We start from the raw sequence: 144179 nt of genomic DNA on the forward strand, positions 1-144179 counted from the left end.
TGGTGTTTCTGATGAGTTGGTAGTGTGTGGTGGTGGCAGCTCTGAAGTTGCTATGGGCTTCTGTGGATTTGGTGTTTCTCCAGATTTTCTCGAGGCAGCCACAAGTGTGCCTAGATTTTCAGAGTTTTAGGGTGAACCAGCTGGCTTTCTTAGTGTGGGTGCTGTTGTTCTTTTTGAGGGGGGCTATGGTGTTGGTGCATTCGGCTATCGATTTGTGGAAGGCGCATGCTGCGGTGTTTGGGTAGTCGTTGTGAGCGATGGTGGGGCTAGTAATGGCGAGGGCGGCGGTGAGGTGGTCGTCAGTTATTCTTGTCCAGTGTCTATGTGATGGTTGGTGTTGGGGTCTGATGACAGTGGGTGTGTTAAAGGTGAAATGGATGCATCAGTGGTCTGTCCATGGGAGTTCTGTGGTGTGACTGAAGGTGGAGGAGGCTCCTGTTGTGAAGATGGGATCGAGGGAGTGTCCTGCTGAGTGTGTTGGCTCTGTCACGATTTGTCAGAGTCCTATGTTGTGGAGATTGTCTAAGAGGGGTGTGGTGTTGGGGTCTAGTAGGTTTTCGAGGTGGAAGTTGAGGTCTCCCAGCAGGGTGTAGTTTGTAGCTGCGATGGCTTGTGCGGAGATGCAGTCCTTGATGGAGTGGGCGAAGGGAGTATGTGGTCCCAGAGGGTGGTAGATGAGGGTTCCCCTGATGGTGGATGTCGGGCTGGTATGTAGCTTGAAGTGGAGGTTTTCAATCAGGCTTGTGGATTCTTCTGAGTCTTTGGAGTGTGTGGAGATTAGACCTGTGGACGATGGCGATTTCCCCACCCTGGGCGGCTGGGGCAGTCTTTCCGGGTGATCTTGTATCCCTGGGGGATGGCGATGGCGATGTCTGGGCTTGAGGTGGTGTTGGTCCAGGTCTCAGTGAGGAACACAACGTCCAGGGTAGTGCTGTCAAGGAGGTCCCAGATTTCTGTAGCATGTTTATGAAGGGAGCGGACATTGAGGAGAATGCACTTCAGAGTTTTCAGGGTAAATGTGTTGTCACTTGTGGGTTGTGCTGTGTCCAAGGTCTTGGTGGTGATGTAAGTTTGGCGCCAGCGGAAGCAGCTGAAGGGACTGTGGGTGTTAGCTGGTGATGCCTGCTTGCAGTTGTTTTTGCATCCTGGGTTGAGTGCGATGAGTGCTGCTGATGTGTAGAGGCGTAGGGTGGCAAGACCAGGGGTCGTGGCGCTGGATGCGGTGTGGTTCTGGATGGGCGCAGACGGGCTTGCTTAGGTGCGCCTTCAGCTCCAGCGGCGTGCCTGCTGCACGCGTCCACTGTGTGGCTGCTCAGCGGCCGCCATTAAGTAGGGAGGGGGAAGGAGAGGACAGCTGGGAGGTGGGAGCAGGAGTGGAAAATGCAGTGAAAAAAGGGAGCGGGCCGCGGGGGCAGCAGCGGCAGGGAGAGAGAATGAGAGTGGCAAAGCAGTTCACTGACCATATCTTTATCTACAAATAGGGCAACTTAAAAAGGAAAAGCAAACACATAGACTGATTAGTCCTTTGTGTGATTTTCATTGTTTTACATGTGCAGGCTGATTTACACAGAGGCCAATTCCAGTGATGATGCTGTAGAGATGCCCTTTAATACAAAAATGTTATTTCTGAATTGTGCATTACATGTAGCAAGCATTAAACGCAATACAGTGTTGAGCAGATTAGAGAACTGGACCATTCCAAGGCCTAGCAGGCTGCAAAACACTAGGAAAACTGTGCAAAGTAAATTGTGTGTGGCTACTTCTTCTATTCAGCATGTCACATCACAAAGCAGGAAAGCTTTAATTCAAAAGACTGTGAATTATGTGAGCATTCCCATCACTTCAATGTATCTACTAGAAGGTGTCAGCATGCTTGACAAACACAATAAGCAACATTTTAATCCATAGCATGGCATGGTGATTGTCAAATGCACAAGAGTTTGAGAAAAGTGCTCATATGCAATTAAAGAAAAATGGAACATTTAATTGCACTATTGTTTTGCAGATGCAAAAGACAGGACTTCAAGGTAGTTGATGCCATCTCTTGACACAACAGGTGTGTTTGAAAATTAAGTTACAGATATCTATTTCAATGAGTATAATGGAGATCAACACACGTTTACAACATGTACACACATACGGGTATGTTGTGACTAGGTGGCAATATTACTTACAAACACTACACTTTATGTGCAAGTGGATTGAGTTTTGGACCTCTTGTTGGGAGAACAACAACATACATTGATAGAAAGCAAGGAACTGAGCAAATGCAGGGGATGATCCATGGGGAACAGCACACAATCTGACTAAACATATTGCATATTGTTAAATAGAGAGATACAACTATGATGCTAGTAATTGGTATGAAGCAAGTTATTTTGTGGAGCCAAGTTTAGATATGTTTGTTTTGCTAAGGGTTTTGAAGCATTCTAAACATCTAACTTAAGGGCAGGACTCCAGTTGTGATAGTTGAGACATTGCTATGTGCAACTTACCAGACTGCACTCCACTAGGGATTCTAGTCAAGTCTTCAGGATGTAGGATCTGCAAGACCTTCTCCTTTCAGGAAGAGTTGAAATGCGGGGTTGGGAGACCCACCACCAATCCTTTGGGCCTCCAGGAGATGTTGGAGGCCCGGGAAGGCACTCTCCCCCACAGTTCATTCCACCTCTGCCTAATCTCATCCTGTGTGTGCAGATTGATATATACAGCATTCACTCTGTCAAATATTCTGGCCCACAGTTGCCTTTTCAGAGATATGTTTATATTTTCTACTTGTGCGCCAATCAATTGTGGCTCTTCTCTAATGATTTAATCCACAATGACAGACAGTTCTCCCTCTGCAAAACAGGGATTTCTCTTCCCTGCCAGTATGATTTTTTTTCTAAACAAATCTAGTGCCCAACAAATGAAGGAAGCTATGAGAATTTAAAATTAACAAAAAACATAGGGATCCCTCCATCAAGATGGTGATGGAGGGCCTACTCGTCAGCACTGGAGTCTGCTGCGTTCAGCTATGGGATGCAACTTGCACGAGAGAGTGGACTCCTCTGTGGCAGTCTTTAGCTAAGTGGCAATGGAAAGTAATATGGCATGCCGAATACCGCTGACTTGCCGGTCTTTTCAGGCCTACCATCAACGCAACTAGGTAGTAACACTGTAAAGATTTAAATCAAGCCCTGAATAACCCACAACGTTTACTGTTTTTTTATGCCACTGAGGGGGTATGCTTTCCCTGCAGCCTGCCACAACATTAAGGAAAATGCTTGGTGGTCCCCCTTGCCCTTCTAGGGGTACCATCAGGCTCAAAAAATTCATTTAAAACCACTTACAGATCATTCTGGGGTGCATCATACAGGAGCAGTCAATACAAATTAAGCAGCTGCTGTCACTCACTTATTATTCTTTTATTTCCTTTATTAATATTATTTTTTCAGTGTCTATATGACCAATTGAGTCATCAACATATTTAAAAATGTTATTGGGGTCACAGATTAAGCCCCAGGCCCCAACAGCCCTGCTGGCTTCCTAGAAAAAGCCCCATGGGTCACTCAGGACCCAGCAACAATTGTTAAAAAGACATTTTTAGATTGGGTTGCCCTCGTGCCTACCTGGACACCCCACAGAATTTACATGGTTCTGTGCTGCGGAGTGCACCGTGGGCTCCCCTGCCTGCACCCATCCCATGTGCGGCATGACCCAGTATTGCTCTTCCATGGCAAGAGCAACTATTCTTTTCTCTCCTGCTGGGCAGTATCAATTGTGTGTTTTCTTCCCCCAAGAGTAGGGGCAAGGAGAAGCTTTTCTGCACCTAATTAGCGGGAGCAGCTTTCTGCTCCCACCGAGTGGGAGCAATATGACTTTCACAGGCTGGGAGCAGATGGTGCTGTCCCAGGGGATATAGTCCCTGAGACACAGTGACTGCCCCTGCCCCAGGGGTTGGGTACCCAGGACCCATCATAGGCTCAGGAAGGGAGAATGAATGTCCCCTCCCCTTTCCATTTGTATTGGGCCCAGGGGATGGGGTCCCTAGGGTCTCAAGTAGGCTTGGGGAAAGGGGCTGCCCTCATCCTCTCCTTAATGTGTAACTTGCCCAAGGGGATGTAGTCCCTCTGGCCTGCAATTGGCCTGTAGAGGGTCATATTCCTCTTTCCCCTAATAGTATGTACCACCTCACTGGGCCCTGGCCTACCATAGGCTCTTTTAAAGAAAAAAAGAAAGAAAAAAAAACAAGTGAGCCTGCTCTTTTATTTTAATGTTACCAAACATGTGCAGTAAAATGTTTGCAAAAAATTGCATTTTGACATCAAAGGTATCCTTAATGTTCCCCTACATAAAGTGGATACCATCACAAATTGGTTGATGTAGTGGCAGCCACTCAAATTTTACCTCTAGATCTGTCTGCTCTGCAAATCCTCAGCAGTCTGAAATATCTATATTTCTTAATCTTAATTTGTCAAATGCTACTGAACAAAATGACAGTCATAAAAAGCATGAGTTTGGAACCAAGATTTTGCTTTTTGTCAAATTTGGTGCAATGTGATCCAGATATTGAGGGTGTAGTTGTTGCTAATTTTTGTACTGTACTGTTAAACCTTAAACATTTTCAGATAGAATCTGAAGTGGATAAACTGTGGTAAGTTTTGTGAAATTTGTCAAATGGTTGCAAAGTTATATATATTCACTGAAAAAAGTCAAAGGGTAAAGTAACATTATAGTTAGAAGTGATAAAAAGATCTGCTTTTATTTAAAAGTGTTTTGTTGCAGTAGTGTACAGTGAAGTGGTGTAGACTGGAGTGGCGCACATTGCAGTGAGTTAGAATATACAAGAATGCAGTGGAGTAGAATACAGTGGAGTGGTGTCAAATGGAACACCAAAGAATGCAGTATGGTAGAGTGGAATGGCATAGAATGAAGTTGCACTGAGTGGAGTAGCATACAGTGGAGTGGCATACAGTGGAGTAGCATAAAGTTGAGGGGCATGCAGTGGAATTCGGTAGAGTAGAATAGCGTATACTTGAGTAGCGTATAGCGGAGTAGCATACTTGGACTAGTGTACACTGAAGAGGCATAGAGTTGAGATGCATACAGTATAATAACGTTGAGTGGACCGGCATGGAGTGGGGTTGTGCACAGTGTAATAGTGTGTAGTGGACTGGCATAGACTGGAGTGTTGTACAGTGGAGTAGCATAGAGTGTAATAGTGTATAGTAGAGTACAGTGGAGTGGCATTTAAGAGAATGGTGTAGACTGGAGTGGTGTTCAGTGGCCTGGGGTAGAATGCAATAGCATACAGTGGAATGGGGTACATTGGAGTTGAATAATGTAGAATGAAGTGGAGTAGAGTGGAGTTCCATACACTGGAGTTGCGTAAAGAGGAGTAGTGTACAATGGACTTGCATACAGTGGCATTTCATAAAATAGAGTGCCATATAGTGGAATGGCATAGAGTAGAATAGTATAAACTGGAGTAGCTTATAGTAGAGTGGCACACAGTGGAGTGGCATACACTGAAGAGGCGTACTGTGGGGATTCGCACAGTGTAATAGAATAGAATGAACTTGCGTACAATGGAGTTAGTTGTGTACAGTGAAATACCACTGACTGGAGTGGTGTAGAGCCGAGTGTTGTACAGTATAGTAGCATATGGCCATATGTACGATTTCCTAATTGTGATTTCCTGTTACTCGCAATTAGGAAATCTGTGATTTGCAGTTTGTCGTAAATAGACCTACATCATTAATATTAATTCGGTAGGTGGCAATTTGTAACACAATAGGGATTACAGCCATCACAGTGATGGTCACCTGCTGGGCTCAGCAAACCACCATGTATGTGATTGCTTTTAAAAGAAAGCATTTTTTTAAACACAGTCTGGTTTCCCTAAAGGAAAGCACTATGCATTTGAAAAGGAAAAAAAAAAAGTTTAAGTTTAATCTTTTAAGAGTAGGCAGTGGTCTGTGGGGCCACTGCCTGCTCTTAAAATATTTCCCCCCAACTATTCTCTATGAGGAAGATGAAAGGGTCCCTTGGGGACCCTGTCCCATTTGCAAATGGTTTATCACCAACTTTCTGTTGGAGGTAAACTCCAAATATTTTACGACTGCATTTTGATTGCAAAACATTAGTATATAACTTTCAGATTCAGTATTAGGAAAGGACGCCCTCAACACGCTCCTTCCTAATATGGAATCGCAACCCCCAAATTACGATTTGGGGACATGCTACTGACTGACAATTTGTGCTTTGTGAATCCCAAAAACATTTTTCTAGTCGCAAACCGGCTGATTCTGTGAATCAGCCCATTTGTGACTAGAAAAATACTTTGTGCATGTGCCTCACAGTGTAATAATGTATAGTGGAGTAGCATACAGTGGAGTGGCATATAATGGAGTAGTATAGACTGGAGTGGCCTACGTTGGTGTGAAGTGGAGTTTAAAAGCATGGAGTAGAGTGGAGTACATTAGAATGGGGTGCAAATGAATAGTGTAGAATGAAGTGACATACAGTGGAGTGCCATATTGTCAGGGAACAAAGCCAGGGCCCAGTGATTCCAGCTGAAATTCTTAGCAAGGAGACAAGGTAAGGTAATACCAGGCTACTCAAAGTATAACTGAGGCTTCCAAACAACAGAGAACAGGAGATAGACAAGAACAAAGTATGAGCAAAATAAAGGGTAGCTTAGAGAAAGCCTTTTGGACTGACACCAGCAAATTACTCTTAGCAACAGTCATACAACTAAGTTATAGTGGGGCCTGCTGTATAGAGACTGTTTTACTCAGTGCAAGGTGGACCGGACCTAGACTGACAACAACACTGAGACAGGTAAGACTCCAAAGGACCTAGGTGCAACAACAGAAGTCTTTTCCTTCCCTGATCAGAATTGAGACCAAGCCAGAGGTCACACTGTAAACAGATATGGACTGAAACAAACAGTGGACCGAATCTGAAATGGAATATAAAAACCAGAGTGGAAGAATAACCAGAATACAGGACAGACAAGATAGCAACTGGAAAAGGAGAAAAACAGGACAAGGAGTTTTGACAGGGCTTCAGAAATAAAGAACAGGAATATAGGATTCAAGGGCTGGTTGTACTGAACAGGCACTAGAACAACTAATGCCCCAAAGGTACAGGGAACTGGAACAAGGATTCAGAGCAAGGAAAGTGAGGGTGAACCGAACAGGCACAGGATCAAGGAATTCCCAGTTAGTACAGGGAAACTAGAACTAGAATTCAGAGCAAAGAACTTGAGGTTCTACTCAACAGGCACTGAAACAAGAAATGCCTTGTTGGTACAGGGAAACTTGAAATATAATTCAGAGCAAGGAACTCGAGTATGTACAGAACAGAAACTGGAACAAATTGTGCCTTGCTGGTATATGGGATAAACACAGGGATTCATAAGAACAACATAACCCAGATTCAGAACAAAGAAATAAAGTTAACCACTGCTAAATCAGCAAATAGATGGTCATAAGCCCACCAGGGGAAACAGAAATCCAGATATCAGGCTAGAAAGGAAGGTGAGACTGAAAGACAAGGAAAAAACTTAAACACAATGCTGCTCAGGGTATCAACGTAGCAGCAGGACAGTGCAAAAAGCAGACATTAGGAACAGGCACAGGGTGATTGGATTTCAGAACAGATGTACACAGACTACAGCACAGAGCATGTGAGAGGCAGTTAAAGTCCCTTCTCCAGCTCATTGCATAAAGGAATGCAAAGCTGTTTCAGGAAACAGCAAGTGGGCAGAAAGAAATTCTGGAGTACAAAATAGATAGGATTTATTTTCATAATATGGCAAGGGAGCACATGGGCATTCTGAAAGTGGTAAGCTAAAGTTCCAAGTATTATAAGATTCACCCAAAGTCTCCATTCCAGTGGTCATGGTCAAGTAAGGCACACAAGTACCATATTGAACTGGTGGTTTATAAGCAAACTGGAATTGAATGTGGAGTGTGGCTGATTTCCAAGAGATTTTGCATATTGAAGTTCAGCTCAGGTTCTAAACTAGTATTTGTGATAGCAACAGGCGCATAGAAGGTCCTCATGAAGTATAACCCAATGGCAGGATCGTAGGATCTTTAAACACACTTGAGTGGCGTAGAGTGGAGTAACATAGAGTGGAATGGGACACCGTGGAAGAGCGTACAGTGGAGTGTTGTAGAGTGAAGTGGCATACAGTGGAACAGATTAGAGTAGAGTGGCATACAGTAGAATGGCATAGAGTAGAATAGCACATAGTGGAGTACCATCCAGTGGAGTGGCATAGAGGTGAGTGACGTGCAGTGGAGTGATGTAGACTGGAGTGGCATACAGTGGCATTGCATACAGTTTAAAAGTGTAGAGTGGAGTGGTATCAAGTTGAGTCTCGTACAGTAGAGAGGGGAGAGTGGAGTGGCATACATTGGAATAGCATACAGTGGAGTGGCTACAGCGGTGTGGCATATGAAAGTATGTGAAATTTAGCAGCAATGTATATTATACTATGCATAGAAACACAAAACAGTGAATTCTGCTGCCATGCTTTTCTCCAGATTTACCAATCAATGCAGGGCCACGTATGGTGGTCTTGCATTTCTTTGTAAATATGATTTAAGTATTGGATTACCCATACGACACCATGAGAAATGCAAGGGCACCATAATCCAATAATGCAGCTAGGCCTTCAGTATATTTTGGACCATTGTATACAGTGACAACTTTGCAGTATACCATGCTACATGGCAATGCAACCCAGTATATATTTGGGTAATGCCTATTTTTAGAGAATGAAAAGCCAACATATTCTTTTTACTACATTTGTGCTGTTTTCAGTGGTAAGGCCTTAGATACAGGTAAGTACTAGGTCCCTAACTATTACCACTTGATTCAAGTGGTAATAGGTAGGAACATTTTTAATATATGTTTTATAGTTCTTTAAATACATGTATGTCCTTGTATCACAGTACATTCACAAAAGTTTGAGAAATTTTACTAAAGTACTGTGATGACACATATCACTAAGGTAAATGCTTTATAATTTAAAAAATACTTGCCCTACTGAACTGCAGTACCAAAAAACAACATTGCCGCATCATAATGTATGATCATGCCAAATGTCAAGTAAATCCATTGAGATATTTTTAAGCTACGTCAAATACAATAGTCTATGTAAAATTAATTGATGGAAAAAAAAACATTTTGGGAACCTCTTCATCTTTGTATTCCTTTATTTACCACACAAATTTACATCCTCTCAAAATGTAGAAAACACTAGAGGTCTAGAAGGTTTTGTGGTGATCCTCAAATAGATGTAAAGTTATTAGGGAGCTAGTATCCATGAAATCCCTTTCTTTGAAAACTAATAACTATAACTACAGACTGGCAATCAGATTTGATGTGATGCCATTTCTTTCTTTTATCTATTGTTTTTGATATGCATTTGCTTATTGGTTTACATTATCATGTGACAAAAATATGTGTCTTTTAATTGTTCATGTAGTAATTCAGAATCTTTACATATGCAGTCTTATTTATTTTGGACTGTTTTGCTAATTTTAGTAGGATTGTACAACATATGAATGAATGAAAGAAATGAATGTATGAATGAAAGTCAATTATCGTTGTTATAAAAATTAACATTTTTTTTTTTTTTCCTAATGGCCACTTATCATATCCTCCATATAGTAGTTTGTGCACCTTACTGTTATGTCACGCTTCCATTTTGTTGTGCAGGAGTACATAAGAAAGATGTTTTTTGTTTGGCTTGTTGGGCACAGTTTTATTTTGTGAGCCAGAGAGCAGGAAAAAACAAATCTATGTAGAGTAAGATGTATTTTTTTTTCGTTATTTATTTGTTTATAGATTTCCATTACCATGTGGTCATAAATTGGTCTTTCAGTCTTAATGTAGTAAATCTGGAACTTATGCAATTACAGAATTTAGGATTCCTTTCTACTTTTAGTAGGATTGTGTTATATGAAAGCCAAAGTAAATGAAAGGTAGTCATTGGTATTGTTATAAAAACTGAGATTATATTTTTCCTTTGTGAGCCACAGAGCATGCAAAAAAATCTATGTAGATTAAGAATTTTTCTGGTTTTATTATGTATTTGCTTAATGGTTTACTTAATTATGTGACCCTAAATGTGTATTTTAGTTGTTCATGTAGCAATTCCTGACCTTTACATATGTAGTCTATTTTGTGTGTTTGGCTTCCTTGCTACCTTCAGTAGAACTGTGCAGTACAAGAAGCCCTAAGTGAATGAAAGTCAGTTGTTGTTATAAAAATTAATATATATTTTTTTCCTAATGGCCAATGATCATGTCCTCCATATAGTAGTTAATGTAGCTGGTTGCTATGTCACTTTTCCATTGTGTTGCACAGGAGTTCACAAGGAAGATGCTTTTGGTTTGGCTTGTTGGGAACAGCTTTATTTTGTGAGCCAGAGAGCATGCGAAGAAAATATATATAGCATAAGATGTATTCTGTTCCTTCTACATTTGTTTGTGGGATTCCATTAGCATGTGATCATCAATGTGCTTTTTGCTAGTTCATGTAGTTGATCTAAAACATTCCAAATAAAGTCAAGTTTATTTTTGTGCTTCCTTCCCACTTTTAGTAGGATTATGCTACATGCAAAGGCCAAAGTGACTGAAAGGCAATCATTGTTAGTTTTATGAAAGTTGAGATTATTATTTTTTTTTTTTTTCCTCATGGTCAATTATCATGTCCTCCAAATAGTAGTTTGTGGCTCAGTGCTAGGTCAAGGTATTATTTCTTTGCACACGGGTACATAAGAAAGATGTTCTTTGCTCAGCTTGTTGGGCCAGTTTTATTTTGTGAACCAGAGTGCATGCACAGAAAACCTTTGTAGATTAAGAAGTTTTTATTTGTTATTTATGTGTTTATAGGTTTCTATAAGGAGGGGACCATAAATGGGTCTTTCAGTTGTTGTGAATCTGAACTTTACATATGCAGTCCAGTTTATTTGTTGGGCTTCCTTGCTACTTTTAGTGGTATTGTTGCACAAGATATCACTAAGATGAAAAATGTTATACCCTAACAAATACTTATTTTACTTACCTGCAGTACCCAAAAGAATTATCAGCACATCCTTATTTTTAATGATGACTTTATAGTTAGGTTGACGGTTCACCCTTACAAAACCATAGAAATTCAGCAGTTATAGCTATACTTATAGTTATACTTATGTTAGGAAACTATAACTTGTTGCCCAAAGTTACGTTCCAACATGAGTTATAGTTTCTTCAGGTAAGTAAATCTATAAGTATAACAATAACTGCTGAATTTCTGCAGTTTTGTAAGGGTAAAATGGCAACCTAACCATAACGGCTCTGTTTTTTCCAGTGAATTACCAGGGTTTTTTAATGCACGTGTTAATGTTTGTGTTAGGTTCCAGCAAGCCAATCATGTCCTTGCTTTTCCCCAGGATCCGAGGAGGATCTGTGAATCCACAGATCAGCCAAAAGAACTGAAATTTATGCCCATGAGGGGTCCCTAAGGTACCCCTCTATGTGTTGTCTAGGGTCAGGATACCTGTATCATGACCCCTTTTATAATTTTACACTGTTCTTTTCCCGCCCCCCAGGCAATGTGAGGAACAAAATGGCGGCCGCAATGTTTCTGTAAGTTTGTGGCCACACAATCTGGGCCCTGCTTTTCCTCCGAATCCACAGAGGATCCGAGGAGGAGCCAAGGAGAACCTGCATCTCTGTATATACAAATTTGGTTTCCATTTAATAATTAGAAAACTGCTGAATGGATCTACACCAAATCAAAAAATGTTTGCTTTCTGAACCAAGAGCTAGCTTTCTGCCAAAATTGGTGTAAATCCATCCTGTGGTTTGGCCGCTATTCCTGTTCAAAATCCCCATGGAAATTAACATGGAGAAAACACCTTTTGGAGCCCCCCTTTTTCTCACCCCGCTTGACTGATCCGCCCAAAACTTTCCAGTCAGCAGCTGACATGAGTGTCCAAATTTTGGGGAAAATTTTGGGAAGATTCGTGCCCAAGATATAGAGTAAAAAGTAAAAAACACTTTGTTGTATTGAAACTATGGGCCAGATGTAGCAAGCGTTTTGCATGGTGAAAACAGCGAATTTCGTTGTTTGCGCCATGCAAAATGCACATTGCGATGCTCATTCCCATTTTGCGAGTCGGTAGCCTGGTTACCAACTCGCAAAATTGGAATGCGACTCGCAAATAGGAAGGGGTGTTCCCCTTCCTATTTGCTATTCGCATTGCGATGTAGAATTGCTTTGTGACCGCGAATACGGTCGCAAAGCAAATCACAGTTAGCACCCATTTCAAATGGGTGCTAACCCATTCCCAAAAGGGAAGGGGTCCCCATGGGACCCCTTCCCCTTTGTGAATGGCTCTGAAAAATAAAACAAAAAAGTTTCATTTTTTCGTGTGTATTGCAACTCATTTTCCTTTAAGGAAAAAGGGATGCAATACAAAAAAAAAAACTGCTTTATTAAAAAGCAGTCACAGACATGGTGGTCTGCTGTCTCCAGCAGGCCACCATCCGTGTGAGTGCTGCGAATTGCAAGGGGGTCGCAAATTCCGACCCACCTCATTAATATTAATGACGTGGGTCTTTGCGACCCCCTTGCGATTCGCAGATGGTGTCAGGGACACCATCCTGCATGTGGGTTTGCGAATTGCAAATTACGAGTCGCTCAGACTCGCAATTTGCAAGTCGCAAACTTGGACTTACCTACATCTGGCCCCAGGTCCTTACAGTGACCGCCACTAGGAAATTTTCAGAGAGGATCCATCAAGCAGGGACTGATAAAATGGGGAAGGGTTCAAATAAAGTGCATTTCCCATTTTAAATAATTCCACTAGGGATTTTGAACACAACTACAGCCTGAACGGCTGGACTGAATTACACCAAGTGTGTCAGAAAGGAAGCATTTGGTCCAGAAATAATCTTTTTTAAAACTTGGTTTAAATCCATTCAGAAGTTTTTGAAATATTACCAGAAAACTAAATTTGAATATCTGGAGATGTGGAGGCTTTGCGAATACTCCACTCTCGTGCAGAGATCTGATTGTCTGCCAACACTTCAACCAGGAGCCATTTAAAAAGAAAGAATAGAAAATGAAAAGGGATAGGGTACTGTCACCCTACCCATCAGTCCTTGATGCAGTGGTTCTCCACGAACCCCTCCAATGGCTTAAAAGTTTTTTTTTTTACAATCATAAAAATCATGGCAAACCTGATATTTTTTCTGTGATTTAAAACAACAGCTAGTGTGGTCTCCTGCGCTATTTTCTTTCTTATTCTCAGAACCATAGAAATTCACTTAAACAACAAAGGTTACAGGGATGTTATAGTTAGGTTCTGAATTTACTTACATAAAACCACAGAAATTTAGCAGTTATGGTTGGAGTTCTTTTAAGTAACCATAATATGTGGCCTAAGGTAACTACAACTCGTCCCCTCGCCATGCACTGCTAATTACCACAGATATTTCAGCACTCATGACCACTTATATAACATCATTAAAAATATAAATGAAACATTAACTATGAAATTATTGTAGAAAAAACTGTGTATGGAAGGGGCGCCAGTTATAGTTACCTTAGGCTGCAAGTTATAATTACTTCCACCGGGCTTGACCTAAACAATTTAAAATGTTTTTGTGGGGTAGAGAGGCCACAAGGTTCATCTTCCTAGGCCAATCCCAGCCCCATGGACCCCATCCCCTGGGGCTGGACCATGGAACGTGGGTGCCCCCCAGGACACCCAGTGTGCAGTGTGACTACGAAGGGAGCCTGAAGGCCCCTGTGGTCCCAGATGGCTCTCAGCCTCCTAACAGAGCCAGCATTGCTGTCACAGACAGGGAGCTGCTAAAGATGCAACTCCCTGTCTGTGAGAGTAATTGTTTCTCCTGTTTCCCTGCCTGCATCTCTGCAAATGAGAGTTGTTGGATAGCTTGCAGCAAGCGGAGTGTTTGCTCTGACTTGATGTGAGCTATCAAGGCTCATGCCAAGTCACAGCGAAACAGCTATGTCTTGGGGGTGGACACCCCAGGACAAAGCAGGAGCCAGCCCTGGAGAGTAGTGGTCCCCAAGACCACTATTGGCTCCTCAAAGGGGGCTGTGTGTCCTCCCTTCACCATTAAACCCCCTGGGGAGGTAGTGGTTCCTGGAGCCGGGAGTCTGTGATGGACTCTCATCATGATTTAAAATCAGCCCCGGGGAGGTGGCAGTCCTTGGGGCTGTGGGGGAACCATGCAGTCACCGCCTAATTTAAAAGAATGCCCCAAGGGAAGTGGTGGAGTGGTGGCCCCTGGGGCTGTGGGGTGTCATGGGCATCCCCTGCATTCATTAACTCTTTAACCTTGGGGAGGTGGCGGTCCCCAGGGCTGTGGGGGGGGGGAAACGTGGTCCCTTGCATCATTGTTTGGTTAGCCCCAATGAAGTGGCATGGGAAGGTCTGCATTCATTCTATTTATAAGCCCGGGGCAAATGGTGGTCCCCGGAGCATAAAAATTCCCTAAGAGTGGGGCTTTGTGCACCCCCTCTTTTATTTTTCATAAGCCCCAAGGACCTGGCCCAACCAAGGGCTTTAATAAAATAAGCATGCAAATCCTCAATTGCTTTTTTTTTTTCATTTTGCAGCAAATTCACAACCCGCGACTAATTTGTGGCATTTTGTTTTTTAAAGTGCTTTTTTCCCACTGGGGAAGCAGCAGAGCTAAGGGGTAGAGGTGTCCCTACCCTGGCCCCTTTTCTGATTTTTTACCTTTTTACTGGGACACACCTGAACCCAAGCCCCAAGATGGCTGCCAACACTTCCAAGTTGAAGTGTTAGGAGCCAATCAGATCTCAGCACGAGATCGGGAGGGTTCGTGGAGCCTTTGTGTCCTTATATATACACATTTTTTTTTCTTTAATATTTCAAAAATTACTGAAAATATATACATCAAATCACACTAAGTTTGCTAACTGGACTAAGAGCCAGCTTTCCTGCAAAATTTGGTGTAAATCCGTCCACTGGTTCAGCCGCTATTCCTGTTAAAAAAAAGCCCTATTGAAATTAACACGGAGAAAACATGTTTTTGTACCCCTCTTTTTTCTCTGTCCCCACTTGACGGATCACCTGGAAACTTTCCAGACAGTTTCTAGGCCACAATTTGTCTTTGTATCTCTTGTCATCTGGTCAGGTGCCCCTTTTGCATAGTCAAAATCCTAGTCCTATGACTATATGTGTTTTTTGTTTTCTATTCATCCTGCCATTTTGTTTAGGCAGCCAGTAGCCTGCATGTGTTCTTTTTTGTTGTGGTGGGCATACCTTCTTGCTGGTTGTTGTTTGACCATGTGGCTGGCGGCCATTTTGTGTAGGCAGCCAGTATGCTTTAGGCCTCCACATATTCTTCTTCATTGTGGTATCTTGCCTCTTTGCTGGTTGTTGTTTGACAGCGTGGTTGGTGGCCATTTTGTGTAGGCAACAAGTCTTCTTTAGACCTGCACGTGTTCTTCTTTGTTGTGGTGATCATGTCTCCTTGCTGGCTGTTGTTTGATAATGTGGCTGACGGTCATTTTGTGTGTTTATTCAGGCCTAGTAGTTCAATGCCTAGTTATTACTAAATGTACTGTAAGAGCAGTTTTTATATTTTATTATATACATTTTTTGCAGCCACTCCTTGTTTTTCATGCTAGTCCCCTTCCCCTAGTACATCAGCAATTGCAATCTATTATGATTTTTGTATCCTTTTCTTCCAATTTTTTCACAACCTTCATTTTCTTTAATTTTGTTGTATTAACTTAATATTAAATACAAATATGTAATTTAAAAAAAAAAAATCTTGGTTTTCAATTTTTTTAAATAAATGTAAAAAATATATATATTTTTAAATTTTTTAATGTTTTTTTCCTATTTTCCCCATTAGCCTATTCTCTGCTATAGGCGTACAGCTGCACTACATATCATAATGTTGCATTGTTCAAGGATTATTATTATTTAATTTGTCACCAGCACCTCCCTGAGTGCCACATGCCAACTTGATGCATACAGATAAAGCTAACAGTTACATTCTGTATATTGTAGTTGTTGTTCTTCCTTATCCTTCATGACTGTACATGCTAATGAAAGTTAATATTGGTGTGTTTTTCCAAATAGATATAATGTATCTCATAATTATTTATATGTTTATAGAGGTAACCATTCTATGATATTGCTTGTTTCTACTATTAATGCAACTGTAACAACATGGCACATCTCACTGACCCTTCTTGCATGTTTGCTTTTAGGTGCCCGAAGAGAAAGAGACACCAACCACAGAACTGTCAGACAGAAGGCCTATGCTTGACATGATGCATGACCACACTCATGACCACATGGACATTTCTTCAGCTGCTGAAGCTAAGTGCTACTGCCATCTGGCAGCTTCAAGATGGCCCAAACGAAAGCGGCCAGTGATAAAAAAGAGCTTACCACCACTGGTCTGTTGCCCCAGACCTTTTTTGGCAAAGACGTGTGCCTGCCACACCAGCCTCTGGGGAGCAAGCTAGGAGCAGCACTCCCGCATCAGGGCCCCCATTCCAAAGTAGGCCCAAGACCATGTCTGGAACAGAGGTGGCCTCTCTAATCACAGGAACGCAGAGGATCAGTGACATTGAATTGGACTTATTTCTTTCTCAAAGTAGTAGCCAATTGTTAAAGGAAACATCCACCTCCCGCCACTTCTTCAGACATGACAGTGGCACCAGTGTTAGAAAGTTGACCTTCCCAGTTTAGGACTTCTTTACGGTTAGTGAAAAGGAGCCAAACATTTCCATATGCTCCATTTGCAGAGCAAGTATTATTTGGGGTAAGCTTGGAGCAAATTATGGAACCGGAGTCAAAACAACCCATTTGAGAAAACTCCATGCAATCTGCTGTGAAGCACACCTTAGCGACCAAAAGGAAAAGCCTGCAAGTGGTGTTAGTGAAGGTGTTGAAAGCAAGGAATCTGATCCGATCATGGTGGAAAGTGAAGAGGAGGTGACATTTTTGTCACACAAATCAGCCCAGTCCCCAGCAGTGCAATAGTATCGTCGCCTACATCAGCAACATCGCAATGGCACAGGAAGACTTAGAGTGAGGATGAAGCACCAAGGCAAGAACCTACAGTGGCTGGCCCCTTGAGACGCACAGTGAGCCTACCTGCACCTTATAAGTCACCTGCATCAGTGGCACCAGCAAAGAAAAAAATCCAGGCTCCTATTACTGCCATGTTTAGACAGGAGGGGCAGTACAAACACAACCACCTAACAGCATGTTTGTATAATGGGAAGCTGGGTAAAATGTTAGCGTTGGACCTTCTCTGTTTTTCTTTTGTGGAAGGAATGGGTTTTCTAGAATTTGTTGTGGATATCTGCCCGAAATGGAAGGTTCCCAGGCAGACCTATCTCACCAGAGTTGCTGTTCCAGCACTGCATCACGATGGGCTGGAATTGGTTGGACAGGCTTTGCAGCAGAGTGCTGTCCAGACAATCCATCTGATGACAGACATGTGAACCAGTTGCCAAGCCACTGATTACATGTGCATCACTGCACACTGGATCCCTTTTGTGGGGGTTAGAGAGATGATATCTGCAGGTGTTGACACAGCTGAAATGTTTAATGGTGCTTGGAATCATGCACCAGTAGCTATGTTCGCCATGGAGAAATCCTATACAGCTGCAAACATCTTGGATGACTTTAATAACAAGATCTTTGAATGGCTGTGCCCCAGAGGGCTTAAAGTTGGATTTGTTGCCACGAACAATGGCAGGAATATAGTTAAGGCCATGTCAGATAGTGGCTATTTTAGGATCCTGTGTTTGGTGCCACTACATAAACATCATTGTACAACACTTCCTCAAAAAAGAACCTTGAGTCAGTAACTGACTGTCCACAAGTAGTAGAATCTGCACTCTTTTAAAGCCCGCAAGCTGTTGAGTATTATCTAGCATAATAATAGAATGCCAGTTTAAGCCCTCATACAGGAGTTGCCAACACATTGGAATTCTACTTATTACATGTTAGAAATATCTGTTTGAGCAGTACAAACTGATAAATGATTATGTAATGCAAAGAGGGGACACAACTGTGAAATTCGTGATCATTAAAATGGACCAATGGGGCCTTGCCAAATGTGTGACAGAGATGCTGCTTCCCTTCAAAATTTTCACACGGGAAGTCAGCAAGGAGGACTGTACCATGGGTCAAGCTATCTCATTGGTAAATATGCTCCTGAAACAGCTAAAGGAGGTGTCTGAAACGTACGTAGGTTTGGATAAAAAAATGGATGTGCAGGAGTTGGTGGCAAGCTTATTCCTTCACTTATCCATTAAAACAAGGCTTCAAAGAGACATTGTATCATCCAAACATTACATTTGTGGCACAATTCTTGACCCACGGTTCAAACAATTACTGCCCACTTTCATTCCTTTTTCAGATAGGTATGTTCCAACCTACAAAACATGGATTGCTGAGCAAGCCAGAGACCTAGTAAAAGAACGGCTGAAAATTAGAGGCCCACTCATGAGCAGAAGTTCTGGGGTGCACCCTACAACTTCATAGAGCCTGCAGACAGTGCTGTTGGCTTACAGCAGCAAAAATCAACACCAGCAACAACAACAGGAACAGGAGCAGCAGCCCCAAAGTCTGCATTTGATTGTTTTCTAAAGGCAGGGCTTAAGTCCACTGTAGAGGCAAAGGTAAAAGAGCTCGAGCAAGGTGGAGCACCAATGACTATTGAGCTGGTGGTCCAGGCCTACCTGGAAGTCCCAATGGGGGTCTATCCGGATCAAACCCATTGGTGTATTGGTGCAGGAAAAGGGGCCAATGAACAGTGCTCAGCAGGCTGGCAATAAAATATTTGGCTTGCCCTATAGCCATTGTGTCTGCTGAGCATGTGTTCAGTGCAGCTGGTGCAGTTGGGACAGTGAGAAGGACCTGTCTCTCATCCCAAAATGTCAAGACATTGACCATGATAAAAATGAATCAGCACTTTATACCACCAAATTACAGGTCATGGTAGTGTGTTAGCTGACTAACTTCTGTGTGAACCACCTCAATTTGAGGATGAACTTTACTTCCCTGACTAGACCTGGGGCACCATAGAGCTTTATACTTTCTACTATGAAAAGCTTTGAGAAAAAAAGTAGCTAGCTGGTGGAACCTTATATTATATATTGTTTGTGTCTATCTAAATGACTAATGAACCACAACTGTTTTAGGCACATGGAAGTCCGAATTGTAGTTGTACCAGTATGTATTGAAGAAGCCCAGAAACCCACCAAAATCACTTTTGAGAGATTTGAGAGATAATGCCTCCCTCCATTCTGTGTCTATCCTTCCTTTCCATCCTTTCTTTTGTCCCCTAGCAGGACTGCCCCAGATAATTGATTTACAACTTACTAGCCAATGTTTGTTTTGTTTCATGAATTGAAGAGGATCACTATGTTTGATTGGAAAAGGTAATTAATGCTACATATATGCCTCAACAATTGATATGAGGAATACTTCTTTCAATGTTGAGAATTGAGATAGTTTGTGTGACTTATCATGTCTAGTGGTGGCAGATAGTGAGAGTGGGCATTTATATTGTTTAAATATATTACGCTGGCTTGTGTTTGTGTCATGATCGATTTACAATGTTGGTGGCAGAAAAATTATTCTGGGTGATGATTTATTTCTTGAACATGATTTTTCCCCCTTCCACTTTCACACTTGCCAAAATTTGTTTGCAGGCATTTTCACACTGCTTTGTTTTGTGGTGCTCTGCTTTCTTGTTCACATTTGTCAAAGAAACCGACCAGTCCATTAAGCTAACAAACAAAATTCTAGTCCAGAAAATAAAAAATACTCAATGTTTCTCTTGTTGTTAAACAGTTACAGGTCGCTTTATCTCAATTTGGTCATGAGACTGTGACTCTCCGGAGCAGTTGGTATGGAGTTGGACATAATAATCTTTAATCAGAGTCTGGAGTATGATGGAAGGCATCAGAGAGTTATTTGACAACTTAAACACCTGCCAGAAGAAGGAAGCTATCAACTTCATGGAAATCAAGATGGGTGATATGAGGATGAGTCTAGGAGGCCTACTCTAATCTCTGGACTGGTGGTGAGAGGTGCTTCGTTTACTTTATTTGGGAAATGCAATGCTGCTGTGTCTTTCTGCTGGCTGGCTCAAACCTGTAGTTGGGAGTGGGGTCTGTTGAAGGAAACTGGAGGAGACAGACATATGATGGATGATAATGTCACATAATTCAGTGCTCTAGGCTAAATGTTATGATGAGCATGACAGTTGCGAGTTTGATCATCCCGATACATGCTGACACTTGTCTATGATTGTTGGTTGATGATCACAAAGATCTTTAGTCTTGCTCTGCCACCTCTGAGTCTTCTTGCTACACTACTCTTCATTAAGCTTCCCTTCCATTCCATCATTCCTGATTCTACAATATCATGATGATAATAATTTCTGTTTTAAAATCCACAGGCCTTCTTTTCTCCTGTACCATAACACTCATGCTTACCTTATCAGACCACTTCAGGCAGGCACCCAAGAAGACTGATGGGCCAAACCACGAAGATTGCAGAAGCACCAACCAATTTGGCAATACAGACTAGTATCATTTTTCTTTCCATATTCTATTTTTAGAACTGTGTTTGAGATTCAGACCAAGATGTATTACATGTACTATTTTGAAAACGTAGCTGAACGAACATTTTTAGATATATACAACTTGGGTCTCACTAGGGCTGGCAGAATGTAAAGTTATCTGTGTCATGCATATTCATGTTTTTGTATTCCTCCCACAACAGGCTGCTGATCATTTCCCAGATGACTATTGTGTTTGTGTTTTGTTTGTCTTTTTATCACACCTTTCCCAAAATCCCTTTCCCATTCATTCATCAAATCACTAACCCTCTTCCCCTGGACTGTGTGATTGATTGAGGTGTTGCTTCATAATTTACACCATTGATTAATCTCACACTTGGTGGGGTTAATGTGGTAGAAGCAACCTCAACCCAGTGTGCAGGATCTTCATTTGAGTTCACCTTGGTGGAGTGGGATCTCGCTTCCAATGCCTTCCCTGTTAATACACTAGCATGCTATTTCTGTACCACCATAGTACCTTGAGAAACCATGCAGCCACTGCTTCATCCATTCAGATAAGAGAATTATTGAGCGTTGTTGTATCTTTAGTTTAGGTAATATAATTGACAATGGCAAATCTCTCCGCCCCACTCCTGTGGGGAAAATATTGAAGAATGCAATGCAGAGACTAGAAGAGGATTGGGACAAGGCTATCTAACTACATAAATAATTGTTATACACTATCATCAGATTTGTAAAACATGCTGTGCTAAAAGAAATACATGACGCTGTATAAAGGCAGCAGTGAAAAGTAAAGCACCCCAAAACTATTTTAGGCATAAAGAACTGTAAATAACTATTTATTTAACTGCGTTTCCAACAAAAATAGTAAATAAATACCCTCGGCTTCCAACCACAACTGGCCCACCCCTATTCCCAAACAAATGTCCCTTTCCCCAAACAATGTTCAAAACAGAACATGTCCAATTGTCCAATGTTGTGTGGGAGTAAAAGGAATAAAAATAAAAATCCTTCACAAACCCATTTTCACCCTCTCCACCCACAAGTCACACCCATCAAAATAAAAGGTTAAAAAAGAGGCAGATGAGGGCACTAAAGGCGGGCCTGGATTTTCCAGAGGAGCCCCTCCAAACATTCCTGATGGGCCTCTAACTGCGCTTGCCTCCAAAGCATGTGGGTTGGAAGATGGGTCTGAGGGGGGGCAGCAGGGATAATGCGATGATGGGCAGCTGCCCTTGCACTGCGGCATAGATGTTGCTGGGCTGGAGGCACTGAGGCCTGTCTGGGGCCCTGAGTACTGGCAACAGGAACTACTGCTGCCGCCTCCTCCTCCTCTTCCTCAAGGACCACCAGCCACTGGTACTCTGCCTGTATGGCCTCCAGCTTCGTCCACCGCAGCCAAGCTGATATTTCCTGTTGTGATGGTAGAACAGCAAGAATAGCTATACCAAGAAAGAAAAAAGAGAAACTGTAAACAATGCTCTGAGTAAAGAACATGTTTCAAAATTGTGTAGTGGCAGAGTAGCAATATATTTGGGGGTCACCTCAGGCCATTCAATTTTAAGGTGATAACTGTCACAAACATAATATGCACTATGAAGTACAAGTATTCTTCTCTCTACTGTTGTACTAAATTAATGGTGACATTGCTAGCTCAGCTGGTGCAATTGTCATACTTATTACTGTCTGCAGCTGGGGCAGCTGTGCTTGAAAATTATTTTATTCCAATGGCTCTGTTCTTATTTGTACATGGACTACAAGACCAATGAATACTAAGCATGAAATAGCTACATAATATAATCAATCATGCAGACAGCTGGTCTGCCATGAGTAGGCTGTGGGAGAAGTGATGCACTGCAGTACAGGGAAATGAGGAATGGGATTTAGATTGTATGTGGTCCATTTGCATTGTCACAGACTATCCCATTCAGGAAAATCAAGGCACTTACTTATGGACCACTTTACTCACTGACCTCATGCCCCTGCTCCAGCACACATTGTAATACCTACTGTTTTCCAAAAAAGTAAATTTGCTTTGCAGTAAGGAAAGGAATTTTCTTAACATACTCAACTGCAGTGTAAGGTAGAGTGGATTAGTATGGGTAGGTAGAGTACTCACCTTACAGATTAATCAATTCCTCATCATCATCATCATCATCATGTGCCTAATTTTTGGGTAGTAGTGTGACTCACTATGGTTGGCAAATTTTAAAAGGGAAACATTAGAACAGAAGTAAATCCATCATGGAAGTCATAATGAATTATATTTATCACTTGGCTTGAAAAATGTGGCACAACCAAAGATTGAATTTTTCAAAATATTGAGACGTCTGGGACAGATATTGAGAAAGACTAAAGGAGTGAAGTACTAGGAAGTGACTAACACAGTGGGCACTGGGAGGAAATGGAAACACACCTTTTATTTTAGCATTTCCATGCATTGAAAAGTGTTTGACACATTAACTTAACTTAAGCTGACAGACACGCATTGCACAGCCAATTCTACTGAATTGAACAATGCAGCTGTTAGGTCATCCTGGGTGGCACTAGTGAAAGGCCATAGCAAGGGAGGGAGGTGATGGTACACGGATGCTGCAATACATATTACCTGCCTCGCTTGAAAAATAATGTGAGTCAAGGGAATATTCTGAAATACTATCCAAACCTTTGCATCAAACCTTTGAGAAAAACCATCCCAAGCAAATAAAGAAGGTAAGAAGAATGCCCCTACCTAGAAGATCTCCCTTGTTTCTTCATTCCAAGCATTATGTACTCATAATTACACACGTGTTCTTCTAGTACTCATATTCTTCTTCATCCTGGGCTTCGATACACACCATTTAAGCTAAGCTTTACATTCTCTCATCCAGTCCTTCACCATTTAAAACCATTCAAATTCCAAACATGGCTCTCTATTAACCGTTCATCAACATACATTTACTCCATAATCACCCATGCATCCTTTCAACCATTGACCTATCCAAGAGATCTAACCCATGTGAGGAGTACAGGAGGCTGGTCTGGTTTGTAGTGGGTAGCTAAGGTACTTACACCTTAAACCAGGTCCCGTTCTCCCTTAATAGTGAAATGTAGACAGTGTTCTAGCAGCTTAGGCTGTCTAAAGGTAGCTGTAGCAGAGAAGCTTAGGCTGAACTAGGAGACATGCTCAGCTCCTGCAATACCACTATAGTTACACATTACTTATACTCAATAAAAGACAATACTCAGTGTTATCAAAAATAAAGGTACTTCTGGAGGTAAGTATTATACACAGTATATACATTAGTAACCAAACTCAGGTAAGTAAACAGTCATAGAATAGTGCCAACAGTAGAAAATAGAATAGATTGCAATGGGCCTAGAGGCAACACAAACCATATACTAAAATAGTGGAATACGAATGTCAAATTCTTCCCTAGGCAAGTGTAGTGTGTAGAGGGGTGCTGAAGTGTAGGAAATCACCAAAGGGAAGTAAAGTACCCCACCCCAGAGCCCAGGAAAGCAGGAGTAAAGTACAGCAAGTTTCCTTAGGATTTTGCAAGAACCAAGCAAGACTGCAAGCAACAAATGATGGATTCCTGGACCTGAAGACTTGTGAAGAGAGGAGGACAAGTCCAGAAGTCAAAGAAGGACAGAAGCCCCTGCCAACCTAGAGGATGGTGCAAAAGTAGATTCTCCAGTCAGAAGAAAAGGACATAAGTACACCAAAGAAGATGGCCATGGGCTCCTGCTTGATGCAGATGTCCCATGTTGAGTTGGGCTGTTTTCGCTGCTAGTTGTCTCACCCTACACTGGAAGGTCCCACGCAGCTAGAGAACAACTCAGGGAGCTGAGCGTCGCAGGATGGAGTGCTGGTGACCTGTGCTATGCTGTGCATGAAGAACTTTTGGAAGAAGTGTACAGAAGCCTAAGGAGTTGCAGAAGATGAGGTGCACAAGGGTACTGTTGCAGCACTGGGAGGCAAGCTCTTATCTCCACCAAATTTGGACAGGTGGACCTTTGAACAGTCTGGGTCACTTTGGTCTATGGCCTGTGTTGCAGAGAGCATGCTAGTCATCAGGAGAGGAGTCCCAGAGTACCGGTCGTCATCACAGAAGGATGCCTACAGAAGCAGGGAAGTGACTCTGTCACTCCACTGGAGATTCCTTTGGTTTTTCTGATGCAGGGTGAAGACAAGCAGTCCTCAGAGCATGCACACCTTGGAAACTGTTGCAAATGCTGGCTGGAGCTGAAGTTGCAGGTCACAGGAGTTATCCAGGATACTTTGTTGCAGTTACAGCGGTTGCTGGAGCAGTCTGCGGTTGATCTGATGGTCAGAAGCTGAAGCAGAGGATAAAGAGGAGTCCTGGAGGAGTCTGCAAACTGAATCTGAGGAAACACCCAGAGGAGAGACCCTAAATAGAACTTAGAGGAGGATTGGCTACCTACCCAGGTATGCACCTATCAGGAGGGGTCCCTGACATCACTTGCTGGCACTGGCCACTCAGAGGTTTCCAGAGGGTCCCAACACCTTGGAATCCAAGATGGCTAATGCCAGGGACATTCTAGAGGAGCTCTGGGCACCACCACTGGGGTGATGATGGACAGGGGAGTGCTCACTCCCCTTTCCTTTGTTCAGTTTTGCCCCAGACTGGGGGTCCTTGAACTGGTGTACACTGGATTATGCAAGGAGGGCACCGTTTGTGCCCTTTAAAGCATTTCCAGAGTCTCTGGGAGGCTACCCCTCCCATGCCTGTAACACCTATTTCCGATGGGAGAGGGTGTAACACCCCTCTCCTAAAGGAAATGCATTGATCTGCCTTCCTGGGATTGATCTGCTCAATCCCCAGGAGGGTGGAAACCTGTCTGTGAAGTGGCAGCAGCTGGGGCTGCATTGGAAACCTCAGAGAGCTGGTTTGACAGAACTGAGGGTCCATGGTGGTGCCCCCAGGGTTTGATGGATTATACCCCCAATAGCAGATTTAAATTGGGGGATTCAATTCCATGATCTTAGACATCTCACATGGCCATATTCAGAGTTACCATTGTGAAGCTACATATATGTGTTGACATATATGTAGTGCACGGGTATAATGGTATCCCCACACTCACGTAGTCCAGGGAATCGGCCCTGGACAATGTGGGAGCACCTTTGCTAGTGCAAGGGTGCCCTCACACACAGTAACTTTGCACCCAGCCTTTAGTAAATGAAGGTTAGACATATAGGTGCCTTATAAGTTACTTAGTGCAGTGTAAAATGGCTGTGAAATAGTGTGTGCACTATTTCACTCAGGCTGCAGAAGCAGTCCTGAAGAAAGGTTTGCATGAGCTCCTTATGGGTGGCAAATAAATGCTGCAGCCCATAAGGATCTCCTGGAACCACAATGCAATGGTTACCTAGGTACCATATACTAGGGCCTTATAAGAAGGGGGGGTCCAGTGTACCAATAAGAATTGGAATATGGAGTCACTAAACTGTAGTGACAAATTTGGTAAGTATAGAGAGCATAAGCGCTGGAGTTCTGGTTAGCAAAACTTCAGTGACAGTCAAGCATACTGACAACACATATAGGCCACAAACTATGAGTACTGGGGTCCTGGCTAGCAGGATCCCAGTGAGACAGGCAAAACACACTGACAAACAGGCAGAAATTCGGGGTAACATGCCAAGAAAGATGCTACTTTCCTACAAGGAGTCTGTTCACCCATCCAAGTATGGAATCATTGCACCCATACCCTTTCACCCCCCTGGGCTGGCATGCTACTCCTGTATATCCTTTGATCCATCCTTTACCCACACATGCATCCTACCATCCTACTCATCACCCACCTATATGATTATTAGTATTCACCCTTTAATCCACACACACATCCTTTCGCTCACATTATACTTCACCCATCAATTCTACTTCCATCCTTTTTTCAATTTTCCAAAACACATTATAGTTCAAGTTAATTTTATAAAACTTAGGGGGTCATTCCGACCTTGGCAGGCGGCTGAAGCCGCCCGCTAATTCGGCCGCACTCGCTCCACAGCCATTATGAGATCCCCGCTGGCTGCCGGCCCAGCGGGGATCTCGGCCGCGACACAGGAGCTGGCTCCAAATGGAGCCGGCGGTGTTGTGGCTGCGCGATGGGTGCAGTTGCACCCATCGCGCTTTTCACTGTCTGCATAACAGACAGTGAAAAGCTGCACAGGGCCGTGGCAGGGGGCCCCGCCCATGCCAGTGGCAATGGCAGTGCAGGTGCCCCCAGGGGCCCCGCGACTCCCCTATCTGCCAGCCTTTTCATGGTGGTGCAAACCTGGCAGGAGTGGGACTCGTAATCCCCTGGGCAGCGCTGCAAGCAGCGCTGCCCTGGAGGATTAGTCCCGCCGGGACAAAAGTGGCGGGAAACTGCCGCAGTCGTAATCCCCAGGATTTCACCTCCAGCCTATTGGTGGTGAAATCCGCCAAAACAACTCTGTTGAGTTGCAGATAGAAGAGTCCAATACTTACTTAACTCCCACTGCATCTGCAAAAGAAGGGTGTTGACAAGTGAGTCAGCAACACTAGTACACCCTTGTAGTGACTAGGGGCCAGATGTAGGAAGATATGCTTTTGCGAGTCTGAAATTGCGAGTCGGTGTGAATCGCAATTTCAGACTCGCAAAAGCATATGATACCTTCTGCGACTCGCTATGGGGTCGCAAAGACCCACCTCTTCAATATTCATGAGGTGGGTCGCATTTTGCGACCCCATAGCGAGTCCCTGCACTCAGAGGGATGGTGGCCTGCTGTAGTCAACAGACCTCCATGTCTGTGACTGCTTTATAAATAAAGCAGTTTTTTTTTCATTTTGCAGCCCGTTTTCCTTAAAGGAAAAATAAACCGAAACCATTTGGTTTCGTTTTTTTCAGAGTAGGCAGTGGTCCATAGGAGTTAGCAATAGGCCACTACCACCCACTAGGTCCAGTCAGGTTTCAATAAATTAACCTCAGCTCAACCCTTGGTAGCTTGGGAACGAGCAGTTAGGCTTAACTTAGGAGACAGATGTGTAAAACATTTAAAAATCACAAACAGTAAATGAGTAAAACACAAAACACAGTAAAAATCCAACACCAATTTATAAAAACAGATTGTATTGTTAACTTTAAAGTGACACTAACACAACAAAAATCCAATAAAGGGAACCAGATATATGAATTTTTAAAGAATAAATGTTTTTAGTGCATAGAAACTAAAAGTGCCAATCTGGACATCTTGTCACACCCGACTGGGGCAAAATCGAAATTTGAGACTGTCCGCGATGGAGCCCTGCTCAGCTGTAGTGAGCGGGAGGCCTCAGTCAAAGTTTTACCTTTGGACTTAGGGCCTGATTTATACTTTTTGAAGCAAAACTGGGTAAACTCAGTTTTGCAACATAAAGTATTGCCCCCACTTGCGCCATTCCTCAGTGCCAGTCGGGCACCATATTAAAGTAATGGTACAAGCCGGAGCTAAACTTGGGCTAGCGTCCTGAAAAAAGATGTTAGCCGGGTGGGGGTGGGGTAGGGAAGGAGGGGGTTTGCTTCAGAAAATGATGCTAGCCTGGTTAGAGGCCAAACAAATGCCTCTAAGTAGACTAGCGCAATTTCCTGGAGCACAACCACCAAAAACATGACTCCTGTCTTAGGAAAGACAGGAGTCATGCCCACCACCACAATTGCCGGCACCAGGTACAAGTGTCCCCTGGGCATGGCCATTGCACCCTGTGCTATGCAAGGGACCCCAAGTTAGCGCCCCCAAAGGCACTTTACAAAAAATTAAAAAATACTGACCAATACTTACCTGGGATGGGGTGCTCCATCCTTTGGTGTCCCTCTGGTATGGGTGGGGGTATTCCTGGGGCTTGGGGAGGGCACCTGTGGACCCGTTCCATGGTGTTTAACCATGGAAAAGTGTCCACAGGTCCCCTATCGCCTGGTCTGACCGAGGCGTTAAATAATGGTGCAAAGCAAGCTTTGCACCATTATTTAGCCCCTCCTCCGACCAGTGCGTCATTTTAGCATGGGGGATAAATATGGGGCTATGGGTATAACTCCAGTTCAAGATGGAAATGCCTTCCTTGCATCTCATTGATGCATACTTCTATATTTTGACATTATACGTGTCTAATGTCTAAATATAAATATGGGGTTATGTTTGTGTTGAATTTGCATAAAAAAAAGATGCAAATTCAGTGCAAACAGAGTATAAATATTCTTGGACATTTCTCACCTGGATGAAGTCACAAGTCAGATCCGACCTCCCTGGAGCCCTCTTCGGTTATGCGTTGCAGGAGATCTCGGTGAAGAATTATAAGTTCAGACATAGACAATTTTTCATTATGGAAATCTTCGTCTGGGAAGTCTGGTACGAGCTTGAAATTGAAGCTGACCTCCCTGGAGCCCTCTTTGGATATGTTGCAAAGGAAGCCTCAGTCAACTTTTTGTGTTTGGACTTAGAAACTTTTTGGGAGTTTTTTCTCTCAGATGTTGGACACAGCAAGCCAATTTTGAGTCGATATTTCCGCATTGCTTTTCCACAAGCCCCCGGTGAACTCCAGGAAGTCTGGGGTGCCAGAGCTAACAGGGCCCCAACCCCTGTCTCTAAATCATATGTTTGCACTATCAACTGATTGTTGTAGTCAGGGGCCAGTAGTACTGGTGCTGAACACATAGCTTTCTTCAGAGTGTCAAAGGCTTTCTGACACACTGGGGTCCAAATTACCTTTTTGGGCTGCTTCTTTGTGAGTTCTGTCAGAGGGGACACAATGGTCCCATAATACTGAACAAACCTCCTCTTATACCCAGTCAGTCCAAGAAAGACCTTGCCCTGAGTCTGGGTTTTAGGAGCCTCCCAATCCAGGATGGTCTGGATCTCGGGCTGGAGAGGCTGTACATGGCCTCCACCTACAAGGTGATACAGGTACACTCCTGAACTCTCCCCTATCTGGCATTTGCTTCCCTTGATTTTCAGGTCTGCCTGGAGCAGGGCCTGAAGCAATTCCCTCAGGTTGACCAGGTGATACTCCAAGGTGGTACAAAATACATATCATCCAGATAAGCTCCACTGAAAGATTCTAACCCAGACAAGACTCTGTTCACCACTCTTTGGAAGGTGGCAGGGACATTTTTCAAAACCAAGGGGCATCACCTTGAACTGAAAGTGGCCCTCAGGTGTGGAAAATGCGGACCTCTCCTTAGTTCCTGAATTTAAGGCAATCTGCCAGCATCCTGAGGTCAAGTCAAATGTACTCAGGAACTTAGCAGCCCTCAATCTATCAATTAGCTCTAACTCAAAGGGCTGAATCAAACTCCTTTTTGGGGTACCTCTCTGTATGCAAACAGCAGTCATGGAAGGAGAATATGCCATCTCCTCCTGAGTTTGCCAGGCAAACCAATGATTATGCCCTTCAGGGTCTTGTTAAATCTCTCCACCAGACCATTGGTCTGGGGATGATATGGTGTGTTAAACTTCTAAATAGCACCACATTCCTTCAACTTTGCCTTCCAATAGGTAGACATCAAGTTTGTGTCCTTATCTCACACCACCTCCTTTGGAGACCCTACCCTGGTGAGCACACCAAGAAGGGCCCTAGCCACTATGGAGCAGTGACGGTACTGAGGGTTATTGCCCCTGGATACCTGGTAGCATGGTTAACTACCACCAAAATGTATCTGTTACATGAGGCAGTTGGTGGGTCTAGGGGAAAAACAATGTCAATCCTCACCCTTTCAAAGGGACTCCCAACCAATGGCAGCGGTATTAAGGGAGTCTTTGGCTTGCCCCCTCTCTTGCCACTAGCCTGACACGTGACACGGGAGCTGTGAAACTCCTTTACTTTCTCTGGCATATGGGGCCAATAAAAATCATTGACCAGCCTGTTCCAGGTCTTGGTCTGACCAAATGTCCTGCTAAGGGAATATCATGGCTTAAGGTGAGGAGGAATTCCCTGTACTTCTTGCGGACCACCAATCTCCTGGTTGCCCCTGATTTGGGGTCCCTTGCCTCAGTATAGAGAACTCCATCCTCCCAATAAACCTTGTGGTACCCATGGACATCCCCTTGTTCATTGCTGTGAGGAAGTCTGCCTCAGGCCCTCAAGAGTGGGACACTTTCTTTGAGCTTGGGGCTCCCCCTCCCTGTGCAGGTTTTAGGTACTCTTGTGAGGACTCCTTGGACTTTGTATCGTCTTTCACCTGGGGCTTCTCTTGGGAAGATCCCTGTCTTCCCTTTGTGTGATCACTCCCAGGGGTTTCTGGTTTATTCAGGTTCTCAACCATTCATCTTCTGCCTCTCCCAGTTCCCTGTGTTTGGTCACCTTAGAGTCAACTAGTTATTGGCATAACCTCTTTGCACACTGTATAGCCCCTCATAGGTACTTACTTGGCTTCCCCGTATCCAGCCCTCTAGTACCTTCTGTAAGATGTCTACAAAGTCAACCCAGGACTGGGTAGTGACCTTCTGGATGTCCCTGAACTTTTTTTCTATATTGCTCTGGGGTCAGACCAAACCTCTGAGTGAGAAACGTTTTCATGTTGGAATAGGAGTCTGCCTCCCCCTCCCCTAGGGTCAGGACCAGAGCCTTCACAGATACTGGAATCAACTCCCATAGGAGTGAACCCCAGTACTGAAGGTTAGCCCTTCTCATTCTGAAATCCATTTCAAAGGCTGTCAGCCACTTAGCTATGCCACCCCCTCTTAGTATACAGGAACCACCCCTCCCTGGGTAACCTGAGACAAAACCCACCACTCCTGGACATCTCCAATTCTTCTTTGTTGCCACCATCTCTTTGTTCTGCTTTTGCCCACTTTCTGTTTTGTTTTGTAGGGCCAACTTTTCTGCTTCCAAAGCTATAAAGGCCAGCTATGCTTCCAGCTCTCTTTCCCTGAGGGCCAGGTTCTCTCCTTCTGAAGGGACCCCCCTCACCCCTGGTGTCTCTGTGTAGTGAGGAACTTTGTTCCTCCTCCTCACTGAGGTGTGTCTGTCCTCCCTCCTCTGAGAGTTTGGACCTAGTATCCTCCCTTCAGTTCCAACTGCAGCTTCCTCTGTACCTACCTCTTGGGCCTCAGCCCAGGCTGTCAGTGATTTAATCAGTTCATTCATCTTGATCCTGGTGGCTGCAGGCAACCGCCTCTCAGAACACAGCTGCCTAAGCTGGACTACTGTAAGTGGGTAGGCTAGACAGATCAAGCTCCATGGTAACCCTTATTTTTTGTGTCACACAAAAACAACTTTGCAAAAATTGGATTCAGAAACTTAGAAAAATCACAAAAATGTAAATATTTAAATTAGTCCAAATAAAAGATTAAAAGCACCAGGACAATTTAAAGGATTTTTAATTTGTTTCACTTAAAACTGGAGTGTGATATTAAAAACAATTACTGGATCCTACTTCTGCCACCGAAAAGTTTGAAAGTGGATTATTGGTAAGGGCAGGTAAGTACCTACACTTATTAATAAGCTACTAACCCCCACTAGGTCCAGTCAGGTCTCAATAAATTAATCCCAGCACAACCCTTGATAGTTTGACAACGAGCAGTTAGGATTAACTTAGGAGGTAGTTGTATAAAGCATTTAAAAAGCACAAAACAGTAAATAAGTAAAACATAAAACACAATAAAAATACAACCCCAATTTATAAAAATAGATGATATCAAAATTTGAGGCCGACCTCAATGGAGCCCTCTTCGGGTTTGCATCGCAGGAGACGCTGTGAAGAATTCTATGTTCAGACTTAGATAATATTTCAGGACGGAAATCTTCATCCAAGACGAACTTGAAATTGAAGCCGACCTCCCTGGAGTCCTTTTTAAATATGCTGCACAGGAAGGCCCGGTCACCTTTTTACTTTTGGACGTTGTCACTTTTGTTGAACTTTTTATCTCCAATGTCGGATGACCCTCCACAGCAAGCCAGTCTTAAGACGACATCATCGGATTGCCTTTCCATGATCCCCGGGTGAAATCTTGATAGTCTGGGGCTCCAACGTCCAGGCTGGTTTGTGGTTGATGTAAACAGGCTTGAATCACATCATCGGGTTGGTCCCCTGATAGAGCTTTTTACCAAAAGTGCTCCAATCTTTTCCACACTTCTGGATCTTTTTTCCAAAAGGTCTTTGAATGTCTTTTAGGAGTCCACACCTTACTCCAAGGTTCCAGAACCGCTGGATTGCTCCTTGAGGGTTAGGACTCCAACTCCCAGAATGCATGTGGCTCAAATCCAAGAATGACCACTGGTCACTGAGCAGCAGGCCAGTTTTTCAGGTTGTGATGCAGGGGACTCTGGTCAGCTACTTTCTACCTGTAGCAAACAGTGAGTTCCTTCTTAAAGCCGTGGAAGACAGGCAAAGTCCTTTTAGCGGAGAAGCCCAAGTGTGCAGCTGGTGCAGTCCTTCAGGGTGCAGTGTCCAGGTCAGGGGTCCAGCAGGGCAGACCTTCTTCTTCTTTTCTTGTTTCTTGTAGGGATCTGAAGCGGGGGTGCAGGTATGCCAATTTTATCCTTGCTCTTGGCCAATAATGTGTAGGCCACCACCCTCTTGAGTGTCCACTTCCTGGGAAGCGTGGCAAACATCAATCCCAGGGAGCAATATTCTCCAAAAATTCAAGATGACAAAAATTCTGTCTCAGAGGTTAGGTCTTGCCGAGCACACCCACTGGTGTGGCTAGGTTCCCCTTAACACACCCCTTTCCAGCCCTCCCTTAATCTAATCAGGGGGCACCTGGCTGTCTGGTTTTGCAGGAAATGGGAGAGGTCCACTTGCAGGCCCAAATGTCCTTCCCTCTATTGAAGTACAGTTTGGCTGCACTGCCCCATCCTGTTTCACCATATGCTGAGGCAGTTCTCCTCCCCCAGGCACTTCCTTTGTGTTCAGCCAGGCCACTTCACACCTCATCAACGCACACCTTTAAAAAAATACTGGGCACCTCAGCAGTGCACCTATGGGTGCACTACCTATGTTGGGGTCCATCAACCTACTTGCCCTAGCATATACTAGAGACTTATAGATAGGTTGGCAAGGCCTATTATAACAAGCCTAATTTGCATAATCATTTTAATCAAACCACAGACCTTGGGACTGGTTAGCAGTGCCCAGGGTATCATCAGAGTCAGAAAAAAAACGCCAACACAAGTGAAAAATGGGGGCAAAAAGTTGGGGGGGTTCTGCAATCAGCCCTGTTTTCACACATTAATAAAATAAAAATATAACACAAGAAAAATCCCACACCAATTTGAAAAACAAAGATAATTGAAACAAAAAAAATACACAAAAACTAATTAAATACAATCATGGACCTTGAGTTATGAATTTGTAAAGTTGTTAGTTAAATTTATCACTGAAAAGATTAAAGCGTCAACTATGAGTATCTAGCTTCAAGAGACCACAGCAAAGTAAAAAATTTTAAGGCAGACCACTATAGATTGTTTGGATACATGTGGTGGATTGGGTCCATTCTTTATTTACCTTCAGACTTAGAAGAAATTTAACAGAAAAGTTCAGGAGCATGTAGAGTTTAGCAGGGAAAGGCAGCAGGCTCTGTCTGTGGAGACGTTGTCATCGACGGGAATTGCTGGAAGAGGTGCCGGTGAAACCATTGACGATGCTGGGCAAAAGCCTTGAGTGATAGAAGCCAGATTTGTGGGCCAAGGAGATCATCATCCTCAATGATAAGCCCAGTGAAAATGTTTACCTTTGGACTTAGGCAACTTTTTATAAGCTGAAAACCTCTAGCAGCATGAAGCTGCAAGCTGTAGGCAAAGAGTGCTCCATGAGGCCAGATAATGACAATTGAAGGTCCCACTGAACAGGATCTGCTGCTTCAAAGAAGAATCTAGCAGGAGGTACCATGAAGTCAGGTCTACCGGCAATGACCCTTGGGTGGATCGGCTGACAGGTAGGTCCTGGTCTTCTGTTGGTTCTTCTAGTACTTTTTGGTGAAAATTGTTTTAAGTCCCAGTTTTTTGGGTTATGCAAAGGCATCATATCTAACATCATGTCCAAAGGTCCAGGACCTGGGAGTCACCAATTCAGGGTTAGGACTCATTCCAGCAGAGGCCAGGATTCAAGGTCTCTGCAGCTTGTTAGAACAAGGCAGCCATAAAGCAGCAGGGCAGTCCTCTGGAGTACAATACAGTCCTGTTAAAGTCTTCCACAGGTCAAGGAGTGTACTGAAGCGGCGGTTCAGGAGGTTCAATATTTATTCTTGATGCCAGCCTATGACGTGGGATGACTTCCTGGCTAAACCCACATCTGGTTCTGGAAACTTTTCCCCTCCCCTTGCCAAGGCTCCAATTAGCCTTAGGTGGCAAACAACTGATTTCAGGTCCACTGTGTGTATGTTCAAGGCAGCCCTTTGAAAAAGAAGTGGGAAGAGACCAAATCTGCCCTACCCATCCTTCCAACATCAAGCCCCCCGTCGTCTCACTGTCTGGGAGGAATACATAAAGGAAAACTGCCAAGCTCTTTACAGCCATGTGATCAAGGAAATAGCAACCAGGCACCAAATGGTTAGGACACGAAAATGCCAACTTTGTAAAAGTAGCATTGTTAGAATTGTGACTTAAAATCCAACTTTCCCATTAAAGGCAATTTTATATTACAATTCATTTCAGTCCAAACTTTACATTCCTGTCTGTTCCCAATCAAAAGTTTGCACTTATTAAGTGTAATAAGGTAACCAAATGGTATCCAATGGAAGAGATATGCTATACAGTAGTGAAAAAATAATATAGGAGTTTTTCATTACCTGGGCATGTAAAATATAAAAACACATGTTCCACTTTTGAAATACAATGCACCCTGCCTTACAACTTTTTAGGTCTTACCTTAGGGATGACATGTGATTTAAAAAGGAATGTTTAGGCTAGACAAAAGTCTAATTTTACCAGTTTAAATTGGCAGTTTTAAAACTACACTACAGGCTGCAATGGTAGGCCTGAGACAAACTTTAAAGTGCTGCTTACGTGTGTGGCACAATAAGTGCTGCAGGCACACTAGTAACATTTAATTTACAGGTTGTGAGTACATGCAGTACCATCATCATCATGAACATTTTTATTCGATTGTGAATACAATCATTAAAATGCCTAAACAATCATATATACATTCATATAAGAGAATCAAAAAATGTAAAAGAAAAAAAAACAGCAGCAATAAAATAGCAAATGAACCTCTGGCACCACAGCAAAATTAGTCCCACCTAGAGTGCCTAGATCTTACAGCAGCACGTAGAAACTTGAGACAGAAGAAAGAATGTAAACATTTGGCAAAAGCTGCAGATACATAAGCACCAGAGAAGCCTGTACAAAGTTCAGATCTTTTAAAAGTGGAAGAAGGAATCACTTCCTGAGGACGCTAAAACATTTACACAGCAATACAAAATGTAGGGTATCCTGTGGAGAAACATTGTCACAGCCACAGGGCCCTAAAGTGCTTGGACAGGACCAGCCACTTGGGGAGGCTAAGAGGTGATGTAACAAACTGAACCAAAATCAAACAACCACAAGTCTATCCATTTTGTAGGATAACAGGGAAAGTTATGACTCCAGAACCTGGGCATATTTTAATAATAGATGACCCCACACCATTGGTTTCCCAAGCTCTAACTGATCACGTTGCAAAGAAGCATGTTCAAGAAACAAGTCTTTTCTTCTTCAATGGACACAGGGAATGATGGTTATGAAGCATGTTCATCCTCCCCAGGCTAGTCAGAGTCACCTTTATGTATGCTATCCAAGGGATTTTATACATGTGATTAAGAGATAAACAATCCAACAGAATCAACCTGTTTAGCTGCTGGCCTTTCCCAGTTCATATCTTAGACCAGCAGATCAGGGGCCTGAGAGCTATAAGATCACTGATGTATCGAAGTCCCAACTCCTCGTGAGCCGAGAACACTGAGGTGCTTTGTGGAACCCGAAGATGCACCTCAGAAACATATTTTCTATGGTTCGGATCTTCTCTACCCATGTGTAGCCACAAATATCACTTCCAAAGAACACCACAGAAGTGCACTTAGATGGAAAGAGCGTAACTAAAGTCATCAGTGACCATGAGCCCAGCCTCTGAGCAAAGCAAGCTACCGCCCCTGTAGTCTTGAACAGATCACAAGTCTTAACTTTACCCTCCACCTAGGGGCTCCAGCTCATGTTGGCATCAAATAGTACCCCCAAATGGGGGAAAGCTGGGTCTTTAGCCAAGGTACGTTTCCCCACCTTGAAGGTTGAGTGTGTGGATGGTGGGCCAACTACCAAGACATATGATTTGGGAAAGTTAACAACTGCCAAACCCAGACTATCCATATAGGTAGCAAACCTGTCCAGCAAAGACTGCAATCCACTGCTGTGCGTGCTATTGTTGGTGTACAAGAAGACCAGCAACCATTCTGTTCCTATCCTGGGGCAGTCGGCCTGCACCAACACATGAACTTCCAAACCGTTAATGTATGCAACCCTGACGAACGCCCTGGCTAGTATCAAAAGTTCTGACATCTCCACCCCTAACAATACCTTACCACAGCAGACATGCTGGCATGGAGATATGAGAGAAGAGGTACAATTTCTGGGTCCACTCTTGTCAGAAGGAAGATATCCCAGAGCTTGCTACAGTTTACCCTATCGAATGAAAACATGAGGTCCACAAACGCTAAATGAAGGGAGCCGGGCTGGGCAGCAGTATACTTATTTACAAGTGAGTATAAGTTAAGGCACTGGTTGATAGTCGATCTGCCTGGCCCAAAAGCCATATTGGGCCTCAGAAAATATATTGTTTTTCTCTGCCCACAATAAAAGTCTATTCAGCAGAATACTCCTCAGGACCATGGCAACAGCATCTTTTAAGCAATATTAGGCGATAGCACTATGGATTGTCCTTATCAACCTTCTTGTAAATGGGGACAATTATATCTGAGGACTACAAGAGTGGGGCTCCCTCACTTACTGCAGCAATTAAAACCAAGGTCAAAACTGGGCCCCAGATATCAATGTTATCCCAAAATAAGCCAGTATATCTTCAGGGCTTGGGTCTTTGCTACAAGACAGAGCCTGAATACCCTGACCAACTTCCTCAAGTATAAAGACCACATTAACTCTCTCCGGTGTGAAGCATGCCTGACCCGCCCCATCATCCAGTAGCCCTACATTATAAATGCCTTCAAAATGGTCTACCCACTGCTGGTCCGAGATATGATGGCATAATTGGGACCCAGAAGGCTCAGTAAAACAGGGCTTGTTAATAACCTGCCATAAAAGAGTAATGCCTTTAATTTCATACACTTGAGCTAAATCATTCCAGGCAGCCATAGATAATGTATATTTGCAATTCTTAAGAGCCGTCTTATAATCTTTCTGGCAATTAGCAACAAGCTCCTTATTTCTGGGGACTGGTTAAGAGCAGCTTTCAAGAGGTGAAGATATTGAGAAGAATCTTGATCAAACCATCTGGGGTGATCTAATTTAGACTTGATCGCTGGAACCATGAGCAAGGCTGAGACCTTCAGTGCAATCCCTGCAAATGTGTTTAGGAGCACCATATCCAAAGTACCCATATCCAAACAAATGGAGATCTGCCAACACTCTGTAAAGAGTGACAGGTGGAATGCCTTGGGATTAACAAGTGACCATCTCAGCTGTCTGCTTTGATCAGAGGTGGTAGGCCCACCCTGTATCGCTAACACTGTCTTAATCCCACCCCTTCCTCCCCCTAAGCACAGTGACAGGGGTTATGATAACTGAAAGGGCTATGTGTTATAATAAAACTTGAAATGAAAAAAAGGAGCTGAAACAAAGATAAAATCTATTATTGACTTACACATCCTCCCTTTAAGTGTTGGGGTAATGTGGGGACTGGTCGAGTTTATCTACTTCTCTAAAGCAAAAAACAGATTGTTGGTGAGTAAAAAGGAGTAAAGTGCACTAGATTCCGGTGCATGTGCCATATGGAGTCTCTCTTCAATCATATATCTCACTGAAACACAAGCTTTATTCAGTCATAAAAAAACATCAAAGCAAATAACCACAATGCTCCATACATATCTCAAGATGGTGTCACCAGGATCTAAAGGGCTAATGCAGAGATGACAGTTAAAATCATCTGTTATAACGAGCTTCTCCCAACCCATGCCCCGCCTCTCCAGAGAGTTAATGGCAGAGAAAAACCTACGGAGGTTGGAAGTCACACATGACGCTGACTTTGAGTTATAATAGTTGATCAGGACAATCAATATAGAGCCTGGTACATGCAGTTTGCGGGCATGAAACAGGTGTGAATCCCACTTAAGGTCTTTAATGTAGTCACCGAGCTCCAATGTCACAAAGATAACCAATCCCCCCTTAGCCCTTCCAGAGGCACATCCTACTGGAATAAAATATGTTTTCTAGCCTTCAAGGAAGAAAGAATTACCTACTTTCCAGGTTTCCTCTCCACAAATCACCTGATATGTCTTAACAAAGTACACACTGTTGTTTTTATTGAACTTCTCAGTGTTTCAGGATAGCAACCCCAATTCATCACCAATACAAGGATGGGTACACTGACCAGGGGCCACGGGAACAGCCTTTCCGGATTTCTCTGCAATGGGCAGTCAATCAGGAATCAAGGTGACTCAGAGGCACAAATCTAATACTCAAAGGCAGAGGGAAGGGGACCGCTGAAGACAATATAGAGCCATCATGATGCGCTGAGCTACCCTTTATTCAGATCCGGGGAGTATTACATACAATATCTGCCATATAGAAATGCCCCAAAGGAAGGGCCTTGTTGTCCGTCAGTTTGGGTCACGTATTAAGACCTACCATGGTTAAAACATGGGCTACTATATGGGAATTTTTTAATTTTATTACCATGAAATCGCCTCCCCATCTTTTGACATCCAGTCCTAACCAGCCCACCCTCCTAACCATAATGAGTGAATCATAAATTCCCATGCCTAGATTAACATGAGCCTTGAACTAGTGCAATACCATTTTCTTAAATTGCCCAAAGTTTCTGGTGTTGGGCTATTACGAGGAGGGGCATTCCATAGAACTACCACATATGGGGTTGCTTCTAGGGGCAAGTTAATCACCATCACGGATCAGAGGGTTAATAGATGGGTGACTACAGAGGGGCAGGGAACCATCAAGGAAGTACCAGAACTCGGATTTGTGTGAGAGGCAGCTGGTGATGGCCTAGGTGATATCAGAGGTGGAGCAGCCACCTTCTCTTGGTTCACTGCCGGGCGTTGAGATCTTACTGTACTGCTGGTTACAAGGCCCCCTCCAACCAGGCTTCTCAAATCCTTGGGTAAGGCATCTAGGGCTTTTAACTTGATCCCCAACTGTGCAATGCCCACTTCAAGTGATTCCAACCTTAAGGAAATGATTCTAACTTCAAATTCCCTGTGCAACTGATGACCCCCAGATCGACCTCCTACCACCAAGCAGCCTGGCCAGCAGCTTTGGGTCACACAAAAGGCTCCATCTGTACCCCTACAGTAACTAAAACAGCTTTCGATTTAGGAACAGCAGTCTGCCTTCTGCGCTTACACCTTTGGCTGGTGGTGGGGCTTATGACAGTTTGAGACCCCTGGGTGCCACTCTTACTGATAACATCTTCTAATATTACACGAGGATCCTCATGAAGCACACCCTCATCATATCCCCGTGTGTGTGCAGTTGACTATATACAGGGATCAAAAGATGCAGTTGGGGGTCTCCGCAGGGTTACATACATCTGTGGAAATCAGAGGGGAGTCTTCCCTAGTCATAGACAGCCTTCTCTCAGCTAGTTCTATCTCTTTTGATACCACACTCACTGCCCATGAAAGAAACCCCTCAATAGTTGCTGCCCCAGGGGCAGACTAGGGGACCTTGTGAACAGTGGTGCCTGCCTTTTTCTACCCTATCTTCATCAATTTGGAGCAGTAAGATCAATATGGTGCCAAGACCCTTTACAATAGCAAGAATGCAACTGTCCCTTCAATGAGAGGATGGCATGTTGTCCAACAAGCTAGATAAAGATGTCCAATAGGCTGCCTATGGCCCTTAGTTTGGAAACACCCATCCTCTTCAGGACAAGGTGCACAACCAGTCAAGAAAGAAGCACCGCAGGAAGAGACAAAAGCCTCCCCCAACTCTCATGGAAAATGTCCCTGACAATGAATTGAGTCTCAAAAGGGTTGCAAACACCATCACAGCAGGAAAGGGCATCCAGAAACCTGATTGAGAGCACCAATCACATCAAACTGATGTATCCCACAATGTCATGCCCACGAGCCAAGAGGGGTGGCCCCTACCCAGCTCTTCCTGGTGCTTACAGGCGCAGAATGGGCCTTCCCTTGGCCCAGGCATGGTCTGGGCACAGCCTGTGCTGCGGAGAAGGAGGGAGTGCTTTTCAGCGTGTGGCTGGCCCCACCCCCTTACTTCTGCACTCTGCATATGCACTTCCTGGAGAATTTGGTAGGGGGAAGTGGAGCACCCTGAAACAAATTAGGGCCTTGGACACTGGTCATCCCTGGGATCCTTGCATAGCATCCTACGCTGCGGGGAAGCACAGAGCGCTTTTCAGTGCATGGCTGGCCCGACCCCTTACAGCTGCAATCTGCAGACACACCTCCTGGCATGTTTTGTAGGGGGAAGTTGAGTCCCCTGAAACAAATGAAGGCCCTGAAGCTCTGGTCACCCCTAGAATTCCTGCTTTGTGTCCTGTGTTGTAGGGAAACAGGGAGCGCTTTTCAGCATGTTGCTCAACCACCCCCTTACAGCTACACTCTGCAGATGCTCTTCCTGCAGTATCATAAAGGAGGGACTTATAAATACATTAAATATGGCTATGAGGTGTATGTCAATGGTACCATGTTTTGAGGAGTGAGCACAAACACTTTAACAGTGGTTAGCAGTGGTAAATGCACAGAGTCCTCATGACAAAACAAGCAAAATACAGAAAAGAGGATGGGTATAGGAAAAAGGCCTGAGGTGACCATACAGAGAGGGCCAAGTCCAGCAGACTGCAACAGTAGCACGGAACCTGAGAACAGATACACAGCAGAAAGAGTGGAGAGCATATCAGGAGCTCTCGAAAAATTTGATCATCTTGGTACTTTCCTGATCCTGTCCCAAAATACCTTCTAATTGACATCGTAGTAAGAAATTCAAATGTAACAGTAAAGAGTACTACATTGGGAAAATATTAGCATTGATTCACAAGTCACAAATAATCCATGCCTGTACATCTCATGGTTCCATTTTTTATTTTTTTAAGTTTTTAATTTAGTAATTAATTGTTGGGCTGCTCTACTCATTAGCTTTGAAGATGGCAAATTTACATTCTTCTTTTTTGGTAAAAGTTATTTTAGATGGTGAATGAAACATTCAGTTGAAATGCAAAATGCATGGATTCTGCCTGCACAAGAATTACGTTGCACAGAACCTACTCCTCGCATATTTCATGAAATTGTTCTACTTTGGAAAATCTCTGGAAATTTCTAGGTCCAGATATAATTTCAATTATGCTGGTGTACTCAGTGTAATTGGGGTAATTCCACATTACTCTATGATGAGGAATTACTGATAATTATGCAATTAGTCCTGCTCGCGCAATTATGAGTTATTTGAGGAGAAATTCTACAGGGACAGCAAACTTAATGAACACGAGCTCCCACTCACGCTTGCTAGTCTTGTCCTTCTGCATTTGGCACTATTTCTTAGTGGAAAATGCATCCTCGCGCCCATTTTGAAAGCAAGCTGAATTTGGGGCTAAGCAAATAGTGGTAAATGCAGAGAGTAAATTGGGGAATACAAAACACGCTATTTGCGCTCAGTTTAAATTAGCACTATTTCTTAGATCAAAATGCACTCTTGCACCCATTTTAGTTGTGGAAGGCATTTTTACGCTAAATAAATAGAGCTAAATGCAGAATTACTTTTCTTGTATAATTAAGGGCAATCTCGCAGAATTCTCCAGTAACTCCTTATGCTTAAACTACACTGAATTACGGGAGTTCCCCTAACTGTTTGCGTGGTCCGTAAAGCACCAGCAAACGCTAAAATGATTATAAAATGTTGCTCCATCTCTTTGTGTCTACTTCCCGTCTCTTTGTGTCTACTCCCCACTTCACAGAACTCAAAGCTATTGTCCACAGTTCACCTCTGTTCCACTCCCGTGTTCCATGAAACAAAAGGTCGTTTCCCTCAACGAATGTATGTCGGAACGACGCCTGCCGGAACAACGAATGCCTGAACAACGAGGTCGGAACAACGATCCCGTTGTTACCACTAATGCCTTTACCACGAAGGCCTTAACAACAATTTTTTGTTGTAAAGGCATTCCTGGTAAAGGCATTAGTGGTAGGCATCCATTGTTCCTGCATGCGTCCCTCCTGGACCCCACCCCTAAAAATTACTGCGACCCTCCCACCCCCCCAAAACCACACCAACCCCCCACCCTTGCCCCTAAAACTACCCCAACCCCCCACTTCCTCCCTAAAATTACCGCAACCCCACCCTACCCCCAAAACCTAAAACAACCCCAACCCCCACCCCATCCCTGAAAATTAAAGTACCCCAAACCCCACCCCTAAAACTACTCCGAGCACCCCACCCCGCCCCTAAATTACCCGACCCCCAACCCACCCCTAAAACCTAAAACCCAACCCTCCACCCCTGCCCCGCCCCTAAAACTGACCCCCACACTACCCCCAAAACCCAAAACAACCCAAACAACCACCCCATCCCTGAAACCTAAAGTACCCCAACCCCCACCCCTAAAACTACTCAGAGCCCCCCACCCTGCCCCTAAACCTAACCCCCCAACCCCGCCCCTAAAATAACCTGACCCCCAACCCACCCCTAAAACCTAAAACCCAACCCCCACCCCGTCCCTAAAACTGACCCCCACCCTACCCCAAAACCTAAAACAACCCCAACCTCCACCCCATCCCTGAAACCTAAAGTACCCCAACCCCCACCCCCAAAACTACTCCGAGCCCCCACCCTGCTCCTAAACCTAAACCCCTCAACCCCCACCCCACCCCTAAAACAGAACATACCCCAACCCTCCACCCCCACCCCTAAAACTAAAACCCCGACCCCCTCACCCCGCCCCTAAAACGGAAAATACCCTGACCACCCACCCCCACCCCTAAACCTAAAGCCCCGACCCCCCACCCCACCCCTAAAACAGAAAATACCCTGACCCCCCACCCCACCCCTAAAACTAAAGCCCCGACCCCCCACCCCCACCCTGTCCCTAAAACAGAAAAAAACCCGACTCCCCACCCCAGCCCTAAACCTAAAACCCTGCCCCACCACCCCCACCTGCCCCTAAAATAGAAAATACCACAACCTCCCCACCCCAGCCCTAAACCTAAAACCCCAACCCCCCACCCCGCCCCACTTACCTGAGTCGTCGCCTCATCGCGTCGTCCTCCTCAGCCGACTCCCTTGTTTGTGCCTTAACCACGCATGTGCGTTGTTCAGCACATATGTGGTTAAGGCACAAAACAACGAAGACGTGGTTAAGGAAAGCGTTGTTCCGCTTTCGTTAACCAGGACTTCATTGTTCAGGAGTCGGCATTAAGGCTGTTTCCCTCAACCCATACTTAGTGGTATTGTTAGCCTGAGTAATGTTGTAAAAAGATGTTCAAGCCTATAATAGAATAGTTAGTGCAATAACTCAAACATAGAAACCTCTTATCTTTCGCAATCAAAATGTTCAGCTAATCTTTTCTTAAGTTTCAAGGGGAAATCCTTTGAATACTCATTACAATATTCTATTTATTTCAAATCCCTGCCAGGCAATTTGTAATGCATTCAGCCACTAACAAGTAAACGTTTATTGTGTTTTACTACAAAGAATATCGGCAAATGGTCCTCTGTGTCTCCCGAACCATTAGACGTGGCATTTTGCGGACTTACACCTTTTTCTACTGTAAGTAGTAAGAGGACATATGTGCTTAAGCCTTTGGATACATTTCTTCCTGTTTCATATTGCACCAAATTTGGTAACATGTTGTGTGTGGTCTGTGGGTGGCTGTGGTTGCTCTGGAATGCACTGTTGATGCATACATCATATATTTAACTCAGGTGATAACTTTGTACAAAATCATACCTGCAGGAGACAGGAGCAGATCCACTTGCAATAACAAAACATCATTAGCATTAAATCAGTAGCTGAAAACACAATGGGCACATTCAAGAGCCCCTAGTTCCTCCTTGCCTCACCTTAGCGTTTTTTTTATCTCAAAGGTGGCCCAACAAGGGCAAAATGGCCGTGCCAAATTTACAAAGTGGCACAATGCATGCATTGTGCCACTTTGGAACCCTTTGCACTACATTATGCCTGTGCCAGACATAATGTATGGAAGGGGGGGGGGTGCTTCATGTGGGGGAGAGGGATGAAAAATGGCGCAAAGAAATCTAAGAGAATTCTTTGAGTCATTTTTTTCGGCTCTTTTAACGCCTGCTCAGAGCAGGCGATAAAAGGAGGCACACCATTGTTTACAATGGTGCTCAATGGGCTTTGTAGGACACTAATCGTGCAAAGCTCCGAACTAGCGCCAAAAGTTTTGATGCATGTTCCCTAACTACTGCCACGGTGCACCATATTTTAGCGCACACATGGTAGCCTTAGGGGGGGTGCTAAGGGGCACAAGAAAATTGGTGCTGCACTGTGTGCATCGCCACTTTTCTTAAAGGCCCAATGATTCTATTGATCCAGTTTCTTAAAGACTGGAGCAAATAATCAGGAAGGTTCCACTTCAATTCATAATAGAACACCTTGTTGCACTGGAAGTGAGCTCGGCTCAGCCAAATACCTCAGGACTCAGCGTCCACAGACAACTTGCATGAACCAATCCCTTGAAGCACTCTGAGGCAGCTAAACATTGTACAGTATAATTTACTAATGCAAAACAAATTAATTCCCAATAACTTCGAGAATTTGTGTTTCTTAAATATGACACTTAGGCCCATATTTCTAAACAAGCACCTTGATGTCATATAGTAGGAAGGGTCAAATAATGGTGCCTTGCTTGTACTGTTGGGAGAATTTGTAGGCCCGATAGTTTGCAACAGCAGATGAAGAGATGTCTCCTTTTGTTTGCCAATTTCACAAAATGAACTTAGCCATGTGCAAGTGATCACCCTTCTCGAAAGGGATATGATATTTGACCAATCAGCACACTACGTGGGTCATTGTGACCCCGGAGGTCGGCGGTAATATGGAGGAAAGTACTGCCAACAGGCTGGCAGTACTTTCCTCTATATTATGACATTGGCGTTTTGTCTGAAGCCAAACCGCCAATGTAGCACACCGACCGCCACGGCGGTAACGGCCACCAGGCTGGAGACTTACATCTCCTTCCCGCCGGCGGTCACTTGCCCGTCTGCGGAATTATGACCCCGCCTACTGCCATGGTTTTCGTGGCATCCTTACCGCCACGAAAACCATGACGGTAGGCACTATCGGTGTCAGGGAATCCCTTCCCTGTCACTGATAGGGTCTTCCCCGTGCCCCTCCCTCTCCCCAGGTTTTCCCCCACCCACCCCTTCTTCTCCAGACCCCCCTTCAGACACGTCCCTCCCTTCACACATGCACACATGCATACACACACCCATTCCAACATTCATCCATTCATGCATACATCCATTCACACTTACATGCATACACACAGACACGCATTCACACAACTCAACATACACGCACTCACACCCCCAAACATGCACACACATACAACATGCAACACACACCTGCATACACGCATGCACAGTCATACACACACACCCCCCACACACACACAACACCCCCCTCCCCTGTCAGAGCACCCACTTACCTGGAACCAGGGGGTCCTCCAGCAGGTGACGGGATGAGGCGCTGCTGCCAGAAGCAGCGTCCGCCAACAGAACACCGCCAGGCCGTATTACTTCTCGTAATACGGCCGGCAGCTGTCCACTGGTGTGGCGCTGCTGCTGGCAGCAGCGCCACCTTACCGCAATCCGCCGGCATTGGAACAGAGGGATTTCTGCCATCCTTCTGGCAGAAATCAGGCTACGGCGGACGGCTGTTTCTACCGCCAAGGTCCTAATGAGGGCCTATATCTGTAATGTTATCAGGGGTGTAGCTTGGTCAGTAAGGTTGGGGGGGTGAGCTTCAGATTACCTGACAATCATGGTGGCATATAACGTTAAAATACACACACAAGGGTCATAAGGAGCAACTGAAAAGAAGAGGATTGTGGCTTGGAAGAGCTTGGAAGTGAGAGAAAACACAAAATTGTGTGCAATAACCAACATTGTTTAAGTCTTTCCATACAGAGTGAGGGAGAGAGCGTGTGTCCATTTTTGTTTGTGTGTAAAGAAATACGGTGAAGTACGTCAGACACAGCACCATACCCAACTGAAGTCACCAGTACCTAACTATTTATCACAAAATACATTTGTTAGGGGGGTGTAATAACCCAGATACCCCACTGAAGCTACCCCCCTGAACGTTATTTCTGCATTTTATAAGTTGGTATCACCTAATAAAAAAATAAAAAAATGTATTCTCGGTAAAGGCTCACGCCCAAACAATCCCACAACAATCACACTTCAATCACCAGCACAGACACATTGGCATATACACACAAAAAGAGACACACAAGCAAGCACACGTTTTCAAATAACAAAAGGCACACATTAATGCAAATACTTACAAACACTCACACAGTTTCAAATGCTAACATAAACACGTGCACACACGATGGACCAGCTATACAACCACTGGCGCACACACAGAAATAAGAACACACACACAAAAAATGGCGTGCACCGAACACACACACATAAATAAGTCCACTAATAAAAACACCGGCATACACCAAACACACCGAAATCAATGCACTTATTTAAACACCGGCACACACCGAACACAGACACACACACAGAAATAATTACATTTATACAAAGGCCCGCACACACACACACCCACACATACACATACAAATAGGCACACACACAGACACCTTTCAGTGCCAAACAAATTTTAAAAACAGGAGTACTGCAAACATTCCAGTTGACGCACAATACATCCCTTAGCCCCTACTCAGGGCAAGAGGCCATTCAGGAATGGAGGGGGGGGGGGAGGGGGGCTCATGGAGTGTGTAAAGTGAGCAACAAGGTGCGAGAAGCAGTTAATTGGGATTCTGAAAGTGGATTTTTTATGTTTAAAATATGGAACAGCTTATTGTAAGAGTGATGCGAGTGAAACAAGTCTGCAGTCAAGAGAGGATTAGTTATGAGCAATAACAGACAATCCTCGCAGAAGTATGGGTGATTATGTCCTCGTTTTAACACAATACAATATTTCCGCTAGTGGAATGAATATACTACATTGTAGTATATCTGTATATACAAAGAATGAGATAAGTACATCTACAATTTGCCCGAGTTATCGTTTACGAATGAATTCTACAATGCTGCATATGAGCTTATAACATAATCAAGGAAGAGGTAGACAATGTAGGGTAATGGCTAGATTGGCCGACTATGAAACTGGGGAACCAGTTTAGAGTGTCAGCATCCGCTCAACATCATGTGGTTCTGGGCAAATCGCATAATCTCCCTGTGCCTATCAAATATGAACGTGTCCTTATCTAATGTGACGGTGCTCCAATACTTATGGATCTGTTCACACTATATAAAACTGCAAAAGAAAAAAAAAACTCATGCACACAGCTACTACAGTAGCTGATTATTGTGGCAAGGGTGGCCTTCTTTTTTAGCAAGTGCTGTGCAGGCAAGCACTTAAAAAAAGTCCAACAAAGTGGGTGAAAACAGTACTTGGACCATGGTAGACTGAAAACAAAAACACGTAGTGGAACAACAGGAAATAGCATGTTCCAGCCAATAGAAACAAAGGAAAAGTTAGTGGCAAGAACAGGAACCAATGAAAAGCAGGGGTGGGAAGTAAGCCCCTCTTTTAATATAATATTCAATACATTAGATATCACAAGCACGGCACACGTACTGTGCAGGCAAAACCTAAAAAAGAACACCTAGAGACCTGCAGCAATGGCCCCCCTCTCTGTTCTTGTGCATTAGTGAAGTGGGGATGTGTATGGCTCTCATCTGTAGGGTGAGAGACCTACCTCCTGCTGCCTGTCTAGAAGGGGTCTAAGGAGAGCTGACCTCTTTGACGCTGCAATGGAATGACTGCTGATGCACCCAATGTAGCTGGAAAAAAACAGTGACCATCAACTTCCCCAATTATATTTTGTGCTGCTAACATTATGACCATACTTAGTCAGCCAGAATCCAATTTTGATAATCAGAGTTAGAATTCCATTTGACAGTGGAGGGTCCAGAGTAAACACCTTTTTATATTGCAGGTTGGGAAAGGGTGTTCGGAGTGAGAAGGTTAGCCATCAACCACTAGATGCCAAGCTGTCATTTCCCCCCTAACATTAAGTGGAAAGATAAGAATGTTCCTGTTTGAACTCTTTTACACTTTGATTCCTACCTTCCTACATCCAGCTTTTGTTTGACAGCATATCATTCCCTCATATCTGGCCCTCAGCTAACTGGCTGCCATCACTCACATGGCTGAGGTCTAGACTGCTTCACTGTCACCAGTGGCCTTTGAGCAGTATTTATCTCATGAACATCAATTCACTAAAAGGACAGGGGTAGCGGAAGTGACATTATACCATTTGACCCATAAGTTCACTCACATACATGCTTACACATACATACATGATCACACACATGGTAATAAAAACAAGGAAATTTGAGCCCCAACCAATGTCCGTAGGGGCGAGCTGCCCCATTGTTTCTCGCATTGATTTTGCCACCTCTGAGGCTAGGGGGTCACAAATGTAGTGTTAGCGCTCACAAAGGGGAAGCTAGCAGTTGCAGCTGCGACCCATGGCGACCCCTAAATGATGTCTACGATTTATCTTTCTGACTCTTTCACACGTTAGCGGTTTTAAGCTATGCAACCTTTGCTCAGCTTCTGGGGGTCCCCACTATCTGCACAGAGCACCACAATTTTATGCATTCAGACCATGACATTTGGGGGAAACTTGCACTGCAGTTTAGGACTGAGCATATCCACTGTGACAGTGTTCGTGTTAATATTTATTTTCATGCTTTAACATTTCTTTATCTTTACCAATGTTTTGTGAATTGTCAGCATTGATCCCAGCTATTAAATGCATACTCCACACTCACATCCACAGCCTATGTTATTATTCCACAGACTTTTAGAGGTCATATGACTGGCATTCTCACCTCACATAAATCCAACACCAAGGTGGAGAAACCAGTGCATATTTCTGTGTAGTCAATTTATATCACCCCTGCCTCTTTTTACTACATGAGTAAGATCACAGCATACCTCACTGGATCACTCACCTCAGAGAAGTTAGTAAGTAATAATTCTTGTTACTTGGTGCCAAATGCAATACACGATTTTATGACCACAAACAGTATAATTTTTCAAAATCACAGGGTTTGAACAGCAGAATTCCTTCTGCTAATGCACTAACCTCTTTTCGTGATTTAGAACAATTTTCGGAATTGCAAAATGGGGCTATGACTAATACTGAATCACAATTTGAAAGTGGTATGTAAGGGGTGTCTCTTTCAAATTGAAACTTGGTATAGTAAATATCAATGGTTTATGGCTGTAAGTCGGGTCTCAAACTGTTGATCAGTTACTGACTCCCAAGTAAAAGTGGTAAATGATTCGAAATGAGGAAGGTATCTTTGGGGCTATTCCCTTTTGTGATTTAGGGTGGCAGTCTCAGTGGGAGCAGTAAGTCATCTATGGAACCAATCTCTGCTCAAATGAAGTTTTGCAAATCAGTAAAAAAGATTTTTCAAGCAAGCATCACCAATTCCCTCAAGAAACTTGGGCCGTTTTAAGAAACAAAACGTTTCTGTTTTGTAATGCAGACAAAGGGCCAGGTAGTCTGATCTCCTTTGCTGGCCCCATTCCAATCTATGTAGCCAATTTCAGGCGGTACAAGATATTTGACCTTTCTTATGAGTATTAGTTCTGCGACCTCCTGTGAATATCAGTGTGCAATTTGCACTGTCTTTTTCTGATGAGGAGTCGAGTACATCTGGTCCTTTCATCATTTCCCATCAGAGCCTAAAAAATCTTCTACAGCTATGTGTGATAAGAGTGTGGATAGTGCACTAGAGGCCAGCAACAAGGAAAATATTCACATGGTTATTCTACATTGTTAAAACAATACACTCAATTGTAGGTCCCAACCCCATATTCATGGTCTACTTTTTGGTTTCACAGAAGTTTTACTTAAATTTAACAACAGGGTGGAGAAGGTAGTACGCATGTCTCTGTAGGTACCTACCACCACCCCTACCTTTACTTCCTACATGAGTCACAATGCACCATACATCCTTGGGTCAGTATTCTCACCCAAGTCAGTGAACAGAAACTCGTGTTCCTTTGTTTCTCTACAGAACCCAAACATCTGCTAGAGCTTGGTGTGCTGAGTTTGCGATGGTTAACCAGAGACCAGCAACAAATAAGTTCTTCTGCTTTGCTAAATCACTCAAAAACACTACATCCTGACAAGGACAGCTTCTATATTGTCAACAAGCAGAGAGAGGTACTAAAGGAACATCGCACTTAAATGGAAACATTATCATCTTCTCATCAAATTTCAGTTTGAAAGAGGATGAATAATCTTATACTTCCTGTTGATGTGTGCAAGGTGGACCTAGCTGGCCTGGGCAAACTGTACCACTATGAGGAAGGATGCTGTATTAAGGCACATGTCTTTTGAGATAAGTATATTGGTATCAATGTCTGTTTGTGTCGGTATGGACAGGCCCAGATGACATAAACTACACTGGTGCAAGCATGGAATTAATGTTTTTTCGTACTAATATGCTGTTTGTGGGTTAGAAAATGGGGTACATAAGATATATGTTAAAATCAGATACCAGCTCCATTTCTGCTGTATTTACATTATAACAAATGGAGTAAATATTTGTCTACACTTTTACAATGCAGAAAATAAAACTGAATTCCAGGCACAATAATTTAGTTCTGTTTAATATTAAATAAGCATAACAAGCTTTTCTTCAATTGTTAAGAGACATTTTTCATGAATCAAAAATGTATGACATATGAAAAATTATTCAACTTTAAAAAAGCCTACAGCAGAGGTCTCAGCTATCCAAATTAGACTGATTGCAATTTTTGCTGGCTGCCTCCAAAATTTGAAAACAAATTAGAACTATCTAACTTTTAGAATAGTTGGAGAAATTCAGGCTACTGCACCCTTCTCTGTTGGCTTTCCAGCCACTGCACAGTACCAAGACTACGCATTTGGAGGTATCTGATTCCATTAAGCTGGCCTTGGACCAAGGAAAAATGCTGCCTTAATCTTATGAGACTTCTCTGCAGCATTTGATATGGTCTCACATGCCATCCATTTGCAGCACCTATCAGTTACTGGAGTTGGAGGCCAGGCATTCGAGTGGATTTGTATCTTACTTTAACAGAGGGAAATCTATCTGGGTGGTTCCTTATTCATCTGTCACTAAGGCTCTCAACCTTGGAGCTCCAAAGGGCTCTTCTCTTAAGTCAACCATTGGTTGAGTCCTTTGGTATTAACTTAGTCTCCTATACATATGATACAAAGCTGCTCCTCTCATTTGAGAACGGCTCTTTTGCAACCAAGGAGTCCTTTAAAGCCTGTTTGGGAGCACTTAGGAAGGGGATTCTGACCAATAACCTGCACTGTAATTCAACAAGGTGGAAATCGTTCTGTATGGGCCCACTCCTGCTCAGTGGTGGGAGAATTGCTGGCCAGCTGCACTGCCATCGCCCCGTTCACCTGCCTCTTTGGCCAAGAGTTTGGGTATGAATTTCAACTTATTGCTCTCTTTACCGGTCCTGGAGCCCCCTACCGGCTGTAGTGGGCTCCTGTGTTGCACTGATGAGGTTTATCTAGTAATTTCTCTTTCTGGTACCACTCGATTGGTGGGAAATGGTGGTTCATGCTTTGATCACCTCAAGGCTGAATTACGCTTATGCACTTTTCTTGGGCTTGCCGGGTTGTGTTGTCAAGTGCCTGCAAGTGTGACAGAATGCTGCTGTTTGTCTTCTGCCTAAATTGCCTCGTCGGGAATCTATCTCCACCCTCCTGACCGCATTGTATTGGTTGGTAATAAAGAAGAGAATATTGTTCAAACGCTTGGTGCTGGTACCGAGAGCACTTTATGAGTTGTCCTCCAGTACTTATGAGGATCACCCTATCATAGGACCGCCCAGAGCACTTCGCTCAGCAGATGAGCTCCTGAGATCGGTTCCTAGAATTAAATGCTCAAAGAGATGGGCTCTTCCTTCTCCTTCCTTGCCGCTCAATCCTGGAACTGGCTTCTGTTTAAACTTTGTAGCACCCGCAACGAACCACAGCTCCGGAAAGCATTGAAAACTTTACTTTTTACAGCAGCAACTCCTTGACACTACCAGGTGTAGCCATGAGCCCTATAAATATTTTTCATTCATTCACTGAAAATGATTGAGCAGGAAAGCAATGACACATGGACCATGACTGGAGAGTTACATTACATCATATATTTTTTGTAATTTTCTCACCTTTTTCTACATTTTAACGCTAGAGCAAAAATTGTGCTGTAAACGTGACTGAAGCGATATTTCTGAGATCCATCCCATATGCCAAGGAATAAGAATCGCTGTATAAAGACATTGTTAGATTTTTTTATAAGTATATAAATAATGCTAACTAGCCCGCTTTGTTATATGTAACAAATATAGACGTGTGTGTGTTGTTTTCATATTTTATTAAAACATAACACAGACTCTTCACTCTAAGGGAGCAAGCTGTGTTTGTGTGTAGAGCAAATGTGATTGTTCATAATCAGGTTTGCCTACAATGAGGCTAACACTCCTTCAAAGAGGGCATCGGTGCTGAAATGAAAAAGTGACACTCACCATCTGCCAACATGCATGAGCAACCACTAGTGTCAGATTTTCTAGCAAATTACTAAAACACTTTTTATGAGGCATGTTATGTTCCTTTTCTCCAGTACATGTAAATATGCTTCATTCGCACAGACCTTCTTTATTACACACTGCTTTAAATATTGTTTTTATTAATTACAGACACAGATCCAAGTGCTCCTTCGAAATAAAACTAAGAACAATTAAATACTACTACATTTATACATGATAAAATATTGTTTTTCTGAATTGTGTAGGAATAAAGTACTAAAGTAACGTAATACCTTCTTCACTAATCATGAGCCACATGAAATGATGCTGTATACAAATTCATACACACAACTGTAATTGGAAAGCTAACTATTTGTGTGGTACAGTAAATAGTAAGTAAAACAAACTCAACTCACATATATATATATATATATATATATATATATATATATTCACTTAAAAAACCAAAGGTGACAGGGACGTTATAATTAGGCTCACGTTTTACAGGTACAAAACCATAGAAAGTGACATATCATAGTTAGAGTTATTTCAAGTGACTAGGATAACTCACACCCTAAGGTAACTATAACTAAGGCCCTCGCCATGCACTGCTAATTACCCCACAAATCACTCATGACATCTTTGATAACATCATTGACAATGTCACTAGAGCATGTGCAGAAAAAATAATTGATCAGATAACTGTGCATGGCGGGGACACAAGTTATAGTTATAGTTATAGTTATAGTTAGCTTAGGGCGCAAGTTATAGTTATTTACAATAACTATAACTATAACAGTTGAATGTCTATGGTTTTGCATGTGTAAAATGTGAGCCTAACTATAAAGTCCCTGTAACCTTTGTTTTTTAAGTGAATTTCTATGTTTTTCTTTTTTTTAATTCAATTTCCTAACTACCACGTCCCTGTAAATGTTGTTTTTTTCCAGTGAATTTCTATTTTTTTTAACGTAAAGTAATTTTCAATACTATATGTTAATCTAACCACCACTGTGCATGGCCTTTGGCTGTGAGCCGCAGTGGTTGGCTGCAGGGCCTGGCCTGTGGCAGGCTCTGCGACCAACCCCTATAACAACCTAACCCTGCACTGCGCACGGCCTTTAGCTATGCACAGCCGGGTTGGCCACAGGGCCTGCCCTGCAGCCAACCACTATAACTACCCAGCCCTCCTTGGCACATGACCTTTGGCTAGGCCCAGCAGCCAACCCTCCTGCAGGCACCAAAAAGCAAGCTCCGCACCACCTTCTGCCATGCACAGCATAAGCTTGGATGCAGAGGGTCTTTATTTTGTCCATTTTTTGGGGGGATCCATGGATCAACCTGTGGATTTACAGATCCATGGATCCACAGATCCAGCCGTGGAGCCACGGATCTGTGGGTTGGACAAAAAATAAAATTGCCCAAATTTTTGCCCACAAGTGGTCCCTAAGGGATTGCTCTATGTGTCCCATGAGGTCAGCAAACTTGTAACCTCACCCTTTATGTGTTTTGTCACTGCTCGTTTTCAACCCCCGAGCCATTGCAACAAAATAAAATAGCTGCCACAACTTTTCTATCAGGTTGTGGACAGCCAATCCAGGCCCTGCTTTTACCCCAGATCCGTCGATCTGGATCCCTGAATCCAAATCCACGGCCATAGATATCTATATTATTTAAACTCTAATATCTCAGAAACTATATATAAATATATTACCTAATGGTGGTCGCCACTATGTTGTTATAGTTAGGACCATGTTTCCATAGAATAAGTGTTTATTGACTTGCCTATATCTTAGGCACCATTTCACGAATCTTCATGAAACCTTCCAAAAAAAGTGTTCCATTGATTCCTGTTGCACATGAAAAGTTTCAGGGTGATCCATCAAGCAGGGGCCAAGAAAAACAGGGGGGGGGTGAAAAAAGTTGTGTTTCTCATGTTAATTTCCGCAGGACTTTCAGACAAGTCTATTGCCTGAACCCCTGGACAGAATGACGCCAAATTTGTCAGAAAACTAGCTTTTGGTATGCAGATTAGGCTTTTGCTTATTTGTTTTAAATCTGATCAGTAGTTTTTGAGAAATCTAAGGAAAATCCAAATTTGTCTATCTCTGGCCGCACTGACCAACTTTTACCACGCACAGCCAAAGTACATACGCAGTGGTGATTCTATCAATGTATAGTAATGAAAATAAATTTACGTTAAAAAAAGGTAGAAAGTCGCTGAAAAAAACAAAGATTGCAGAGACCTTATAGTTAGGAAATATAATTAATAAAACTTTAGAAATTCACTGAAAAAGCCAAAGGTTACAGAGACATTATAGTTAGGTTCTGAATTTACTCGTAGAAAACCATAGAAACTCACAGTTATAGTTAGACATCTTTCAAGTAATTATAGCTTGTGCCCTAAGGTAGCTATAACTCATACCTAGTTGAGGCCACCCTGTAGGGTTGGGGGCCCCCGTAACGGAGTTCTGTGATGCTCTCTCTCTCTCTATATATATATATGCGTGTATTCAGTGGAAGAAATGCAGAAACCTAGCTATAGTTCTTGCTCAAATTTGTTAAACTATAGACATTTCACCATTGTGGTTCATGGTGCAAATCATAACAATCACCTCCAGCTTGCATTGTGAATGTCATCACACACAACGTCATTGATTAACCTCTTCTGTGCCTTGGACGAGATGATCTCGTCCAAGGCTACAGTTCCCCTGTGCCTTGGACGAGATCATCTCGTCCATGGCACAGGGGAACTTGGGGGCGCGCTAGCGCGCCCCCGTGCACCCCCCTTCCCCCCCAAGTCGGGGATGGAAGGGGAAGACCTTCCCCTTCCACCCCCGACCTCCCCCCACCCCCCCTGTGACGTCAGCGCGCGCGCGCGCTGATGTGTCACAGGGGCCTCCCTCGTCGCGCTGGAAGCTCTGCTTCCAGCGCGATTGAAAAAGAAATGCAAAAGCATTTCTTTTTCAATCACTTGGGAGGCCCGGAGGGGCTTCAAAGGGAAGGAAAAGTATTTCCTTCCCTTTGAAGTCCCTCCGAGGGTTTCAAAAGCCGGATTGCTTGCAATCCGGCTTTTGAAACCCCACTAGACACCAGGGATTTTTTTTTTTTTCATTGAAATAGACAAAAGGGAGCGACCCCTTGGGCAAGGGTCGCTCCCAGGGGGGGCATTTTTTTGAACCCCAGGGGGGGCAGAAACCTCTAGGCACCAGGGACCATTTTTTTTTTTTTTTTTTTTGTTTCATTTTTTTTTATTGAGGTGGGGAGCGACCCCTTAGGCAAGGGTCGTTCCCCTTGGGGGAAAATTATATTTTGGCCATTTCTGCCCCCCAAGGGGGGTAGAAACCACTAGACACCAGGGAGTTTTTTCTTTGCGTGAATTTCACGCAAAGGGAGCGACCACTTAGGCAAGGGTCGCTCCCTGGGGGGAGGGGAATTTATTTTAGGCCATTTCTGCCCCCCCTAGGGGCAGATCGGCCTATTATTAGGCCGATCTGCCCCCAGGGGGGGAAGAAACCTCTAGGCGCCATGGCAAATTTTTTGATGTGTTTTTTTTTTTTGTTCTTTTTTTTTTTTTAGAGATGGGGAGCGACCCATCAGGCAAGGGTCGCTCCCCTGGGGGGCAAATTGTATTTAGACCATTTCTGCCCCCCTGGGGGCAGATTGGCCGATTTTAGGTCAATCTGCCCCCAAGGGGGCAGAAACCACTAGGCACCGGGGATTTGTTTTTTGGCGCCAATGTCACGCAGGGGGAGCGACCCCGTAGGCAAGGGTCGCTCCTGGGGGGGGGCGGGGGTTGGGGGGGCAAATTTATTTTAGGCCATTTCTGCCCCCCCGGGGGACAGATCGGCCTATTATTAGGCCGAACTGCCCCCGGGGAGGGGGGCAGAACACTCTAGGCGGCAGGGCAATTTTTTTTTTGTGTTTTTTTTTTTTGTTGTTTCTTTTTTTAGAGATGGGGAGCGACCCATCAGGCAAGGGTCGCTCCCCTGGGGGGCAAATTGTATTTAGACCATTTCTGCCCCCCTGGGGGCAGATTGGCCAATTTTAGGTCAATCTGCCCCCAAGGGAGCAGAAATCACTAGGCACCGGGGATTTGCTTTTTTGGCGCCAATGTCACGCAGGGGGAGCGACCCCGTAGGCAAGGGTCGCTCCGGGGGGGGGTGGGGGTTGGGGGGGCAAATTTATTTTAGGCCATTTCTGCCCCCCCGGGGGACAGATCGGCCTATTATTAGGCCGAACTGCCCCCCGGGGGGGGGGCAGAACACTCTAGGCGCCAGGGCAATTTTTTTTTTGTGTTTTTTTTTTTTTGTTTCTTTTTTTAGAGATGGGGAGCGACCCATCAGGCAAGGGTCGCTCCCCTGGGGGGGCAAATTGTATTTAGACCATTTCTGCCCCCCTGGGGGCAGATTGGCCAATTTTAGGTCAATCTGCCCCCAAGGGGGCAGAAACCACTAGGCACCGGGGATTTGTTTTTTGGCGCCAATGTCAAGCAGGGGGAGCGACCCCGTAGGCAAGGGTCGCTCCCGGGGGGGGGTGGGGGTTGGGGGGCAAATTTATTTTAGGCCATTTCTGCCCCCCCGGGGGACAGATCGGCCTATTATTAGGCCGAACTGCCCCCGGGGGGGGGGGGCAGAACACTCTAGGCGCCAGGGCAATTTTTTTTTTGTGTTTTTTTTTGTTGTTGTTTCTTTTTTTAGAGATGGGGAGCGACCCATCAGGCAAGGGTCGCTCCCCTGGGGGGGCAAATTGTATTTAGACCATTTCTGCCCCCCTGGGGGCAGATTGGCCAATTTTAGGTCAATCTGCCCCCAAGGGGGCAGAAACCACTAGGCACCGGGGATTTGTTTTTTGCCGCCAATGTCACGCAGGGGGAGCGACCCCGTAGGCAAGGGTTGCTCCCTTGGGGGGGGTGGGGGTTGGGGGGGCAAATTTATTTTAGGCCATTTCTGCCCCCCTGGGGGACAGATCGGCCTATTATTAGGCCGAACTGCCCCCGGGGGGGGGGGGGGGGCAGAACACTCTAGGCACCAGGGCAATTTTTTTTTTGTGTTTTTTTTTTTTTTGTTGTTTCTTTTTTTAGAGATGGGGAGCGACCCATCAGGCAAGGGTCGCTCCCCAGGGGGGGCAAATTGTATTTAGACCATTTCTGCCCCCCTGGGGGCAGATTGGCCAATTTTAGGTCAATCTGCCCCCAAGGGGGCAGAAACCACTAGGCACCGGGGATTTGTTTTTTGGCGCCAATGTCACGCAGGGGGAGCGACCCCGTAGGCAAGGGTCGCTCCCGGGGGGGGGATGGGGGTTGGGGGGGCAAATTTATTTTAGGCCATTTCTGCCCCCCCGGGGGACAGATCGGACTATTATTAGGCCGAACTGCCCCCGGGGGGGGGGCAGAAACCTCTAGGAGCCAGGGGAATTTTTCTTTTTTTTTATCTTTTTTTTTTTTTTTTAGAGATGGGGAGCGACCCATCCGGCAAAAGTCGCTCCCCTGGGGGACAAATTGTATTTAGGCCATTTCTGCCCCCCTTGGGGGCAGATTGGCTGAATTTAGGTCAACCTGCCCCCAAGGGGGCAGAAACCACTAGGCACCGGGGATTTGTTTTTTGGTGCCAATGTCACGCAGGGGGAGCGACCCCGTAGGCAAGGGTCGCTCCCGGCGGGGGGGGGTGGGGGTTGGGGGGGCAAATTTATTTTAGGGCATTTCTGCCCCCCCCCCTGGGGCCGGCTGAGCTACAGGCCAAACACCACAGGTAGGCACCTTGCAAAAAACACCTCTGTTTTCTGTGAAAAAATATGTTGTGTCCATGTTGTGTTTTGGGCTATTTCCTTTTGTGGGCGCTAGGCCTACCCACAGAAGTGATGTACCATTTTTATCGAGAGACTTAGGGGAACGCTGGGTGGAAGGAAATTTGTGGCTCCTCTCAGATTCCAGAACTTTCTGTCACCGAAATGAGAGGAAAAAGTGTTTTTTGGGCCAAATTTTGATGTTTGCAAAGGATTCTGGGTAACATAACCTGGTCAGAGCCCCGCAAGTCACCCCATCTTGGATTCCCCTGGGTTTCTAGTTTTCAAAAATGCACTGGTTTGCTTGGTTTCCTCAGGTGTCGGCTGAGCTACAGGCCAAAATCCACAGGTAGGCACTGCTTTTTATAAAAAAATGTGATGTGTCCACGTTGTGTTTTGGGCCCTTTCCTTTCGTTGGCGCTAGTCCTACCCACACAAGTGAGGTATCATTTTTATCTGGAGACTTGGGGGAACGCTGGGTAGAAGGAAATTTGTGGCTCCTCTCAGATTCCAGAACTTTCTGCCACAGAAATGTGAGTAACATGTGTATTTTTAGCCAAATTTTGAGGTTTGCAAAGGATTCTGGGTAACAGAACCTGGTCCGAGCCCCACAAGTCACCCCTCCTTGGATTCCCCTAGGTCTCTAGTTTTCAGAAATGCACAGGTTTGGTAGGTTTCCCTAGGTGCCGGCTGAGCTAGAGGCCAAAATCTACAGGTAGGCACTTCGCAAAAAACACCTCTGTTTTTTTCCAAAATTTAGGATGTGTCCACGTTGCGCTTTGGGGTGTTTCCTGTCGCCGGCGCTAGGCCTACCCACGCAAGTGAGGTATCATTTTTATCGGGAGACTTGGGGGAACGCTGGGTGGAAGGAAATTTGTAGCTCCTCTCAGATTCCAGAACTTTCTGCCACAGAAATGTGAGGGACATGTGTTTTTTTAGCCAAATTTTGAGGTTTGCAAAGGATTCTGGGTAACAGAACCTGGTCCGAGCCCCGCAAGTCACCCCTCCTTGGATTCCCCTAGGTCTCTAGTTTTCAGAAATGAACAGGTTTGGTAGGTTTCCCTAGGTGCCGGCTGAGCTAGAGGCCAAAATCTACAGGTAGGCACTTCGCAAAAAACACCTCTGTTTTTTTCCAAAATTTAGGATGTGTCCACGTTGCGCTTTGGGGTGTTTCCTGTCGCCGGCGCTAGGCCTACCCACGCAAGTGAGGTATCATTTTTATCGGGAGACGTGGGGGAACGCTGGGTGGAAGGAAATTTGTGGCTCCTCTCAGATTCCAGAACTTTCTGCCACAGAAATGTGAGTAACATGTGTATTTTTAGCCAAATTTTGAGGTTTGCAAAGGATTCTGGGTAACAGAACCTGGTCCGAGCCCCGCAAGTCACCCCTCCTTGGATTCCCCTAGGTCTCTAGTTTTCAGAAATGCACAGGTTTGGTAGGTTTCCCTAGGTGCCGGCTGAGCTAGAGGCCAAAATCTACAGGTAGGCACTTCGCAAAAAACACCTCTGTTTTTTTCCAAAATTTAGGATGTGTCCACGTTGCGCTTTGGGGTGTTTCCTGTCGCCGGCGCTAGGCCTACCCACGCAAGTGAGGTATCATTTTCGTATCGGGAGAATTGGGGGAACGCTGGGTGGAAGGAAATTTGTAGCTCCTCTCAGATTCCAGAACTTTCTGCCACAGAAATGTGAGGGACATGTGTTTTTTTAGCCAAATTTTGAGGTTTGCAAAGGATTCTGGGTAACAGAACCTGGTCCGAGCCACACAAGTCACCCCTCCTTGGATTCCCCTAGGTCTCTAGTTTTCAGAAATGTACAGGTTTGGTAGGTTTCCCTAGGTGGCGGCTGAGCTAGAGGCCAAAATCTCCAGGTAGTCACTTTGCTAAAAACAGCTCTGTTTTCTGTGATGTGTCCACGTTGTGTTTTGGGGCATATCCTGTCGCGGGCGCTAGGCCTACCCACACAAGTGAGGTATCATTTTTATCGGGAGACGTGGGGGAACGCTGAGTGGAAGGAAATTTGTGGCTCCTCTCAGATTCCAGAACTTTCTGCCACAGAAATGTGAGGAACATGTGTTTTTTTAGCCAAATTTTGAGGTTTGCAAAGGATTCTGGGTAACAGAACCTGGTCCGAGCCACACAAGTCACCCCTCCTTGGATTCCCCTAGGTCTCTAGTTTTCAGAAATGCACAGGTTTGGTAGGTTTCCCTAGGTGGCGGCTGAGCTAGAGGCCAAAATCTACAGGTAGTCACTTTGCTAAAAACAGCTCTGTTTTCTGTGATATGTCCACGTTGTGTTTTGGGGCATATCCTGTCGCGGGCGCTAGGCCTACCCACGCAAGTGAGGTATCATTTTTATCGGGAGACTTGGGGGAACGCTGGGTGGAAGGAAATTTGTAGCTCCTCTCAGATTCCAGAACTTTCTGCCACAGAAATGTGAGGGACATGTGTTTTTTTAGCCAAATTTTGAGGTTTGCAAAGGATTCTGGGTAACAGAACCTGGTCCGAGCCCCGCAAGTCACCCCTCCTTGGATTCCCCTAGGTCTCTAGTTTTCAGAAATGCACAGGTTTGGTAGGTTTCCCTAGGTGCCGGCTGAGCTAGAGGCCAAAATCTACAGGTAGGCACTTCGCAAAAAACACCTCTGTTTTTTTCCAAAATTTAGGATGTGTCCACGTTGCGCTTTGGGGTGTTTTCTGTCGCCGGCGCTAGGCCTACCCACGCAAGTGAGGTATCATTTTTATCGGGAGACATGGGGGAACGCTCGGTGGAAGGAAATTTGTGGCTCCTCTCAGATTCCAGAACTTTCTGCCACAGAAATGTGAGTAACATGTGTATTTTTATCCAAATTTTGAGGTTTGCAAAGGATTCTGGGTAACAGAACCTGGTCCGAGCCCCGCAAGTCACCCCTCCTTGGATTCCCCTAGGTCTCTAGTTTTCAGAAATGCACAGGTTTGGTAGGTTTCCCTAGGTGCCGGCTGAGCTAGAGGCCAAAATCTACAGGTAGGCACTTCGCAAAAAACACCTCTGTTTTTTTCCAAAATTTAGGATGTGTCCACGTTGCGCTTTGGGGTGTTTCCTGTCGCCGGCGCTAGGCCTACCCACGCAAGTGAGGTATCATTTTCGTATCGGGAGAATTGGGGGAACGCTGGGTGGAAGGAAATTTGTAGCTCCTCTCAGATTCCAGAACTTTCTGCCACAGAAATGTGAGGGACATGTGTTTTTTTAGCCAAATTTTGAGGTTTGCAAAGGATTCTGGGTAACAGAACCTGGTCCGAGCCACACAAGTCACCCCTCCTTGGATTCCCCTAGGTCTCTAGTTTTCAGAAATGTACAGGTTTGGTAGGTTTCCCTAGGTGGCGGCTGAGCTAGAGGCCAAAATCTCCAGGTAGTCACTTTGCTAAAAACAGCTCTGTTTTCTGTGATATGTCCACGTTGTGTTTTGGGGCATATCCTGTCGCGGGCGCTAGGCCTACCCACACAAGTGAGGTATCATTTTTATCGGGAGACGTGGGGGAACGCTGAGTGGAAGGAAATTTGTGGCTCCTCTCAGATTCCAGAACTTTCTGCCACAGAAATGTGAGGAACATGTGTTTTTTTAGCCAAATTTTGAGGTTTGCAAAGGATTCTGGGTAACAGAACCTGGTCCGAGCCACACAAGTCACCCCTCCTTGGATTCCCCTAGGTCTCTAGTTTTCAGAAATGCACAGGTTTGGTAGGTTTCCCTAGGTGGCGGCTGAGCTAGAGGCCAAAATCTACAGGTAGTCACTTTGCTAAAAACAGCTCTGTTTTCTGTGATATGTCCACGTTGTGTTTTGGGGCATATCCTGTCGCGGGCGCTAGGCCTACCCACGCAAGTGAGGTATCATTTTTATCGGGAGACTTGGGGGAATGCTGGGTGGAAGGAAATTTGTAGCTCCTCTCAGATTCCAGAACTTTCTGCCACAGAAATGTGAGGGACATGTGTTTTTTTAGCCAAATTTTGAGGTTTGCAAAGGATTCTGGGTAACAGAACCTGGTCCGAGCCCCGCAAGTCACCCCTCCTTGGATTCCCCTAGGTCTCTAGTTTTCAGAAATGCACAGGTTTGGTAGGTTTCCCTAGGTGCCGGCTGAGCTAGAGGCCAAAATCTACAGGTAGGCACTTCGCAAAAAACACCTCTGTTTTTTTCCAAAATTTAGGATGTGTCCACGTTGCGCTTTGGGGTGTTTTCTGTCGCCGGCGCTAGGCCTACCCACGCAAGTGAGGTATCATTTTTATCGGGAGACGTGGGGGAACGCTGGGTGGAAGGAAATTTGTGGCTCCTCTCAGATTCCAGAACTTTCTGCCACAGAAATGTGAGGGACATGTGTTTTTTTAGCCAAATTTTGAGATTTGCAAAGGATTCTGGGTAACAGAACCTGGTCCGAGCCCCGCAAGTCACCCCTCCTTGGATTCCCCTAGGTCTCTAGTTTTCAGAAATGCACAGGTTTGGTAGGTTTCCCTAGGTGGCGGCTGAGCTAGAGGCCAAAATCTACAGGTAGTCACTTTGCTAAAAACAGCTCTGTTTTCTGTGATATGTCCACGTTGTGTTTTGGGGCATATCCTGTCGCGGGCGCTAGGCCTACCCACACAAGTGAGGTATCATTTTTATCGGGAGACGTGGGGGAACGCTGGGTGGAAGGAAATTTGTGGCTCCTCTCAGATTCCAGAACTTTCTGCCACAGAAATATGAGGAACATGTGTTTTTTTAGCCAAATTTTGAGGTTTGCAAAGGATTCTGGGTAACAGAACTTGGTCCGAGCCCCGCAAGTCACCCCTCCTTGGATTCCCCTAGGTCTCTAGTTTTCAGAAATGCAAAGGTTTGGTAGGTTTCCCTAGGTGGCGGCTGAGCTAGAGGCCAAAATCTACAGGTAGTCACTTTGCTAAAAACAGCTCTGTTTTCTGTGATATGTCCACGTTGTGTTTTGGGGCATATCCTGTCGCGGGCGCTAGGCCTACCCACACAAGTGAGGTATCATTTTTATCGGGAGACGCGGAGGAACGCTGGGTGGAAGGAAATTTGTGGCTCCTCTCAGATTCCAGAACTTTCTGCCACAGAAATGTGAGGAACATGTGTTTTTTTAGCCAAATTTTGAGGTTTGCAAAGGATTCTGGGTAACAGAACCTGGTCCGAGCCACACAAGTCACCCCTCCTTGGATTCCCCTAGGTCTCTAGTTTTCAGAAATGCACAGGTTTGGTAGGTTTCCCTAGGTGGCGGCTGAGCTAGAGGCCAAAATCTACAGGTAGTCACTTTGCTAAAAACAGCTCTGTTTTCTGTGATGTGTCCATGTTGTGTTTTGGGGCATATCCTGTCGCGGGTGCTAGGCCTACCCACACAAGTGAGGTATCATTTTTATCGGGAGACTTGGGGGAACATAGATTAGCAAAACAAGTACTATTGCCCCTTGTCTTTCTCTACATTTTTTCCTTCCAAATATAGGAGTGTGTGTAAAAAAGACATCTATTTGAGAAATTCCCTGTAATTCACGTGCTACTATGGTCACCCCGGAATTCAGAGATGTGCAAATAACCACTGCTCCTCAACACCTTATCTTGTGCCCTTTTTGGAAATGCAAAGGTTTTCTTGATAGCAATTTTTTACTCCTTATATTTCAGCAAATGAATTGCTGTATACCCGGTATAGAATGAAAACGCACTGCAGGGTGCAGCTCATTTATTGGCTCTGTGTTCCTCGGGTTCTTGATGAACCTACAAACCCTATATATCCCCGCAACCAGAGGAGTCCAGCAGACGTAACGGTATATTGCTTTCGATAATCTGACATTGCAGGGAAAAGTTACAGAGTAAAACGTAGAGAAAAATTGATGGTTTTTTCACCTCAATTTCAATATTTTTCTTTTTCAGCTGTTATTTTCTGTAGGAAACCCTTGTAGGATCTACACAAATGACCCCTTGCTGAATTCAGAATTTTGTCTACTTTTCAGAAATGTTAGGTTTCTGGGATCCAGCATTGGTTTCATGACCATTCCTGTCACTGACTGGAAGGAGGCTGAAAGCACAAAAAATTGCACAAATGGGGCATGCCCCAGTAAAATGCCAAAATTGTGTTGAAAAATTTTCTGATTCAAGTCTGCCTGTTCCTGAAAGCTGGGAAGCTGCTGAGTTTAGCACCGCAAACCCTTTGTTGATGCCATTTTCAGGGGAAAAACCACAAGCCTTCTTCTGCAGCCACTTTTTCCAATTTTTTTGAAAAAACAGAAATTTTCACTGTATTTTGGCCAATTTCTTGGCCTCCTTCAGGGGAACCCACAAAGTCTGGGTACCTCTAGAATCCCTAGGATGTTGGAAAAAAAGGACGCAAATTTGGCTTGGTTAGCTTATGTGGACAAAAAGTTATGAGGGCCTAAGCGCGAACTGCCCCAAATAGGCAAAAAAAGGCCTGGCACAGGAGGGGAAAAAGGCCTGGCAGCGAAGGGGTTAAATCATAAGTGACAATATTGATTACATACTTATGCCATCACCATTGACATGCCTATTTGAACCACAGCTTGAGCTACCCCTTGAGCTTGCTATGACATCACATTTGAATTCTTAGATGACATCATGAGTGATATCGCTAATGAGAGTACTCATGACTTCATCAGTGACATCAATGGAGGCATTAATGCATCTAAAAAACAAAAGCATATAAACTGATATATTAAAAAAACAAAATCAGCTCTAAAACTCAAATAAAAATAGCATCTGCTGATTGCAATTGTCCCCACAAGATAAACCAGCTCTAAGTTGGACATTTCTACTTTTTACCGTAGTCAATAACATGAAATGCCTCAAAATCCTTAGTGAAGCTCTAACATTAATCCTGCAAGTCTTATAGAATGTGTCTATACCACTGTATTACAACTATTTAACATTGATACTTGCATAGCTATGTACCAGTGGGTAATGTATTGTCAGCAGCACCTTTGCACACATGTTTTAGAACACATTTTGGCTTTAAGCTTCAGCCTACTTTCAAAAATACCTATTAACCTTGATCAGGTGCACTCAGCCTTTTACTTGTTTAACATGGAGCTCTTCTTCCACCTCAAACTTTCATTTATTTTAATGGTGCATCATTTAACTTTTCAAATGCACACTTGCACTTATCTCTGGGGAAAACAGTATTGTACATGCTATCAATCCACACATGTAAACTGAGTGAATTTATGCAGTATATGACTATGGTGTTATCACTGGTGCAATCAGAGATGTTAGCAATGGTGTCATTTGAGATGTCACCAAATTATATGTTCTTGAGTTTATTCAATTTACAATGAATGTCTGAGTATAAATCATAGTAGTGGGCCAGATGTAGCAAAAATAAAAATTGCGACTCGCATTTTGCGAGTCGCTGTTTGCGAGTGTGCAAAAAACGAACTCGCAATTAGCGAGTGGGTGTCGCAAATTGCGAATACCTTCAAAATTGCTTGCAGATGCAGCAGAACACTCCAGAAAGCATACCAGAACACCCTGGAAACACTTCCTGGCACATGATGATGACATCACAGCCAGGAAGTTAACAAATACACCTGGGAGGAGGGCTCAACAGTGAGCAGTGTCTCTGCCACTCACAGTAGGGTGCTGAGGAGTGGTAGGCACAGCACCATGGACGCAGCAGGGACCAGCCAGGCTGGCAGGAGGGGCAGGAGATCATAGATAACAGCCAGGACAGATTCATGTGGCACATGGCGTTAATGTGCCACATGACTGGTTGGCATTTTCCTGCCCATGGACAATTTCAACTTGTATATAGTTTCTTCATGACATTAATAAAACAGTTATTTTTGTTCCACTTAACAAATGGTTAATAGGTGAGTATGGTGGGAGTTGACACGTACCGTCCAAAATATTGCGTTGCAATGTGGTCCCGTCTCAGTCTGCCTTGATTAGCTAGACTCCTATCCCCATGATGGCGATGTGGTTGTTCTTGCTCTTCATCATCAGGATCTGGGTCTGCAGGGGTGAGAGGTAGCCCACGTCGGGTGGCTATGTTGTGGAGGATGGCGCATGCGACCACAATTTTGAAAGCGGTAATGGGGGTGTATTGGAGGGCGCCTCCACTGCGGTGGAGCCATCTGAATCTTGCCTTCAGCAGTCCGAAGGTGCGCTCGATCAGGTTCCTGGTCCTCTTATGCGCACTGTTGTATTGCCTCTCTGATTCAGTTCTGGGTGTTAAAAACAGAGTCATGATCCAAGGCCTGAGAGCATATGCACTGTCACCTGTTGGGCACAAAAGTACACGATTAGGAAGTCCAGATTGTCGTGCACAGTGACCTGTGTGTATGTCTGCAAGTGTCTGTGGCTCTACCTAGGAGGTAACCGTCTCCAAATTCCCCACGTTCCAGGCGTTGATGTATCCCACTATGCCTAAAAATGTATGAGTCATGGGTACTGCCAGGAAACTTAGCTACGATGTCCGTGATGACATAATGGGCATCACAAACAACCTGTATGTTGAGTGAGTGGGTACACTTCCTGTTGCGGAAAATGTGTTCCAGATTAGCAGGGGGGCATATTTGAATGTGTGTCCCATCTACACACCCTATGACATGAGGAAAGTGGACAATGCGGTAAAAGTCCAGCTTGGTGCTGTTAATTTCTGCCTCATTCCTTGGTAAGTATATGAAGTGAGACATGTGCGTGACTAAGGCATCTAGGAATGCCCTGAGGAACCTTGACACTGCACTTTGGGATACCCCACCTGCCACGGCAATGACCCCCTGATAGCTCCCTGAGGCCAAGAGGTGCAGTGCGCATAGCACTTGCACATGCGTAGGGATGGCGCAGCCACGCAGTCTTGTGTTCTAGCTGTGGTTTCAGTAAATCTATTAATTCTAGAATGGCTGCGCTGTAAGGCAGTATTTGTCATAGATCTCCTCTTCAGTTTGCTGAAAAAGAGTCTGCCTGGTTCTATATATCTTCTCCTGTCTGTGGCCCCTCCTCCTCCTCTGCTGGGCTGCGTAGACTCTCCTCCTCACTGCTATCAGGTATATCTCCGCCATCTTGAGTAACCCAGATGCCTTCTGGGTCCCCTTTTATACTTTGGTAATGGTTACCACCTGCTCTGAGTTAGAGGTAAATGGGACATGCAAACTGGGCTTTTTGCGACTAGTCGCAATTTGCGAGTTGCAATTGCATAAGGTTTGCGACTCGCAAATTGCGACTTGCAATTTGCGGGTCGCAAAATGGGGTCGCAACGGATGCGACTCGCAAACGGGTCCCATCGCTTTTTGCGAGTCGGAAATGGGCTTTTTGCATCCCATTTCCGATTTTGCACTGTCGCAAATTGCGAATCGGCCCGTTTGCGAGTCGCAAACGTTTGCTACATCTGGCCCAGTATTGCTTATTTGGCAGAAACCTCATCATTTTGTTTTAAATGTCTTTTTGTAATTGTCATTCTTTCAACTAAAAGAACTAGAACGTTTCAGCCTAAATGATAACTCAGGTTCTCTATACTCCAAATATGTTCCAGTGACTAGTCTTCTGCTATAATTTCTATCTTTTTCAGTTTGTTTCAGCTAAACATGCTTTTAAACATCCATGAATCAGGGTTGCCTGTCCTAAAATCAATTCAATCAAGTCAAATTCGTTATTGCAGTCTAATTTGTACCATTAAAAGACAATAAATAAATAACCACATTATTAAACACTATAACATTCTTAAGATTTAAAAGAAACAACACAACATCATAAAACATGATCTATGTGGGTCAATTCAAATAGTTATGCCTAATAATCAGTGCACATTTGATATAATTTAAAACAACCATACATAATTCCACAGAGCCAAGTTGCTGCAAAAAAAGTAATGCCAACTGATGTTGCCTTATATTTACAGATTTTAAAATAGGATATAAAAACCTTTTGTGTGGGCTTTTGTAACGTCCACAGAACATCATAAAGTGCACTGTGGTTTGTGAGGTAATATTATCACAGGGGCATTTTGGAAATGTCCTGAATCAAGACCCCTAGACAGGGAAAGCATACAAAAAATGAATAATACCCAGTATCAGCCTTGTCAACTAAAACCTGTTTTGTGAATGAATATAAGATAAGGCTCCAGGCCTGTAGATGTAATCAAGTGTGAGCAGGTAACAACTGTTTGCATTTTTTAAACTTTATCTGCTTGTATTTGAGACCGATAGTCATGGAGGAGGATTTTGACCCTTTTCTTAGAAAAGGTGGTGATCATTGAAGGATCGCAATATACATTTTTAATACCCAGCTGCTCAAAGATAGATTTAATGTATTTCAACCATAATATCTTACCTTCACCAACCGGCACTAAACAGTCTTCCATTATTAACCTAGACAGAATGGCATCTGGCGAGGACCAAACTTTAATCTGTGAAAGTAATGGGGCAAGTTCGACCAGGCCTGCTAGGTGATCTAACCCCAATTCCTCATGACCAATATATGAGGATACAGAGTTTGGTAGAAATAAAATATGGTTTGCAATTCTATTTTCTAAAATCTGCAAAGGCTCTACACTTACATGCCCGCATATCTCTGTGCAATACGGTCCCACAGGAATGCATTTTCTTTTGTATATAAAGAACATTTCTTTCACTAGTTTTGAACGTAGACGAGACGCAAATCGGAAAAGTGCTTCAATCATTCTGTGAAATTGTTGAGCTCAAGTAAATGGGCCTAATTTAAAGAACTATCAAAAGGGATACCTGGATAGCTATAAGTGGGTATTCTAAGGAGGTTTAACCTCTTGAACCATATGCATTCTAGATTTTATATCTTTGGGTCCACAACCATTGTAAAAGATTTTGAAAACCTGACCCTTAAATCTAGCTCCAGCACAAATGAGGTGAAAGATTCCAAGAGTAATTGAAGCCTATTAGCGGTTTGTGCAAAAAGCATAGCATCCATCTGCATACAAAAGACAGGGGGCATGGTAGCTGCTCATTTGGAACATATCTTTCCTATCTTTAACAAGATGTTGCTCCAGGCCGGTTATATAGAGAAGGAAAATAAATGGGGCCAGGATCCAGCCTTGCGGTAGCCCTCTTTGAGAATTTATTGGAAAGGTGCATTCCCCATTTCGTACATAGTGGATTTTTATTGAAGCATTGGCACTCATCTTCTTAAGAATACCACCTAATGCTAGCTCAACCCCTATAGAATCCATCATGGCCCAAATTTGGAGTGATTAACAATGTCAAAGGCAGAGGATAGGTCCACAAAAGCCAAATTTAGGGCACCTCCCCTGGCTTTGACATATTTCTCAAATATAAGTGATAGGTTAGGACACTGCTCCACCCTGGTTTTCCTGGGGAGGAAACCAAATTGGACTGGGGACAGAATGTTGTTGGATTTGGTCCATGTCTCTAAATAGGTCTCTTAGCAATTTGGAGGTTGAGTCAAGCAAGGAAATAGGCTTATATCAACTTGGGTCGGTCCTCTTTCCTTTTTTGAAAATAGGCACAATGATTGCTTCTTTCCAAGAGGGAGGTATGTAGCCCATAACAGTGGCGTGAAGAACAGTGGTGATAAGAGGGGCCGAGAATTCTATGTTTGCTTTAAATAGGTCCATAGAAATTCCACCTGGGCCTCGGGCTTTACACGTCAAACTGAATGGGTGACCCCCCTGTAGGAGCATCGGCCTCAGTCCTGGGCTCTCAGGCCAATTATGGGACAGATCCTTAATCGTTTTTTTGATCAAAACATTTTGTGAAATGTAGCACCCAAGCTTCAGTTGAGACAACACATTCTATTTTAGGGGAATTTAATTCGTAGAAAAAAGTATGATTGACTACTGTCCAAATCGAGATTGGTCATGTACCTTTACTGCTACTTCTAGTTCATCCCAAGCTAATTTTTGAACTTCAATCTTCCTATGGATAAGGGCTTCTTTATAATTATTTCTTGTGAGTTTAACTAGCGCCTTGTCTCTGGGGCAAACCTTACATGCATTTTTAAGATTCTAGTATGGAGCGGTACAAGTAGCATTAAACCATCCACATGGTTTGAGGTCCTTCTTACCTTTCTTAAGCTGAGCATTAAACACCTTCCGACACAGTGAAATAAACCCATTTATAATCAAAGATGATTCATTATCACTGAATAAACAAGTAAAAACAGACGCTTCCTCACTCTGAATTAGTCCCTGTAAGAAAAGATAACGAATAATCTTTTTCAGTTTTAACTTTAAACCTGAATTGGCTGAATAAACAAATTTCCCAGGCTCCTGGGAATGAGTCTTCACTATATCCATATTCAATACTAAGGATACTATACTGTGGTCACTCACACATTTACTCTTGATCAAGAAGTCCTCAATCAAAGAGTGCAAGTCACCAGTAACTAAAATATAATCAATGGTGCTGCAATTATGATTCCCCTAAACGTTTGGTAAAATGGACTGATACTTAGGGAGTGAATCCAATGTAAATAAAAAATGGAAAGATTAACAGGAGTATTGTGGTCACTTTTCATATTAGTGAAACCACACACTGATTTGTCAGCGAATTCGCAAAGTTTAATATTAAAACCACTTGCTAATAAAATGGAGCATTGATAATTTAAATTTGAGAGAACCCTAGATAAAATTATATCAAGTTTATCACCCACCTTGATCTGATTTTTATCAAATATATTATAATAGTAGGTAATTAGAAACACTTTCTTACCACCCACACTGGATGAGAGCAACATTTGAAACCACCTAGTGGTCTGTAGTTGTCCAACCTTCAGGAAGGGTCATTTAAGTGATATCAGCACTGCCAGACCCCTCATGCTGATCCAGCAGGCAAAGGGATGGGGGGCCACAATAAGTTTGGAAGCCACACACAGTAAAAGGGAGCACCAACAGGGTTGCTTGCAGACATATTAAATCATACTTTCCTACTCGGCTTAGCTAATCCAAATTTTCAAGCTTTGTATACATACCTGCAACATTCTAGGAGAGCATGACAAAAGCACCCTCCCTGGGCCAAATTGTGCTGTGGAGAGGGTTTAGATCATCATCCTTGGTGATCAAAGTTCCCTACTGCCTATCAGCACTTTAAACAGAACTGCATTATCATCTGGTACAGTTCCTTCATTGTACTTACCCAGGTGCTTCCTGTTGGGGTTAAATTGGTCTAGATCCTCCATGGAGTTTAGGGCCTCAATCAAATGTGTGCTGTAATGTTAAAGGCTCCTAAACAAGCCTCAACCCTGTGTGTCTTATAGGTTGGGACTGTACAGTCTTGACTGATCAGTTTATAGAAAAGCCCCACTGGTAGAGCCTGAATGCCCCTTACACTAGCACACGCGTGTCTTAGGCTAATTTAACAGAAGTGCCACCAACTGTGCGTTCCTAAAGTCCAATACTGTCCATCATTTGACTACACCCACAATGCCCAACACACTTGACTCTTCTAGCTGGAAGGATCTCATTATGCAAGTCAACCCTCCATCATGAATTTTTCATGAGACAGTGAACCACTTTGGCTTTCAAATCTGGTACCTGTTCATGCCTCCCATTGGCCAAAACCAGTACATTCCTGAAAACCATGAAATAAGGAGTACATACAAGGGGTAAATGCAAATGAGTATCAGGAGTATAAGAAGATAGACCCCCCCAGCACACTGGGCTTTGGGCAGGTAAGGATGAGCCTATAAAGATGTTACTCTTGGCATTCAAAGTGGGCTCCTGCTGCCTATTACCCTCCACTGTAGGAGGCTGGCCTGATTTGTAGTGGGTACCTAAGGTACTTACACCTTATACCAAGTCTAGTTATCCCTTATTAGTGAAATGTAGTCAGTGTTCTAGCAGCTTAGGGGTAGTGTAGCAGAGCATCCAAGACTGAACTAGGAGACATTCAAAACTCCTGCAATACCACTATAGTTACACATTACTTATACATAATAAAAGACAATACTCAGTGTTACCAAAAATAAAGGTAATTTATTTTAGTGACACAAAGCCAAAAATATCTTAGAGGCAATACTACTTCTGGAGGTAAGTATTATACACAATGTATACACTAGTAACCAAAATCAGGTAAGTAAACAGTCAAAGAATAGTCCAAACAGTAGAAAATAAAAAAGATTGCAATAGGCCTAGGGGCAACAAAAACCATATACTAAAATAGTGGAATGCGATGTCGAATTCCCCCCAGGCAAGTGTAGTGTGTAGAGGGGAGCTGGGAGTGTAGGAAAACACTAAAGGTAAGTAAAGTGCCCCGCCCCAGAGCCCAGGAAAGCAGGAGTAAAGTACAGCAAGTTTCCTCAGAGCACACTACAAGTCGTAATGAAGAATTATGCAAGAACCAAGCAAGACTGCAAGCAACCAATGGTGGTTTCCTGGACCTGAAGGCCTTTGGATAGAGGAGACCAGGTCCAGAAGTCAAAGAAGAGTCCAAGAAGAACAGGAGCCAATGCCCACCTGGAAGAAGGTGCAAAAGTGGATTCTCCAGTTGGAAGAAAGGTACAGAAATGAAAAGAAGAAAGCTGCGGGTTCCTCCTTGGTGCAAGAGATGTCCCACGTGGAGTTGCTGGATGCAGGCCATTTGTGCTGCTGGATTCTGCCAACGAGCCTTGGTTTATGCAAGTATGAAGTTTGTGTCAGAGAAGAGCAGCCTGGACCCAGGAGGGACCTGGGGTCTCATCTAAGACTGAGGAGACAGAGGGTGCTCTCAGCATTCAGAGAGCCCTCGGAAGACCAGGCAGCACCCATGGGAGTCCCAGAACACAGGAAAAAAGGAGATGCAAAGTGCAGTCGTTGCAGCACTACACTGTAAGATCCCACGCTGTCAGAGAACAACTCAGGGAGCTGTGCGTTGTAGGATGGAGTGCTGGGGACCTGGGCTACGCTGTGCATGAAGAACTTTTGGAAGAAGTGCACAGAAGCCCAAGGAGCTGCAGAAGATGCGGTGAACATGGGTACTGTCGCAGCAGTTCCAGGGATCACGCACGTCGATAGGAGAGGAGTCCTAGAGTACCGGATCTCATTGCAGAGAGCTGCCTGCTGAAGCAGGGAAGTGACTCTGTCACTCGACGGGAGAGTCCTTCGGTTCCTCTGGTGCAGGGTGAAGACAGGCAGTCCTCAGAGCGTGCACACCTTGGAAACTGTTGCAATTACAGACAGCAGCTGAAGTTGCAGGTCACAGGAGTCATCCTGGATACTTTGTTGCTGTTACAGCGGTTCCTGGAGCAGTCTGTGGTTGATTCGATGGTCAGAAGCTGAAGCAGAGGATGCAGAGGAGTTCTGGAGGAATCTTGCAAACTGAATCTGAGGAAACACCCAGAGGAGAGACCCTAAATAGCCCTGAGAGGGTGCACCTATCAGGAGGGCTCTCTGACATCACCTACTGGCACTGGCCACTCAGAAGTCTCCAGAGGGTCCCCACACCTTATAATCCAAGATGGCTAACGCCAGGGACACTATGGAGGAGCTCTGAGCACCACCCCTGGAGTGGTGATGGACAGGGGAGTGGTCACTCCCCTTTTTTGCACCAGAGCAAGGACTTGGGGTCCCTGAACCAGTATAGACTGGATTATGCAAGGAGGGCACCATTTGTTCCCTTCAAAGCATTTCCAGAGGCTCTAGGAGGATACCCCTCCCATGTCTGAAACACCTATTTCCAGTGGGAGAGGATGTAACACCCCTCTCCTAAAGGAAACGTATTGTTCTACCTTCCTGGGATTGAGCTGCTCAATCACCAGGAGGGCAGAAACCGGTCTGTGAGCTGGCAGCAGCTGGGGCTGCAGTGGTAACCTCAAAGAGCTGGTTTGTCAGTACTGGGGTCCATGGTGAAGCCCCAGGGTGCATGGCCTCCCAATCCCAGATTTGGATTGTGGGTTCAATTCCTCAATCTTAGACAACTCATATGGCCATATTTGGAGTTACCATTGTGAAGCCACATATATGTATTGACATATATGTAGTGCACGCTTATAATGGTGTCCCTGCACTCACGAAGTCTGAGGAATTGTCCCTGGACAATGTGGCGGCACCTCTGCTAGTGCAAGGGTGCCTACACACACAGTAACTTTGCTCCTATCCTTCAGTAAATGAAAGTTAGAAATTAGGGTGACTTATAAGTTCCCTGGTTCAGTGAAAAATGGCCGCGAAATAGTATGTGCACTATTTCACTCAGGGTGAAGTGGCAGTCCTGAAGAAAGGTTTGTATGAGCTCCTTATGGGTCGCAAAAGAAATGCTGCAACCCATAAGGATCTCCTGGAACCCCAATGCCCTGAGTACCTTGGTACCATATACTAGGGACTTATAAGTGGTGGGTCAAGTGTGCCAATCAGAATTGGAATAAAGAGTCACTAATCTATAGTGACAAACTTGGGAGAGAACTACAGTGGCTCAGTCAAGCATACTGAAGACACACATAGGCCCCAATCTATAAGCACTGGGATCCTGGCTAGCAGGATCCCAGTGAGACAGCAAAAACACACTAACAAACACTGACAAACAGGCCAAAAACGGGGATAACGATGCCAGAAACGGCTACTTTCTCACATTCACTAACAGATTATTTTCAGCAGGAACTTCTCTGCTTTGGATGTGTAATCTTTTGACATTGCCATTAGTTAACAATGTTTTACTGCCATTTCTCTGACCCACCTGCACAGCTCCACCTTCAGTGTTAAGTTTAACATCAATACAATCCAAGCAACCCTGTATCTCTGTACAGAATTTCTTGAGTCTGCTATCTAAAATGTAAAACAGCTAGTACAGACATTATAAAGTGGGACAGTGGGACACAACACGGAGATTGTCCTGTGGATACAAAGGGTGCTTGTGTACTAACCCTCTCTATTGCAGTTATAGGGGGTCATTCTGACCCCCGCGGGTGGCGGGAGCCGCCCGCCTGGAGGGAGCCGCCATATGGCCGCTCCACTGTCGAAAGACCGCGGAGGCCATTCTGGCTTTCCCGCTGGGCTGGCGGGCGACCGCCAGAAGGCCGCCCGCCAGCCCAGCGGGAAACCCCTCCCCACGAGGAAGCCGGCTCCGAATGGAGCTGGCGGAGTGGGTATGTGCGACGGGTGCAGTGGCACCCGTCGCGTATTTCAGTGTCTGCAAAGCAGACACTGAAATACAAAGTTGGGCCCTCTTACGGGGGCCCCTGCAGTGCCCATGCCATTGGCATGGGCACTGCAGGGGCCCCCAGGGGCCCCACGACACCCCTCACCGCCATCCTGTTCCTGGCGGTCGGAGCCACCAGGAACAGGATGGCGGTGAGGGGGTCGGAATCCCCCATGGCGGCGCAGCAAGCTGCGCCGCCATGGGGGATTCCCAGGGCAGCGGAAAACCGGCGGGAGACCGCCGGTTTTCCTGGTCTGACCGCGGCCAAACCGCCGCGGTCAGAATGCCCCGCGGGGCACCGCCAGCCTGTTGGCGGTGCTCCCGCATCCCCGGCCCCGGCGGTCCTTGACCGCCGGGGTCGGAATGACCCCCATAGAGTCCTCCCAGTCACAGTCATAGAAAAGAGTTGACTACCGACATGAGGTCTCCCTGTGTTTTTAGCTCCTTTGACATGCATGTCTTCTCTTTACCTTTTTGAAGGAGGGGAATTATTAGTTAATGCACATGATTTCATAAATTCCAGATGGGGATCAGTACTAATACAGGGATTATGAGTGTCACAAAGATTATTTCCAGAAGCAATAATGTCCCCAGTCCCAGGTAAAGAAGTAACCTCCTGTGATGGATTCACACAGGCCCCCATGTTAGGCGAAGTTGATGGAAATGCCAGGGATTGCCGCTGGACTAGGTCTATACATTCCTCTACCAAGTCAATTTTAGTGGTGATTGCACACATCACAGTGGTGGGGTGATTAGTGATAGACAGAGTCATTTGGGACACATGGTTGGAGCTACCTCTCCCAATGCAATTGATTTATTTTTCTCATCTCCAAAAATCTAAATATAACTTACTTACAGTATCAAGGCATGGAACCAAGAAGTGGCCCAGCCCAGCCTCTTCCAGACACTGACGGGCACGGGTGGGCCTGTTCTTGGTGCATTCTTCACCCATGCTTCTCCCGGGCATGTCCCACGTGCATCCCAATGGGCATGGTAGAGCAGCATGCTTTGTAGCGGTACCCTGGTGAGGACCCTCCTTCATCACCAGGATTGCAGTCTCCACCAGGTAGTGATGCGGGCAAAGCAAGGCAATTGAGTTTAGAATACTGTTGCTCAAATGTGGATTTACCTTAAGGAAATGAAAGACAAGAGGCGTTTGGCCAAACAGGACAGTTGGTTTAATTAAATGCAGCGGTCAGGAGAGCACAGTATAGAGTTGAGGTCTGATGACTGTCTCTCAAAGTTACAGAGTTCTGAGTGCCCTTATATACAGTTCTTGGAGGGTCCTAAAACAATCCTATACATTCTCGGCAGGATGGAATCTGGGCCTAGTCACGGAGTCATAAATCTGACTACCTGATAAAGTGGACCAGTGGGACTCGACCTTGGGTGAACAAAATGTGGGCCCGTTGGTAACATGTCCAGATGTCCAGCATGTGATCACTGTGTGCTGTGAGTGTGCTGTGTGCTGATTGGTTAAGTGTTCCTAACTTCATGTGACATCTAACTTTTATTGTGTTTTGTGAACGCTCGCCTCTCCAGCCAAATGTGTTTTATTGGGGGCCAAACTCCTATGACTATTGTGGTATCACTGCCTATCTGATGAATCGATTTGGGTTTTTCCCGTTTGAGCATTTGTCTACGAATTAAGTGTCACCCCACCTGTGATCTGTCAATCAGTATTTTCAGGCCTAGGTCACAGGGCTTGGCTGACCAAATATGTCTGACTCGAGGCTGACGAGGCAGTCACATCGGGTAGAATCGACAATAGTAATGCAGGTTCGTTGCTATGCACACATACATCATGGCGTACATTGACATTGTTTTTATTGCTATCAACATTCCCCCTCTACTTGAATTTTCAACTACTTTATCCACACATAGTTTATGACAGTTGCATTATTTGAGGTTTGATCTGTTTCTGTTGTGTCTTTTTTTAATTCCCTAGTTACTTGCATTCTAATTCATTTGAGGACTGCTTCTTCACAGCAGGAAACCCCCACTTTTAAGAAACAACACAAAAACAGCAAAAGAATGAGCATCAGAAGAAATGACATACATAGTTTGGTCACCAACCGAGGGAACCAGGAAAACCAATCAAATAACCAGTCCTCCCAAGGGGCACCTCCCTCCATCTTCATGTTGACTTGTCGATGATACAGATGTTTGATGACAGAAGTCAGTGTTCCATTGTTCAGGTTGCTACAGGGGATACATGTACAATAGGATATACCGATCTTGGTGCATGCCCCACTCTCCATTGCAGTCATCAAGTCCAACACACACCTATGTTGCATCACCATAAAGCAGAGGGCTCTTAGTTCTTCACTGATAGAGTTTAGGCCAAGCTCAATATTGTTGATCATTTTCAATATTTCCCACCTGGTTATCTGCAATCATTGGGTGTTTGCTTTTGTCTGTAGGGTGAAGAGATTTTAGTGTCAGTGAAAAGTCTGAATTCTTCTGAGATGCCCTTGTAATTATCCCAGCCAAAATAATCAGCAGTTCTTTTTTCTTGAGCCCCATGCAACAGAGTTGTTTTGTTCTATAGCGGATGTTGGAACAACTCAGACAGGTCTTTTCGAGGGATGACCAGAATCGGGGTATGTATGGTCATGAGGGAGCAGAGGCCCCACCATCTGGGGATGAGCTAAGCATAGGTAAATACTTGACACTTCCTGTAGAGGTCCATCAGCGAGGATGTGCCCTAGTACATGCAGTATTGCTTCACAGTTCTCATTAGTGCTGAACTGGATTGTTTCTTTCCCTCTGAAACACAAGGAATACAGTGTAAGTTTCCATACGATTAAGGGTTGCCCCTTCGCCTTCAACAACTTGTACATGTCTTTCTCAGCATCCCACATTCCTGACATGGGGTATCTATGCTGATATTCAATCCTTCCCCAAGAGACTTGTTTCCCCTTGCATCATTGCAGTGGATGGCCCTATTAAAGAAGACTGACCCAGGCACACTAAGGGCCACTTTTGGACCACAGACGGAGATGACAGCAGATATGTTTGTACGCTAGTGTGGTTGTTTTGCTACTTCCAAGAACCTCTTTTCCAGAAAGTCTCAGGGCCAAAACAGTGTACTCCTATACAGAACCTTGACTGCACATCTTATCTAGCTCAGAGTGAATATTGCTAGGCTCGGTGTAAAGGTACAGTGTGGTGGGATTGGTCTTGAGAGAGCGTAGCTTATATAATCAATATTAACATGAAATGTTTATGAACTAATGTGTAATAATGCTGCATAGAAAATGTATTAATGTATTTTGCTATAACGTGCGCTTGAAATGTGCCCACGGGGAGTGGCCGGCAACATATATGGGGACTAATGAAACTGGCTAATAATTATGAAATGTTTTATTAAAATGTGATTTTGCATTAATATTGAAAACCTGTATATGATAAAGTTTTGCTAATAAATCACTAGACCTTAGTTAGCATGAGTGGAGGCCTAGCTGCCTGATTCTCATATTAAATGTGTTTTTCTAACGTGCAGTGTGCTGACTTGCTGAAGGACATGAACTCTTGTTTTCCTCTAAACTAGAAGCTGAATGTAACTGTAGTAGATCCGTTCTCATGAAATTCGACTTGCTTGTAGAAACATTTTAGCTGAATGCAACAGTGTAGATTAGTAGCAGGTACAAGGTCGCCTGAACCGGTACAGACAATGGAGCCACTGACTGAAGATGTGCAAAGGACCACAAGACTATGAAATCATACCGGACATTCCACCCGCTGAAGACGTCAATCATAAGGACCAATAAAATACGTGAGAACTGTTATGGGGTGACAAATTCAATGAGCTAATTTGAAGACAATTGGATACAGATAGTGGGGTGCAACCCCTTGTCCAACCACATTTTAGGGGAATGTACAACAAAAATGGGATAAAAACCCTTGACACCAGGAAGTAAATTAGAACTAGAGAGAACAGGAGAGAATAGGATGCTAGGAGAGAGTTAGGGAGATTCTGATGCGTTTTGCTATGACCCAGACACTTTGTCACTGTGCATAGAGACTTTGCTGTTTGATTCTTAAAACCAATCCTGCCTTATATTGCCCGATTACACTTTACCTCCTTATGAGGGAAGTGCCCCCTTTTCCCTGATTGCTGAATTCCTGATGGCGAACCAACTGATGTCCTGAGGACGAAGACCGAACCTGATTGCTGACCCAAATACGCAGTGTAACTATATGACAATGAAATTGTAATTGTCTGTTTGCTTTTCCTTTCTAGGTACCAACTGCTTCTTTTGACAGAGACCATAGCTAGATGTTTTCTAAATTGGTGTTACTAAATTGTTTTGCATGAAGCCCAACATGCAAATTCTAATTCGAGGTTAGGAGAGGGGTTCACTAAACTGGCGCAAATAGACAAATGACTGAATCTATGCTTTGTTGAATAACGTGATGATGATACTCTGCTAAGGATAACCTATGTTGACGCTGTGTTATGTTCTAATATTCGTGACTCTTGCTTTGACGAAATATTATCAGAGTTGTCATATTGTGGCTATGCTAATGTGTTTCTTGGTTTTGAGACTAATAAACTTGCTAGTAGAATTGTAATCAATAGGGAATAAACTTCACAAAATCACACTTAAACTTGCGTGGTTATTCATGACTGAAACGTCATGGTGGTTTTCGAGTTTATTAAATGTCTTTAATTAATTTGAATTGTCGTATTACTGTGAATTTTGATGACATTATTGACATATTGATTGATATGTTGATTGGCTATTTCGTCCTACGGTGTCTTCAAATAGGGGCAAAAGATTCATTGGCCTAAAACAAGTCCCGTAAGTGAGTAAATTAGTCATAAAGGGACGCGTTAACAGTTCCATATCAAGTGACGTTTACTGCTAATCTGTGGGGATCTACTCTACTAGGTTGTAACTAATTCTACAAAGGTACAGGTTGATGAGACATTTTGCTGTCTTGGGGGCTACCTCCTGGGATAAATAAAGCCTATCTGCACCTACGGAGTTTGATATCAGTGAAAAGACATAGCACAGTCTGGCCAATGTGTGGGGGCCTATGGCAGTCATGTGCTGATACCATGTGTTGTGTAAGAATGTTCTGTGTACTGCATGTGGTATGCTAACATTGAGTTCAGAGTAATTGTAAGCGATATGGGAAAGGTCCAAGCTCAAGGGCTGTAGTAATACAGAGGTAGGCTCAGTGTGACTAGGAAGATTTCTGGTTATGGATCGATAAGGCCATGACCATTGCAAACAGAAGGTGTACAACGGTACAATAATACATAACTTTTGGACTTTTTTAGGCCTCGGATGGATTCCTGGGGAAACATCTGCAGTCTTCTGGCGATCGGGGATGTTTCTACTCTTGCAAATGCTGCAGTACCCGGGATGTCTTTGCTTTGGTAAGAGAGCTCATAGAAGAGTGTCCATTAAAATAGTCCAATAACACTCTGTGGTCTTTGTCTTTGCACACTTGAGTCTTGTCAGAGTTCTGGAAGTTGTTGCTGAAGAGGTGGCTGGCCACTGTAAAGGTGGTGCACTCTTGGTTTGGTCGCAGACCTGTTGGACAAGGATTGTGGGTTGTAGGTTAGCTTTAGGAAAACATACATCATATCTAGTCTCAGGAGATACCAGTGCTTTTTTTTTTTTTTTTTTACTTATGTTCTGTACATTTATTTATTTTAGGGAGAAGTGAGTGTTTTATTGATGGGTCGCCTTAGTTTGATTTTATGGGTCATTTGGTCTTCTGCTCTCACTGTGACAGAGGAGACTTTTACTTTGGATACTTTTGATCATTCCTTAGCGATTTTCCCCAAAATGTGTGTGCATGTGTGCTTTACTGAGGTGGATGGAACATTTTGACCTACACATGTGTGGAGTGATGTGAAAGGAAGGGAGTGTTTTGCAATTTGGGGGTTGCTGATGGTTGCAACATGTTCTGAGGACACGTGTATGAGCTCCTGCACATGGTGTGCAATGAGGTTCTCCCTAACAAAGTCAGGTGTCTTTACTACACCCTTTTTCTGGAAGCTTTGTTTTGGGCTTTTTTTTGTGGGTCACAGGTCGTACGGTGCATTCCTAGATCTTTATGCAATGCTGATTTTATTGTGGTATGCTGGAGAGGGTTGGCAAGGTACTTTGTGGCTCCCGTGTGACCTCCAATCTGGCAATGACTGGGACCGGGCCTATTGCCTCCTCAGACTAAACGTGTGAGGCCTTCTAAGATCTGATCAGCAGGCCATATGTGGCTGTGAGTGTGTCCATGCACCTCGCCCGTAGTTGTGGTGGTCATTTATAGAATCTCTTTCCCTCCCGGCATCTCCTCTCCCTTGGATCCAGGATGCTTTTGGGTCTGCTTGGCTGGGTTTCCTGTCTGCTGTTGCCATGTGTTTGGCCAGCCGCTTGGTCCCTGCTGGAGTTGGGTGGTGGCTGCCTGATCTCCATGTGGCTGAATGTAGGATGCATTTGGGTGGACCTGGCCTTGGTTCTGTGAATGGGGATTTCGTGGGGGACTGACCAAGGCCTGTCGCTCTTTGCTCATGATATGCCATTAGGTGGCATTGGCTGACTATGTGACCCATTCTGCAGAAATAGTAGCATTCTCTGAGGTCTGGATGCCACCAGCCTCCCTGGCCTCTGCCGCTAGGACTGTGTGGAAACCTTCCGGGGACCTGAGATGGCACTCCCTTCAAGTCTGGTGCCATTTGCACACTTACAGCCAACATGGCTCCCTTGAAAGCAGTCTTTTTTAAGTTATGTTGGACCAGCTTAGCAGTGTCCCTCTAAGTTTGCTCCTGCATTTCCCTGTCCTTTCCTTGTTTCTGTCTACACTAACCTAATATGTGGGCCTGTATTTTCTGCCAAGGTTTGGTGTCTAACCCTACTGTGCTGCCCAGCCCACTCTGTATTTCCATGGGCAACTCCTTTTTGAAGGTGTAGAAAAAAATACAACCTAGCGGCCTATGTTGGTCCTTGGCTGTCCTGTCTCTTGTCCCCTCCATTCCCTCATTCTGTCTAAAAAGTCAGTCATGGTTTCCCTAGACTTCATGCTCTCCACCGTTAATCCTCCTACGTCAGAGCACTCAGGGAATATTTCCCTCAGGGTCATCCATGTCTGGTGTCTTTGAAAAGGGCCCAGTCGTGTTCGGTGTTAGTCAGCGTGACTGCTGGTATGGGGGCTCAGGTAAACACTGTGTTAGTATATTCTCTGATGAGGCTGCTCAGCAGACTCTTGAAATCGCCTAGTGCCATGTTTTTTCCTACAGTGTTTTTCTTAAAATGGGGGCAGTTTGGTCCTGAGCCCTTCTTTGTCTATCTATCCCCATGGCACATAGAGGGTCCCTGATGTGCCCTTCTGTAAAAACAGGCATATTTCGGCTCACAGAAGCTCTGCTCGTTTTTCCTCAATGCAGCTCTCCCATCTTCTCAAGCATTCCTCCATGTAGGTGAAGTTCTATTTGGAGTCTCTCCCTCCAGGCCAGATGCAGTCTTCCACATAGGCCATGTCCTTTGGTTTGAAGGATCTCTGCTCTAGCCAGGGTTTATCATACTGACCCTCCCTTATGGTCCAGTGGACCAGAAGGTGGCAAAATGGCCACGCAAAATTCTTGCCTTCTAGACCAGTGGTTCCCAACCTGTGGTCTGGACACACCTGGGGTTCGCGAAGCCTCCTTTGGGGGTTTATGACTGCTAAGAAAATGAAATAATATTAACAGATTAGGTCCCCAGCTCTCAGTAATGACTCAGTGGGGGGTCCACAGATTCCAATAATGATTCATTTGGTGTCCCTGGGTTCCAGTAATGATAACATCAGTGTCCACAGAAGTCTAAAGGTCAGGAACCACTGTTCTAGACACTATGGGCCTGATTCTAACTTTGGAGGACGGTGTTAAACCGTCCCAAAAGTGGCGGATATACCACCTACCGTATTACGAGTTCCATAGGATATAATGGACTCGTAATACGGTAGGTGGTATATCCGCCACTTTTGAGACGGTTTAACACCGTCCTCCAAAGTTAGAATCAGGCCCTATCTCTCTAGGGGTCAGTCTCTCTGACCTTGTGTTCGGCAAACGTCTTTGTCGCTGCTCTCCTTGTAGATGTGTATAGGTGCCATTTTGCTTCCCCTATTCCTTAATTAGGTTTAGACCAGGCTACTCTAATCCCTTACTTTTTAGTCGGCCCCTCTCCTTTGCTGATGGTCTGGGGGGATAGGGTTCCCAATGGGGGCCTCCCTTCTGCTTTTACTTTGGACTCCTCTTTGCGTGGAGGGTGGGCCTTGCTCCACTTTCTTCCTGGGAAGGGTGCACTGTTCTGTTCTCCCTTTGCACTTGCCAGATAAGAACTCTCTCTCTCTCCTCTTTCTTCTCACTTCCACCTGGACTGTCTCCTTGCCTCGGTGCTGTGCACCATTCTCCTTAGTGGGAATGTACCCTCAAGCTCTCTTTCTGTAATCTCTTCCACTGCCTGGGCATTCTTTGGGGGAGTGCGCCCTGTAGCTCCCTTTCCGACATCGGACCCTGGAAGGCTGGGAACTTTTTCCTCCCCTTCACTGGTGCTGTCATTGTTTAGGACTGCTATGAACCTCCCAGTCACATGAGAGTGTTCTAACAAATGGGTTAGAGTGTATGCCTCCTGTGCTGCTGGGGTTTGAACAATGGAGCACAGCAGAGAGAGGGTCAAGGCTAGGGGAAGCCTAGCACCAACCTGGGCTGGGATTGGTGCCTCCCCAGCTCCGGATCCAGTTGCTTACTGCCCATGGGGAGGGCCCTCCAGGCTCACAGCTGGTGGATTGGTGTAACCTAGTGTGCGAACGTTCGGGGTGGCAGGCATCAGAGAGACTTCCTTATACCTAGGTATTCTGGGGAGGTTTGGACACTTTTCTTGTGGGTTTTGAGTGGTTGCGTGACTCTCTTTTAACCTTCTTTTGTCCTACAAATTTGGTCTGAGTGTGTGTCCTAGTGTGTTCTATGATATTGGTGTTGAAAGTCCCCCCTCTGACCAGGGGAACACATGTGCCATAGTATGTGGTTGCCATTCACAGCAGAATGTATCTAACCCTTTAGCCTGCATTGGGAATCTAGTTTGCATATGGCTTAACAGTAACTCCGTAATGGTTTGGTAACCATTTAAGGTACTGGTACAGTTCTTACTTTCTTAATTTTTAAATAATCCTAAATTCTACTCCTAACGTGGGGAAATATGTACACAGGATTAAGCCATCAATAACTACTAGCTATGAGCTCAACTTTATACAGAGATGTATCAAACAGATTTTTCACAATAAATAAAACAACACATATTTAAAAAATCTTAGCCTGAAAGAAAGTGCAATGATTAATTTTAAAATATTATGAAACATAACATTTAAACCTGAAGCAGTTTTTAGCATCTGAGTAGTAGATTTGGAATATTGATATGTGAGGGAAAGTTAGCAATTCCTTCATATGCTCATTAAATTACTGAACAGACATAACATTTCTGCATGAAATATAGTTGCAATAGGTTAGCAGCACCCAATATCAACAATGCATCAACCGAAAACCACAACGTAAATAAAGAGAAAAGGGGGAAAAGTGATAGAGAAAAAATTATGACATTGTCAAAAAAAAAACTTAGCCTGCACTTAGCACATGTTGCCCAATGCCGTGGGGAGGCTATGCATAGTACACAGGACTACGAGACCGATTGTCTGTCAAATATCGACTTGGGGACAATGATAGCAACATTTTTCACGGAGAAGAAGGAACAACTTGACAACTACAGGCCCTCCTCGACCAAGCACAAGCTACACATAATCTCTGAGGTCCAAATCTTTCCCTAACATCCGAATTGCAACCTGTTTCACACCCAGGTGCCTAGCATACCATCTGTGTCATGCCCTGCGGCCCGAGCGAAAAACACCTCTCAAGATTTACCTTAAAGAAATGAAAGACATGAGGCATTTTGAAAAATATAAACAGTTGGTTTAATTAAATGCAGCAGCCAGGAAAGCACAGTACAGAGTCAAAGTCTGATGATTGTCTCTTAAAGTTACAGATTTCTGAGTGCCCCTATGTACAATTCTATACATTCTTTGCAGAAAGGAATCCAGGCCTAGTCACTGAGTCGTAAATCTGACCATCTGATAAAGTGCTCAGATGGGTCTCGACCTTGCATGGACATAATGCGGGCCAGTAGTTAACATGTCCAGATGTCCGGCATGAGGAGCGCGCAATCACTGTGTGTTCTGTATGTTTTGTGCTAATTAGATGAGTGCGTCTAACTTAATGTGGGATCTAACTTTTATGGTGTTTTGGAAATGTGTGCCCCTCTGGCCAAATGTGTTTTATTGGGGGCCAATCTCCTACAACCTATTGTGGTATCGCTGACCATCTGAGGGATCAACCTGGGTTTTTCCTGTTCGAGCTTTTGTCTAAGGGCTATGTGTCACCCCACCTGACTGTCAGTGATCAGTAGTTTCCGGCCTAGGTCACAGGGCTTGCCTGACCACGTATTTCTGACTCTGGGTTGATGATGAGGTCACATCAGGCCGAATCGATAATAGTAATGCAAGTTTGTTGTTAAAGCATACACATATCATGGCATACAGTGGCATTGTTTTTATCTCAACATTAGTGGTAGAGCAGCTCACTATGGCCCTCATTACAACCCTGGCAGTAAATCCCACTTACCGCTGTGCTGACGGCCGTCAAGATACCGTGGCCGCGGCAGAAATCTGCTACAGGTGTTACAACCCACATCCCGTAATCCGCCACACTACAGACACCCACACAAGTCCGGCACACCAAAGGTCAGTGATAAAGTGGCGATAGCAAAACCTACACCGTCATGCCAACAAAACTACACCCACTCTATCATGACCAACAAATCAACGTGGCAGTCATTCAACTGTGGTAATCCATTGGCGGTACACACCGCCACTCTCAAAATGCACAAACATTTACAAAGCACAACCACATTGGACAATTCAAAATACACACACCTGATACACATACACACATCACACCCACACACCCACAACACTATAAAACACACACCCACAATCCCTTACAATGATTTTTTTGGAAGAAGCAGAGAGAGAGAATAGCAAACACAACACCAGCATCCACAGGCACACAACACTATCACTTATACAACATCCACGCAGCTCAAAGAATACACATCAACACAACACATCACACAGCACAACAAACAGCACCTCACACATCACCCACACCACATTATGGCACCTCCAAGACACCCCAGGTTTTCAGAGGAGGAGCTCAGGGTCATGGTGGAGGAAATCATCTGGGTAGAGCCACAGCTATTCGGAACACAGGTGCAGTAGACATACATTGCAAGGAAGATGGAGCTATGGTGGAGAATTGTCGACAGGGTCAACGCAGTCGGACAGCATCCAAGAACACGGGATGACATCACGAAGAGGTGGAACAACCTACCGGGGAAGGTGCGTTCTGTGGTATCCAGACACCAGGTAGCAGTACAGAGGACTGGCAGTGGACCCCCACCTCCTCCCCCACAACTAACAACATGGGAGGAGCAAGTCTTGGGGATCATGCATCCTGAGGGCCTCCCAGGGGTAGCAGGAGGACTGGACTCTGGTAAGTCAAATCTCAACTACTTCACCCCCCCACCCTACCTGCATGCTATCACAAACACCTAGCCCAAAACTCACACCCATCACCCCAACACCCCACTGATACCTAACACTATCACAATCCACACATTCCAAAACCAAGGCCTGAATGTTACACCAATTCATGGACACCCATCACCAAAGCATGTCCAGTACAGATACTCACCCAGGTCCCAAAATCACCAATTACACAAGGCCAAAGACAAAAAGGCAAGCACAGGAGTAGAGGGTAACTCACCCATTGCACAATATGGCACACACAGATACAATAACTATGCATTTACCCCCCAATAGGACCCCTACACCACGTCACCGGACAGGAGGTGCCAGACATATCCAGTCCCACACAGAAGAGGCCCACAGTGATGACAGCAGCTCTGCACGCCTGGATCAAATGACCAGTCCGGCCCATCGGGGGCCTCAGGACAGTCGGTTCCCCTGCCACGGTCACAAACCACCACTGAACCTCCTCCCTCAGGAAACACCACCACAGCACCCACCCAGCTGGCCCATCGCTCTGTCCCCAGGACACGTCAATCAGCAGTGCAGTGTGTCCACCACTACAGGGACCCCAGGCAAACCCACCAACCCACGACAATCAGGGACCTGGGGTCAGTGGCATTGGGCACACAGATTAGGGGACAGAGGCATAGGATAACAGGAAAGCTGGGAGGACTGCTGTGCGACAGGGGCAGGACAGGCCCAGGGAACCCACTCTTCATGAGGCACTCTCCAACATCATGGGAGCATACCACCATTCCCAGGAGACCATGGGCACGGTACTGGCCAAGTTTCAGGAGACCCAGCGGCTGCATGAGGAACACTACCTGGGGATCAGGGACGACTTGAAGTCCATTAACACCACCCTGGTCACCATTGCAGGGGTGCTGGCAGACATGGCCAACACCATGAGGGGCACAGTGGCACACAAACGGGCCCCTGACACTAGCCTGAACGATGAACAGCCCTCCACCTCCGCCGGTGCTAGTGGACAGGAGGTTCCGCCACAGGACCAACAGTCCACCAGCACTCCACCCCCTTTAGAAAAAGAACCAGCCTGCAAATGGTCCCTGAGATCCAGGAACAAAACAGAGACCATTGCCAAGACCCCGGCCAGGAAATAAGACTCTCCTGAATGTCACCCTTCTGTCCCACTCTGTTACCCTGTCCACCTTGAACTGCCATTACTCCATTTCCTATGCCCCCTTGGACAATGCACCTGTGATACCAATAGACTGGACTCCACCATGGACATTCCTCCACCATCACCACAGCCCATTGCACAGCCCCCTCCACTTATTAGCACAGAAATAAACACCCTTGAATCACAAATCAATTTGGAGTCAGTCTGTACTTTCACAAATGTGTTATTGCAACCTCTCAGAAAAATAGCAGTGTCAATGTTCATTTTCACATACCAATGTTCGACAGTTGTTGGGCAGCAATAAACATAGCAGAAGGCAGAAAGTGGTACTCAGATCTGTAAATTGGAAAGCCAAAGTGAACTGTCAGGGTCCATACACAGAGGTAAAAAGGCAGAATCATGCAATTTCCTACAGTAGTATGATATGAGAAGAGCAGTGGCAGTCTCTTACCTGTGTCTCACTGGAAGTATTGCATGATGATGTTGTTTCGGTTGTCGATATCTTCTTCTTCTGCCTCCTCTTATTCACTGTCCACAGGCTCCTCAGCTGCCACAAGACCAACATCAGGTCAACGCAGAAAATACTGAAATAATGGCATGAAACCAAGAGGGGGAGGCCGTCATGGGAAGGCTGAAATGGGGTATTTAGGTGACTTAATTACACAAGATTTTGAGAAATTGGTGGGGAAAAACCAGGAAATGCTGTTAGAAGAGTGTCTTAATTTAATGAAGGGTTGGGCACATCTCCCGCTGACAATATTGGGAAGGGTGAACCTGGTTAAAATGATTCTCCTCCCAAAGATTAATTTTATTCAGAATGCTATTCCGCTACAAATGAACTGTAGATATCTTAGCAAGCTCCAACAGGCTATTATTTCATTTATTTGGTCATGCAAGGGTGCTAGTATCGCATGGAAAAAGCTGCAGAGGAGGAGAGAGAAGGGAGGTCTGTCATTGCCAGACTTGCAGTTGTATTCTTGGGCCTTTCATTTGAGGAATTCAAAGCTGCTTTTTTCCTCTCTGGATGATACAGTAATGGGGGTTATGTTTAAGGCCATGACACAGACTATTCAGGGGGCCGCAAATCACTTTCTGTTTAAATTTGGTGATCCAAAATGTTTTAAGAGAATAAGACTAAAAATATTGAGGGATGCAGCAAGGTGTTGGCACCAGGTGAAATCCACTATTAAGATGCATTACTATAACCAACGAGCTCCGATCTGGGATTTCCTGGGTACGCCAGAATGTTTGAAAGATGCTTTGGCTAGACCAATAAGGGAAGCCGGTTTGGAATTTTGGGGTGATCTTTTACAGGAGGCGGTGTTACTCTACTGGGAAGAATTGAGAGACAGAACGGGAGGAACCGTGTCCAGGTTTAAGTGCATTCAACTGGCAGCCTGGGCACAGCCTACTCGACGAACCCGTCAGGGGAAAGATCCCTTAGCAGAGGAGCTTTTTAATGGTTCCCCAGACGGTGGTAAGGTGGCAAGGTGGTAGTGGGAGATGCTGGAGTCGATCGATGGTGACTTTAAATTGCCAGAGCAGCTATGGCAAGGAACCATGATGAAAGAAACAGTGCAGTTAGTATGGCAAGAGTCCATGAGAATGTGCTTTGAGGTAGTAAAAGCTGCCCCGTTGAGGAGAAATCATCTGTATGTGATACATAGAGCGTATATCACCCCAGCAAAATTAACAAAAATAAAGAAAGGGGTGGTGGTGAACTGCGCTAAATGTGGAGCTCCAAACACCACGGATGTCCACATGTTTATGGAGTGCCCAAAAGTTGCCCTTTTCTGGGCTGAGGTGGTCGGAACGCTGTCGCAGATTACAGGGAAGGAAGTGATTGTGAATCTCCCTCTTATTATTTTTGGCAGACCGAATGACTTAGTAGGGTGGTCGAGGAATAGTAGGAGTCTGCTGTTTTTCGCTATTCTGTTAGCTAGAAGGGAGATTTGCTTGAAGTGGGTGATGGCTGCCCCCCGATACACAGCTGCTGGCTTGATACGCTTGTGAACACAGCTAGAATTGATTTGAAGGTGGGTGGCCCTAAACAGAGGTTGAAAAAAAGGAAGTTATGGGCCTCGCTTCTGAAATGGGCCCCGTACAAGGAAATATGGTCCTATGATTCAAAAACCCCTCTTTTCACTGGTGCGAGCCGCCAGGGGGCAACCCCAGGAAAGCTGAGCAGGTGATATGGGTGCCTCCTTGGGCGATGTGTCCACTTGGTTTCAGTTACAGAAGCAAGAACCTGGCGGAATTAAGGTGTGACAAATCTGCGAGGTGTATGAGGACTTTAAAAAAAAAAAGACCAACATCAGGCCCATCCTCCTGCAGAAAAGGCACCTGGCGTCACAAAGCCAGGTTGTTTAACATACAGCATGCCACGATGATCTGGCACACTTTCTTCGGTGAGTATGATAGGGAGCCACCTATCACTTGGAGGCAACGGAACCTAGCCTTCAGGAGGCCGAAAGTACGCTCTATTATCCTCCTAGTTCACCCATGTGCCTTATTGTAGCGTTCCTCTGCCCTTGTCCTGGGATTCCACCCTGGGGTCAGTAGCCATGACAGGTTGGGGTAACCACAGTCACCTGCAAATATCGAGGGACAACTGTTAGACATACACCAATCCTTAGGGACTCTCCCATAACCAGACACCTATGTAAACTGTGTTGGGACCTTGAGCTCACCTATTAGCCACACACAGTGCCTCTGGAGTTGCCCCATCACATAAGGGATGCTGCTATTCCTCAAAATGTAAGCATCGTGCACAGAGCCAGGATACTTGGCATTCACATGGGAGATGTACTGGTCTGCCAAACACACCATCTGCACATTCATGGAATGGTAGCTTTTGCAGTTTCTGTACACCTGTTCATTCCTGCGGGGACGACGACAAATGCCACATGTGTGCCATCAATTGCACCAATGATGTCCCAGAGCATAGAAGTTACCTTTCACTGTGGGCAAATCCTCCTCCTGGGGTAAAACGATGTAGCTGCACATGTGTTTCAGCAGGGCAGACAACACTCTGGACAACACGTTAGAGAACATTGGCTGTGACATCCCTGATGCCATGGCCACTGTTGTTTGAAAGGACCCACTGGCCAGGAAATGGAGTACTGACAGGACCTGCACTAGAGGGGGGATTCCTGTGGCATGGCAGATAGCTGACATCAGGTTTGGCTCCAACTGGGCACACATGTCTGTCTTCCATTGTCAACAGGTCCACCACGGGTCTGTATACCGGAGGATGACGCCATCTCATCATCTGCCCCAGCGGACGTGCCCTATGGAGGAGAAGGGTGAGCAGAGGGTCATACACCACATAGGTTCCACAAGGGTGTTTAGAACAATTGTGATGTAACCGGTGTGTTGCGCTGTATATCAGCATTCCTGCCCAAAAGTGCTGTGACGCAGTTAGGTGCCCTGCCATGTGGCCCCCTGAAATGGCGGCTGCCTGACCTGTAAGGAGGAACAATGGGAAATGAGGTAACTGCGCTGGCGTTGAGCAGCGTCGCGGTAGGCAGACGAAGACCGCGGGCCAATTAAGCATTGGTTATCATTGGGCCCAGGGGTTCCAGGAGCCAATGACGATGTTTGCCAGTGGTGACGGTATGCACCGCAGCGGACGTGACCGCCATTTTCTACATGTTCATTCACTTGATACCTGACCTTCAACAGGAGAGGACCTACACTACAAGTGCTTCTGTGACCTGAGTCTGGAAGCAACAATGGCTACAGTGTCTAGGGAAAGGGCCCCTGCCTTCAACACGGAGGAGTTGGACAACCTGGTGGCTGGGGTCCTCCCCCAGTGCACACTACCCTACGGTCCTCCAGACATACAGGTGAGTACACTGTGAGCATGATGGATGGGACATGAATGTATGGAGTGGCGTGGATGGAAGATACAAGGGGAGTGGGCAGAGGCCAGCATGTGAGGATGGTCAGTGTATGTGTTTCTGGGCCAGGGTGGCCAATGAGTAAGATGAGCCAGACGGGGGAGTAAAATCCATTCTTACCTCACTTTTCCTCTAGTTCAGCGCCCACCAGAAGAAGGGTATTTGGCGTGCCATCGCCAAGGAAGTGCGGACCCGGGGGGTCTACCATAGACGGAGCACCCACTGCCGCAAAAGATGGGAGGACATGGACCGCTGGAGCAAGAAGACGGCGGAGGCCCAGCTGGGGATGGCCTCCCAACGTGGAAGGGGTGCCTGTCGCAACATGACCCCCCTGATGTACCGGATCCGGGTGGTGGAATATCCTGAGTTGGATGGGCACTTGGGGGCATCACAGCAGCCACAAGTGGGTGAGTACAGTCTCATTCTGCTGACTCTGCGCGCATTATGAGGTTTCTGGGTGGGGGAAGTGGGCCTTGGGTTCCCCTTGGCCCGGGAAAACGTGCCAGGTTAGATCCATTGTTAGGCAGGCTCAGTGGGAGTCCAACCCCAAAAGTGGTAGTGGCCGTCTAGACCTAGTCAGGCTCCTGTGGGTTCCAGGTGTGCATCAAATGGGTCTACGCACAGTCCCTCATAGGCATGTGATTTTACCCTGAACTGTTAGTGCATGGCCTAGTGCATAGGGCTGTTACCTGTGTGTTGTGTCCGCCAAGGGTGGTGTTGTTGCAGGCATTGACCATGTGTCTCGTCTGTCTTTCCTCCCCTTTTTGATTTGTCACCCTGTCCTTGTGTGCATTAGCATCATCTGGCGGAGGAGCATTGGCACCAGAGCAGGAGGGATCTGCAACCCATGTGGCCCAGGAGGGTGAATGTACGGAGTCTAAAGGCACCAATGGTTCGGAAGGGGAGGGGAGCTCCGTGACGTGGACAGGAGGAGACACCAGTGACAGCGACTCCTCCTCTGATGGGAGCTCCCTTGTGGTGGTGGGCACCTCTGTGCCCACCACATCAACAGGTACAGCCGCCACCCCTCCTACCAGCACCGCCCTCCCAGCTGCCCCTTATCGAGTTTCCCATGCCTGCTCACCCAGGAGGGTGGGCATCTCCTTTGCCCCAGGCAGCCCTGCTGCCTTCAGTTAGGAGGCTATTGACCTCCTGAAATCCCTTTCTGTTGGGCAATCAACCATTTTGAATGCCATCCAGGGTGTCAAGAGGCATTTGCAGCAGACAATTGCATACCTGGAGGGTATTCATTCTGGCGTGGCATCCCAACAGAGAGCATTTCAGGCTCTGGCCTCCGCACTGATGGCAGCCATTGTCCCTGTGTCCAGCCTCCCCCTCCAACTTCCACTACCCAGACCCAATCCCCTCTACCTCGGCCTATCCCAAGCACACCATCAGACCAGCATGCACACTCATCAACACACAAGAGTGGACATGGCAACCATAAGCACCACACATCCCACAGGCACTCACACAAGCACCATCCCCATGCAGACACACCAACATCCACTGCCTCCACTGTGTACCCCTCCTCCATGTCCTCCTCCTCCCTCCCAGTCTCATCTCCACTCACACCTGCATGTACTACATCCTCAGCCACTACCTCCATCACCAGCACGCCCATCACCACACACCGCTCACGTGCAATCACTATACCCACTACCATGCACACGTCCACTGTGTCCTCTCCCATTGTGTCTGTGAACCCTCCTCCTAAAGTACACAAACGCCAGCACACACCCATTCAACAGCCATCCACCTCACAACAGCCTCCAGTCCATGCACTCTCACCCAAACTCAGCAGACGTACACCTCCTACAACCACTACCTCTTCCTCCACTCCCAAACCCCCTCATTCTTCTCATCCCAGTGTGTATAAAAAACATGTCCTCACTAACATTGACCTCTTCCCTACACCTCCCTCCCCGTCCTTCCCCTAGGGCCAGGATGTCCAGATCCCAACCCAGCACCCCAGCCACGAAATCCTCGATCACTGTGGTCCCTGCAAGTTCAGTAAACCCGGGGCGGCACCCATCAGGGCTGCCAGTGTGCCATCTAGTGAGGCCCAGGATCACCCTATTCTGCCACCTGCCAAGGTGAAGAAGGGGCCCACATGCCGTAGGGACAAGCTGCACCAACCACCCAGCAAGGCCTCCTCCAAGACAAAAGAGGACAGTGCTGAGGTCCCAGCTGTGACTTCCAAGGTGGGGAAGGGACACAAGGCTAAAGGGAAGTCAGCTCAGGGCACGGAGCCTCCGGGTGAGGGACTGGTGACACTCCTTCTGCAAGACAGAACAGCAAACTGTACGGCGGTGGCCACTGCTGCAACCACCGCCACCTGCACCACCACCTGCACGCCCACCTGCACCACCACCTTCACCGCCACCTGCACGCCCACCTGCACATCTGCTGCCTCTGCTACAGTCCCTAGCATCATCCCCAGTGGGCAGACATCCAAGGCTGCAGGAGACGTCCTGGTGTCTCCCTCCACAGGTGCTGACACATGCACCACTGCCGGCATCTCCGCCGCTGACACCACCGAAACCACCGCCACCTGCCCCGTGACGTGCTCAGACAGTGCCACCACAACCGACATGAACATCAACCCCAGTGGGCAGTCGTCCAAGGCTGCAGGAGATGTCCTAGACCCTGCACAGAGTACATGAGGCACTACAACCAGCACTGGCAGTACCAGCAGTTGGCTGGCTAAGTCGCCACAGGGTGGAGTGTGTCTCTGCATCCATGAGTATCATGCTACCTGTTACCAGGAAATCCCCTGGCTCTGACACCCAGGTGTGGGAATGGGAACTGCCACACACCATGTGCAGCACTCAGGGCACCAAGCCCCCTCCATAACCAGTGGAGAACAGCATCCACTACCCCAGTCCTTGGCAGGATGAAGCACTCTGGGCACCAAGCCCCCTCCAGAACCAGTGGAGAAAACCATTCTATAGAGAGACTGTGGCCTTGCACTCACCAGGACCAACCAGTGGGCAACCCACCTACTTGGGAGAATTGTGAGACTGTGGCTTTGCACTCCCCAGGACCAATCAGTGGGCAAACCACCCACTTGAGAGACTTGTGAGACTGTGGCTTTGTAATCCCCAGGACCAATCAGTGGGCAAACCACCCACTTGATAGATTTGTGAGACTGTGCCTTTGCACTTCCCAGGACCAATCAGTGGGTAAACCACCCACTTGAGAAAATTGTGAGACTGTGGCTTTGCACTCCCCAGGAACAAGCAGTGGGCATGGAGCCCCCTCATGGAGCAGTGGCGTCAGCCCATCATCCAGCTGAGGTGGCCCGCTCCCCTCCCTCCTGATGTGCCTGTTTTTTTTCGACCTGATGCCCCTGCAGTGTTCTCTCCATTTTGAGGCAGGTATCATGTGTGGGCTTCGCCCAGGCATTTTGGGACCACTGGTCCACGGACAATGAATGGAACACTATCCGTACTTGTATAGTTGCTGTACATATTTGGATATAACGATCTGTTACAGACCTGTTTCCCTATCTGGATTTTTCGATGATTACACTTGTTCCAATCATTTCATTTTGTCCTTGCATTCTTCCATAGGGTTACGGGTGTATATGTTATGTTGATTCATGTATTTGTGTGTATGGTGTTGTGGGTGAGGGTGGGGGTGGCGGTGTTGCGTGTTGTGTGTGTCACTCTCTTTTTCCTCCTTCCCTCCCCTGTGTGCTAGGTGCAGTACTCACCATAGTCATCGCCGCCGTCTTTGATGTTCCTGGTAGAAGAGTTTGAATTTGAGTTTATGAGTTTGTAAAGCGCATAGCTACCCTAGGGCATCCCAGCGCTGAGGTACGTGAAGGCTCCAAGAAAGAACAGAAAAGAAGAATTAGGTCAAAGAATTGACAGCAAAAAAAATAGTTTTTAACTTCTTCCTAAATAAGCGCTCGGAAGCCTTGTGTCGAAGCTCTAGAGGAAGGGAATTCCATAGCTGAGTGGCTTTCACGGTAAAGGAGTTCCCTCCCCAGGATTTCTTGAATCGTGCTATAAGAACTTGACAGGAGGTAGATGAGCGCAAAAGTCTGGCAGGAGTGTAGATGGAAAAAGAATGTCTGAGAAAAAAGGGGCCCCTGTCATGTAGGGCTTTATGGACCAGACATAGGGATTTAAATTGGAAACGTTGTTTTATAAGCAGCCATTGAAGTTTTGCAAGCGCTGTTTTAGCAGACAGATTCCTAGCTAGATTGGTAAGCAGTTTAGCTGCGGCATTCTGCACAACTTGAAGTTTTCTTATCACATAGTCTGGCGAACTGAGGAACAGAGAATTGCCATAGTCAAGGCGGGAAAGAATCAGTGCCTGAACAAGGATTCTTTTAGCCCTGGGTGGAAGAAGATTCAAAATCTTCCTAAGAGATCTCAAAAGACCAAAGCACATAGATGAGAGCTTTTTGGCCTGGATTTCCATAGTAAGATGGGGCTCAAGCCAAAAACCAAGGCTCTTGATATGGGTCTTTGGAGGAGGGAGGTTACTAAAAGCCTCTGAATAGGAAGTTAGAGGAAAAGCAGGAGGGCCATTAGCTACAATCATAACTTCGGATTTCCCATCATCAAATTTCAGTTTGGATAAGTTCATCCAGTTAGAAATGTCTACAAGACAGCCAGAAAGACTGGCAGAGGAGGACTGCCCAGTGCTAGAGAGAGATACTACCAGCCGAGTGTCGTCAGCATAGGTAACCACAGAAAGATTGTAGGTGGAGACAACCTTTGCCAAAGGGGATAGGTAAACATTAAGTAGAGTCGGACTCAGAGAAGAACCCTGAGGGACTCCACAGGTTAGAGGATAGATATCGGAGAAAAAAAGAGCAATCTAAGACTTGAAAAGATCTTCCTATGAGAAAAGAGGAGAGCCATGACAGAGCAGTACCTCCTATCCCCATCTTAGAGAGTCTGTGAGAAAGAAGGTTGTGGTCAACAGTATCAAATGCTGTGCTAAGATCAAGTAATATAATCGCTGCATGGCCATCTTGATCCAAAAGTTTCCTGGCAGATTCAGTGACTGCTAAAAGAGCAGACTCAGTACTGTGCTGGGCTCTGAAACCCATCTGACACGAATCCAAGAGTTTCTGGTTCTCCAGATGACTTGACAGCTGAAGGTTGACACGTTTTTCCTGGACTTTTGCTAGAATGGGGAGGAGAACAATTGGCCCATAGTCATCTAGCGAAGTGGGATCCAAATTATGTTTTTTAAGGAGGGGTTTAATAATGGCATGTTTAAAAGACAGAGGCAGAATGCCTGAGGATAAGGAATGGTTTAAAATTTTTGTCAGTGGGGGAACAATAATATCTGAGGCCAATAGCAGGATAGAAGAAGGGGCTGGATCAAGAGGGGAACCAGAATTGATACTGCGAAGAAAGTTAACAACCAGAGTGTCTGTAAAGGGTTGAAAATCAATTAGTGTGGTACATGGGGCCGACACATCAGTTAACTGGAGGTCCATGGATTTTAAAGAAGAGTCTGAGGAGAATGAAGAATATATTTTAATAAATTTATCCCGAAAATGGGTGGCAAATGAGTTGCTCTGTTTAATAGATGCCTCTGTAGGGGAGTTGGTTTGAGGGGCCAATGTCAATTCCTTGAAAATCTGGAAAATTGCTTTATGGGAGTTAGAGGATTCTTCTATTTTCATACTATAGTATGTCGCCTGGGCTGCTTTAATATTCTGATGATAATATCTAATAGCTTGCCTGTAGGATTCTTTAGAAGAAAGACTATAGTTCTTTCTCCAGATTCTTTCAAGTTTTTTACAGTTTCTTAAAAGTTGTAACAGAAAAGGTGAGAACCATGGGTTAGATTTATGGGTGGACTTTTTTAATCTAGTCTTAATAGGTAGAACAGAGTCTAAAGAAGTAAAAATCCATTTGTTAAATGATTCTGCAGTAATCAGAGATGAATGAGGAGAGGTATAGAGCGCTTAATGTCACTCTGTGGGGACTAACTTGGACCAGATATGTCTCACTGTTTTAGTCTTAGTATAAGCATCCAAGGTGTGGTTGTATGAGAGAGATAAGGACATGAGATAATGATCTGTCCAGGTCATGGGCAGCGGAGTAACGGTCCTAAAATCAGGGACGTTACTAAAAATAAGATCAAAATAAGAGGAGGTAAACCAACATTGGTAGCACCTGTAACTAGGGCTCCATGGTGTCCTGGTTCCTCGTTGGGTGTCGAGAGGTGAGTGGTTTCCGTTCCAAGTCCTGTTTCTGCAGTGCTTTTGTGCCGTTGGAACCACCCCGGAAAAGCTGGCGGATTGGTGTCTTGTAATACAGTGGGCGGTACATTGTCTTCTGCCTGTCTGTTGGCGGTTACCGCCGCAGTGTTTGTTTCTACCGCCGTGGCGGTCGGAGTATTAAAGTGGATGTCTGTGTTGGCGGTTTCCGCCATGGTCGTGATTAAATTTTTTTTTACCGCTGGCCTGTTGGCGGTATTACCGCCGCTTTAACACCGACTGCCAGGGTTGTAATGAGGGCCTATGTATTGTTATCCTTGTGTGCTCCCCCTTCATCACCAAGAGTGGTCTTGGGATTGTAGTGTTGTAAAGACCTCTTGGACCCGAGTTGGCTCCAGCTGATTTTAGCATCATTTTATATTTCATATTTTATTCATTGTAGCTAAGCTGCCTTTAGGAATGACATTTATACACATTTCTTGCATGATAATCTTCTGGGAATCTGCGGTACGAGAACATGTAAACAGTACTTTCTTTTCATAGCTAGGAACACTGTACACGATAACCTGTATATTTTATGTAGACCTGGTGTTTTCATCCATGAACCATTTTTCTGTTGACACTCATAGAAATTGACTATTCCAATTGTTCTCTTTTTCTACATGTTTGTACAGTAGGCTTGTTAAAAGTAATAGCAATACTTAACAAGCAGCAGTAGTCTTGTGGTTCGCTCCTTCTTAAGCTTCTCTTTCATGGGATTTTTTGAGAGGAAGCAATCTATGAGAAAGGAACTAAGGAGTATATTTAAGAAAGTGGCGCTGCACATAGTGAAGCACCACTTTCTTTGTGCCCCTTAGCACCCCCCTGTGGCCGTGGGTATAGCGATAGGGAGTAAAACGATACTCGTTGGGTGGGTGAGTATACGTGATTTTATTGTGATTCACTTATATCTTTATAATAATAGTCAATATCTATGGTCTTTCTGGTTGGTGATCTCCTCTGTTCTCTTCTCCCTCAGGATTCCTGGTGACTGAAGATGGTTCCCTGGCGGTGGTGTTGTCAGGAAGACCGGAAAAAGAGGAACGAAAGACAGGTAAGTAGTGTCTTTGTGAGCTAGTTGGTATTCTTTATCGTGTGGGGAGGGTGTTTAGAGAGAGAGAGAGAAAGAGAGAGAGAGAGAGAGAGAGAGAATGGGGTGAATATGGTATAAGTGTCCTCTCCCAAGAGAAGAGAATGTATGAAGTAGGAATGAATATGTAGGGGCTAGAGAATCCCGTGTCTACACCTACGTGGACTCAGTCTCCTTTTAAGTACTATAGACCCACTCTGTCTCCGTGCTAAGTGGTTGGTGCCTCTCTTTGTTTGTGAGTTTTCCATTCCCAAACTCCTCCTTTCCTCCCCCTCCCTCTACTCGTCTCCTCCACCCTCCTCCCTTCCCACCATATATCGCAGTTTGTCCCTCAGGCAGGACCGTACCTGCTCTAGCCACGTCCCTCCAGGGACGTGGCGGAATTCGGGCTTCTTGGGACCGTCCTGTCCCTCCGTGGTGTTGTCTTGACCGTTAAATGGTCCTCTTTCCCCAAGGTATGGGTCGATGGTCCTCTTGTCTTCTCCGCTATCTTCTTTCCCGTATTCTCGGCTCCTCTCCCTTCGGCGTCCTTTTCTCTTACCGTGCACGCCGTGCGTAGTCCTTCTTCACTTTTTAAACTCTTGGGAACCCGGATATCCGGGTTCCCGGCTCCGACGGCTTCGCCCTCCTCTGCTTGCTCCGCTCTTTGTCCCCTCACAGGTATGTTTCCGGGAATCCGGATGTCCGGATTCCCAGCTTCAGCAGTTTCAGTCTCTGCAAGACCTCCGGAGCGCCGTTCTGATCGGGAATCGGCGCTGGATGTAGCCGGGAAGTTTGCCACCCGGCTACACGCCCTACCGCTACAATGTGTGCACCTTATCTAAGAAATGGTGCACCATGGTGCAGGGTAGGGGGCAATAGCATAACTTTTATTGACGCTATTGATAGACTCTGCAGGAGTAGCGCCAAAATATTGGTGCTACTTCTACAGAGTACATTGGGGCCCACTATAAATAAAAAGTTAAAAGTGTCGTAAAAAATGACACAAGGAAACCTGTTAGATTTCCTTGCACCATTTTGTCGACCCCCTTAATGGCAGAATGCCTCCTTTGCATACATTATGCCTGGCACAGGCATAATGTAACACAAAGGGTTACAAAATGACGTAATTCATGCATTGCGCCACTTTGTGAATATGGGGCGAGGATTTTGGCCTCATTGGGCCACATTAGCATAAAAAAATAAAGCTAATGTGGTGCAAGGTGGCATTGGGGCTTATAAATATGCCCCTAGATATATGTGATAACAATGTCCTTTGGTGCTGGTGATACACAGATGATATGTTCCCTATTTGGAATGTTTTTGAATATTGAGTGCTATTCCACAAACTTTTAAATACAAATAGTTTGAATGTTGATTGAAGTTTAAATACAATGCAACTAACATTTGCTCAGTGAACTGTGAAATATTAATAGGTCACCAAAATTAAAGAGACATTTATATAGAAACGTTATCTTGGTTAATCGTGATTTGGAAACAACCTCATCTGAGACACCAGATCTTCAAAATGCCCTATGCAAAACGTTTAACAGTCATGATACTCTGTAGCAGAGAATGTGACTGTAAAAGGCCAACATAGTAAGCAACACTTCCTACAAAGAGATTACCAGCAGAAATGTATAGTGAAAGTGTTAGACCTGGCATCCTTGGAGAGGTTCCTCCTCACTTTTTTGCCTTCAGACCTTCTGTTTTGCTGACCTTATTTTTGCTGGCTATAGGTCTCTGGGCACTTAACCATTGCTAACAAGTGCTACAGTGAATGTGCTCTCTGCTTCAAACATAGTGAAGTTAGCTTAACCACAATTGATATATTCTATTTACTTATATGTCCCTAGTAAAGTGCACAACCTGTGCCCCGGGACTGTAAATTAAATATGATTATTGGGCCTGCAGCACTGATTGATTAGATACCCATCTAGATAACCCTTCAACAAATCTCAGGCCTGCCATTGAAGAGCATGTGTGTGCAGTTTTAAACTGCCATGTTGACATGGCAAGTTAACCCTCTTGCCTGGCTCAAACCTTCTTTTTAATACACATATCACCCCTAAGGGAGGCCCTTGACACACCAAGGGCAGGGTGCAGTGTATTTTAAAAGTAGAATATCTACTTTTAAGTTTTTCACTACTGCAAGGACTATCTCTTCCGTAGGATAACATAGGGATTGCATTATTACATTATCTAAGTGTAATTTCAATTTGGAAATAGATGGGACCCCCAACTTTGGTGTCTCTGAAATCACAATTTAAATCACAACTTATGGTGCAGCTGGATTTTACATTGTGACTCTGAAAATGGCACTGTTATAAAGTTGTTTTTCATCTGGTGCCTTCTGCTCATCAATGAATACACATCTGGTGTCGGTGACAGCTGGGCTTGTGCATTCCCTCCATACAAAGAGAGCGTAGGTGTGACTCATAGGCCATCCACAGCCTGATGGGCCATCCTAGGCAGGATGAGAGGGAGGAGTTAACACTTGCACCTGAATGAGCTGTGCCCTGCCTCACACAAAGGGCTGCATACTCCCCAGTAGTGAGTGTGTAGCCAGGGCAGGAAGGGTAGGGACTCTGTGCACTTCAAAGGACTATCTTTGATGCTTACCCCACTTCAAAGGACTGTACCTGTATCTCTCCATCCCAGAACCAAAGTGACTCCAACGGTTTACAGTCTTACCTCCTGTTTTCTGAAGTCTCAGTGACACAAAAGACTTCCAACTCACCTGCTACAGCACCTGAACCCTGCCATCTGAGAGTCTTGCCCTGCCAGGTGGTGCCAATTCAGTGCTGGGATCTTGGAAGTGGGTATAAAATTCTGCTCCATTAGAAATGTACGCATCAATAAAATTGTTGGGGTCAGAACCAGCATATTGAAACTGCATCAACTCAATGTGTGGATCAAACCCAGGGCATTGCATTCGAAACCAGCACTTGGCACTCTGAATCAATGCATCCTCTGCTACAGGAGCCATAGCAGTGCATCGCATTTGGAACCAATGTATCATACTCGGAACTGACGCATCGCCATCGTTTCGTGAAGGGCAACACATTGCCTTCACTGTGTGGCCCGACCCCGATACATTGGTGCGGCTGCACCATGAGTCTCCTCTATGGCAGCACAACCCTGATTAGGGGACTGATTTAGGTCCTGGCAGAGGGGGTTACTCCATCACAAATGTGATGGACATCCTGTCTGCCGTATTATGATCCCAATATTTTGTATGGGGATTGTATTATGCGGATGGAATATCTGCCATGTTGGTGATAGTGTATTTCCTCCTTCAGTATCTAAATCAGGCCCTAAGATACTTTTGTTCAGGGGGCCAAGGCTTGTCCTTGTATCCAAAACATGCTGCATCATGCTGCATCATGGTCGATCTGAACTTTTGACTTTGTCCGAGTCCAGTAGTCTAGTGTGACCAGATACCCCACATAGGTGCTAATTGCTTCTAAGTTCAATATTACAGTTCATTCTTTAAAATTAATGTCTCAAGTTCTGCCTATTGGATTTTTGTCATTTTGGTCTTGTTTTGTTTTATTTATTAAATTGAGCTCCATTTTTCTAACCAAGTGTGGTATCTTTTTGTGTGATGTTTCCACTGTTTAACTCTTTGAAGTGTTACACAAATACTTAAAACATTGCCTATTAGGTTAAGTCTGACTGCTCTGTGCCAAGCTTCCAGGGGGTGAGCACAGGTTAATTTAGGGTGTGTCTGCAACTTACCCTTACTAGGAGTGGGGTTCCTGCTTGGACAAGATGCATACCTCTGCCAACCAGAAACCCAACTACTAACAAAAAGCATCAGCCAGAGCTTCAGAAATTGAGAGACACAGTCTGATTTACAGAAAGGATGAGAGAAAGAGAGGATCACATTGAGTATAAGAACAGTAGATTAATTTTGAAAGATAATAATGAAAACATACTGATTTACCAAGGTCTGCATAAGCATTGGTATTTGCTAGAACCAGATAAAGACATTAAACAAAAAACAGATCTGACCCTTAAAAAAGGTCTTCCAGTGAAAAACATGCTTCTTTGTGTGTACTTGCTCTAAAATGAGTGTAGCCTCAGTGTTTCGGCTGTCTAAGAAAGATGGCATGAACACAGTAAAGATATCTGATTTAGCTCCATGTAAATGAAACCGATTGCAAACAAAGCTTGGGCCCAAATTTATGAGAAAATGATGGAGTGCAACACTGAGCCAAATTTGCAGCACTGCGCTCCTTCATTTTCAAAATGCAGGAATGTGCCGTATTTAATAGAATACGGTGCACCCCTGTGTTGCACCTTGCACCGTAGTTAAACTTGTTGCCAAGCACCAACGAAGCCACCCTTGCGCTGTGGTGCAAGGATGGCTACCCTGCGGGGGACATTGTTTTTGAGCGGGATTTCCTGCACAAAAACAATCTTCAATGGCTTTTTGCTCTTTCTATGTGTGCTGCACATAGAAAGAGCAAAAAAAGGTGAAACAAAAGCATTTCTCCTCGTTGCAGAATGCTGACGCCACCCCTGGGTGGCATTAGATTTTGGCGCTGCTTCCGGTTACTAAAAACTCATAAATCTAGGGCAGCGTTAAAATGCAATGGGTGTTGCTGTGGCATGGCGTGATGCTCCGGCGGCGTTGGGGCCTTGTAAATCTGGCCCTTTGTTTCATAACTTTTACAGCTATTTGCAGGATCAAACGGGTCAGAAGAATAAGTGATAGAGAATAACAACTTAGAGAAGTGGGAGCTTTTAGAATGTTCATTGGGACCATCAATTTGGGTTTCAGTAAAGAAGAAGAAATGCATGTCTCCTTAAAGAGTTGGCTTTATCTTCAGTAACTGGATCAAACCTGTTTTAATCTAGGCAAATATATGCAAACTGTATGAGAAGTGAACGGCTGTACATGTACTGAAATGGACCCCCAGTATTTTGGTTTTAAGTTTCACATTCCCTAAAGTGGTTCTGATGCTTGCTTTTTGAGAACAAAATGTGAGCAATTGAAAATGAGTTGAATACATAGAAAATACTTTTAAGCTAGTAATAAACAGAAACAAAATACTGTGGTTCAAACACAAATATAATCACCTGAAGATGAATAAAGGGAAAGAGAAATTCTATATATATGACAAGGCCATGATTGACACATGTTATATTTTACTTTATATCCAATCTGTAGGATATAATGTTCAAATTTAACAATAGGTCAGCACTTTCGATGTAGGCAATCAACACAATGTAAGGGAGCTTACTAGACCTCTATAAATCGCGGGTTAGCATTATATATTATTTTCAAATATTACTGGGAAATTTAACCATGGACACATTGATGCTAGCCTTCTGTAATGAGGAACAAGATGGAGTCACATATTTATTAAAGTCATTTTATGTACTTCAAAATTTCACTGCACGGTAATCATGACTGTGTTGCTGGGCTATCATTGTCTGAACTGACTGGTAAGACACACCAATACCATTTTTTTTTCTAACTACTTCTCCTTTACATATAAATAAAACAACTTCCAACAGAAAGCAAACTTTAACTAAACTTTGGTTTGAGTTTGATTCCAGTTAAATGGGATGCAGGGCTACCATATCCATGAACTGTGTGTGGAATTAATGAACTCAATGAAAACAGTAGACACTTACAAACAGTTTAATTGAAATAAACTTTTCAATCATGGATGTATCTAACAGGTAGGAAATTAATTAATCAGTCATATAAATGTTGCCACAGCATTTATTTAATTTTAATATGTAACTGAAAAGTAAGTGATAATTCTAGGAAATTTGATACTGATGAATAATAATTCTCTTTAAAGCAATTACAGTGAAATACATTTTCAAATAATACTTGATTATCTTTTCTTTTTACATTTCTTTATATGTTTATTAATAAATTACAACTTTATTGTCAAAACCAATTTCAGAAGACGACAATGTTATTAGGTGCTATTGGTCCCACTCACATTGGTTGAAGCCTTTTACTTCTGATGTTCTGGGGTTCCTCTTACTATGAGCTCTGAGCAACTGGGCATAGTACCCTGTCAACACTTGACTCTCAGTGGTAGCGTGGGTTGACCAGTCCAAGGCTTCTCAGGGAAGAGGTAGATGTATGTAGAATACAGGCTCAGAACTCAAAATGGATTCAGCAATTCCAATAAATAATAGCCCAGTCAGTCGAATACATGGTTTTATTTAAAAGGCAGCATTTATATATGAACACAAAGTATAATACATCACACCACACACAGTCTTCTCAAAGGCCCTTCATGGTTACCCAGGCCAGCTTCTCATGTTCCACTTCCCAATCTAAGGTCCTTTGTAATTCACCAGCTACATGAGCTGACATCAAAGCTTGGCCTTGTAGTGAATTCAAATCTTAGATGTTCTGCAATGTCTTGATGAAAGTCAAAGTGTTCCTGTGCCATAGTGGGCAAGTCAGAGCAAGTTCCTCCTAATGCCTATTGGCCTGGAATTCAGTCTTACCCCCTCTCTCTGCAATGTTGGGACAGACTGTCTGAGCATGCAGCCCGATGAAGAGATGACTTCTGAATTCTGTGGTTGTGGCGACATACTTCAGTGGAGCTCATCTGGTCACTCAGTACATCTCCCAGGCATGTCTTGGTTGCTCCTGGATTCAGGTGCTTTTCTTCTATGGGTCATGGTCTACCCCTTCTTCACGGTTGCATGCTGATTCAGGGTGGCATCTTTTTCACTTCACCACAGCCATTTCTCCTGGTATAACAAGGCTTGCAAACAGCAGCACAGAGGACAATGGCATCTTAGATCATAGCACTTCACAAGATGCAGCCCTCAATTTTCTCAGTGGCCCAATCCTGGCATATGAAGGTCACAACTAGTACCAATGAAGCAATGGCCTTCCTCAGGTCACAGTGCTGCACAGGGCAATGGCCTTTCTCTCGTCACAGTGAAGCACCAAGAGGGATAACCCATATTCTTTTCCACAACCCCCACCTGTTAAATGCGGGGCATGAGCAGTACCAGTAAGGTGACAGTTGTCTTCATGTCAACATGATGCACACAGCAATTTACCTTCTCTTGTCACAGTGGGACAACAGAGGTGATGATCATTATTCTTCTCTACGGCCTTTACCTGGCATAAGGGGGTTGCAACAGCACATATGGATAGACAGCCAAATCAGTGTGCAGTCCCAATAGACCCAAATCTCACACACCACTCCTGGAATCCACACAGCGGAATCCCCACTGGACCTCCCTCCTTCCTTGTAATCTCCTTCTTTTCACAGGGGCCTTTGGTCTTGGATCAGACGGATGCTGGTACTCCAGGAGAGAATTCTTGATTCTTCTGGGAGATGTCCCTTAACCCACCATGGCAGACTGTCAGACCTTTAGTCCCTAGTCCCTAGTCCGGGTCACAACAGGCAGAACTCATGCTGAGATTCTCAACTCTGATATACATCGTAAGTTTGACAAAGAGTGTCAAGATCCTCTTTTTATCATCAATTTTCAGATACTAATTTTATTTAGAGTCTCTATCTTTGAAGCTCCTGTTCTAGGGGGCAATCACTTTGAAGTGCCCACTCCTCCATTCTGTCCTTCCTCGAGAGAACTGTCTATCACAGCAGGACAGTCTCCAATTTAGATGGACCCAAATACATTTGATAGGGGTGTGTAGAGTTTGATACCTGTATGTCAGCCTCAGTGATTTGTGCAGCGCAAAGATTACCAAAGGGCTCCAACTCCATTCTTTATGATTTCCTTATCAGCCCCATCATCTCCTTGATATATACCTTGGCTGCTTTGGCCAGTTAACTATACTAAAGAGCCTGGCTCTTTCTTCCTTAAGTGTGTATCCCAACCAGTTTTCAAGAAAACTGCAATCCACAAATTTGTTTGGGGGGAATTATCTACATCCACATGATCCAGCCTATCCTGTGATAGGCCTCCTGCACTGTATCACTCACAAAACTCACACATTATTTGTGCTAGACACAAACCCACTTGTAGCTTTCCAAACACTGTTGCCATGGGCACACATCCATTACAGTGCACTATGGAAACACATATGTGTAGGCCTTCATCAATCATTCAATCAATCAATCAATCAGTCAGTTCATTTGGAGAGCATGCACTGTCACCACTGAGGGTCTCTGGGCACTTTGGTGCATTGTCTCTGTTAAAAAAAATAGGTCTTGAACTTTTTCTGAAACTCTGTCAGAGTTGGTGCTCATCAGAAATATAGCAGAAGGAAGTTCCAGGCCTTGGCAGCAGTGCAGGAGAATGATTGGCCTCTGGTGCGGCTTCAGCAGATGCGAAGGACAATGTGGCAGAGAGAAGGTGTCTTCTGGGCTGGTGGAAGTTTATGCGGTGGATGATAGAGGATGGTCCTTGTTCATGGAGTATTTTGTAGGCATGTGTGAGGGTTTTGAACAGTCATCTCTTCTGAATGGGGAACCAGTGGATGTGTCTGTGGTGTGGGGTGATGTGGGTCAATTTTGGTAGGTCCAGGACAAGTGTGGGTGCTGTGTTCTGAATGTTCTGTAGTCCTCAGAGATGTTGGGTGGGCAGTCTTGTGCAGAAAGCATTGCAGTAGTCAAGGTGGCAGTTGACGAGGGCCTGTGTGGTGGTTTTTCTGAAGTCGGTGGGGATCTACCTGAAGATCTCGTGGAGCATGCAGAGGGTGTAGAACCATACGGAGGTAACTTTGTTGATTTGGTGTTTCATTGTCAATTGTCTGTCCAGGATTATGTTAAGGCTGCATGCCTAGGTTTTAGTTGTGGGCATGGGTCTGTGTTCCCCTGGCCACCAGCTGTGATCCCAGATTGAGGGGTTTGCTACCAAATATCAGTACTTCTGTTTTGTCAGAGTTGAGTTTGAGGTGGCTGTCCCTCATCAAATTGGTTGGGACTGTGATGGCCCTGCAATAGTTGATTTTGGTTTTGTTAGTGTAGAGATTATATTGAGGACATGTGATCTGATGATGTCTGCGAGGGGGGTCATGTAGATCTTGAACAGGGTGGGGCTGAGGGAGGATCCCTGGGTTAAACTGCAGGTGATGTTCTTGGGTGCAGAAGATAAGGGTGGCAGTTGGATGCTCTGCACCCTCCAGATAGGAAGGAGGTGATCCATTTGAATGCATTTCCCTGTATACCGATGGAGTGGAGTCTGTCGAATAGGGTGTGGTGGGAGACAATGTCAAGCGCTGCTGAGAATTCGAGGAGAATCAAGAGCATGGATTCTCTGGGGTTGAGTAGAGCTCTAATGTCATCTGTGGTGGTGATCAGCGTGGTTTCCGTGCTGTGGTTTGTGCAGAATCCAGATTGGGATGAGTCAAGGAGTTGGTTGAGTTCAAGGTATTTGTTGAGGTGTTTGTTGGTGGCCTGCTCTAGTACGTAGGCAGGGTAAGGGTGGAGGGAGATTGTCAGTGGTTTTTGTGGTTGTAGGGGTCAGCTGAGGGCTTTTTCAGGAGTGGTCTGACCTCTGTGTCTTTCCATTCATCTGGGAAACTTGCTGTGGAGAGGGAGTTGTTGAGGATGTTGGTGAGTTCTGTACTGATAAGGTGGGCTCTGAGATTGAAGAGATGGTGGGGGCAGGGTTCATTCTGGGCTCCAGAGTGGATGACATGGTGGTCATGGTGGTCTGGGTAGTGAGTGGGGTCCAGATGGTGAGTGTTTGGTTGGTGTTTCCTGGTTGCTCGTGGTTGATGAGACTGAGAGTGAGGGGTTGGGGGATGAAGTTGCTCTAGATTGTGGTTATCTTGCTGTGGAAGTAGTCAAAGAAGGAGTCACAGAGTTCCTGGGAGGGGTTGATAGTGTTCTCTGTGGCAAGAGGATTAGTGAAATCCTTGACGATCTTGAAGGGTTCCTTAGCGTAGTTGGCCGTGGAATTGATGCAGTTAATGCTGGCTGCTTTCTTGGCAGCTTTGATGTGTTGGTGATATTTACTGAGAGCTCTCTTGTATACCGCTTTGTCTAAGGGTCTTTGGAGGCTCACCATTGCTTCCCCAATTGGTAGCAACCACGCTTGGCAGTTTTGAGCTCTGGAGTGTAACAGCTAGCTCGTTTTGTGGATTGGTAGATTTGGCTGGTTTCAGTGGGGAGATTTAATTGGCGCAGTTGGTGATCCAGGCGTTGAAGTTCTAGACTGCCTGGTTGAGATCTGCTGAGTTTTCGGGTTGTGAGGTGCTGAGGGATAGGGTCCATTGTGTTGTGGTGATTTTTTCGCAGCTGAAGCGGGTGGCCTCGTTGATAGTGGGGTGTGTGTGTTGATCCTTACCTGTGAAGGTAAAGGGGACCATGGTGTGGTCGGTCCAAGTTAGCTCTGTGATATTGGTGAACTTGATTCTGTTGCTGGAGCTGAAGATGGCATCAAGTGTGTGTCCGGCTTTGTGAGTGGGTGCAGTGACGAATTGGGTGAGTCCGATGGTATTGAGGTTCTTGAGGAAAGTGGCAGTTTTTTTTGTCTTTGGTGTCATTAATGAGGAAGTTGAGATCGCCGAGCAGGATCTAGTGCTGGGAGCCTACTGCCAGGGGAGCAGTGAGGTTGGGGATGGTATCGCAGAAGACCAGATGGGGTCCCAGTGGTTGGTACATCATGGTGCCTCTTAATGTGGTCTTGGCATCCATATGTAGTTGGAAATTGACTTGTTACATCAGGGTTGTGGGGTCATTGTTGGTGATGGTGCAATGGATGGTGTCCTTGAAGAATATGGCGATTCCTCCACAGTGTTTGTTTGTGCAGTCTTTGTGGAGCATGTAGTCGGTGGGGTTTGCAACTTTGATGTAAGGTTTGCGGTTGGGCTCAGCCAACTTTCCATGATTAAAGCCACATCAGGGGCAAGGGAGGAGATGGTATCCCAGACTTCCATGGTGTCCCAAGCCTTCATGCACTGCTTCCATGGGCATACATACATAACAATGTGTCAAATAAATAATACATGCGTGTACGCCTCCATGCACTGTTTCAATGGGCATTCACATATAATATTGTTCCATGTACACACATGTTTTTATGGTCCTCCATCCTCCCTGAGGGAGGCCAAGGGTGAGCTAAGCACACAGCAATAGAACCTCCATTGAGTGCACCAGTAGGCCCCTTTCACATGTCACATGTAATCCAGCTTAACCATGCTTCTGATTACTCAATAAACTTGTATGCTGCCACCACCGTACCTGGACTACTTAGTTCTTGGTAAGAACTGTAGCCCTTTACCACTATGAGGTAAGAAAAATATGCACCCCTTCGAGTCTAACCAGACCGCAATCTGTGAGACGGTTTTAGATCATGGTACACATATCATTCATGTTTGCTCATTACCCCAATTTGTTACCAACAATTAAGATATCACTGCTGCTATAGCACTCAGAGGTAAATGTTTGTCACAATGCAAGAGACTTTCTGTCGCAACAACCACAATAATTAATAACACATATTAAGGAGAAAGTGACTAAAAGTAAAACATATTCAAACATTGTAATAATAAACTTCGCACAGAATATATGCATTAAGGGCCATATTTATACTTTTCGACGCACAACTGCGCCAACGCAGTTGTGCGTCAAAAAATCTAACGACGGCTAAGGCCATTCTGAAGCGCCATGCGGGCGGCGTATTTATTCAATGACGTTAGCCGGCGTTAGCCGGCGGAGCTGCCTGGTGTGCGTAAAAAAAAATGTCGTACACCAGGCAGCGCCGGCGTAGGGGAATATGGAGCTTGGGTGCCAAAAAATGGGGCAAGTCAGGCTGAGGCAAAATTTTCGCCTCAACACGATTTGCGCCATTTTGTTTGACTCCCAACCCCCATTGAAATGACTCCTGTCTTAGCAAAGACAGGAGTCATGCCCCCTTGCCCAATGGCCATGCCCAGGGGACTTCTGTCCCCTGGGCATGGTCATTGGGCATAGTGGCATGTAGGGGGGCACAAATCAGGCCCCCCTATGCCACAAAAAAAATATATGTATTTACTTACCTGAACTTACCTTATGTTCCCTGGGATGGGTCCTTCCATCCTTAGGCGTCCTCCTGGGGTGGGCAAGGGTGACAGGGGGGGTCCCTGGGGGCATGGGAGAGCACCTCTGGGCTCCTTCCGAGCCCACAGGTCCCTTAACGCCTGCCCTGACCAGGCGCTAAAAAACGGCGCAAAAGCGGCTGGACGTCATTTTTTTTGACCCGCCCACACCCGGGCGTCATTTTTGCCTGGGAGTGTAAATACGGCGCACATGCCTCGGAGTCAATTTTTTAGACGGGAACGCCTACCTTGCATATCATTAACGCAAAGTAGGTGTCCACGCTAAAAAATGACGCAAACTCCATGGACTTTGGCGCTAGACGCGTCTAACGCCAGAGTATAAATATGGAGTTCGTTTTACGTCGAATTTGCGTAAAAAAAAACGATGCTGATCCGGTGCAAACGGAGTATAAATATGGCCCTAAATACATAAATCCAGTCTTGGTATTGTAATGATCTTAGAACTACACAGTGATATAAAAATGTTTCCCTAATGATCAAAAACATTTTTGCACTTGGAACCCATTGATGGTACACACACTTCACTAGGGATGGTCTTGATTTTTCTCCTCCCTCTTTTTGTGTTTTTTTTTCTGTTCTATTTAATTGTTTTAATTTATGTGATTCCACAATCTGTATAATGGACTTTCTAAAAAGGCTACTCCTTTGTACAACTGTCTAGCTTAGCATTATAACATTCTATATGCCCAGATGCAAATACAACAAATTTTGACAGTCACAAAACATCTGTCAGGTGGCAGTGTGGTGAAACTTTCTATCAGATTTTGAAAATATAAACTACCCAGAGTTGGTGATAATTGCTAATTTTGAAGAAAGCACTGTGATTCCAAATTATTGAGGATTTTTATTTCTGACTACTTTTTTAAATAAAATTACCAGCTCAGCGGTGTATGTATCAGTTTAATTTAGTATTGCTAAATGAGTAGAACACCCAGGTTTACCACAAAGCAATTTGTGGTGACAAGATTTGCATGTTCCTTCTTAGCAACAAAATGGTTGCCTATTTTAAAAAGGCCCACATTTGAAGATGTTGGGCAGGATAGCTTTGGTTCTACAATCTGGCATTTGCTATAAATCTCATTGTTTGTTTTAATTCACACAGGTTGATTTTTCTGTAAAATTGGAGCATTAGGAGATGGCACATCTTCTGTGGAACACTACCTCCCTGTTCATGTTCATAATTTATCCTAAAAATGTGCAAAACCACAAGATGTAAAGACTTAAGAATGTTGAACTGCTTTTGAAAAAGGGCAAGTCTGGTGAGAGGTCTTATGAGCACTAGTGAGTTATCAGTTTATGGCGAATACAGCTTGTTCGAGTACCAGAACATTCAGAATATGCATTCACAAATTTCTTGGTGAAAAATATGTGGGTCGATGAATCATCATTTTAAAATGGGCTTCTAGTACCTTGTCCATCTACATTCATGAGAGGAAGCAGTAGATAATTGCCCACCCTCAAATTTCTGGATGACTTTTACTTCACGTTGGATGGTGGAGCTAACTGCTTTCTCATCCTTCCTGATTTGCTTGCAAATTTTGATTCAATTGACAACCGTAATCTGTTGAGAAGCTTTGAGACATGCATGAACAACTGTGGTGTGGCATTGAGCTAGTTCCCCTTTTTCCTGATGTCAGAAAGTGGTTCATTAGTTGGAGGTGGATGATAGTCAACCGCAAGCAATAATGACACTGTCCTTGTTAGATCCAGTAAAGATTTCAGTAATTTAGACCTGAGCTCAACCTCTGGTAGCTATGGCACAAGGCAAACAGGTTTAATTTAGAAAAATGTGTGAAGCACTTAGAAGTACCAAAACAGTTAAAAAGTCAAAAATACATTAGAATAAAAATCACACTTGAAGTTATAAAAATAAATATTTTAAGGAATGAGATGACACCAAAAAAACTAAAATCTGATAAGGGGAAACCAGAGTCATTACATGTAATTTTTTTTAATGAAAATGACAATAAAAAACATTTGGCACTAGCCATGGTCATCTGATTGTGCTTGACCCGGACCTGTATGAGATACAAGACCAACTTCAATGGAGAATGGGTCAGACACAGAAACCAGGTTCATCCCAGTCAATAGTTTTAAGTTGTGACAGAAGGCCTGATTTAGAACTGTGTGGATGGGTTACTCCGTCACAATAGTGACAGGATATACCATCTGCCAAAATCTAAATCCCAATGGATATCCGTCACCGTTGTAATGGAGTAACCCATCCACCAAGGTCTAAATCAGGCCCTTAGTATCTGAAATGGAAGTTCAAAATCCTCATTGGGGCAAGGCATCAGACTGGGCTGAGGAGGGCTCCACAAGGCCAGATATCTATTGGTTAAGATCCCTGTAAAACACTGACTTTCAACAAGAAAGTTCTAAGAAAGAGTTCATGCCCAAGGAAGGGTCTTGCTGGCCGGATATGTTTGGTACGTTTGCCTAGTGAAAATTTCTACCTTCGGAACAATTCACTTCATTGGACTCCTGATCACTGTAGTGGGGTAGGGATAAAAACTGTAGCCAAATAGGGCTCCAAGAGCCAGATATCTTGTCTGCAACATACTGCTGAAATGAATTTGCTACTGCTGAATAGCTCTAAGCAGAAGCAACATGAATCTTTGGCCCAGATGCAACACACTTTCATCAGATTCAAATGACAAGTGTGTCCCGGTCATCTGGAAACCCTTGGAGCCAAAACGTTCCTAAGTCTCAGGTTTTCCAGGATGTGAGAAGGGATACATTTTAACACAGCTAATGGTCCCAGGACCTCAGGCATAGCACTTGGAGTCAAGATTCAAGCCAGTTGAAGCCACCAGCAGGGTCCATGGCATGACCTAGTGGAACTGGCCAGCTGGGTTCTTCAGGAAAAGGGATTTTTGCAACTTGCTCTGTCCCTGTAACTGAACAGGTCAGAAAACTGACCCTTGGAGCCCATGTCTTTGCTATGGGAACAAGTGGGAGCAGGCTCAGCTGTTCAGGTCTCCTCACAAGTCTCAATAGCAGGTGCAGTTGAATACTGTCTTCCACAGATCTAGACGTGTACTGAAGAGGGTCGCACATTTATATGTGGCACTAGCCGGAGGGTGGAGGTGTCTCCTGGAGCTTTTCTAATCAATTGTAGGCTTAGGTGTTTGTGGAATTTGGGCACTTCGTGCTCAGCTAAGTAGAGCTGAGTACCTGAATTTCGCACTACAGCTTGGAGCAGAGTTTGTGCATGCAAGATTGGGTAATGGCACTCTCTCGCTATCTCTACGATATTCCCAGGCTGCTAGCGCGTGCACGACAATCGGCTTTTACTTATGCTACTTCCGGCCACGCCAGCGGGCACAACCATGCAGTTCACGAGCACAAGCTCATTTCTGGAGTAGATTTTCTACTCTAGACGCCACTGAATCTAGTGAAAAAGAGAGTTTTGACTAGATTGTCTTCTCCAATGGACCCTGCAATTTGATTTTCATATTGATAAGACTTTTTTTTCAAACAGGAAGGAAGTGCATTAGAGTCTCCAACTTCCTGTTCCTGTCCAGGAGGCTCCTCCCAGTGCTATGTCCATCTCCTGGTCATTTTTCACTTGGATTCCGAGGTGAAAGGATCACTTTCTTTGTCTCCTGGATATATATTTGGATTTAAGGACTTTGTTTTTGTGAAATCACACAAGTAAGTTCCAAAACAATTGAAGAAGGGTGTTGTTTCCTTGCTTGGGTAACACCAGTATTTCTTTGTACTTCTATTTGATTTTGAAAATACATAGGAGTGGGTGGCCTGGAGTTTAAGTATGGGCCTAGTTATTTATTTTGCATTTGATTGATTTTTCTTCTTTTGTAAAGGAAAATTGTTGCACAACTCAGTACCTGTCCTTTTTTACATGTTTGTAACATTTGCAATATTATCTTAAAATGTGGCCTAGATTTCCAAAGGGCCATTTAGTCAGTAGACCCAGTACTAGTAGTCATCAGTGCATTAAATACATGTTTCAGTGGTATATAGTTTAAAACTTCATTTAGGGCAGGTGTGAAATTGCATTAAATTTAAAATGCTGACTATTATTTGCATTTCATTTTTGATGGCAAAGAAGGATGCTGTTTGACCATGTGGCTGGCAGCCATTTGGTGCATGCAGCCAGTTTCCTTTTGCCATAGGCTTGCATGTGTTCTTTGTTTGCCATGCCTCCTTGCTCCTTCTTGTTGTTTGACCATGTGGCTGGCAGCCACTTTGTGCATGCAGCTAATACCCCTTTGCCATAGGTTTGCATGTGTTCTTTGTTTGCCATGCCTCCTTGATCCTTGTCGTTGTTATTTGACCATGTGGCTGGCAGCCATTTTGTCCATCCAGCCAGTGTCCCTTGCAATAGGCTCACATGTGTTCTTTGTTCTCCATGCCTCCTTATTTGCAGTTGTTGTTTGACCATGTGGCTGGTGGCCATTTTGTGCATGCAGCCAGTGACCCTTTGCCATAGGCTTGCATGTATTCTTTGTTCCCTGTGCCTCCTTGTTCACAGTTGTTGTTGGTCCATGTGGCAGGCAGCCATTTTGTTCATCCAGCCAGTGTCCATTTTCCATAGGCTTGCATGTGATCTTCTTTGTTCTTCTTGCTTCTTGTTGTTTGACCATGTGGCTGGTAGCCATTTTGTCCACCAAGCCATTGTCTCTTGCCATAGGCTTGCATGTGTTCTTTGTTTGCCATGCCTTCTTGCTCCTTGTTGTTGATGTTTGACAATGTGGATAGCTGGCAGCCATTTTTTCCATCCAGCCTGTGTCCCTTACCATAGGTTTGCATGTATTCTTTGTTCTCCATGCCGACTTGTTTGCAGTTGCTGTTTGACCATGTGGCTGGTGTCCATTTTGTGCATGCAGCCAGTGACCCTTTGCCATAGGCTTGCATGTATTCTTTGTTCCCCATGCCTCCTTGTTCACAGTTGTTGTTTGTCCATGTGGCTGGCAGCCATTTTGTTCATCCAGCCAGTGTCCCTTTTCCATAGGCTTGCATGTGTTCTTCTTTGTTTTTCATGCTTCTTGTTGTTTGCCCATGTGGCTGGTAGCCATTTTGTCCCCATCTCATTGTCTCTTGGCATAGGCGTGCATGTGTTCTTTGTTTGCCATGCCTTATTGCTCCTTGTTGTTGATGTTTGACAATGTGGATAGCTGGCAGCCATTTTTTCCATCCAGCCAGGTTCCCTTACCATAGGCTTGCATGTATTCTTTGTTCTCCATGCCGACTTGTTTGCAGTTGTTGTTTGATGATGTGGCTGGTTGCCATTTTGTGCAAGCAGCCAGTGTCCCTTTGCCATAGGCTTGCATATAATCTTTGTTTTCAACGCCTCGTTGCTCCTTATTGTTATTGTTTGACCATGTGGCTGAGAGCTATTTTGTCTATCAAGCAAGTATCCTTTGCCATAGGCTTGCATGTGTTCTTTGTTTGCCATGCCCCCTTGCTCCCTGTTGTTGTTATTTGACCATGAGGCTGACTGGCATGCCTTTTGTCCTTCCAGCCAGCCTCCCTTGCCATGGGCGTGCCTGTGTTCTTTGTTCTCCATGCATCCTCCTTGCTCCTTGTTATTGTTGTTTGACCATGTGGCTGCTTGGCAGCTGTTGTGTGCATGCAGCTAGTGTGTCTTTGACATAGGCTTAGATACAAAAATTGTTAATTACTGATTGTTTGTTTTTTAAGTTTCTATGTTATTTTTTTCTAATTACAGTACAATTAATTTGTATTTATTACATCATTTTTTATTTCTATTTTATTTTAATTTTATATTTTATTTTTCAAGCTTGATTTTTAATTTTAAGTTTTTTAATTACTATTTGTAATTTTTATGTTTTAGTTTTTAATTTTTTCAATTTTTTTACTTTTTTCTTTTCTTTTTTCTTTTTAATTTGAATTTTTTAAAATGTCTTTTTAATTTTGATTTTGATTTTTTTTACAATTGTTTTAGTTATTTTTTTACATTTTTATTTAATTCTCCATTTTGCCTTGATCCATGCATCCACATCCATACATCCACCAAAGGCACATAGCTGCACAACAGAATTCAGTTTGTCTAGGTATAATTCCATTTCCTCCCAAAAACCCTAGCTGCGGAGCACGGCAGACATATCAGCAGCATAACTCATTTTGTTAATAATTATTCAATTTCCCCTGGACCACCTTGCAACCATAGGTTATCTAAAGGATTATTACATTTACGCATGCACCTCTCTCTGCTGCACCCTCCCCTACAGCAGTCGACAGTCCTGAAGGGTGTTACCACTCCCAGGCCTGCCGCCTTCTGCCAGCATGAAGGGAAGGTTACGCTGCACAAAAAAACGTAGTGCAGCCACCTCCTTCTCACTAAAGATAGCACCAGGCTGCACCCTTTGATGGCCCCAATGCCCATAAGGTAGGGGGCTGCTGCTGCATCACTGCTCGGCCATGCTACTGGGTGGGTTGGGGCAAAGAAGAAGAGAAGAAAACAAGAGGGGAAGGAAGGAATGAAAAAAATCAGGGAAAAATATACCAAAATACAAAAATTGCTTAAACACAAAAAAAATCAAGAACCCAAAAATACAGTTCAGTAAAAGAGACAGTAATGAAATAACAAAAAAAAGAGGAGCAGATCAATTCAGAGGGTGGAGCATTACAACGATAAATTAAAATGAAAACATCGGGTCCAGCACAATAAACAGAGAGAAAAACAAAATGGCTGCACCCTTGCGAACTGTGTGGTTCCATTCACGGGAGATTTCCAACAGGGGTACATACTTCTTATTGCATTTGCTGTCAAACTCAGCGCTAACGGGTGCCTCAGAGAATTCTGCCTGCATGTGTAACTCTGCATAGCAAGGTGGAGTTTTTTTACCACTTTGCGGAGTTCCCCGTAGCGTGCACTCCACCTAGGCCTAATCAATAGAGATAAAGTTCCCAGAGGTAACCCTACACACTTTTTCTGTGGTTACTGTTTGCTCTGCTGCAAATAATGCCATAGTACCCCCGCCTAAATCGAACATGATAGAATCTTTCTCTCGTGTGCAGAGCTCATATGCCCATCCTAGAAATGCTGCATTTGTAGTCACTCAAAACTGGCTCTGGGGAACAGCTCCTACCCCCTGTGTTATTAGTGCTGACTGACAAGATGGACAAAAGAGGCTATTGGCCCAGGTATTAGCTGCATCTGTGTGTGACAAGGTAGGCCTCATTGATTAGCAGAGGCCCAGTGCACAGATGCCAAATCATAGCAGCATTCACCCAAACAAATGTGGGTGATCATGCAAAAAAGCATTTTCCTACACCTGGCAAAGCCCACCTCAGACATTTCCCAAGGCACATGTGAGTTACACAGTGGTTGGTTCTGGTGCCTATGCTGTTCAATCTGTACACTGAACTACTGAGGATCTTGATGAGCAATGTGGAGTAGCTATCTATCAGTAAACAGTGGACCCCAAATCTACTTAAAGATCTCTTCCTTTCAAGATATAAGTAGTCTGAAAAAGCCCTCAGATATTTTAAACAGGAAGTCCTCCAACCTTTACAATTTTCAGCAAACAAAAGACAGGGTTTTTTCAGATTCACAGTCCATAGAATGCTGACCATTTTCTTCTGGACAGAGCCTCACTGAGGCAAGTATCTCTTAAAAAGGTCCGCCAGTGCTGGAGGTAATCCATACAATGAGTGTATGGGCATTGAGATAGGAGTGGCAAGCTACTATACTGGTTGACAACTAGGGACATGATGACCAGTATGGTTCCTGAAATTCTTGATTTCTATGTGACTCTTAGGTTCACTTCAGCTGGGAGCGTTGTGGCTTTTGGCAACTATTATGCCCTGGTTTTTGTGCCCTAGCCTAGGCCCTGCTCAGAAGTGCCTATTAAGATCATGCAGGATATTCCTCTCTCAGACCTCACTCCCTTACTGGCACAGGAGCTGGAAAGCTCCCTGTCTTTGAAGGAGCTCCAAGAAGCTCTTTTAAGTATGAAAGTCAGAAGAATGCACGAACAGATGGGTGTAGCCTCATATATAACTGCTTGTTCCTCAAGTCACTCAACTCCTACCTTCTAGTCCTCTTCATTGAAGCCATCTCTAGAAGCATGTTTCCAACTGAGCTAGATAGGGCCACTATATTGGTGGTGCCTAAAGAAGGCGAGCCACCATCACTCAGTTGCTCATACTACCAGGTTTCATTGATTAATACAGAGATCAAGATCTCCACCAAGATTCTAGCCGAACACCTCCAGCAACCCTGCTGATCCTAATGCACCCAGATCAATGCAGTTTCATGCCCAGTCATAGTACCTGGCACAGTGTTAGCGGGGTGCAAGTGGTGCTTTTCACCCTGAATTCTATCAAAGACATATGTTCCATCTTAGACATTGACTTTGAAAAGATGTTTGATTCAGTGGCTGGTCCTTCTTTCTTTGGTCATGGAATGCATAGGACTTATTTGGATATTCCAGACCTAGGCCAAGCTGCTGTACATGACACACAATGCACAAGGTTGGGTGAACAGGATGATGTCTGACCCCTTTCCCATAGGCAGAGACACCCTTGGCCTTGCCATTTAACTGCTGTTGAGGCTCATTCGTTGTAATGCTCGAATACTGGTTTAAAAGGGGAGGCTGACTGAAGATAGGATTACGCTCTATACAAATGACATCCTCATTTTTCTTGCAAACTTTCTTAACTCTGATAGCATGGGCCACCATGCCCTGGAAATTCTGAATTTATATGGACAGATCTTGGGGCTACAGGTCAATTGGAACAAATCACTCCTAGTTTCGCTACAGTACAATTGTGAGAAGGTGACCTGCAAATCTCAGATGACTGGTCAGCAGCTGAGTTTCCCCTTCCTCTCTCTCTCTCTCTCTCTAGACTCTGATTTGACCTGGAGCCTTAACCTACTACCTCTGGACATGAAGATGAAGTGCAATTTTCAGAAGTGGAGCTATCTCTTGTTCCACCATCTGGGAAGAGTAGCTCTATTTATAATGATACTACTACCACACTTCCTATACGTCCTTTAACACTTTCCATATGAAATACCTGGATACTTTCCCAATGGTTCAGAATGCTTACCACTCAAATTTGAAACTTTTTGTGCAAGGGCCGACCCACCTCCCCTGCATATCCCTAAATAAATGCGGACAATCAGTATACACTGGAGGTCTGTGCAAGGCTGACATCTGGCTTTACTACTGGGCCTCTCACTTAGTGGTGATCAACAACTAGATGATTCACCTTATCAAGTAGAGCTCTTTCTTATCAGAATGGATAATGTTATGGCACTCCTCTCCAGAGACTGACTTCACCAAAGGCTCCCAACAGTAACAGTGGTGGCATTTAAAATCTGGCAATCCTCACTGAAACTTCTTGGTTAAGAGAAGAAGTTGACTCAGTTCACACCGTTTTGGAGAGGCTGATGGCTCCACCACTCACCACATGTAGAGGGGCTTGCAGTCTGGAATCATATTGGTATCACAAATCTTGGGGACATGTGCCATGGTGAACACATGTATTTCTCCAAGATCTCCAGATGCAGTTCTCCCTCTCACACACACAGTTCCATAAATACCTGCAGTTCCGGCAAACACTGGCAAACTACATAAGGGATGAGACCAAAATGCTGGAGTATATTCACTTTGAAGCGTGCCTTCTCACAGGGCAACTGGGGAAGAGAGCGATCTCTAATGTCTACTGCTCACTGGTGGTCCATGTGCGGGGAGTTTGAGGCCCTGAAGGGAAAATTGGAGGAATGAGTGTGACTCCTTGATGAATAAGATTGGAGGGATGTGCGGCTGGCCCCACGAAGTTAGTCATTTCCACCAGATTGAGGCTGATCCAATTGAAATGCTTGCACTGCTCATACTATACTCCCAGGAGCCTATGGCAGGCATGCAAACTACCACATCCCACATGCATCCATTGTCCACATGCAGACACATACTTTTTCCACATGGTGTGGTTGTGCTCCCTGATTTCCCAATTCTGGGGGAAAAATGCAGAGACACTCTCATAGGTGTTGGACCGATCGATATACTTCAACCTGTGTTTGGGGCTTCTAGACATACTGGAGGACCTTGGTGGGCCCCACCACTACCAGGAATAGATGGTTGTGGTCACAATGGTAGTCAAGAGAAACATTGTGTGAAGGTGGTGATCCTTCCAGGCCCCCACCCTTGAGAAATGGAGATGAGGAGTGGAGAGGTGCACTAAAATGGAATGACTGGTCTATCAGGCATGGAGATGCCCACAGACTTTTTTTTAAACCAGGAATTAGGGACCTTCAAAGACTACCCATGGTACCCAGAATATACATTAAATCAGTTTATCTCACATATAAATCAATCCATTTACAGCTACCATAATATCGCTGATAATGTCCTGCGATGACTGGAATCTAAGACATCTTCATAATATTGATCTTAAGTTTGCTAAGGATTCTGGGTAACAGAACCTGGTGAGAGTGCCACAATTTAGCACATCCTGGGTTCCCCTGGGTGTCTAGTTTTCAGAAATGTCCAGGTTTGCTAGGTTTTCCCACGTGCCAGATGAGCTAGAGGCCAAAATCCACAGCTAGGCACTGTGCAAAAAATAGGTCAGTTTTCTTTGGTAAAATGTAATGTGTCCTTGTTGTGTTTTGGGATATTTCCTGTGGCGGGCACTAGGCCTACCCACATAAGTGAGGTACCATTTTTATCCAGAGACTTGGTAAAATGCTGAGTAGAAGGAAATTTGTGGCTTCCCTCAGATTCCAGAACATTCTATCACCGAAATATGAGGAAAAATGTTTTTTTTGCCAAATTTTGAGGTTTGCAAAGGATTCTGGGTAACACAACCTGGTGAGAGCGTCAAAAGTTACCCCATCCTGGACTCCCCTAGGTGTCTAGTTTTAAAAAAGTCATAGGTTTGGTAGGTTTTCCTAGTTGCCGGCTGAGGTTGAGACCAAAATCCACAGCTAGACACTTTCTAAAAAACACTTCAGGTGTCAATGTAAAAATTTGATGTGTCGATGTTGCATTTCGTGGGCACTAGGCCTACCAACACAAGGAACCATTTGTATCAGGAGACTTGGGGGAATGCTCGGTTTAAGGAAATTTGTGGCTCCTCTCGGATTCCAGAACTTTCTATCACCGAAATGAGAGGAAATAGTGTGTTTTTTTCCACATTTTGAGGTTTGCAAAGGATTCTGGGTAACAGAACCTGGTGTGAGCCCCACAAATCACCCCATTCTGAATTCCACTTGGTGTCTAGTTTTCAAAAATATATAGGTTTGCTATGTTTCCCTAGGTCCTGGCTGAGCTAGAGGCCAAAATCCACAGCTAGACACTTTGCAAAAACAGGTCTGTTTTGTTAGGGAAATGTGATGTGTCCATGTTGCGTTTTGAGGCATTTCCTGTTGCGGGCACTAGGCCTACCCATACAAGCGAGGTACCATTTTTATCGGGAGACTTGGGGGAATGCTGGATGGAAGAACATTTGTGGCTTCTCTCAGATTCCTTAACTTTATATCACCAAAATTTGAGGAAAAGGTGTTTTTTTACCAATGTTTGAGGATTGCAAAGGATTCTGGGTAAGAGAAGCTGGTGAGAGCCCCACTCCCTAGGAGACTAGTTTTAAAAAATGCACAGGTTTGGTAGGATTCCCTAGGTGCCGGCTGAGCTAAAGGCCAAAATCTACAGCTACGCACTTTCCACAAAACACGTCAGATTTCAATGTAAAAATGTGATGTGTCCATGTTGAATTTCATGTTGCGGGCGTTAGGCCTACCCATACAAGTGAGGTACCATTTTTATCAGGATACTTGCGGAAACACAGAATAGAAGAACAAGTGTTATTGCCCCTTGTCTTCCTCGACATTTTCTCCTTCCAATTGTAAGACAGTGTGTAAAAAAGATGTCTATTTGAGAAATGCCCTTTCATTCACATGCTGGTATGGGGACCCCGGAATTCAGAGATGTGAAAATAACCACTGCTTTGCAACACCTTATCCTGTGCCCATTTTGGAAATACAAAGGTTTCCTTGATACCTATTTCTCACTCTTCATATTTCACAATATGATTGCTGTGTACCCAGTATACAATGAAAATCCATTGCAAGGTGCAGCTCCTTTACTGGCTCTGGGTACCTAGGGTTCTTGATGAACCTACAAGCCTTATATATTTCCACAACCAGAATTGTACAGTGAACGTAACGGTATATTGCTTTTAAAAAACTGCCATAGCTGGAAAAAGTTATAGAAGAAAACGTGGACAGAAATAACTCTTTTTTTACCTCAATTTCAATATATTTTTTTTAATTTTAGCTGTTCCTTTCTCTAGGAAAACCTTGAAGGATCTACACAAATGACATCTTTCTGAATTCAGAATTCTATCTACTTTCCAGAAATGTTTAGCTGTCTGGGGTTTAGCATTGGTTTTATAACTATTTCTGTCACTAACTGTAAGGAGGCTGAAAGCACAAAAAATATTAAAAGTGGGATATGTCCCAATAAAATTCCAAAATTGTGTTGAAAAATTGGGTTTTCTCATTCAAGTCTTTCTGTTCCTGAAACCTGGGAAGATGATGATTTTAGCACTGCAAACCATTTGTTGATGCCATTTTCAGGGAAAAAATCACAAACTTTCATCTACAGACCTTTTTTCCCATTTGTTTTAGCTGTATTTTGGCTAATTTCTTGGTCTCCCCCATGGGAACCCTCACACTCTGGGTACCTCTAGAATCCATAAGATGTTGTGAAAAACGGGCAAAAATTTAGCGTGGGTAGCTTATGTGGATAAAAAGTTATGAAGGCATAAGTACACACTACCCCAAATAGCCAAAAAAAGGCTTGCACAGGAGGGGGAAAGGCCTGGCTGCAAAGGGGTTAATGAAAACATACAAGCAAATACAAATTTTGGGATTTTCTTTATGACCCTTTTGCATATTAAAGATGTTTCTGACAACTCTGTCTTGGCAGAACTCAAATTAGAAGCTATTATTAAATTAGCATATAAAATGTAGAATTTGCTGCATCTGAATCAGCATGCAGACAACAGCACAATCCAGATATTGCACTTTGGTCTGGAACAAATGATGTACGCTTAGTAGAGAAACCATTGAGGCAATTGCAGCTCGTGTCCAAAGTACAAGAAATCTAAGGGCTTAAATGTTCCAACAAAATGAGGGACATATTAAAAAACTGCATTTTATAGTATGTTTAGTAGTACTACAATATTAGTACTAGAGTACTAAAAAATGCTATTCACAAACTTACAAGTGTAAATATCCACCTCCACCTCTCCTATCCATTCTATAGGGTGAACCTCACAGAAGTAAATGTACTACTGAGTTAACTACACTTGATCTGAAAAGAATCAGAAAAGGACTGCCATGTTGTATGAAGAATGTGAAAGAAGACTGGATTGGATTGCCTTCAACCCAAGACTCCAGAAGTGATCCCAAGTGTGAAATGTATGACCTTCTGTTTGAGCTACAGCAGGTCTGCAACATTTTTCCTGGGGATTTTTCCTGCTTTTCTGAAGACCAGTTCCAACTAAAAAACTGACCTGGTCCCCTCTGCTGGCCTCTGTAGGAGTGAGCCTAAACCCTATGTACCGTACCCAACTCCTGGACCCTTGACTGTGGTTAAAGTACACTCCTTATTGTCTAAATGAAAGCTTCATCTGACTCGACACTGAACATCGATGCTGACAATATTTGTAGACGGCTTCACCAGGTTCGTAACCGAGCAGCACATGAACAATGGTTTCCCTGTACCCGTTGCTGAGTAGCACCCAATCAACGTTGACAACCTTTGTCGATGGCTTCACTGAATCCAATGTTGAACAGCCACCAATTCACTCCACAACATTGTTCGGCTGCTCCCTGCTGCAATTACGTCCTTCCTCTGATACAGTTGTCTGCCTGACCCTGCTGAAAGCTTTCTACCTCCTTAGTAGTTTTTAAGTGAGAAGGTCAATTTGTGACTGGATAAACCTGGCTCTTGTATCCAACCCACATTTCCTTGTGGTCAGTCTTAAATTGTACCAATGTGCTGGTCCACTGTGACAAGCTGCCCACAGTTGGCGCTTAGTGCTATTTTGCCTCTAATTTTAAATGCAAACCTTTAAAATTCATGACTTAATTTCCAATCATTACATTTTTGGTGTTTTGGTGTAATTTTCTTTTTCAAAACAGACTCTAGTTTGTTTGCGAATTACACTGCACCAGGTCAATTATAAGTCACCCCTATAGCAGGCTCTCTAGACCTAAGGGCAGGGTGCAGAGTACCTGTATGTGAGGGCACCCCTGCGCTAGCAGATGTGCCCCCATGATGTCCAGGACCATTTTCCCGGACTTTGTGAGTGCGGGGATGTCATTTTACACGTGTACTGGAAATAGGTCAGTACCTATGTCCAGCTACATCATGGTAACTCCGGACATAGGCATGTTTGGTATCAAATATGTTGAAATCATACTCCAATGCTTTTGTAAGCATTGGTTGTATGATTCCATGCACTCTGGGGGCTCCTTAGAGGACCCACAGTATTTCCATACCAGACTTCTGAGGTTTTCCAGGCAGCCCCAGCTGCTGCCACCACTGAGACAGGTTTCTGCCCTCCTGTTGCTTGAGCAGATCAAGCCCAGGAAGGCAGAACAAAGGATTTAATTTGGGAGAGGGTTGTTACACCCTCTCCCTTCGGAAATAGGTGTTACAGGCTTGGGAGGGGTAGCCTCCCTAAGCCTCTGGAAAGACTTTGAAGGGCACAGGTGATGCCCTGCTTGCACAATCCAGTCTACACCGGTTCAGGGACCCCCAGTCCCTTCTCTGGCGCAAAACTGGACAAAGGAATTGGAGTGATCACTCCACTGTCCATCACCACCCCAGGGGTGGTGCTCAGAACTCTTCCAGAGGGTCCCTGGGTTTTGCCATCTTGGATTCCAAGTTAGCAGGTCACTCTGGGAGCATCTGAGGGGCCAGTGGCAGCAGGTGACATCAGAGACCTCCCCTGATAGGTGCTTATCTGTGTAGCTGACCAATCCCCTTTTCAGAGCTATTTAGGGTCTCTCTCTTGGGTGGTTCTTCAGATTCGGATTACAAGACTCCAGCAGGAATCCTCTGCATCCTGTACTTCACCTGTTTACTGAAGAAACTGCAGCTGGACAATCAAGGAACTTTACAACTGCAACAAAGAAGCAAAGATGACTTCTGCAACATTGTATCTTCAGCTCCTACCAGCAACTGCAACTGTTTCCCAGTCGTGCATCCTCAGAGGACAGCCTGTCTTTAGCCTGCACTAGAAGAATGAAGGAATCTCTCTTGGAGTGAAGGAGTCACTCCCATGCTTCACCAGGCACCTGTTTGCAACTGGTTGTGTGAGACCCCTCTCCTGACAAGCTGCATGGATCCTGCATCACTGTGGTGGACTGAAGTGGTCCCGATGGTCCTGACATCCAACTGTCCAACTTTGGTGGAGGTAAGAGCTTGCATCCCCACGCAAAACAGTACTCCCACGCACCGCGTGTTTTGCAGTTGCCAAGGCTTGTTGGCATCATTCCACAAATTTCTTCATGTACCTTGGAGCTCCAGCCCCACTCTTTCCTGTGATGTACAGCTTCCTATTTGGTTCTCAGGTGGCGTGGGATCCTTTGTTGTAGTGCTGCATGGGCCTCCTTTTGCACCTTCCTTGTCCCCATGCTGTGGGAATCCTGTGTGTGCTGCCTGATCTTCTGAGGGCTCTCTGAGTTGCTGAGAGCCCCCTCTGACTCTCCCTCCTGAGTAGAGTCCACCAGGTCCCTCCTGGTCCTGGGGAGCACCATTTTCCGGTAACTGCAAGCTTTGCGTGTGCCAAGGCCTGTTGGCAGAATCCAGCGACGCAAATCAGACTGCAATCATCCATCCGGCATAGGACATTTTCTGCACCAACCAGGAACCCACATCCATCTTCTTGGGTGCAGTACTACTGTTGTTCACCGGTGTTTTTTCTTTTGCAGCGTTATCCGGGTAAGCAGGGCCTCGTGTTCACCCTGGACTCTTCAGTGCTTCTTGGACTTGGTCCTCTTCTTTCAGAGGTCTTCAGGTCCAGGAGTCCATTGCTGGTGTCTTGCAGTCTCTTCTGGTTCTTGCATAATCTTCTTTCTCATATTCTTGTGTGTTCTAGGAAAGTTATTGTGATATACTCCTGCTTTCCTGGGCTCTGGGCTGGGTTCTATTACTTACCTTTGGTGTTTTCTAATACTCCCAGTGCCCCTATACACACTAAACTTGCTTAGGTGGGAAACCAACATTCACATTCCACTTTCTTAGTATATGGTTTGGGTTTCCCCTAGACCCATTTCTAACTATTGTGATTTTGACTATATGCACTGTTTTCTAACTGTTGTACAGCTATTTCTGCATACTAGCGTATATAATTGGTGTATTACTTACCTCCTAAGGGAGTATAGTCTCTATGGTATTTTTGACATTTGTGTCACCAAAATAAAGTACCTTTTGTTTTTGTAACACTGAGTATTTTCTTTTCATGTGTGTGAGTACTGTGTGACTAAAGTGATATTGCATGAGCTTTGCATGTCTCCTAGTTAGGCCTTGGCTGCTCATCCACACTACCCCTAGAAAGTCTGGTTTCCAGACACTGTCTACATTTCATTAAAAAGGAATAACTGGACCTGGCATACAGTGTGAGTACCTTAGGTACCCACTACAAACTAGGGCAGCCTCCAACAATATCAGACTAGGTGGTACATATAGTGCTTTGTGCCCTGGTTTGGCCTTACTCTAAGTGTAATTCATGCTGTGCATCATCAGTGCCATAGCAGTTTTTATTGCAGCTATGATAGTGAATACTGTTACTGTAAAGGCTAACAATCAGATAGCAGGTCCTAAATATGTTATCTCCATTCAACAATAAATGAGCTAAGCAAAGCCCATGGAAGTTGTGGGGAAGTCACAGGCAGCATGCTAGTCAATAAGGTCACAGAGGTGTGCATAAACGCCACTACGATCAATCTATTCTCTCAGAAGAGATAAACTTAAAGTTGTCTAAGTGATCCATGGCTCTCTTGTTTGTAGCTTTGGAAGAATTTCAGACTGAACCCTGCAAGCGGGTGATGGGGCCTGCATGGGAAAAAACGCCACCCACTAAAACAATTAGGCCATATTTATACTTTTCGACGCACAACTGCGCCAACGCAGTTGTGCGTCAAAAAATCTAACGCCGGCTAGCGCCATTCTGAAGCGCCATGCGGGCGCCGTATTTATTCAATGACGTTAGCCGGCGTTAGCCGGTGGCGCTGCCTGGTGTGCGTAAAAAAAAATGACGTACACCAGGCTGCGCCGGCGTAGGGGAATATGGAGCTTGGGCGCCAAAAAATGGGGCAAGTCAGGCTGAGGCAAAATTATCGCCTCAACCCGATTTTCGCCATTTTTTTCGACTCCCAACCCCCATTGAAATGACTCCTGTCTTAGCAAAGACAGGATTCATGCCCCCTTGCCCAATGGCCATGCCCAGGGGACTTCTGTCCCCTGGGCATGGTCATTGGGCATAGTGGCATGTAGGGGGGCACAAATCAGGCCCCCCTATGCCACAAAAAAAAAAAATAATAATACTTACCTGAACTTACCTTATGTTCCCTGGGATGGGTCCCTCCATCCTTAGGCGTCCTCCTGGGGTGGGCAAGGGTGACAGGGGGGGTCCCTGGGGGCATGGGAGGGCACCTCTGGGCTCCTTCCGAGCCCACAGGTCCCTTAATGACTGCCCTGACCAGGCGCTAAAAAACAACGCAAAAGCGGCTGGACGTCATTTTTTTGGACTCGCCCACTCCCGGGCGACATTTTTGCCCAGAAGTGTAAATACGGCGCACATGCCTCGGAGTCACTTTTTTAGACGGGAACGCCTACCTTGCATATCATTAACGCAAAGTAGGTGTCCACGCTAAAAAATGACGCAAACTCCACGGACTTTGGCGCTAGATGTGTCTAACGCCAAAGTATAAATATGGAGTTAGTTTTGCGTCGGAATTGCGTCAAAAAAAACGACGCAATTCCGGCGCAAACAGAGTATAAATATGCCCCTTAATCTGAAGAACTCAAAGTTGTAATTTTCCATACACTGTAAAAAAAAAAAAATTATCCACCAATTAAAAAAATCAATGGGAGGAAACCAGAGTGGCAGAGACAAATAGTTTTCGTTCAGCAGTGGATATTCAGTGCCCTGGGAAAAGGTGTAGGGGAGTGGCCCATTAAAGTATCAGTTAGAAGAAATATTTGTAAAAATGTCCCACATATCTTAATGGGATTGTTAAATGGACTATTTCTCAAACTGGAAACGTCTGACCACAAGTCAATGAAGGCTTTCTTGAAGAGTGGTTGTCTGAGCAAAGTTCTGTCAAGTGGAAGTACGTTCCATATAATATCCAAAAAGGATTTTGAGGAATTGATTTTTATCACATGCATAGTTATTCTTGAATGTTTGTAATAAGAAGGTTGTTGGACATTACTGACAATTGATGAAGGCCTGAATAATACGTGTTCTAGTTCAAATGAGGCTGGTGCTTACTTGGTGTTCCTTTGTCTTTCTGGCACAGCTCCTTGATTTGCAGTTTATTTGAGCTCTTCTTTTGTTCTCCCTCTCGAGCCTTGTAAGTGGAGATGCTCAGGCTTTCTTTGCTTAAATGTTGAGGCATTGGACCATCACATTTTTCAATTGTTGCTTCTCAGGACATCCAAGCACCTGACTTCCAGCAAGCAGCTCAGTCCAATGGTATCAACTACAAGCAGGAGAACTGCAATGGTCTTGATGATCAGAGAAAGTGTAGAAAGATACACTTTGCAAGTTCCTCTAAATCAGTGATTAATTTATGCTGGTGCTTGCAGGTGCTCATCACTGACATTTATTTACAAACACCGGCACTTCTTTATGACAGCCATCCATATGATGGCGCTGTTGACTTTGTTAAGACTTAGCAAAGTGTTTCCCCAGTTCCATATTCTTAAACAACATAACAAACTTGCATGTCTAGTCCATTTTTACAACTCAAGATGGCTTGGAATAGCGCACAATATCACACTTGTATTTTTGTGATGGTTAGCAGTAAGCATTGGAACTGGTGATTTGGAGCCCTAGCAGGGGCAGTGGATAATGTGAGCCTGGTGGCTTCTGAAAAGTAAGTTGGGCCCTCTAACTTTCTGTTTTACAAATTAACCGCTACTGTAAATTGGAAAAAAATGTTCTCCGTAAGTAAAATCATGTTAGCTAGCATAGGGTGATTTTATCACAAAACTGTTACAAGAACTTTGCTGACAGCTTGGCTCAAAATTAAATCCCTCTTTTTGACAGTCTATCTTTCTAGCCAAATATGCACCCAATCAGAAAGTGCACTAAAATGGGCAACACTTTTCTCTAGGATACACAGGACTTGATGTACGAAGCCCTGCTTGGAAGCCAGTAAGAGAAAATTGCATACTTGCAAGTTTGCATCCACAACTGCATTTCAAGGTGTAGCTAATGTAGTAATCAATAATATGAAACAATGGGCCAGATGTAGCAAAACGGCAATTTGCGACTTGCAAATTGCGAGTCCCTGCGACTCGCAATTTGCAAGTCGCAAATTGCTATGTAGTACGGTGTCTCAGACACCGACTGCGACTCGCTATGGGGTCGCAATGACCCACCTCATGAATATTCATGAGGTGGGTCGCAAATTGCGGCCCCATAGCGAGTATAGGCACTCGCTAACATGGAGGCCTGCTGTAGTCAGCAGACCTCCATGTTCGTGACTGCTTGAACAATAAAGCAGTTTTTTTTTTTTAAAGTGTAGCCCGTTTTCCTTACAGGAAAACTAGCTGCACTTAAAAAAAAACCGAAACCTTTAGTTTCGGAATTTTTTCAGGGCAGGGAGTGGTCCCTTGGACCACTCCCTGCCCTGAAAAAATATTTGTGGGTCCAGTCACAAACTGGAAGGGGTCCCATGGGGACCCCTTCCAATTTGCGAGTGGGTTACCATCCACTTGAAGTGGATGGTAACTGCGATGCCATTTGCGACCGCGTACGCGGTTGCAAATGGTATTGCATCCCACTGCGAGTCGCAAATAGGAAGGGAACACCCCTTCCTATTTGCGAGTCGGAAATGCATTTTGCGAGTCGGTTCCGACTCGCAAAATGCATTTCTGCATAGGAAACTGCGTTTTGCGACTCGCAAACGGCAATTTTTCCGTTTGCGAATCGCAAACAGTTTCCTACATCTGGCCCAATATACTTTTGGGAAGGTCGCAAACTTTCTGCCACATGAGATTAATGACCTAGATGCATTTTGATACTCCTGATAATGGCTATAGGTACAAGAATGGAGGCCTCCAAGGGACAGCAGACCTTTGTGAACATTTTCTTCAGAAGATATCCTTGTCCTATAGAGAGAAACTCACTGCAATGCCCATAGAACACCTCACTTGAGCAGATAAGGTGATGCAGCAACTTGTGCTGTGTTGCCTTACTCAACATTTATGAGGCCACTCAATGCCACACAATGTGGCTTTGCGTGGCTTTATAAATCAGACTCCGAGCCTTGTGTCATGCATGTACCACTTTGCATTGTGCAAAAGTGACACAGGCTCTCAAAAATGTGCCTTTTGGTATTTAGCAAACAAATCTACGTTAGTGATAAATGTTATGGTTGCACATGGCAGCAGATCAAATACACATAAGTACTTCTACTTTAGGATTGACCTAGCATATGCCTCATTGCTATGACCAAGATCATCAAATTGTCTCTGTTTAATTTTGCGTTCCTTCCTGTTCACAAGAGACTAGTACTTCTCAAATATCTGCCTCATTGCATTAGCCTCTGTTTCAAGAGGATCAAATCTTGTCATGTAAATTACAGCAAAAAATGATGAAATGTGCTTAAACATTGAAAAAACAGAACTCCCTTTTTAACATATTAGATGTACCTCAACTAGGCCTGGGCCGAGCTCGTGGAGTTCTGCTAAACGGAACTCCGCGACTTGACCAAAAAACTCTGCAGTACTGCATGGAGTTCTGCAAACCGGCAGTGTGTACTAGGTCGCACCGTTCACACTGATTTTTAGCATCAGGTGTTTGTCTTGCACTGTAAACTCAGCGTGAATGGCACCAAGCGCAGTCAAGATGGGGCTGCTTCTTTTCTGCTGCTCCAGTAGATTTTCTGCTCGAGCAGCAGCTTCCTCAGTGCAAACAGAAGGTTTCTCATCGCAAGCGGTAACGACCATCTGTGACAGCCGGGTTGGAGAAATCTCGCTGGGAGGTGGTCTGGAGTAAGATTTTCCGCACATGCAAACTTAACATTGGTCAACGTGAGCAAGGAAAAAACTCTGCTACGCTACTCGAAGTTTTTCAGAACTCCACCCTCTAAGCAGAGCACAGGGTGGGAAAAACTCTACAAACTCCATGACGGGGTGGAATTCACCGCCCACCCCTAACTTCGACAACAAAGGATGTGCAGCTTTTCTCATTATTCCTTAGACAGAATAAGCCCAATTTTAGGGTTGAAACTGGAAGCTTGCAGTTCAAATAGAGTGAAGACAAAAATTAAAAAATTAAATGACTAGAGAGTAGAAATTAGGTTTTGAATATTGTTTAAGAAATATGAGAAGTATGAAATAAGGTTCGTGTTGTTTCAGTCTCCGGAGTCCACCAATAGTAATTTTACATTTCAGAGGCGCTACATCAAGAGCGATGACGAAGCCAAATAGAACACATCTCTATCCTCTAAATTCACGAAATCAGTTATTCCACACGTCATAACTTGGACACAAGAACATATAAGCACTTGGAAACTGCATTGGCTGACTTAATATGTCATGGAGATCCTTTTTAAACACGATAGAAAGTGTAGTTTTCAATACTTGTTTTTTTCAACTGTTTTTATGACATGGGTTTTCAATATACAGTGTTCAGTGCTATTTCTAATTGTAATGCTTCCGTTAGTTGTGAATTAGTCAAGCACAGGGCAAGTTAAGGCTTGTGGTTAAGTTGGTCACTAATGACCTGCACAATTGGACATCTCTGTAAGCCGGTTGGTGTTGATTAGTTTGCAATTTCCAGTATATTTTTTTAAATGACTGATAAATGCAATTTGTGCCCTTCAAATGATTGTTCTACAGTCAGCCAGCCCCCTCCACCGCCCCCCCTCCCTCCCCCCCCAAAAAAAACCCACACACCTCGCTCATAGACACCGCACAAATGAGACTTTGGAGGTTCTTAATATCAATAGACTTTTTCACGTTCTGCCAGCTGCACAGACAGCCCGTCGCCACTAGAGGGGAGGAGATTGTCAAACTGGCCGAACATAACAGCAGAAATTCAGGGTGGAGCAGTCGACACTCGTCTAGTTGCCCAACGGCACGCTTTAAAATTTGAGGAGAAGGTTAGTGGAATGTGGATACTCTGTTCATTTCTTTCTGGTTAAACGTTTTAATATTTTTACGAAAACAGATGAACTGAGTCTGAATTAGAAAACGCATGTCTCAGAAAGAGAGATATAAAATTGCACGTGTTGAGAAGCATTACTGTGTACTGTAAGAGATGTCTGTCTTTACACAATTCACAGAACATGGTTCAAACGTTCAAAGATAAACTCCTGTTTAGATCTTGAATACGAATTTTGCTGAGTAATTGTTAACCGAATGAAATTAAGACAGATATTGGGCTTTTGGGTCAGGGAAAAAAGCCTCCCACCAAGCCAACTTCTTTCTCAGAAGAACTTCCACTATTCTTTATGTTTTGAGTAGCTATCGAAGTTAAACAACAACAATAACTCGAAAAACGGTAGAATTAGCTTCAAGGGTCGAATTACATGTATAATTAATGTTTCACATTTATCTTCTTTCTCTTTTTTGTTTTACAAAATCAGATGTAAAGCAAAGGCTGGTGAAATGTATGGGTATTTTCAAAGCGCTACAAAGGCAGTGCTGTAGCGCTGTGACGCGTCCCACTCCTGGGAGGAACTGCATACCGGTCTTTCACTTTCCATTTGCAAAGGCAGTGACAATTACTCGAACACAATGCATTGTGCATTTGCTTGCTGGATATAAAAATGTATATACTAATTCGCAATAAAACGTAACAGCTGTCACTGTATTTTCTGCTCTGTTACTTCAATAAATTGGAAGCCTGACGGGGAAAATGGGAATATCACATTTCTTTACCCACTACATATAAGCGTCTTCTTTTCTGCAGCCACATTTTTTTCAGGGGCAGCGTTCATGAATGTTATTATTGCCAGTGGATAAATATTGTGCTGTCTGGGAGTAAATTGCACGTTGTAATTGCAGAGGGATTGCAATAGTGTTGCATTTCCTTTTAATATATTATTTTTCAGTAAATACAATGCATTTGTGTGGAATGCCAGTTACAGTTTTATTATGTGATTTTTGTATGATGATGGACCAAGTGTCAGGTTTAATTTTGTTTTTTACTACAACTCTGTCAGTGCTTCTATTATTACATATATATATATATACATATATATATATATATATATATACATACACACAATGTGGTTGATATTTTGTCTAGCCAATAAATTTCTAGTAAAACGATGAGAACCATGAATGTTAAATACCTCCGATTCTTAATAAATTAGTATGGTAATACAGCTCCATGTACACTTTCAGCAACTTTGAAACTTGAGTCCAGTCATTCTGTGGATAATTACCCTCTATAAACACTGTCGAATCTGTCTGCGTTCTCTCTCTGGCTGGTTCCTGGGCTTCTGTTCTGAATGTCCCAGAGGTTGGAGTGCTGAAAAACCTGGCTGCAAGCTTCTTCTTGGCCTGCCTCTTTATGTTGCTAATTAATCCCGTGGCGTAATTATTAATAATATCAGGAGCAGGAAGAGGAAGCGAAGACAGCCGATACTGTGCTCGCGCTAAGGCAAGTGTGCTGGCAGGAAACTGCACCTACATTAATAAAACCTGGCTATGCCAGGATCACACGAAATGGGGGTTCCCCTTGTTAAGGATCATTTATTAACCGAGATCATCTTTTAGTTTGCCTGGGGTAATGACTAATGTCAGAGGCACATTTCACAGTTGTCTAGAGAAATGAATTAAATTTGCAATAAATCGCCCTTGGCTTATTGTACCTGCTCATTTATTGGAGTAGTTGAACTACAGTACTGTACTGAAAGCGAGATCACGGACTTTTAATTCCCTGCATGTATAATTGCGACCTTTAACTCCATTTTGAAAAGTTACCCACTATATTATGGACTGGGATCTTAAATAACAGGATCCTTGCAGGGAAAAGGGCCAAGTGGCTCTAGACTGAAGACTGTTTACTTTTGGATTTGTAGTACACCTTCTAACCTGAGTTTTCCTGAATGTGTAAAAATGAAAGTGCAAAAATAAGCACTACATGAGTTTATAGTTATCAGTTTAATGTATGAGAGATGTCTAGATGCAGTTTTATGTTGTAAAGATTTGAGTGCATGTAGTTGAAAGTAGGTTATATCGCATCTATATATAATAAAGAGGTGGTTTCATAGATAAACTGCATGCTAAATAACATTAATGTAGCTACTATAACATTATTTTTAATCTCTTATTTGCAACCTTCCAGTCGCAGTACATGCACCTATTTTATAATATATAGCTGTGAAATCTTACTTTTAGCATTTTGTTATTTGTATGTTAATGTGCTTGGTTTGTTCTTGGTAGAAGACTGGCTAAAAACGTGTTGTTTTTCTTAAACTGATAATTTAAAGAATAATAAGAGGTGTGAGGATTCACAGTGGCATTTGTTTCTACTGCACAGTGTATTTGAAATATGCAACCCACATTTTTCTAATTTCGATTCCATCGTTTCAGATCTTTTTTTAAACAACGAGATGATAATATATTGGCCGTGTATGACATTCCATAATGAAATATTTGTTTCTCCTGATTCATTAAATAGATTGAAGTTTAAATGTGTTTTCCTTGAAAAACAAAAAACCAGCGTTGCCTTCAAAACTATAAATACAAACTTGTTTAAATTCTTTTTTTCTTGTGGATGTTTTCCTCTAAATTTCCGTTTAACCCCGATCTCACTTTCATGATTGTGAAAAATCAGTTTTTGCTCTCCAAATGTTCACCTCTTTAAGCAACTAAAGTGCATTATTAACTGTCCACCTTAATTGAAGGCTATTTATTTAATATTCCATAACAGTTGCAATTACCTTGATGGTATTATATGCAAACGAGTGGGTACAGTTCAATATTAGGTACAACAATGCACCATCTGAAACGATGGTTAAGTAAAGTATGCTTCGTGCTTCAAATGTGGTGCGGGAAACTTTTTTTGTTCCAGTGACGACGTTTTGCTGAAACTGTTATTTTATTCTAAGCAAAGTTTTCCTGTTTACCATCGGCTTCCTATATAGAAAGATTACTTTCACTTCTTAGCCAAATATTTTTTGTGTTTATCTCTAATGAAACCCGACCAAAAAGGAAAATATTTCCAAAATGTTTCTCAGCAAGTTAAAACTTTGCAAATGTTTTTTTTATTTATTTTTAAATTTTTAACGCAAAGTGGAACAAGTATACAGAATTTGGCTTGTCATATTTTTACCTTTTCCAGATCTCTTGTATGAACAACGGAATTGTCGAATAGGCAACGACTGTTCTCTGCAAAGTTTATCTTCTACATACCAATTTTGTTAGAGCAAATTAATAATAAAGTGGACAATAGCTGCATGTGGCAATTTCCACTACCATGCTACAAACTGCTTTCTTCTTGTGTAAATCGTTTGAAATGCTACAACAGAATGTAGTTCCTCTGCTTAAGTGATTATTGAATTGATAACCACAACAGCTTGTTTTTTGTGTTTTAGCCAAATATACAGGAACAATTTGTTAATGTTAGTTCTTTGAGTTGAGAAGCATGCAGTTGGAAGCTACTCGATGGGACTGCATCGCTAGTGATAATCTAAAATACAATGAGAATGTAGAGCAAATCACTTACCTCAGTTTCCAACTTCCTGTTTCTTCGTGTACGTGATACAAGTATTGTCTGGTGTAAATACTAACTAGTAGTATTCTCAAACTTAGCACATGAATAATAGCTGTTATTATTAATCAACTGAATATCACTTGGGCCCATATTTATACTTTTATTAGCGCCACATTTGTGCTGCTTTTTGACCACAAAATGGCGCAAACTTACAAAATACAATTGTATTTTGCAAGTTTGTGTCGTTTTTGCGTAAAAAATGACGCAAATGCGGCGCTAAAAAAGTATAAATATGGACCTTACTGTATTGACCTTAGAGATAAGAAAGCCTAATTTGGCCCTGCCTGAATTCAAAGCTTTGGCATGCAGAAATGGAGGCAGGCATTCATAAAACTGAGTTTTGTAAAAGTCTTCATTCATAAAATCAACCTCATTAGAATAAGACAAATATTACATCATACCTGAAAAAAGAAGAATTTAACTGCTGTGTGTGCCTTAGGTAAAACATCAGCATCAATCTTGTTACAAATTAATGTTTTCATTATTTGATCTGCGGGATGCATCTTCCTCAGCACAATATGCACTGCATATACTACATCACCTTATGCAAGCCTCTTCTACAGTGCAATGCGCATTCATCAACTAGAGCACCAGATGCATGCATTTGCTACAGCACAATATACATTCCTCTAATACAGCACATTATGGATGCATCTTCTACAGGGCATTACATGTGAATCAACTGTAACACTTTATTTATGCATCTATTACAGCCAAATATGCATTGCATCTACAACGTCATCATGTGCATGCATCTTCTACTGCACATGCATGTATCTCCTACAGCACAAAATACATGCATTTGCTACAGCACCTTATGCAAGTATCATCTACAGCACAATACATCTACTACTGCATCTACTTCTGCAACATGTAAATGCACCTTACTAAGCACCATATCTAATTTAAAGAGGCCCTACCTTTAATCCAGTGCTGGTTAGTGAGCTTGGAAAATGGTGGGCAGTGGTGGAAAGTTGTAGGGCATTATAGTTGCCCTGCATTCCAGTAAGTGATTGACTGAAAGCCCAGCCTCTTCCAGGAGAGTTCCAGATGTTGTGCCCCAAGCCAATTGTGAAACATTAGGATCAAATAACGTATTTGGAAGCACAATGTTCACATAAATTAACTCAACCATTGGCATTCATTAAATATTGAAGTACTTTGAAGGTGTACCAAGTCAATGAAGCCAGACATTCCCTAGAGGTTGACACACATTTTTCAAAATGTCTAGTGGAAGCCCTACTGTGCTTCATTGTGCTCGGACAAGCTTTTTGCCATGGACACTCTCCCGTATGCCATGGGTAGCCCCCTGTACCAAGAATCACATACAATGGGCCAGTGCTAGTATTTTCCCATTGACTGTACAATATATTGCGTGAGTGGTTCTCACATGTCAAATATTACATCTACTATGGTCATGAATGCCTGCTGTCCTCATATGCACAGCTTCTCCTCCCCCTTGCCAAGAGTTACCTCTAGTGTGCCACTGACTGCATTTTGCTGTGGATACTATCAACAGTTACCTCGAATGTGCTAGTGCCAGCATATTGTCTCTTGTGCCCTATGTCAGGAATTAAATTCAGTATGCCAACACCAGCATTCTACTATGGTGTTACATATGCCGAAAATTACATCTACTGTGCCAGCTTTCTATATATGTCATTTTATGTAGGCCCTCTCTAAGCCAGAAATTATATCAAATATGCTAGGGCCATTGTCAAACTTACAAACGCAACACATTCGAAGAAAGACCCACTCTCTTATGACTACCTATATTCACTCATTCACTCTTTCTCCCACTGACACTCATTCTCACCCACACTCCCTTACTTTTACTCCATCACACTCTCACTTTGCCTTACAACCTTACTAAATCACACTCAGTATTACTTTATCTCATTCTCACTCCCACTTTCTCCTCATTCTCACTCAGAATTATGCTCTCTCTCGCATATTCTTACTCACTCCCATAACTCATTCTCACTCACTTTGACTCACACACTTGTTCTTACACACACTCTTATGCTCAGTTACATTCTCTCACTCACAATCATTCTTACTAACACTGACACCCCTTTACCTGTATTCATTGTAACACACTTCTAATCACTCTTTTTCACTGACTCTCACACTCATGCCCTTACTCAAACTTAGTCACTCATATTTTCTGTCATTCTGACTCCCTTATTCTCACCCACATTTACTCTGTCAATCACTGCCACTTATTCCCACTCACCTTCCCCTGACTAATTCTCAGCGACATACCAACATATACTCACACAAAGACACATTCACACGTACAACATTTTAGAGCTATTTTGTTTACTTTCCTTAGGATGCCTGCTCTTCTCTATTTCAGCTACCAGTGCTGAGTGCACTCTTGTGGCAGTAATTCAGCTTCTTTTCACCCCACCACTGAAGGGGTAAACTGAAACTGGAGTGTGCACAATGATGCGTATGGTCCTGTTGAAGTTTCTTACATTTCCATTTTACCCTCTACCATCTTGTTACAAAATGGGGTACAGTCGATGAGGTTCCTGACCCCACACTACCCTACAATGAGAGAGAAGAGTGTTTGGTGACAGCCTGATTGATGGGGAGTCCTGCACACTCCAGGGATTAAGCCTAGAGTGCATAAGGCAGCCCATACCAGTGCTGAAGCGGCTCATCACTAATGGAAAGGCCCTAAGACATGGCAGGATCCTTAGGTTAGGGCTGGGATCCTTGCTAGCCCTGGACTAGCTCACTGTTGGTTGAGAAGATACCTCTACGCATTTATGGCAGACTTCAGGTACATTTGCTTTCTCAGGCTGCAGCAAATGTATGCTTTTTCATTATCATGCCTTTCGGGCCCACTCCTTTCATGGGCCCTTTGTCTCCCCTGCTGTAAACTTCAAGGGCCTGCTCACTGGGTCAGGAGGAGGCAGAGAGGATGATCCACTTTCTGGTGTGGCCGGGCTCCCCTGTTCAGCTGCGGCAAAACTCCCATGAGATTTGGAAATCTAATGAGAGGGGGCAGCCGTGTTGGGTGCAGCCTCCATAAAAGGCTGTGTCCACTTCACATCAGTGTTTGCAATTACAGAACTTTCTAGGAGGAGTCCACATTCAGATGCTGCTCCACTGCACACAGCTTCCTTTAACCCATGCTGCTCTACTGAATCCAGGAGTCTCTGGCAGGGTTTGCAGCATCTGCAGAAAGGAGAATACACTCTACAGCTCTTTACAATATAAGGTGGTAATACACTAGCGCAGGTAGGCATCAAGGGAACTCTCTACTTACCGCATTAGTGATGTTGTTAATTAGAACTAACGTCTAAAAGCAAAAAATAGATTCACAGACCATCAGAACTGGCGCAATGTTGTTGAAGTACACAATACTGTATGTTTAATAATGTACAACTATGTTTGTCATTTGAAGCTTATCTATTTATTGGCATTTTGTGAGTGCATGTGTGTATGTTCTATGTGCAGTCTGAATCGTTTGCATCAGGTTTTGAGTATGTGTTGATGATAATAGTCCCATTAACGTATAGGAAAAGGTACAGATCTACATGTACATTTATTATATTTATGATGCTGTTTGCTATCCATTTTATTTGATAAAACACTTTTGCAACTGTTTTGAAACTGCTATTGTTAAAATAATGAGCCAGAAAGCTCAGATATAATCAGAATATGCTGGTATGCAAATCCACAGTAATCTTTGCTTCTTATGCATGGGAGGGAATTCTGAATTACTGACTTACAATATCTTGTGTTTTCAAGGTTGTTACACACACACTTCAAACCCCACAAGAGAGGGAACATAAAAGGTGGGAAAGAGGGAATAAGGTGGTACATATTAGAGCAGGGGTGTGGTTGGAAATGGTCAGGTAAGAAGGACAAAATAATTACTCTCCTCATATTGCAGGACTACCCACTAGTGACTTTCTGAAAATACACCAAACTGCCGCACTCCAAAAAGGCACTGTCTCGTCATCTCATTCCCCTTTCCCGTTTGGGATATGAGTTTTAGCTCTGTGATTTCACTGCTGAGAAATGTTTTCAGAAGTGGAGTTGTTTTCTGCACTTAGGACCCATGTCTCACCCACGTAGGATATCTGGGTAATGCTTGACAATGCCAGTAGTGGAAAAAGGACGAATTATTCACTACTGGTTTAACAAGAATTTGCAATGCAATAGGTCTTACTTTTGCTCAAGTTAAAGCTATTAGAGTTGTAAACTCCTAACTGGATTTTTCTTGCCACATAAACTGAAAATGTAAAGTAAAACAGTTTCACATAAGTGAGCCGACGGCCACCATGAGCACGAAGCAGACACACAAAAGGAAACAGAAGTTCGCTTGCAGTGAAACGCATTGACAAAAGTGCAATTATCCATGTAACCGGCAAAAGTGCAATCATCCATGTAACAGGGTCGATGTCAAGCAAAGCGCTCAACTACTGCTCAGCGAGAGTACGCTGCCTGAGAAGTAAAGAGAAAAAGTAGTCCATAAACCATGCTGATAACATGGAGCCTTGTATGTTTTCAGTAGTTGGCTGGTGCGCTCGAGGAGGGCTAAACACCGGAAAAGGCATGAGATATGCATTTCACTAATGAAATCAAGTGAATTTTAAAAGGCAAGCCTACAAACCAACAAAACTGATCGGCGTGCCCTGGGCGTGGTTGAAATCCCTAAGAGAGATTACAACAGGGACCCTAAAAAAATGGCAGAAACAAGGAGTGCAGAGCCAGACACTTCGTAGAGTTACTTGGGTTAAAACCAATTAGCATCTTTATCAAACAACATCTTTACTAAAGGCTAATGAATATTTGCCAGCATCAATAAGTATTACTGGAGCAATCACTACAAAGACGCATAAACTCCTCACCACAAGAGGTGAGCTGTAACTGCTTTAACTTTCGAAATAGTCTATTTGATGTATTGCAACTTTAGGTTTTTGGACCTCATTATGTGTGGCACGGTAAATGGTGTGGTATTTATTGCACCTTATACCATCTCATTCTGCAGTGTCTGAGTGTATCAGGTTTGATAAATATCACCAGATTACAAGTTTTGGGGGAATAACGTGCAGATTTTTGTGCTTACTATACAAAATCAGCATGTTCCAGTCAGCATCAGACATTTTTCTCTTTCTAAATATCAGCAGGTCGGACCTAATGATATTTATCAAAAAAGCCGTAATTGTAATATGTGCAGTAACAACAGTTACTCCACATATCACAACTAACCAGACTGTTTATAATCATAAGGATGTTTTTTTCTTGCTTTAATCTTTATATTTCATAATTTTAAAAGTGACAAATGCCAAGGATTCAAATCTTAACATGTCAACATATAGATAAATATACATTTAAATATATATATTTTTTTGTAATGGACATTTGAAACTGATGTCCACCATTGTATTTCTAGTAAACCTAATGACAAATACATTCAAATAGACATATGTTTTGCCAATTGTCAGGGTCAACAATTTTGTCACATCACTCAGAAAAGTGATAGACACCCTTAGTAGAGTTCATTTGGATGTAAGTTGAGATTTTTTATCAGTTACACACCTATGGAGCATGTAATCTTCTGTGTTGCCTTTGACCTCTTTTTTACTCATGCACAGTTTAAGCATTTCAGCAATTTACCTAGAAGTGGTGTCCCTCCAAATGTGTGGAGCACATTATAATTAACCAAAGATAAGAAGTGGTGAAGAACTTAAAAAACAGACAAGCCCACATTTTACAATGACTATTTAAAAGATTACACTTCTTTTAACAACCCTGTCACCTTGTTCTGTTCCAATGTGCAGCTTAATTCTCCATGCAGTTACTTGGGTTA

The sequence above is a fragment of the Pleurodeles waltl genome, chromosome 8 (genome assembly GCF_031143425.1).
Source record: "Pleurodeles waltl isolate 20211129_DDA chromosome 8, aPleWal1.hap1.20221129, whole genome shotgun sequence".
In the NCBI taxonomy this organism is placed as follows: domain Eukaryota; kingdom Metazoa; phylum Chordata; class Amphibia; order Caudata; family Salamandridae; genus Pleurodeles; species Pleurodeles waltl.